We start from the raw sequence: 142,135 nt of genomic DNA, 5'->3' as shown, positions 1-142,135 counted from the left end.
GCAATCCAATTCACTGTTATATCTATACCTCTTTTCCTCCCTCTTCTCTCCCACTGGCTGGAGTGGGCTCCTGTCTTAGGGTTTTATTGCTGTGAAGAGGCACCATGGCCATTGCAACTCTTACAAAGGAAAATACTTAATTGGGACTCGCTTGCAGTTCAGAGGTTTAGTCTATTGTTACCATGGTGGGAAGCATGGTGTCATGCAGGCAGAGATGATGTTCACCGAGAGAAGACTGGATCAGCTGGTAGCAGACAACAGAATGACACCGGGCCTACCTTGAACATTTGAAACCTTAAACCCAACCCCAGTGACACACTTCCTCAAACAAGGTAATGCCTTCCTCTAATGGTGCCACCTACCTATGGGCCTATGGGACCCATTATCATTTCCATCTCCAGAGGCACTGGTTGGTGAGGGCTGAGTTTGCTTTGGTGCAACCCTTCCTCTCTTCTGTGCATGGCCGCTCTGGTGCTGAGATGGGAAGGAAGGAGAAAGGTCCTGGCTTCCTGTTTGCCCTGCTGTCTTATTTCCTTACTGTTTTGTCTGTGGGCTCAGTGTAAATGGTTACAAGGAACTCTCTACTGCACCCATAATAATAGGTATAGCAAAGAGAATCTAAAGTGGTGCTTGTGCCCTCATCTTTGACTGTCAGACTGTTGAAAAAAGGCACCTCATGGAATTGGGAGTATCTTCCAGGAATCTTAGGCTGGGAGAAGGAAAAGATTGAAGCCTGGCACTAGCCAGAGAGGGAGCATGTCTCCTGAAAGAGACGTAACACAGCACTGGCAATTTGTAGTGATTGGACCCAGCCAATGATGAGTAGGACCACACCTTGATGGGAATTGCTGAGTCATGCATCCTTCTGGCCTTCCTAAACCCATGCCTTCTTCTTAAACCCATGCCTTATGTCAGGACCCCAAAGAAACACCCAAAAGTCACCAGGTCTCTTCTGCTCCATGTCCAATGTGGCCACACTGAATAAGTCTCCCTTTCTGATTTTCACCCTTAGTCTCTTTAAACTGGTTTGTTAGGCTTGATGGGTGAGTCTGACTTGTCATGGTTGTCAGACCACAGACTCTAACCCTAATAACTCTGGTAACATGGTAGTAGTTACTCACTGCTGCCCTTTGACCCCATCTGTTGCAGCTTCTGGCTGTATTGGAGGCCATGGACCTGCAGGTATGTAAACCATGTGCACACTTTTGGTGACTAGAATTGACTTTTACTAATAAATATTTCCATCAAAGGCAACACCTTTTTTCTTTACTCCAATCTTATGTCTTCCTGTAGTAGGCTCAGTAATGAACACCCAAAGATGATTATTTAAACAACGAGCATACTCATCTAAACAATTGAGAATATTGCTTTTCACTTATTTGGAAGAGATGGAGACTCTCTGGAGAAGTTATGGAGACTATACTTGCTCCAGGTACCTATTTCCCTTATGCCACTTAATAACAGCATTCTCAATTCTCAATGAGCCTAATAAGAAATCAAAAACACTTCTCTCATTCTTTCTTGCTTCTAGGATGTACACAGGACAAAGTCCTGGTCAATGCATAAAACTGGAGAGCTATATGTAACACTAGGGACATTTCCTTTATAGAAGGGATGTATCTGCCCTCTTTACTAATTCTCCTGGCTGGAATAGAGTCCCAATGGCTTGGTTTAGAGTACTATCTTAAACCTTAAGAGGCTAATAATCAACACAGTTAAAATCTGGAGAGTCCGAGTCCCTGGCATGAAGGTGCTTCAAATCAATTCAGGGAGTCTCCTAGGTTTTGGCTTTTGTAAGAGAAATAACATTTAGGTTTTCCGTTACTCATAGTTATACATAATCCTTGTCAATCGTTGTCAGGCTTTTTTGTGTTATTCAGATTACACCATCAAAGTAGATTTTTTCTATAAACTAACCATATGGACCACTTGGAGTACTTAATCAATTCAGTATGCCCACCCCTGGATTAGGCTGAAAATTTAACAATATTTTTTATGCTTATCCTTTGGCATTCTGGAATTTGATGTAAAACTTGAACCAAAGCAGTATTCACATTTATTAGAGATTTGTACTCTTTGCTCTTGGGGTTATCCAGAATAGTTACTCAAACAATGCTTAGGTTTGGAAATATTATGGACACATTTATGAATGAAGAATTATGAGCCTGGTCTCCATAATGATCTTGGCTGGATGTTTACACTAAGCACGGTGTTCCCTTAGAAGAGTGTCAGTTTCCCAGCTTTGAAAATTAAAATGTTCTGTTCAATAAGTTGTGATTTCAGTTCTTTAGATCCACAGAAAATGTGGTTTTATGTAAGTCTTGTCCTTGTGTTCTGATAAAGCTTTAAACTATTGCAGTTATTTCAGAGCCTGAGCCAAGGCTGCTGTATGGAAGCTGGCAGGTTTACTGTTGGTGAGCTCACTGAGATTTTGTTCTTAGAAAATTTCTCATGGTCTTAAACCACAGTCAAACACCCACATGGTTAACACTGTCGTTTACTCCAAATGAAGAGTGTAAGAGTGAGGAAGTAAATCATTCTGGTTGGTGCTCCTTTGGAACAGGGACTGGCTGGGGGGGGGGCATCTTGCATCATGCCCATAAATTGTTCATGTTTTTCATTGGCTTTCAGTATCACTACCATTAAAATTATTATTTACAAACTCCTAATATCATAACTTAGTGTCCTTTAGTGACTTTAGTCTGAACCAGAAATTACAAATGCCTGAATAGATGGCCACAAACCATATTGCCATAAATCTACTAGAAAAACAGGCACTAAGTCACTGTTGCTACCAGCAAAGGCCAATGCCCAGATACTTCAACATCAGTAATAGAACTAATTAAGCAGAGGTTGGGAGGGAGATGGATCAATTGGTAAAATATGTGGTAAAGGGCAAATTATCTGAATGTAAAGCTCACTAAAGACTAAGATGACACATATTGGGTAAATTATGAAATGGGAAAGATAGCTTTGTAATATAGAACCCTTGAAGATGGAACTTTAACCCAGAGTTCTGGGGATATAGTCAGTTATAGAGGCTTACTTAGTATGCACAAAATCCTGGTTCAATCCCTTATACCACATAAGCCAGACATACTATTAGATGAGGCAAGGGGGATCAGAAGTTCAAAATCATTCTTGGCTACCCAGAGAAGTTTGAAGCCAGCCTGAGATGTATGACACTATATGTATGTACACACACACACACACACACACACACACACACACACACACACACATCTAAATTATAACACATATATAACTAAATTACATATACATGTGTACATGTATATACACATGCACACACACACACACATATATATACACACATATATAACTTAGTTATCACTGATCATATGTCATGTTGACATCATGTGATGTTACATGAAGGACAAGTCACCCCTATGCTAATCTTTTCCCAAATCTATAGCCCATACTCTTATATGCTATAGAAGCCAGTACTGGCTAACATAAAAATCATTCCTAATCCCCCACCACTTTACACCAACATTAATTTTCTTTATGTAAACTTTAATCAATATGGGTAAAATGTGGCCTGAGTGAGCTCCACATAATCTTACAAGAATCTGGCATATGGAGGCTCCTCAGTTTTTCATTCCATGACTTCACCATGGACATCCAGATAGTGTACATGAGAGCAAGGAGCTTTGCATGGAGTGTCCTATGTCATTCTGTGTTCATATTCCATCAGGCTGTAAACTGATGGTAACGATAAAGGGAGGCTGGAGAATAGAGTTTATCAGTATGCATAGGAAGAAGGGGCTGTGGGTTTTGGGTTTGGTTATCTGCATGTCTATTGATGCCCAAGCAGGACATCAATTATAGGAATAGGCTGAACTCTAGACATTAACATAGCAGCAACAACTTAAAGTGGAATTCCTGACAACCACAGCTGGTCCTTCCACCAACATCTTCAGAGAGCATCTCTCACTTCTTACCTGGCACCCTGTAGTGTCATCTGCTTTGCTTTCTGCATGAGAAAATTAATGGTGACAAATGCATGGGAATAATGGGTCCAGAAGAGAAGAAAGCTACACTTGTACCACTAAACCCCAGCTGTCAGGAAGCATCTTTAACACCACGAATATGAATCCTAATTGTTTCTTGGAAGTGGTCTCTTTGCCAAATCAAGCCAGAATACACTCAGCACTCATCACTTCATGCTGTTATGAGACTCTATAGTATGAGCACAGTGGGATCGTGTCAGACCTTTTGTTGTTGAGTCTTTTGTTTGGAATAAAAGAAAAAAAGATGGAAAAATAGAAAGAAGAGCATGAGTATCTCTCAGGAGGAGTTCTCTTTTATATAGAAACTGGGCCTCAAGAAACACTAAAACAAACCAGACAAACAATATGGAGTTAGGTTTGTGTTGGGCCAACCACTCCTGGGCATAAGGCCTACCCTGGAGTGTGGTAGATACATCCCAGTGACACATTCCATTGGAGAAAACAGATTTTCCCCTTGCCAGCAGGTATCAGTTACAAATAGCTTCGGTTAGGGATGGGACCCCCTATCTGCATCCCCTTCATTGTTGGGACTCCATCTGGCTTGACCCTGTGCAGGTCTTGTGTGCACTGCAGTCTCTGTGAAATCTTATGTGCATCAGTTTCATTGTGTCTGGAAGGAACTGTTTCCTTGGAGTCATTCATTTGTGTTTTTTGAAAGAATATGTGAGAATGATAGATGGAGGTGGGTAGAGGGAAGAGAAAAAAAGAACATAAAGTTGGGTGAGGAGGGAGGTGGGAAGGATGGGGGAAAGATGTGGGAGGGGAAAACATGATCAAAATGATGGGAGATGTCATTCTGTAAATATGCTTCTCTTATTGGTTAATGAATAAAGCACTGTTGGCCAATAGGAATGCAAGATATGTGGGACTAGGAGACAAGGAGGATTCAGGAAGAGGTAGGAGGAGATTCAGTATGTAGAGACTTGTGGGAGAACAACTCCGGACCCTCTCTCTGGTAACATAAGACCATGTGGAAATACGTAGATTAATAGAAATGGGTTAATATTTAAGACAGAGCTAGCCAGTAAGAAACGCTAGTAACTGGCCAATAGCTTTATATCTAGTACAGTGTCTCTGTGTTATTTGGGGCTGGCACAGCTGTGGGATGAGGCTAGTGGGAAAACAACTCATAACATCAAAATATATTGATGAAAAATATTTTGAATAGCTAAGAAAGGAAGAAGGGAGGGAGGAAGGAGAAAGAAAGAATGGACCACAGGGATGTAATCTATAATCTATGGTTTGTTATAGTCTAGAGTCTGGAAAATCCACAGACATATTCAAATCCACATTTCACCAGTGTCTTGTTATATCTGGGAAGCATAATATTGTTCTTAGGATTTATAGCTTCAGCCTAGTTAGGCTTGGCAGGGCACAGGGTTATTAGTCCTGCCATATGTCAAATCCTGAGGCTCATAGCTTGCTAACTGTGTGGATAATATCAGACAGTACAGTACATAGATAGTGCTTTGTCCCAAGGAGAAAACTCTCCCCTTCACAGTCTGACAGAGACAGGCATATTGGAAAGAGCTGGGCAATATAAGCATTTACTAAGTTTAAGGCAGTGTACTAGCTACTTTCCTCAATATTGTGACCAGATGCATGACAAAAAGCAACTTACAGGAGGAAGGCTTTATTAGGGCTCAGAGTTCAGAGGAACACAGTCCATCATGGCAGGGAAGGCATGACAATTAGAGAAGGAGTGGCCACAGCATTTTCCCACTCAGAGCAGAGAGACAAATGCTGTGCTCTGTTGCTTTATACTTTTCATTAGTCCTAGATGCTTGCCCATGGCACCCACATTCAAAATGCACCTCCCCTCCATCAATTAAACTTCTCTGGAATGTCCTCATAGACACGTCCAGATGTGTGTCTTCTAGGTGATTCTAAACCCTATTAAGTTTCACATCTAGGAATTTAGGCAATGGGGGTATTCACCCAGAGCACAACAATATATGAAAATACTCTCCACTACAGTATTGTTCATGGGAGCAAAATTCTAGAAACATCTTAAATATTCCCAAGTAGGGAATTAGTTAAATAAATTATAGTCTTTTGGTGCACAAGGATATAATAGAAAGATGTTCCTAATAAGAGAGTGGGTACATAATGCAAAGCATGATGTTATGTATATAACATGATTATTACATATATATGTTGTATGTACAGAAGGATGCCAGAATGACATTATCATAATTTTACCAATTGCCTGTGAATGATTAAAAAAAATACTATCTTTGTGTGCCTCTAAAATGTTTGGGCTATCTATCTGGGCATATATTGATTTTATAATTATAGAAAACCACATATGGCTATTTTCAATCTGAAATAAAAGGAAATAAAATGCTTTCAAGTTTCCTAACTTAGTACTATTACTTGGGCGTTGCCACTGCATACAATCCTACTTTATTTTTATCATTTAACTGGACAGTCAAATGATTGTTTATGTACTCATAACAACAGAAAGTTCATCTCTAATACTTCTCACTTTATCTCTTCTTTGAAGGCTCTAAAAAACGACTACAGTTCTTTTTATTATGTAAGGCAGTTGCATATATGAATGAATAAATAATAAAAATAGCTTTTGTCTCTCCTTAACACTAAAATTTACAGCATCATAAATGTGTTTTCTTTTCTAAATAAAAGTCGATGGTTGAGTGTCCTGTAATATTAATCTTCCCTTATGTGGCATCCAAACAAAACAGATTTCCTGTCTTGTGATTAAAGAATCTTAAGGACTACCGGTTGAGATGATGGATGAGTATTGTGTACTGGTTGCCATGGTTTTGATTGAGGATGAGCTATTTAAGCTTATCCTTAATCTGGATAGGCGTGAGTCTCTTTTCACAGGGTTAAAAATGGTGTGAAAGACAGGGCTATTTTTAGGTAGAATGTCAGCCTGTCTCTAGTAACAGCTAAAAATAGAGATTCTTATCTGTAATTAACCCTTTGGCCACTAAGCTAGGTAAATAAAATAATCATAATAAATTTCTTTTAGAAAGTAAACTGACATTCAAACAATAAAAAAAAAGGTAGTATCTAATTACATAGGCATTTTGAACTAATATTTAAAAACACTAAAATATATATTTAAAGAGTCTTATATTAGCTTCAAAATCAGCTAGCCAGTTCCTATAGCAGCTTTTCCTCTGTTGAAGGATTCCAGATTGTAACCAATTTAATGTTTTTAGCTTGTGATTTCCTTTCTCCATTTGCAAATAGCACTGTGGAGTAGACAGGAGGTAGAGTCTTAATGGTTTATCTTTGATTCTATTATCCATATTATTTCATGCAAAATGCCATGCCTTATTAGAAGGCAGATGATTTTTGTCATCTAGAGCTTCAACTGCAGAGGTATAAGAATCTAGAAAGGCTATATAAATAAACATGTAACCATTTCAGACTCAGGATGCCCAACTGCTACACTGAAGGTGCAATGATGGGGCAGATAAAAAGATCTCACCCTTGAGTAGCCATGGAACTTGATGGAAGTCTCTTAATCTTATGGGCTCCATTTCCTCAGTTGCAACCCTTTAGTTTCAAGGATAATTGGACCAGAAGGTCAGTTAGCTACTAAACATGCCTTGTTTTATTTTCAAATGGTTATTTCTTTCCTCAAATAAAACGCAGGTGAAAGTCAATTATAAAAGCACACATGATGGAATGCTTTTAAGTCACCCTAGGGTTGGAGAGTCATGAAGGTCTTTTTCCTTTTTTGATACATGGGTTTGAACATGAATGTATGTTTCATGATGGTTAAACACAAACATGATGGCTAAGCACTGTGTCACTGAGCTATACCTTCCAGCAGGGTGAATGTCTTTCACATCTCCACTCAACTAACCACAGAGCTCCTCAGAGCGCAGGCTGAAAAACTTTACTGTCTGGTTCTCTTTGAAAGTGGATTTATAGTTCTGAGAAATCTTGAAAAAACAATGCCACATGAACTTCGTTTTTTAGAAAATGGGGGAGGGGTGTGTTCTTAGTATGCTGAAAAGATATAACATAGCAGCTTCTGGAAGACAGGTCATTATTTTTATTTGTTTTGACTTTTCTGATATTTGACATGGGTGTGTGAATCTCCTTTCTTGTATGACAACCTTGGAATAAAACAATTTATGGATGGGTGTGTTCCCTCCATTGTTCTATTTTTTTTCACGAAAGTCTACCTATTGAGTCCTCACTGCATTATTTCTGAATTTTTATATTCCTTTAGAGTTGTATCTTTAGCCCAGGGACTTGTTATTCTAAGCAATGGAGCGCTTGACCTGGTATTCCAGGTTTTTCCTCCATGTTGGTCCAGCCTCTGTCTGCTTTGACACTCAATACTTATTTTCAGGGGAAGGATAGTGAAGGCTGGATCAGAACTGGGATCACACAGAGTAAGGTGAGGTTCAGCCCTGACCATTATTTCTCCTATGTCTGCAAGGCAAAGGCCACTAATGGGAAACAGACTTGGTATGAGCAAGGACCACAAATCTCAGAATCATTTTGTTATTCCAAAAGTGGTTTCAATACCAACAATGGAAGCTATATCAAATTCCTGTCTTAAAGTACTGACTCTAATTATGACCTTCACAGGAATCATCTGTAGCTTGATGTTAGGAACGCTCCGGGTGTTCTGCTACACAGATAAAGCTGAGTAAAAATGCTCAACTTTTTGTTCCCTTAGTCAGTAGAAAAGATGCTTTGATTCAATAATGTGATCCCTATGGGAAAAGAAGAGTGTGCTGTGCCCCAGCTGCTTAATACTGGCATTCGTGTTGCACTTCTAAAAACCCTGTATAAACAATTTATCAAGAGATCATATCATCCACCCACAACTTGTTAAAACAGAATGAGTATTTTAACACCCCAAGGCAACTTTATAAAACTGCCACAGAACTGGAGAGAGAAGGAAATGACAGGAAGAATACTTAGCCGATCATTCCTTATTTAAAACCTTCGAAGTAAAGTATATATCTAAAGAAATACATTCATGTTTCAACTCCCTCCATGTCACCAACATAACGTGCTTGTACAACTAGCATCCCAAATAAGCATCCCAAATAAGCCTGTGACCAAGTCCTGCTTTTGATCTCTAGTTACCCCTCCACTTCTTGCCCCAAGGTCACTAACTTTTAAGATCAAAGATTGATTCAACCAGGTTTGGACTTTTATATAAATGGGATAATACAACCTACATTCTATGTATTCATGGGTCTGTGTTCCTTCATTTAAGTTGATTTTTTTTGAGACACTTGTTGCTATTCGTAATTATTGTTTGTTCATTCTGCTGCAGATTATGAAAATGCACAGCTATTTTTCAAATTATGGATCTGTTCTACTGTTGATGGATGCTTGGACAGTTTTCTGTTTGGGAAGGTGACAAATCAGGCTTCTAATGAACATTCGTGATCATATTGTTTAGGGATAGATCTAGGAGTGACACTTTTGTGACACATGCCCATGTTAATGGAACTGCCAAATGGCTTTCCAAATGATTGTCAGTTTACATTCACAATAGTAGTGAGTGAGAAATCTGGCTTGGTGCATATGTACCCCAATACTTGTTATTTTTAAATAATTGGGTAGTGACTTTAATTTGCAATTCACTGGTGACTAATAAAGTTGAATATTTTCCTGCCCATGTCTTGGCCACTTGAACAGTGTCTTTTGTGTGGCAGATGTACAAGTGGCCATCTATGCTTCCTTGATGGTAAGAGGGTTTTGTTTTATTTTTATATTGGGTAGTGTCTTCCTTTTCTTTCATGCTGTATAATTTTAAATGTTCAAGTTCATGGTAGGCATTTCTTTGATGTTTACATGTGAGATGTTTACCATGCAGCTCCAGCTACTATATATTGAAGTCTAGAAGTTTCTAATGACACAATATACTAGTTAATTTTTCATCACTGCAATAAAATACTCAAGATAACTTAAAAGAAAAGTCTATTTTAAGTCTCAGCTTTGGAGGTTTCAGTCCTTAGAAGGCTCATTGCTTTTGGGCATATGGTAAGATACTTATCATGGTGAAGGAATATAGGGTGTGGGGAAGCTGATCTTCAAATGGTAGATGGGAAGCAAAGAGGAAGAGGAAAGGGGTGGTGTCCACATCTCCTTCAACAGTAGACCCACAGTGACTTCTGCAAACTGCTCCTCTTAAAGGTCCTACCATGTTCCATGGAGTCTGTGGGGGATATGTAGAGCCATAATATAACACCTAAGGAGAAAACATATACCCATCTAAGAAGTAAAAGAAAAGCCAGTGAGACAACCCAGGGGGTAAAGTTGGCCCATGTTCTAGGGCTAAGTGGTAGCTGAATTGGTCAGCCCGCCAGCTGTCCCTCATCCTCACTACTTAGGTGAGCTCTCAGCACTGCCTCTGCTAGTTCATCTGATGCAACCTGCAGCCAGGAGTGGGGTCAGTAAAATTAAAATATATGAATATAAGAAAAGTGAAGCTAAGCAATAGTGAGCTTTGGAACATTTTGAAACTTTTGCATCAAGCCATGGCTAAAATCATGAGACTTGGTCATTTTGTGATAGCCTAAACCTTTACATTTTTTGTCCCATTAAGATGATTAGGACTGGCCTTTCTCACACTGAAAACCCAAATGAGCATCAGCAGCTGCAAAAATTTGTCTCACTGTGCCACCTCCCCTGATGCTGGGGTCCAGATGATTTGCAGTTTGTTTCTCAGGCACAAACCGAAATGTGGCTATGACTGTGATAAGATAATGCCTAGGAGGAATGTCCTCTGGGGCAAAATAGGGTCACAAGAGAAGGGAGGCTTGGAAGGAGAAATTCAGATAAAGGAGTTGAAGATTGTTGGCTCAAATAGCTCGAGTACCTAGATAAACAATATATAAACAGCTGTGGGAAAATAAAATTGTTTGCTCCTGAAGTGACCTGCCAGTGACCCTTCTTTCCAGGTCTACATGTTGCTCATGGCTGTTTTTGCCTCAGCACCCATCCCCTAAAGAAACTTTTTAATAATGGAATTTTTTTTCCACACACAAAATCATAGAAGGTAATAAAATCAAACACACACACACACACACACACACACACACACACACACACACACGTATGTTCATGTGCTGAGACAGAAGTAAACATCAAATGTCTGCTCTGTCTTGTTTTTAAAGATTTATCTTTATTATTTTTAAATTGTGTGTAGGTGTATGTGTGCTTGCATGTGGACATGTGACATGAGTCAAGTTGTACTGGAGCCAGAGGCATCAGATCCACAGGAGGTGAAGTTACAGATGGTTGTGAGCTGCCCAGTGTGGATGCTGGGAACCAAACTTAGGAACTCCAGAAAGACACCAAGTGCAGTAAGTCATAAGTATCCCAAAGTGTGCCTCGTTGGTTGCCTGTCTTAGTCAATATTCTATTGCTGTGAAGAGAGCGATGACCACAGCAACTCATAAAAGAAAGCATTGAATTGGAGGTTTGCTTACAGTTCGAGAGGTTTAGTCCATTATCAACATGGCTGGGGGTGGGAAGCATGGCAGCCTGCAGACAGGCACCAGGAGTAGATGAGAGAGCTACAGTCTCATTCTCAGGCATACAGAGAGGCATGGCCTGGCATGGGCTTTTAAAACCTCAAAGCCCACCCGCTGTGACACACTTCCTCCAAGAAGGCCACACCTCCTAATCCTTATAATCTTTCAAATACCCTGATGATTAAGCTTTCAAATGCAAAGCTTATGAGAGCCATTTTTATTCACACCACCACAATGCCCTGGGGTATGTTTTTTTGTTGTGTGTAGACCAGAGATTGAGTATAGAGCAGAATTTAATTAACATCAGTGTTTCCCTCAGTCACTTGCCATCTTATTTTTTGAGGCAGTGTCTATTGTTGAACCCAGAGCTTTCTATTTGAGCTAGAGAGGCAGCTACCAAGCCCCCATTATCCTACCATCTTTACCTTCCCAGCACTGGGACTTCAGATACGCACCCCCACACCTGGATTTTTGTATGGGTACTGGGGATCGAAACTCAGGCCTTCTTGTTTTGTAAAATATTCTTTTTCCACTGAGCCATCTTCCCAGCCCACTTCAGGGGTATTTCTAATCCAATCAAATTGACACTGTTGGCTTTACAGCCTGCCAAATAACCAAGGAGACTGTCTTTATCTCAAGAGTTATAATTATATCTGCAAACATCCCTTTTCCAAATTAGAAAATAGTCACAGGTTCCTGGGATTAGGATAAATGCATATCTTTTTGCAGGCACCACTCAACACATGACAATGACATATTTCAGTTTAAAGATTTGAGAACTAGTAACTAGTTTGGTGTTTGTAAATTTTATATTAAAGAATACTGTCAGTTATTCCTGATAATATAGATGTGAATATTCACAACTTTCCCCTTTCTACCGTTGCATAAGCATGCCCCACTATCACTAATTTTGAAGACAGAGTAATTAAAACTGGCCAAATATAATTTTCACAAATGTAATTATAACCCCTTCCTTGCTCTGTTCTGAAATGGTGGTCCATTTCTTCCAGAATAGATATATTTTCTCTAGGCACCCGCAAGTAACTCATTCTCCAACCTTTTGTCCACTTATCTGAGCCTTTCTTTACAGACCCCCCCACTCTCCCATTAGTATATTTTACTCATGAATATATGTCTTTCACTTACAGGTCCTGAAAGGGTGAAAACAACTAGTCATAATCTCTAGAATTCTATGGATTGGGAAAATTATCACATATTTAATTCATTGGGAATGTTGGGGACTGAACCCAGAGCCTTCCTCATGGTGGGCAAGAACTCTACCATTTAGTCACATCCCTAGCTCTAGGTGAATTATTTTTTTAGCTATATTTAGGGGTGTGTGTGTGTGCACGTGTGTGTGTGTGTGTGTGTGTGTGTAAGATAAGAATACAGCATGTTTGTGAAGGTCAGAGGACAATTTATAGAAGTCAGCTTTCTCTTTCTATTTAATTCTGGGGATTGAATTCTAAATTATCAGGCTTGGCTACAAGTGCCTTTACATTCTGAGCCATCTAGCCAGCCCTAAATTGTTATTTTTTTTTTTTTTTTTTAGCAGAAATGCTTAATCATATTGAACATATGCATTTAAAACCTGTGTAACAAAATATAAACGCCTCTATCTCTGAGATTGGTATTTTGGTATGTATTCTTTCAGATATATTTTTGAATTTCATAAATATGTTTGTATAAGTTAATAAGATAATTTCCATCAACAATGAGCTGAGAATATGTTTGCATATTATTACATATACAGCCTCATCATTTTATTTCAGGGTTTTGATATTACCAAATTGCCTTCTTATACCAATCTGTGTTCCCTCCAGTGGCACATGAAAATGCCTATTCTCTCATACCCATGGAATTCTTTCTAATCTCTGTCAATCTCAGAGAAGAGATACAGCACCCTGTGGCTTAATTTATATTTCTTGTTGGTAGTGAGGCTGAACTCTTCTTCTTCTGATCCTGCCCACCTGAAGTTCCTCAGAAGCATGTGTCATTGATTAAACTTTAAAAACATGAGCAGACCACTTAAGGAAGCCACTCACCATCCAACCGAACCAACCCTGCTACCATTGCCTTAGTTCCCTCATTCCTTAAGGTGCCTTGCTCTCCTCCATCCTTGTAGACTTCACAGTCCTGTGTTTTAACTCTTGTAAAATTTGTGTCACAGGAAAATTTCAATGATCAGTTTTGAAAAAAAATTTTTTTTTAATATGTCAGGGAAACAATTGAGAGATTCCAAGTTTCAAAATGTAGCTCAGAAAATTGTATTTGTCATCACTGTCTGGGATATATATATATATATATATATATATATACACACAGACACACACATTCATTAGATGTCATCTTGGCATTCAAATAACCCGACATATAAAATATTCAGGAATTAGTTTTGTTACATTTACTTATATCAGAAAGGAGTTCAGAGTGGAATGCTGGAAATTTTCATCCTTTATATTTTAGTAGGTAATTTTTGATTTTGCTTTGTCTGAAAAAAAAAAGTGACAGTGTTGTATCTGATGTAATGCAGACTTAAACTCCTGCTACAAGCTTCCTTCTGAAAGAGACCACGGTTTACAGCCCAAACACTCTTTACTGTCCAAGGTCCTGAAATAGAACACACCTTGTTCTGCAATGATAAGTATTGTTCTATTGAAGAGGAACCTGCTATCACTCCACACACATTATGCCCATTTATTATATCTAATTTTAGTATAGTCAATATGACTCAGCTGGCTGGGTAAAACAACTGTATGTACGAGACAGTGGTAGATGCTTTTCTCCTGTCTCTAGGTTAAGGGAGTGTCCCTCCATGGGTGATGTGTCCTCAAGGTCCTTTTGTGCTCCAGGAATGCATCCTGGTTCCACTGTCTGAGGTACCTTAGACTGCTCAGGCCTTCTAGCTGAGACCCATATTCAGGGGGGACCTGAGTCAGTCCCATGCTGGATTCCCAGCTATCAGTCTGGGAGGTCCATTAGCTCCTCCTTGTTCAGGTCAGCGGACACATCTCCCATGGAGGGACACTCCCTTAACCTAGAGACAGGAGAGAAGTCCTAGTCCCTACTTCTAATGACTTGACAGATTTACATGACCCCACCTGGATGGCATTGCCCTACATGTGGAATGAGGGTGGGGGGACGAGAGGGGAGGGTGGTCAGGGTGCATGTGAGGGGGAGAGAGGTTAAAAGGGAGGGAGGAAGAGGGAACTGGGATCAACATGTAAAATAAAAAAAATAATAAATGGCTTTAAAATTAAAAAAAAAGAGAGAGAGTTACTTTTCTGAAGAGAGAAACAACCAAACAAATGCGTGTGACTCTGGTTCTGACTGTGAGACCAAGTACCTTTTAACCAATATCAAAAGACACAAATCAATGTGACTCTAACTATAACCAGAAAAAGAACTAACCACAAATAGAAATTGTAATAGACTATTAGACAAGGGTGTTGAGGGTAAAAATAGTGTGACTTGATACATGCAAAGTCCTATACTTAGGTCTTAAGGAACTGAAAAGGAGGTACAATAGGAAATCCTAGGGGTAGGGGGATGGGATGCAGGCTGTCATGAGAAGGAATGGAGACACTGTAAAGACACACAGCTTTCACTGAAGTCAGTGATCTGCTACCATCATAAATACAGCTCGTGTTTCATCAGTGGAGGGAGTGGGGAGCCACCCCCAGAGCCAGGGTACTGGTCTCACCTAAGGTAGCCTTAGCATTTGTTGAATGAGTATGTGGCATTAAAAAATAAGCCCAGCACAAGGAGAAAAACTAGAAAAGATGATTCCTTTCTTAGAGAAATGCTATGAACACACAGAGAGGGCTCAGAATATCATACTTTTAACCTTTTCATAGATCAGCAGAAGCTCAGAGTTTGAGGGTCTGGAGAGATGGTTCAGTGGTTAGAGGGCTTGTTGCTCTTTCAGAGAACCTGGATTTGGTTCCCAGCACCCATGTCAGACCACACACACAGACACACACACACACACACACACACACTCACACCACACATACCACACACACACACACACACACACCACACACACACCATACACACACAGACACACACACACCACACACACAGACACACACCACACACACACCATACACACACAGACACACACACACCATACACACACCACACACACACCACACACACACACACATCAAACAAAAGAAAAACTAATTAAGGAAAAACTAAGAGAGCTGAAGTGACTTTGCAAGTTTACACAGTGTGTGTGACAATGCTAACCAAAAATTGGTTGTTCCTACCTCTATCACAACACTCATGTGCAAAACCTGAATACTTACAGTAACAAGCATGCACTTGTTTTAAGCCGATGAAAGCTAGAGACAGACACAGAACAACTGATAAAATGAATGAAATGGGAGGAGACTGTAAAACAGTGTTTTTGGTTATCCGCTTGACAGGATTTAGAACTGTATATGGGACTGGTGAGGCACCTAGAGGACTGGTGTTCACGTCTACTGAGAGGAAGACTCGCTGGGAATGTGGCAGAGCCATCTCATGGAACTTTAGTCCAGACAGAACACAAAAAAGGAAAAAGGAGCAAGCCAGCTTAGTGGCAGCTTCTCCTTTACTCTGGCTCCTGGCCATTCATGAACCAGTTCTCCCCAGTCACAAGCACCCACCACTGTCATGTTCTTTGCAGGATCATGGGACAAGAGGTCATCCACTGAATCCTCTAAAACATAAGCCCAAATCTACCTTCCTCTATTATTTCAGTCAGATATTTGGTAACAGTGATGACTTGCAGCACACATCACAGCCGACATGTCTGGCACAGTATGAATTTTAAGGCTAAGTTTTGCCTGAGAGGCATAAGGGAGACAGTGCAAGGACAAGCTTGAAGTTGCTAATGGGAGCCAACAGGCCATACACAAGCAGGATTTGGGAGGGTGTGGAAGAATGGGGTCAACAAATGAGTAAGTGTATCATAAATAGCTGCTTAATAATAAATCTGAAATGAGGTATCTCGATAATTGAAATTTATTATTTTTCATGGCTTCCTGGATTTGGAAATGCTCCCTGATTTCACATGCTTCAGACTTGTGGTAATAGCATAGGAAAGAGATGGGAATTTGGGGAGGTGACTGGGATATGAGAGCTCTGTTCTTATGGACAGATTCACTCATGTGTTAATGGGTTATCTCAGGAGTAGCAGCTTTAAAAGTAAGCTCCTTCTGGCTATCTTGCTCAAACTTGCCAAACTGGTCTTTTAAATCATGTTCTGATACTGCAAAAAGACCCTCATCTTGCCAAACAGATGCCAGAGATGAGCTAAATGAACTATGTTTTAAAAATTATCCAACTTCAGGTATTCTGCTCTGGCAACGAAAAATAGACCAAGACACCAGGAAAAGTCTGAAATCTTCCATTCAATAATCTCTTTTAATGGTCAAATCTCATGATTCATCTTTTTCACCAGTAAAACCCAAACAGCATTTATAAAGAAATTTCATCTCTGATGGACTGAGGAGCCCTGTGAGTGGTAGAAACATTATAAAGTTCTCTAGTTTTCCATGGAGAAGGAACAGGGAGTGGATAAATGCATTAACTCCAAATTACTTCCCCTTGAATATAAAATTCAATAGATGAAGTCTCTGTTGTCAGCTTTTAAAATTCTATTTGCCAGGAAAATATCCTATCTCCAATGAGCTTATATTCCAAATAAAAATTTTCTATCACCAAACTCAGAAAATAATAGATGATGCTATCTCCCCGGGGTAGGGTAGAGCAAAACAAAAATCACCACACATGTATGAGCTTTGTGTGCTTCCACTAGCTGTCATGAAAATAGTGTGTTCCCTAGGTGGTCAGAGGCAGAGTAGGAATTCCCCTAGGAAGTTCAGGATTAGAGTTATTATTTCCATCATCCATGGCTCTAAAGCAATAGAGGCATTGTGTTTATATTATGTTCAAGCTTAATTTTTGAAGGGGAACATTGTTATGATCTTGTAGAGTTAAGCTATTTTGATGTTTTTCAAATAGAGAAAAACTCAACTTAGGAAACAAGAAGCTAAAAATGTTCAGAAACGACAAACATAAAAGTATATTTTCTTCCCTAAAACTAATCTAGAGTTAGTGTAAATCCATCTACAGCATAAAGTAAACCATCCCTTGATCTCAAGTGATCAGAATTCATCATAGTTTCTGCTCACTGTGCCCATCAGCGTGTTTCATATGAATGGCTGGGGTATACAGTTGTGCAGTTTTGTGCATCATATACAGGCACAAACTGAGGGGTTAGAGTGGAGATTCAAACCCAACTCTCTATGTACTGCAGTGCTTCTTAGTATCCGTTTGCCCTTGCTGAGCCCCCCTTCATCTCCAAGGTTCTTCCTTCCTTCCTTGGAACAAAAGAACAAAGGCACTCTGTGCTATTTAGGCTGGAAGGGGGTACATTTCTCTAGTTACCATATAGACTAACAGTAACCTTGCTTAACAGGCTAGACCATGAAGAATGGAGCCCTTTCCCCAAGACTCAGGGATAATTTCTCAAGAGGAAACAGAAAGGTTATGAGAACGTGATGTTGTGTGTGACTCACCAGGAAACAATATTTTCCAGACACAGCAGGGCAGATGTACATAGGAAATCACAGTGGTTGTGATAGCATGCCTAAGATGTGTGCAAGCTGAAGCTAGATGAAAATCCCAGCACTGAGGAAGAAGGGGGAGGCACCGAGTCCTACTCCTAGCTGAGGAGATATTGGTAATTGAGAGGGAGAGTCAGTTTTCTCAGAGGTATGGCCCCTGGCAGGTAGGCCACACTCCAGTGGAAGACCACAAATCCAAGAGTATACTAGTAGTGCAAAACTGTATTTGACCCGCTTAGAATAAAAACAGAAAGACACAAAGCAGGGTGGGTAGGGAGGCATTGATGAAGGAGATGGAATTGTTCCAAATACATTGTATGAAGAACTATATAAGAACTAATAAAAGGAATGAAAGAACTAATGAAAAAGAAAAGCTGTCATATCTCAACAAGGATGCATATGTAAGTACTCAAAGGTAGCTACAGGAGTAGTGGGATTCCAAGGGCACAGTGTGGATGTTCTCACTTCCTCTCAGTTTACTTTCTCCCCAGTACTTCTATTTGTTTGATTACACTTTTCCCAGGAGAATGGTCCAGGAGACAGAACTTAGTGGTGGGGGGGGTTGGCCATCAGATGAGAAAGGCATCAAGGTGGTTCGACTGCATTACTGAGTGAGGCTGTGTAGTGGGATACTCACTTTGTCTCCTTCTGTGGCACTGACCACGCCCATTGGGGGGTGGAGCCATGGGCGGAAGTGACCTGTGGAAGGAGGCCGGAGGGGGCCAGAAAAGGCTCTCTCTTTCTGGCGTGACTCAGACAGGAGAGGATCGGGTTGAATTTCCTGGTGTTCATCTGTCTAGGTTGTAAGTTATTTCTCCCTGAATAAACATCTATTCGGCCTATTTGTTTATTCTGATCCTTATTTACCGCAATATCTGGTGTCAGAAGTGGGATTTACCTGGGTTTTGCCCCCAAGCGGCAGAAGCCACCCCCCCATTATTTTTTACCATATTCTATGTATGTATACTTTTCCTGTATTCAAGACATTTTGTATATTGATACAATTTGGGATATTTATCTTGCTGCCCTTTATAGTTCTACCTCTTGTCTTGACACTTATACTCTACCTCTATTTTAGGGATTTACATGTAGGTATATGTAAATAGTTATATTGTTTAAGTATTTGTTCCTGCTTTACTCAGGAAAGTTTTAATCAGTCTTTTTAGCTAAGTTCCCGAGTATTACAGATTATCTTCACTCACATTTCCTGTATCTATGAGATTAGTCAGATATAGATGCCTAATCTTCAATCACTTCATAGACATGCAGAACATGGCATTTAAATGTTTTAATATTAGTACTCCATTGACATGAGACACTGTTGCTCCTGACAGCACCGTGCACTTTCCCGAAAAAATGTTGGACACTGTTGTTGCTCCTGCTGGAGTTCAATCTCGCCTCAGCTAATGGCCTGTTGGGCATAGAATTGCCCCCACCTTGACCACTGATTTGGACATGCAGTCCTATGTGCTTGCAGGAGACAAATATAGAAGACTGCTTGACCTTGCCAAGTCAGGGTAAGACAGCCATTCTATTTCCCTGCTGTTGTTGTGGTCTGTCAAGTTCTCTTGGCCTTAGCCAAATCTGGGTGTACCAACGTCGCTGTGAGACCTAGGGTGACTGTTCAGGTGGCTTGCTGTTTCTGTCCTTGCTGCACCTTTTGGAAGTTGTCCATCCACATTTCCTGTCTACTCTAGTATTGTTATTTTCCTTCTCAGGTCTTGATGAGGTTGAAGATTAAACTATCACAACTATTATTCTCTCTTCCTAGTTAGATATATTAGGTACTAGACTTACGTTTTCCAGCTTAGGACAACTCTATTGTAAACTCCATTATGCCCTCACCCTAGGACTAGATTTGTAGGTCATTTTGTTCTCGATTTTCCTTTTCTTGGGGCACACTTGTTATTCACTGTTTTGTATATAGTTTTGTATTAAGCCTAAATCTTTTCTTTAGACTAAAAGGGGAATTGTAGTGGGATATTCACTTTGTCTCCTTCTGTGGCACTGACCACGCCCCATTGGGGGGTGGAGCCATGGGCGGAAGTGACCTGTGGAAGGGGCTCGGAGGGGGCCAGAAAAGGCTCTCTTTCTGGCGTGACTCTGACAGGAGAGGATCGGGTTGAATTTCCTGGTGTTCATCTGTCTAGGTTGTAAGTTATTTCTCCCTGAATAAACATCTATTCGGCCTATTTGTTTATCCTGATCCTTATTTACCTCAATATCGCTGACTCTATGAAAACGACTTCATGTGATCAGCTGTCCCCAGGGGAACAGCCCTAAGTTTGACTTAGAGAGTGGTGTGTCCTGGACCTCAGTTACATGGGTCTGGTTTGTTTCCCATTTTCTTGTCTAACTAACTGTGTTTGCTTGGACAAAGCACTTTTGCTTCAGGCTCCTGTGTCCTCCTCAATAAATATTTATGTGCCCAGTTACACATCAGACTTTTAAATGTAATCATGCCAATAATAGTAATCATCTCCCAGGACTGTTATGAGAAATAAATGAGGCATTCTTTAAAAGTGGTAGTTACATGCCTGGCAGAGATTCAGAAGAAACTACAGAACAAAGACTCAGGGAGGTGATGAGTACTTTCATCTGTAAATTTCTGTGTAGTTTGCAAAGCACTTTTATAGCCACTATCTCTTTAAAATAATCTTGTAGGTAGAGGTAGGCATGATATATCTACTCCCCCATTTTCTATGTGAAGATATGGAATCAGTTTCAGCACTTGGCTGTATTCCTGACTGTAAAGGGCAGTTGTATATAAATTGGCCAAATACTTCAGACTCAATTACTGATCACTATTTTATAAGTAAAGGAGTTCAATAAGAAATAGAGACATTCCATTTGTTTTTCTGGACCTTATAGAGAGAAAGATGTTTTTAAGAAAAGCTTATTAGGGGCTAGAGAGATAGCTCAGTTGGTAAAGAAAGGGCTTTGCTATGCAAGCATGAGACTCAAACCCATGTGAAAAAGCTGAGTGTCAGCACACATTTATAATCCCAGTGTTATGAAGGAGACAGGTGACCCCTAGAGCTTATTGATTAGCCAATCCACTACTTTATTTAGTGATGTGGTTTGAATAGGAATAGCTCCCATAGACTCTTGTGTTTGAGGGTTCAACCCACAGCACATGACACTATGAGGTGTAGCCTTGTTGGAGTAGGTATGGCCTTGTTGGAAGAAGTGTATTATTGTGGAGACAGGCTTTGAGGTGTCATATGCTCAAGCTATACCTAGTATGATAGTCTCCTGTTGCTGCTAGGCATATTGAGATGTAGAACTCTCAGTTTCTTCTCCAGTACCATGTCTGCCTTCATACTACGCTTCTTGCCATAATGGCCCAAACCAGTACCAATTAAATTTTTTGTTTGTTTTTTTCAAGAGTTGCTGTGGTCATGGTGTCTCCTCATAACAATAGAAACCCCAACTAAGACAGGTAAGTTCCAAGCCAACAAGAAACCAAGTTTCAGAAAAGAGGGTGGATGATGCCTGAGGAATGTCACTCAGTGTTGAACTCCAGCTTCCATACTCATGAACACATACATGCAACCCTCCTCCCACAAAAATATGACTCAGCCATGTGATTGTATTTATTGGGTTAAAAGAGTTACTGGATGCAAGGAGAATGCTGAAGAACTTAATATATAATAGATGAAAATATTGGAAGGATAATAATGGTCTTTTTAATCTACATAATGGAAAACTTTAAGAGATTTAAATTGGAAGTAAAACAACAACAGCAATAATAGATTTTTGCTTCACTGATGTGTGTAATAGTTTGGAAAAGCCTATTAATGAAGATTTGGAAAGCCAGGCATTGTAGCTTGTTATCCTAGTTTTTTGGGTGGTTGGCTTAGAAAGACTTGTAGCTCAAGGTGTGATTGGATTACATGTTGAGCTCTAAAGCAGCCCGTGGTACTTGGTGAGCCTTTTAATCTCAAAATAAATAAAATTAAGGGTTGGAGAATATAGTTCAGTGGCAGGGAACTTGCCTAGCATATGCAGGGCCCTAGGTTTGATACTCAGTACTGAAAAAAGAGTTTATACATTTTTTCACTACGTATAATGCAAAGTCTTGAATGATATATTTGAATGTTATTTATAGGTGGAAACTGAACTAGGAAGATTTGGCAATGGCTTCTTTCTTTGATTAGCAAACATTCAGATGGCTCAATGGCAGGAGAAGAATACTACATTTGTTCAAGTATTTTTTTTTAAATTTTATTTTTTTAGTCATTTTGTAGAAAAGTTGTAATAATAAAATGCATTCAAAGCTTCTCTATCAATCATGTTTTCATATATATTTATTTTCCAAATTATTATTTTATATTGATTCTTTGGTAATTTCACATCATGCACCCCAATCACACTCATTTCCCAGTCCTTCCATGTCTCCCCTCAACTGTTGTCACCTCCCCTAAAAAGAAAAAGAGGTCAAACAAAAGCATCTCGATGATCCCACTTGACAACAACCTGATTTTCTATCAATCTCACACCTGTGACACCTGTCTCATGTCAAGTTCTGCAGTGCATATGCACTGCACCCCTCTGACCTCCCCGCCTCTATGTCACGTGTTTGTTCATTGCAGTGACATCGAAAGCTGCAGTGGGTCACATGGTATACCATTTTGCAGGAACAGTTTTACTTGCAAGTGTTCACTGCAATGAGTCTTTGGTCTGGTTCGAGGCCTCTTGCTTCTTCTACACCCTCAATATTAGACCCTCTTAGAGACCCCTTTCCAATATCCTGCTATTGTCCAGAGTCATAGAGGTGCTTCAGCTATGTTCTGCAGGATAGGCCCCTTCACATGCTCCAGTAGCTCATAGATGGGCTAGATATTGGGGTGGACCACAGACCACAGACATCAACGCGGCTTCTGGTGTTATGAGGACCACTGACCCACTCACGGCCCCCAGCAGCTGAATGGACCTTGGGTCTCATCATTGCCTCAGGTAGCTATGCCTGCCGTTTTCATCAACATGCCCTCCTCCCCAAGCAGCAAAGCAGGAGGACATCACCAAATCATCAGTCAGTGGTATAGAAAGTTTACATCCACCCAGATCTCAGCCTTCATCATGGCCAGACACCACACCATGGAGCACAGACACCAACATGGCTTCCTGTGCCAATATGGACCACGGTGGTCCTTCCAGGAGATTCAATCCAGAGACTGAACCTTTCCTCATCTCAGGCCTCCATTGTTTCCCAGAGTGTCAGGGCCATCCCACGAAGGGGCAGCTTTTTCTGGGGCCAAGTCTGCATCTGCATGAACTCCAGGCTGTTGCAAACCATCCTGTTGACCCTAGTGGGCAATGGTATCAAGTCTACTTCAGCCCTCTCTCTCACCTGTCCCCGCCAGCACATCTCCAGTTCTGCCTTTCTCCATAGGTTCATTACAGTGGCATCTACTGCCCTATGCCTTGCAGCAGTGACAGCCTGGGGGATTCTTCTGCTGCTCCCTGTCCCAGTAATTTTGAACTAAACAAGTGTGGTAGTTTGAATGTAATTGCCACCCCCATAAGCTCATAGGGAGTGTATTATTAGGAGGTAGCCTTGTTGAAGTAGGCGTTGCCTTGTTGGAGGAAGTGTGTCACTGTGGGAGTGGGCTTTGAGGTCTCCTATGCTCAAGTTATACCTAACTCAGACTATTGCCTGCTGGTCAAGATGTAGAACTCTCAGCTTCTTCTCCAGTCCCATGTCTGCCTACATACAACCATGTTACACCATGATGATAATGGACTAAACCACTGGAAATTAGCTACCCTAATTAAATGTTTTCTTTTATAAGAGTTGCCATGGTCATGATGTCTCTTCTCAGCAGTGGAGAATCTAAGACAGCAGGTGTTAGCTTTAAAAGCAGCAGAAATAAGACAAATATTTCTCATCCTTCCTGCTAGATCAGTGGTTCTCAACTTTCTTAATGCTGAGAGCCCTTCATACAGTTCCTCATGTTGTGATGACCCCAACCATGAAATCATTTCATTGCTGCTTCATAGTTATAATTGTGTTACTATTATGAATCATAATGTAAATATATGATACCCAGGATGTCTGATATATGACCCTTCAAAGGGGTCACGACCCACAGGTTGAGAACTGCTGCACTAGAGTTTGAGCCTACATCCCACTTGCTACTGGGGAGATTTTTTTCCTATTTTTCAGCCTGTGTTATTGGCTTTGGATTAGGATCTGCCAGCATCTCTAGACAGTAAGTCTCTCTAAAGGACTTTTCAATTCTGTCAAGCTTAAAGACTCTGGGAATATGATTTGCTTATATACAAACAAGTCTGTTTTGCTCATATACAAATACATATTGGAAACACGTCTGTCTCCAACTTTTAGTTCAAGTGAAAATCCTGTTTAGGTTGACATGAAAATCAGCATATTTTTCTACTATGTGATCTTGCTAAGGCTCTTATTTTTAAATTCAATAAATGTCAGCCATGCCTGTCATCTCAGTGTACATGTATGAAAATACTGATAATTGAAACTCAGTTTTTAGGGGATAAGAAACAAAGATAACTTCTGGAACTAAGGAGGGGAGAAACTTGGGTAGTAGTCACACAGTTATCTTCTGAGAATATTGTTTCGGTGGAGGTTGGAGAGGTCTCAATTCACTAAGTCATTCTAACTATTTGCTGGTCTGGAAATATATATTTTTTTCTCTATGCAGTGTGACACTTAATCTTAGTAGAAAGAAAATGAATTTGGGTTCTATTTATTTATGTGGGCTCTCTTTTAAAGAACAATTACTATTGGGATTGGAGTGATGGCTCAGTGGTTAAGAGCACTTGTTGCTCTTTCAGAGAACTCAGGTTCAGTTCCTGGCACACACATGGCATCTCACAAGCAGTGTGTGATTCCAGTTCCAGGGCATCTGATGCTCTCCATGGGCACTGCCCCCATGTAGTGCACAAAAATATATGTAATCAACACACCCATACTCATAAAATAAAAATCAATGAGTCCTTACAAAAAATTAAGAATCTTAAATACTATACTGGGTATGGTGGCTCATGCCTGTAACCTCAGCATTTAGTAGGGTGAGGCAGGAAGATTGTCATGAGGTTGAGGCCAATCTGGCTACCAAATAAGACACTTTCTCAAAGCAATATAAAAACAAAAAAGAAAACCCTCACACAAACAAATAAGCAAACAAAACTTAAAAACCATCAGTACTCAATAAGTGAAGTCATGAGTCTAGAATATGGTCATTTCAGACATTAGACTTTCTTATTCTGATTAAAACAACCTTAGAACATATTTGAAAAGCTGCATCTGTACTGAGTGTGCACACACTCTCTGCTTGTCATTACTCCTTAAACAATACAGATAGCACCTACATTGGATTAAGTTTGACAGTAATCAAGAAATGGTTTAAAGTAGAAGAGACAGGGGCTGGAAAAATGACTCATTTGTTAAGAGGACTTGCTATTATTCCAGAGGACCTGAGTTCAATTCTCATCACTCACATTAGGCAGCTCATAAACTCCTATAACTCCACCTTTAAGGGTTCTGAAGGCCTCTTTTGCCATCTTAGGGCATGAACTCTCAGTCATCATAAACACAACACAGACACACAGACATGTAAAAATCAATTAAAATTAAGCTTAAAAGGATAAAGTTGAAGGAAGGATGAATGCAGATTTTATGCAAATTCTCTGACATGAGATTTCAACATTCTTGGCGTTTAGTATCCATGGGGGTCCTGGAACCAATCTCAATGGCTACCAAAGAATATGTAGGCATGGTGACCAAACGCAGTCATTGATTACATCCTGGTTGTTTTAGTCCATTTGAACCACTGTAACAAAATATTTTACTTTGGATAATTTTCAAATAGGCATCATTTCTTCAGTTTTGCAGGCTGAGAAGTGCAAGACCAAGGTGCCAGCAAAATTGATAGTTGGTAAATGCTTGTTTATGCTCCCAGGATGGCATCTTCTTGCTGCATCTCATGTGGCTGATGGCAAAAAGGGCATACCTGGCACCTACAAGCCCTTTTGTAAAAGATTAATCCTGTTTGCGCGGTGGAGCTCTTCCGCATCATTCACCTTCTAATGACCTCACTTCTTAATAACATTACGGTAAGAATTATGTTTTGACATTTTTGTAGGGTTACAAACACTTTGAAAAATCTTTGTGCATGCCCCCCCTCTCTCTGTCTCTCTCTCTGTGTGTATCTCCCTCTCTGTGTGTCTGTGTGTGTATGTCTCTGTGTGTGTGTCTGTCTGTCTCTGTCTCTCTGTCTCTGTTTGTGCACGTGTACATGCATGTTAATGTGAGTGTGTTCAGGAAGGTCAGAAGGCAACTTCTAGTGAGTGAGTGTTGGTCCTCACCTTTGACCTTCCTTGAAGCAGTCTCTTTGTGAAAGAAGCTAGCTGGCTCAAGAGCTTCAGTTGCCTGTCTCAACTTCCCCTCTCAGAGCAAGAGCTGGGATTACAGGTGTGTGCTACCCCTTTCACTTTGTGTGGGGTCTATGGATCTGAACACAGTTCCTCAGGCCTGTTCTTCACCCACTGAATCACTTCCCTAGGCCCCACAGCACTGTCTTTTAAAAAACAAACAACTATGACCTTTGATAATTTTCTTTCCTCCCCTCCTCTTTCTTTCTTGCTTTCTTTCTTTCTTTTTCTTTTTCTCTCTCTTCTTCTCCTCCTCCTTTTTCCTTCCTTCCTTCCTTCTCCTTTTCCTCCCCCTCCTTCCTTGTTGTGCTAAGGATTGAACCTACGGCACTATGCATGCTATGCACGTGTTCCACTACTGAGTTATATCCCTTTTAAAATTACTTGATTTTGTAGCAGTCTCTCTAAGTTATCCAGGTTGGCACTGAACTAGCTCTGTAGCTCAGACAAGCTTTGAACTTGAGATCCTTCTGCCTCAGCCTCCCAAGTAACTTGAGATTATAGCCTTAGCTGAAAATTTCAAAAAAAAAAAAAAAAAAAAAACAAAAAACAAACTGAGGGAAAACGTTAATTCCAGCTCAAATTCTTAGCAAACAAAACAGAACAGAACAAAACATAAATCCCCCCTTAGGTTTATGTTTTGGTACTAACCCTGAGAAAGGTAGCCACTGTAACATGAGAAGCAGGATTATGGCTTATTCGTTTCGGTTAAGATGTTTGGCATAATGCCCAATGGGAGCTTAAATATTATTCTCTTACGGCTAAGATTTAAAACCGAGCGCTTACAAGGGTGGCTACTGTGTCTCCATCAGACTGTAGAGTTAATTACGACATCGTGGGAACTCACACTATGCCACCTCGTTTATTCCCAATCAGAACTTTGAGTCATCCAAATAACTCTGCAGGATGTGCGCACAAAGATCCACATTACCAGGGATATCTGACACCCACTGCCCTTTTGTTGCGGATGTGTCTCTGGCTTTTCCATGCCAAAGCACAGCCCAAGATTAGAGCAACATATACTTAAGGGTAGGTTTTCCCAGATGGTGGTGGTTGGGACCTGAAACATAAGAGTGATTCAATGCTGAGAACTATTTGGAGACACTGCCTTGGAAAAGAAAATAGTTCTGGGAGAAATTTAAGTTATCGCCAGTGAATAATCCCTTCTTTTCCCTAAAGAGTGGTTGTATTCTTCTCGTGTGCTCGTGTGTGTGTGTGTGTGTGTGTGTGTGTGTGTGTGTGTGTGTACACGCGAGCGCGTGCACGTGCGCATGTTCAGATAATATCTTCATGAAACGAAGTACAAATAGGAGTACAAGTCTTTTGAAAAGAGGACTTGGAGCTGCCTCTCATGGATAGAGAGGTGAAGCACAGGGATGTCTTCTGTGTTTGGGGGAAGAATGATGAAAACCCAAGGGAAACTACTCTAAGCTGGTGCATGAACCCATCCTTATGAATTTAAAGTAGATTTTGATAAGAACCACCCCTCTCCCATTAGCTAAGCAGAATCCCCCAAGATGCTTTATTGTCCCATGTGATTCGCCGTCCCAGGAAATTTTAGTGCCTCACCGCCCAGTAGAATTCAACTATTCTCTGGCTGAGCAGTTTGCCCCACGCAGCTAGCTGCCCCTCAGGTCACACTGTGTCAGCCCAGGTTGCTGGGTAAGGGCTTGCCAACTCAGGCAAACTTCATTATCAGTGATGACTGAGATTTCGGGGTTTCCCCAGTCCTCCCACGCTGGGCCACGCAGCTAGCGTCAAAGAGTGCGGCAACTCTCTACTCTAAGCTGCAAGGACCGGGCGGAGGACCCAGTGCACCCTGGATGCAGCTGCTGCCAGCCCAGGGCTCCTGGCTGGGGGACAGCGAGAGCAGGGTGATTTTTCATCAGATGCCTTGTTTTCCTGCGGCAGAAATCCGAGGCGGGCTCTTTACACTAGATCTAACTGGCCCGCAGCGATAGCCATGGAAGTTGCTGTGGTGCAGAGCGAGACCCAATCACTCTGCGCGGCTTTTTTTGTGGATGTTTTCCCCCTACATAGGCCACTTCTTTCTTCCTCCTTTGGGTAAGTGGAATCAGTTTGTAAATATCCACTGAAGGCTAACGGGTAGGGTAGGGATTGACAGTGATGGAAGAGGGGATGGGGGAGAGGAGCACAAAGGGTTAATATGCTAAGTAGTTTTTTTTCCTGGTAGGGGTGGTCTTGCACCTCAGTTTTGCAAGAATTACATTTAATTTCACCACCACGTGCATTGCAGGGAGGATACTGGGATTTCTTTATTTTTGTTCGACCCCCCCCCCAATAAACTTGTCCTGAAGGGTGAATGAGAGTGGGAATGACGGGATGCCCCAGAGATGAGAGGTCAGTGAAAGGCAAGAGGGAAGGAATCCAGTGATTCAGTAGAGAGATGTTCCTCTAAGCCAGTGACCAGAGCAAGGCTTCAACCCAACCAGCAGCTAGACATTCATTCTGTTCCCCAGGCCAGCAGGGTCTGCCCCAAGCCTCCCAGCCTCCCCCTAACTGCCCTGCTGTTCTTGGGATGGAGAGGTCCTTCATTACCAAGAGGTCCTTCTAAAAAAGACCTACAACTTCCTTTGTACACAGGAGATGCTCTGTGTTTGTTGATTGACTAAACGGCAAGGCATCGGAAGATTGCTGTTTGTTCCACAAACCGGTGCTTTGGGCAGAGAGAGGATTCTTTAATGTTGATTCCTGAATGCAAGGATAGTCCAGTTCATTCTACAAAGAGCAAGAGGCTAGAGGGCTGGAAAGTCCAATATTTAGATCGTCATTACTGGAAAGAACCTGTCTGGTCAGATTGGTGGTCCTGGGCCCCAAGATTTCGGTAAAGAAACTGTGTATCTACTGGTCAGGTTCATTTGGGGTTTTGATCTCCTCTCTGTGACCTTGGGAGTGTTTCTTTATCCTCCTGAGCAGAAGTCTCCTCTGTAAAAAGAGGCAAGGAAGGCATCCTTAGAGAGGTGGAGGAAGCCCATGGAGACAAGGAGAAGTTGCAATAAATCAACTGACTTGTCCTCCTAACTCAGGAGGGATTTGGAAAGAAAGTGTACTTCTGTTGGTCTCTGCTGATTCCCATGGACATGCAGGAGGGGAGGGCAGAGTGAGCTTGAAAGTGCTTCTGAGACCCAGCTTTTGGGAACCCTATCCATACCAGAGTCGATTTGCCTTATTTTCATGCCTTGTTCATCCTCACAGTCCAAGGAGGGGAAAGTATGGAAATAGCCCAGAGGAGGCAGCTCTGATACTCCTGGGGAATGCATCCAAAGAGCAGAGGAGGCAGGACATCACTCCAGGATGGTGCCAGCCTTCCTTGAGCATGGTCTGCAGAGAACTCAGGGCTCCAGTTTGGGCCTTGAGAAGTCATTGACAAAGCACTTCCCAACCTTTGTCACAGTCCATCTTTATAGAGCTTGCCCTTGGGCTTAAAGACCTGGATGTATTGTGTGTGTGTGTGTGTGTGTGTGTGTGTGTGTGTGTGTGCGTGTGTGTGGGTGTGTGTGTGTGTAGGGGGGAACCCAGGCCTTCCCTAAGGCACCTCAAGGACCACAGCTGGCAGACTTGGAAAGAGGGCGGTTGTCACTATCTCTTCCACGTGGTAAGGCAACAGCAATCAACTTGACCTTCTGATACTAGTTCTATGAAGAAAAGGTCCATTCCAATCTTACTCTTGGCCTGGTAGCCAGAACCTGGCACAGCAATGGTACATAGAAGGGTTTTGGTTCTAAATGAACAACGGACTTTAGTAATCGTAGAGACAAGGGTACTGAGTTGAACTTCCTATTGAACACCATAGCGTGCTAATCTTACCTTTCTTTAGCAAACATTTTCTTTTTTTTTGACCATCTATTAAGTGCAAGACTGTTGCTAGGCATCCCAGGGAACTTGTAAGCAGAATTCATGTTGATTCTTGGGTGGCTCTTTCAAGAGTACTCCAGCACCTTTGGCCTTTTCTGGAGACTTAGATTTTACCATAAACTCGGTGGGCGGGGACCTAATTCAGAAAATGGCTGAGGTCTTCCTGTACCCACCATTCGTGCTGACTCTCAAGGGCTCCCTGGGTTACCCCTTTAACTTCTCAGAGTCGCCAAGCCTTAGCAACTGGACTTTCCTCCAGGGCTCCAGTGCCTCTCCCCAGCCTATCTCCCTAGCCTCAAAGCATGAGCCCCAGTCAGGCTACAGGTAGCTGGGGGAGGGACCAAACTGTGCCTGGGGAACTAGGTGCTGTGAGATCACAGCAGAGAGATGCTAAGCAGTCCCAGAACAAAAGGCTCATGGCTGCTACGGGCATCCTCCACTCAGGAGCGCAGTGGGGACATGGGTTCGGGACTCAGACGAAAGAACCACACTGGGGAGCAGGGAGTGGTGTATCAAAAATGAACTGACAAGAGAGAGAGAGAGAGAGAGAGAGCGAGCAGGCACTCAGGGTGGGAGCTGTGAAAGGAGGTCACCACCCCAGGCCGAGGTCTGCGGTGGGGCCGTGGCAGGCCCTTTCCTCCGCCTTCTGCAGAGCTTCCAGGCAGCCAAGCGTGTCTCCGGCTGCAACTCCACCGAGCACGCTGTGGCCGCGCCAGTAAGTAGCAGCCGCGCCTCTGCTCGCTGTCTCTGCGCAGCCCGGCGGAGGACAGGTCTGCCACCGCCCAGCGTCCAGACCCGGTGTCCGGATCCACGCGCGCCCGGCGTTCTCCCGCAGTGGCGCGGCACCTGCAGCGCGCCACGGGGAGGGTCGCCTTGGCCGCTAGCTTCCCCGGGCGCCGCGCCACCCTTCCGTCCAATGGCTTTCAGAGGGTGGGGAGTGGGGGGGGCGTCTCCCGGGGGCGAGGAGCGGCGGCTGGGGTGGGGCGAGTACTCTGTGATCAGCCGAGCGAGGCTGACGTGCCCGCCCGAGCGCGCGGCCGGGTGTGTGCGCGCCTGAATGTGTGTGTGTGTGTGTGTTTTGTGTGTGTATGTGCGTGTGTGTGCGAGAGAGGGGGTACGAACACGCCTTTGGGGACCCGAGGGGACTCTGCGGTGGGCTTCTCTCCGGCGTCAGCCCTGTAACTGGCTGCTCAGCTTTGCGTCTGCCTACTGCGCTTCTGCAGAAGCAACCCCGCTCTTTCATCCTCTCGGAACCACCCTCAGCATCCGATCTTACTTTTTCTTTCATCCACGAGGGCAGCAGCTGGCCACCTCCTTAACCGGTGCAAACACCCAAGTGCTCAGCGCTTCCCTCAGCTAGTATTTTCCCGCTTGTCTTTCTTTGGGGCTCCCTAGGAGCCACTCGAATGCTCCTCCACCCTCACAAATTGTTCCGTTGGTCTCTTTAACCGAAGAGCTGTAAATCTTGAAGACATTATTATTATTATTATTATTATTATTATTATTATTATTATTATTTTGATTCTTTCTATTTCACCCCCTCCCCCCCCTGTGGGCAACGGAGCAATGAAATTTCCAATCGAGACGCCAAGAAAGCAGGTGAACTGGGATCCTAAAGGTTCGTATTGCCTACTTCGGGCTACCCTGGCTCTCCTCCACCAGCAGGTCCCTCCCTGGCAGGAGTGGGATGAGCTTGCTCCCGGCAGCACGCGTCCGTCCGGAGGCTGGGAAATGCGCCTGGCAACTGCAGCGTGGGTGGGAGGAGGGCGGAGGCAGAGTGGGGTTCGGAACCCAGATCGCGCCTGTCAAGATCACATAATCGTTGTCCCTCTAGGATGGTTTCACAATCTATTTAAAGATATACCAAGCTGGCTGTTTGTTTTGAAATTTCACCAAGTGTTGGTATTTGCGTTTGACTTTGTGTGTGTGTGTGTGTCCTTTGTTTCTGGTGATCTTTGTCTCTCTGGCAGACGGGTGGGGTGGCTCTCCCTGGACCTGGAGCTGCACTGCATGGCCTGGGTGTCCTCAGGGGGACAGGTTTCTTGGCAGCATCCAAGGCTGCGATCTGCAGCAGCTGTCGCTGGGGTAGTAGCACTTCTCTCGTAGGACATGTAGAATAATGGAGCCCACAGGGCCTCCAGAGTCTTTGCTTGGTCTTATTACCAATCCTGCCCGCTAGTTTGGCTCAGGTTGTAGAAAAGATGTGGGGAGTGGTTTTCCCCGACAACGTTGAGTCTGGGAAAGGGTCACGGGGTGACCTACAGTGTGCCCACTCACACAATGGTGGGGTATACTTTTAGGAATGTGAGGTCACTTTTCCTTCCGGTAAAGGAGATGTTAATGTACAGCTATTATGGCTCTTAATGATCAGCATGGGGACAGGAGAAGTTGAAACAGTGTGTCTGGTCACCTCTTAGCCTATGTACAAGCTGAACTGAGAGGTAGGCAGCCAGTGCTTGAGTGGGTCTTGGGGTTAAATTTTTGTGTGTGTTTAAATTTCTTTTTTTAAAGAGTGTTTTTATTTAGTCTTTGACAGTTTCAGGCAATACAATCTTGATCATATTTAATTCCTGCTTAGTTCCTCCATTTAAATTTCTTAATGACTACATTTCTTCCCTTCCCAGACTGGAACCAGGAAAGCAAGTTATTTGTGGAGTGAATGTCTTATGAATCGACTGGCTTACAAGCCAGTGAAGAGGCTCTCTCTGCCCTTCATTTTGCAAACACCTTCAGTACAGCCCCAGCCTTCTGTTTGGTCTCCAAATCTCTGGAAATAAGAAGTGGGATTTGGCTTTTGTTTTGAATCCTTGCAGGACATATTTATTTGTCAAATACATGCTTCCCACCAGGCACAGTCATGGTCCTGGAAATATAGTCAGAACAGGACAGACAAACTATGTGTCTTCTTGGAATTTACAGTGTGGGTGTCGGGTCAAAATTAGTCACTTCAGGGAGGAGTTAGTAATTACACATGTAGCACATTTTGTGAGCACTGTGGGGCTTTAAGAAAGTCTGATAAAAAAGACTGGAGCTGGGGTGTGGTGGTTCATGCCTACAATGCCAATGGAGTCAGGATTTCTATTAGTTCGAGGTTACCTTGGGGCTCTATAGTGAGTCCCAGGTCAAACCTGGGCTTCTATACTGTTTGAAACAAAACAAAGCAGATTGACAAAGACCAAGGGAGAGGATGCTCAGGAGGTTTTTGTAAGGCAGTGTACTGGACTGACACCTAGAATGGGAGTTATCTAGCCAGTGAGAAGGGCATCTGCCATAGGAAGAGGAAACTGCAGGACCAAGGTTGCAGAGAGGAAGGAACGCTTGCATTTGATGAGCTCAAAGTAGTGTCCCATGCCTGAAGGAGAGCGAAGGCAAGGAAAGGGTGTTGTGAGGTGTGTGTGTGGCTAGGGGAATCTACAGACTCTGGCTCCAAAGCCCCAGTGGTGGTGCCGATAGAGTCAGGTTTCAGATCCAGGAAGATGAGTCTTGATTTTAAGCCTCGAAGAGTTTTAGATGGAGTCATGGGATCTAAGTTTCTAAAGCATTGCCATGTGATGGGACTATGGGGACCAGATACAATGGCGCACTAACCAAGGCCGTGGCCGTGGGGATGGAGAGATGATGGATCAGCAAGCTGTGGTGACCCAAAATCAACAGGATTTGTGAAAGAAGCATCCAGGAGGGACGTCCAAAAGCACTGGGATTCGGTTGGGGCAGGCCCGGTGTGGAGAAAGGAGTGTGCTCACTCTAGGGTGAGATGTCCCCAGGAGGCAGGGGTTGACTGGGGAGGGGACGATAGCTTCCGAACTTTCAGTAGAAGAAACATTGAGAGACTGTCTTCGTGATGCTGGCTTTGGTTTGAAAACTGATTTCTGTAATAGATTCTTGGGTCCCAGTGACAAGTGCTTCTCACAAATTTCCCACATTTCACAGCCTGATACGGAGAAGGAAAGCATACACGTAGCTTCTACAGTTACAACCACAGCTGCTAAAAATAAACATCTCAATAAAAATAGCATCACTTCATGAGCTAGCCCAGCATGCCAGGTGCTTCATGTCCATTATTTCATTCACTTATTCTCACAATGCTTTAATTAAAAATTTAGTTAGCATATGAAGAATGGGTTTCATGATGAAATCTTCATTCATATATGTCATTATACTTTGCATATATTCATGTCCTCCACCCCAATTATCCACCCCAGTCCTCCCCCCTCACTGGTGTCCTTCTGGTTTGCTTTCATTATTAAAAAAGAAAATCTCTATTTTGTTCTGTGTGTATGGCTGTCTTGCCTATGTATGTCTGTGTACCACATGCATATAATATCCATGGAGACCAGAAGTGTAAATAACAGATCCCTCTTGGAACTGGAGTAACAGATGGCTATTCAGTTGTCATGTGGGTACCAGGAACTAAGCCTAGGTCCTCTGGAAGAGTAGTTAGTCTCCAGGCTCCATGTTTACAATCCTTATTTCATGTTATATTACTGTCCTATTTGACCTTTGCTTGTCGCCAGGACACTGTGAAACTGCCTTCCCCTGAAGTGGTCTGGTTCACACCTTTAATTTCTGATTGGTATAGGTGACTAGAGTCTCTCTGTGAGGCAGGAGGAAAGTGGGCGTGCCTTAGAATTATGTGCCGGACACCCATCAAATACCTTACATATATTAGTTTCATTCATGTTGACAAATATCTTAGGAGGAAAGCATTATCCTGCTTTTTAGAAATGAGGGAACTGAGGAATAGAGAGAGCAAATAACCTGCTCAGAGTTGCACGTCCAGTAGGAGGAGGGACTAGATTAGAATCTGGGCTCTTCAGCATTCTTCTAGCCCGTGTCTCATAAACTACTGGGATGATGGACTCTTGCCTGATGGGTCTCCCATCACTCAGGGAGTTTTCTCATCTGACCTGGTCCCACAGCCACTTTTATTTATTTTTTTTTTTAGGCACCAGAAATTTTATTTAATCCACTTTCCTTTTTTAACATTCTAGACACTGTAAACCAAATTAATCTTTTTGTTACCCAGGCTTGTGATAGGAACCATTGATTACAAAGCAGTGACAGACCTTAGCCTATTTGCTTTTTCTGGTCCCTTTCAATCTCTAGCTGTCACTTGTCCTTTCTTGGTTATCTCTTAATCTATTCTAACCCTGTGAAATAAGAACCAAAAGTGCCAACCTCAGTATTCTGAGATTTAAGAGATGATCCAATGGTAAATAAGCTCTGAGGAAGGCCCTTCCAAGTCCAGTGGCTCCTGCCCTATGGTAGTTTCTTCTTGGGAAAGCACACAGATCTAACAAAGACCAAGTGAGGGTCTGGATGGTAAGGTGCATGGGCCTGTGACCGCCACTAGCCACATCTAGCCTCAGGACTTCAAAGACTCCAGAGCTCATGTCCCCTGTGGAGGGCTCCCAGGTACCTCTCTCTTGACTGGAGACTCTCAGTTCCCTTCACCACACCTAGAACAGTATGAAGGACACAAGAGAGATCAAGGACAGAGTAACCAGCCCCAGCAGGACGAACACTGGCGAAGCAACTGCAAAGTTGGTGACATGTGCTCTTGGGAAGAGAGGCAGGGCCTGGAACAAGGATGGCAGCTGGAAGGTGAAGGGCAGTCCTGTCTCTCAGTAGCGGTAGTGATCAGGCTTGAAGGGGCCATCAATGGGCATGCCCAGATACTGGGCCTGCTTCTCAGTCAGCTTGGTCAGCTTCACATTCAGCTTGCCCAGGTGGGCTTCAGCCACTGCCTCATCCAGCTTCTTAGGCAAGAAGTGAACCCCAACGGGGTATTTATCTGGGTGGGTCCACAGCCACAGCCACTTTTAAAATAACCACTATGAGGCTTAATATTAATTACAAACTGTGTAGCCTATTAGCACAGGCTTATTATTAACTGGTTCTTACAACTTAAATTAACCAATTTCTATTGATCTGTTTATCGACACGAGGCCTGTACCTTACTGGTGATGCTTGGGCATTTTTTTTCCTTGGTGGCTGGATGGTGTCTCTTAGACCTCACCTTTTTAAAAATTAATTTACATTTTTACATTCCAATCCCAGTCCCCCCTCTCTCCTCTCCTCCTGCTACCCCCCAACGTCCCCCCCTCACCTCCCATCTGCTTCTTGGAGAGGGTAAGGCCTCCCATAGGAAGTCTACTAAGTCTGTCCCATCATCTCGTTGAGACAGGACCAAGGCATCTCTCCACCTCTCCACCTGCTGGTTCCCCATTTGTCAAACCCCACCTTCTTTCTCCCCTGAATCTCTGCTTGGATTTCCCACCTGGCTCTATTCTTCCTGGCTATTGGCTAAATAAACTTTTTCTTAACTAATGCTAATAAAACATATTCACAGCATACAAAGAGAAATCCCACATCAGTGAAAACCTCTCAGAAGGGGGAAAAAGAGAAAGAAGAGAATGAAGAGGAGAGGGATTAGAAAAGGAGGGGTATGCATTCAAAGTCACCAGAATCATTTAGTGGTACCTTCCTGCCTAGTTGGGATTTGCTTGCTGTTAAAGTATGTTAAGAGCTTTTAAGCCCCAAAAACATTAATGCAGGATGTTTAATGCCTTGAGGCAAGTGGATCAATATAGTGCAGAAAACTCAAGATTTGGGGGCAGAAGAGAATTAGCTTTTGAAGCCAGCTGTAACTGCTACTAGCTGCGTGACTTCAGGCTATTCATTTAGCTTCTCTAGGTCCTACTTTCTTCCCATAGAGAGCAGTCATTGACGCGACCTTTGTGTACCTCCCCGACTCTCTCATCATACTACCCTCCCGGTAGTATGGTTGGGCATACGGGCAGTGACTTGCCCTACTCCTCTTCCCCATCTCCTCTTCTTCTGTAAATAAATCATGTTGTTTTTTGTCTCAGGGCCTTTGCATTTGTTCTTTGAGATGCTGGTGATGAGTATTCACACACCTGGCTCCTTTCTTCCATGTGACTCTCAGGTCAAATGTTACCTCCTCTGAAAGGGATTTCCTGCCCTATTTGAAGAATCCAGTTCCCTGTCTCTGCCAGGTTCTATAATGTGTCATCTGCTTAAGGGTTTTTCTGGCAGTTGCTTAAATTGGGAACCATCTTCTTATATATCACATTTGATGCCAGCCTCCTTTACTAGCATGTGAGCTTTATGATCATGAGCAGGTGCTTCCTCATCCTGTTCATTATTGTACTTCAGTGCTGCAAGAAGTACCTGGCAGACATTAGTCACTCATGGAGCCATTATTTAATGGCTGATGAGTTGGATGGATTGACGGAGATAGGAATGGGTTAAAGGGGGAGGAGAGCTAGGTAGAGGGAGAGATGGATAGGTGCACATAGATTCATGTTTGGATGGATGATGAGCAGGTGGATGGGTGGGCTTGGAGGAAAACCTGAGACTCTGTGCATCATGAAATTCTAGAATCCTCTAAGCTACAAACCACAAAGTACAAATAAGGCTAGAAGAATACTGTCTTCAATAACATGGTCCCAGAATGGATACCCATAATTCCTTTTCCTTTCTTTTTTCTCAAGCCTGTAGCATACACTTTCCTTTTCCCCTTTCTCCAGAACTGAAAGACGACAATAGTATGAGGTAGTGATGCCAGGTGGGTGTGGCCAGTCAGACAAAGATCTGGTCAGTATTGAGTTAATAATGGAGCTGCAGCTATTTGCAGGCACTTTAATACACTCGAGAAGTAAGACCTTGGGACTGGAGCTGGATTCTTTAAAAAGCTGCACTTTCAGAAAGGCCTTCTTCACCTCTTGTGTAGCGCTTTTCAGTTTACAGAACACCTTTAACAAACGATGTCATTTATTCTTCAGGCAACTTTTTTTTGTTGTTGCAGATATTAGAGTTTTGTCTTACTGCTGGGAAAGTTAGAATGTAGAAAAAGGATAAACTGCTTATTTGGGGCCTCCAAACTTCAAATGGGTGGAGCAGAGGCAGACTCAGGCAGTTTCCTTCATACCTTCTGTCCGTCCTTCTCTCCAGGGTCTTTATCAGTTCCAATGTCACCCTTACTTCCTCCTCAACAGTATCCTCCCAAATCTCTTTGAGAGAGGTGCAGGTCTCCAGCTGTGGGCTGTTTCAGCAGCTTGCACCTGCATAGAGCGACATATATGTTACCTCGTGAGTCAGAATGTAGAATTCAGTCTGCCTATAGAAGCCCACCTTCCATTCTGCCTAAAAGAAGTCTGTGGTGGATGGGAGCTAGACTGAGTTTGTGAGGTCCCATGAGTGTTGTCTTTGTTAGCATGTTTCCAAACACACATTTGCACAGTTTAGGTTTTCTGGAAGGGAAATCATCTATTTCTGATTTGATATCCAACTTTCAGAAGATCAGCATTCCAAATGCAATTATTAACGAGCCCAAATCACCATAATTAGTTCAGAAAGTACAGCAGGATGATGTCCCAGAGATTTTCTGGGATAAGATTTGGTTCAAGCGTCCTTTACAGCATGGTTGATTCTTCCTCTGTGGAATGAAGACAGGGCATGTGCATGGTTGCTGTCCATCCCATTCCTAACATATCTATGCCTTGGCTTCACCTTAAGTTAGGTCATTTGAGAAACACGGTGCTGTTTTGCCCCAAATGGAAACTGAGATATTGTATACTGTTTATTAGACAATGAGTTAGTGAATTGCTTTTTACTTTTAGTCTATGGGGAATCTCTCTCTCTCTCTCTCTCTCTCTCTCTCTCTCTCTCACACACACACACACACACACACACACAGAGAGAGAGAGAGAGAGAGAGAGAGAGAGATGTTGAATGATAGAGCAGAAAGAAGCCATTTGGCCACAGCCAATTAAGATGCTTCAGTTTAGTCCCTGGGTGAAAGCAGAAATTTGAATAAAAATGATGATATCTTTTCATCATTTTGTTAAATATCATTCATATTTTGTTAAGAGGGCACTTAGTGAGTGGCTCACATTGAGTTAGATCAGCTTAGGGGCCCATCCACAGGCTTTGCTATGGAACATAAATGTGGCATTGGGAGTAAGGTCACTGTATTGATTTATACCCTCCTGGCTTATTTCTGTCCTTAAGAATCATCTTATTCTGAACTCTGACCCTTTGGGTCCTTCACAGCAGCTTAGTGTTGTCTGTGACACTTACTGTCACCCAGAATTGGGAGAACAGAGACCTCATATCTACTCTACAGAACATCTATCCAGGGCTTATGGACAAAATTTGAGATTTCTGTTTTATTCTTCCAAGTGTCTGGAACTGGGTGCCATGGAGTGGCAATGAACCCTGACTTTCTTGTCCTTTGCTTGAGGTTGGAGGTGTGAGGGCCACAGCCACTGGCCAAAGAAGGAATGGGCATGAAGAAAATGCTCTCCCTTTACCATGTCCAGACAGAGAGGCGGGGAGGAGGGAGTGGGCATTAATGACTGCAAGCGTGGAATTGTGGATGTTAAGGACTATAAGAGTAGAGTCAGGGATTTTGTGTATAAATTTGGCTTTATTGCTTCAGTGTAAGTAAACAGGGTTTGTTGCTACCACACACAAGCAGCCACCACAAGCAGCTTCTCCCTCCTCCCTCTTTCCTTCCTTTCTCTGTCCTCACCCTGTTCTTACAGAGTTCTGCTCTTTGTTGCTATTGCCTCTGTGAAATAGTCTCTCTTCCTCCCTTACCCAGTCATTCAATGTAGGGAGTTGTAGTTATTAAATAGATAGTGGAAGACACAACGAGATTTTTCTTTTCAGATGAAGGAGAACTTGAAAGTTCACCGTGGCCTTTGTAGATAGGCTTGAAGTGCCAGTCCTTGTAATTATGACACAGAAGCCAGAAACAAGTATACTATGCAGAGAATAAGCTTCTTATGTAGATAAGTAGGCTAGCGGTCTCCTGAATTACAACAAAATATTCTAGTAGGATAAAGATAAATATTGTGATTTAACCTGTATGTATTGTGCATGAGTTATTGTGTGTTCATGTGTGAATGAATGCGTGTGGACGTTAGAGGGTATCATCCGTCTGTCCGTCCGTCCGTCCATCCATCCATCCATCTCTTTACTTTTTTGAAGACAGGGTCTCTCACTAAATGGAAGTCATTTGGGCCAGACTGACTGGTCAGAAGCTTCAGGAATTTTCATAGTCCTAGTCCTGGGTTATAGATGTGTGCTGTCGTACACAGCTTTCATATGGATGTTGGGGGGCTGAACTCAGTACAGTGAGTAGTTTACTGAGCCCCATAATTTTAATGTGATATGAACCTCGTAGGTCAAACAGATGCTGGGTGTTAGTTGTGATACTTGATAATTGAACACTCACCAACGTTGCCAACTAAAAAAAGAAGTTAGGTAAATAGCTGAAGAAATGGCAAGAGGAAAATATTAAAGACAAAAATTCCTACCTATTAGTTTATTTCCCTTCTTTAAAAATTGGAGATGGCTTACTTTTTACCTATTTTATCTGCAGACCAACCTGAGCCATAACCCAAATCTACTGGTTGTGATTGTTGTTTTAGGTTAAAGGCATACATTTCTCACTGCAAAAAACTTAGGTCAGTTCTGGTCCAGCATATACATTATTAGAATGGCTTGAGAAGAGATTAAATGCAGGTTATAATCATTTAACTTAGACTCAAGGTAAGATATCCCCTTGTGCAGATGGCAGCTGTGGGAGGATCAGAGTTACAAGGTTGCCTCTGCTGCACCTATAGAAAAGAAGAGAATGGAGTTGTTGATCACTGAGTCTCTTTGGTTTTCTTTTGAGTTACATTGCTTAGTTGTTACTGACTGGAGGAAATTTCTTCATTTTGCCTTGGCCTCTTTAGCTGTAAGATGGGCAAATTATAGCCAGCACATCCTTGGCTTGCTATGTAGTTGACATGAAATGAAATGATGCATCCAGAGTTCTTCTAAGTGTGGCATTGATGATGGATGCCCTATGCTTGTGTGAAGCTTGCAGCAACTCTCAGCTTCTTGAGATACATCTGAGTCACAGTCCGGGTTTCTGGGAAGTGTGATCTGTGGCAGAGGCATCGACACCACTCTTGGGAGTTTTCTGGGGTCCCAATGCCCTTAGTCTAGGTTTATGAAATCTAGGCTGTTCTGATTAAAAAAAAAAAAAAGATCAGAGAAAAAAACATAGTTTGCCATTGCAATGTTTGAGTTTGAGTTCTTGTTCTACTGACTTTGTTGGCTGAGTATCTTAGTCCATTTAGGTTGCTGTATTAATACGAGACCAGCGTGTGGACTTGGAAAAATCACGTAACCTTTTGAGCCTTTATTTGTCATCCACCCCCCACCCCAAAACACATCTTACAATAACATTTTTGGCAATTTAGATAATCAATTGAGATAAATGTAACTATGATTTATAAACTGTAAAATTCTGTACCAGCTTTTCCCAAAGTGTGTTCTGTGAGATACTGCTGGTATCAATCCATGCTCTGAAGGAAAGACAAAAATCAGGCCTGTCTGGGGATGGAGCCAGTGGTAGAGCCTGGCATACCTATAAGGCCCTGAGTTCGATCCCAAACACCAAATACCAAAAAAACAAAACAAAACAACAAAACTGCTGTCAGAATACAAAAACAAAACAAAACAAAACAACACCCCAACCCAAAAACCCCCAAAAGCAAAAAACCAAAACAACAAAACCAAAACCCAAAACCAATAACAACAGTGGCAGCAACATCAATGACAGGTTTTCATGAAATAATTTTGCAGAATGATGTTTGTCCAGTCCCTCGAAAGTCTTCACAGGCCCTTAGTGTTTTACTGTATCACTGGCCACCAAATAAATCCCAACATTTAACAGGCCTGGTGTATGTGAAGCACTGGGCTTCATCCCCACAACTATTAAACAAGAAAGTATCTATTGAGCTATTTTTATGAGAACCATGATGATGATGTCAGTGATTATCCAAAAGGAGAAAGGCTATAAAACAACACCTTTTTAACTCACTGTGAAAACCAGAGATTGAATGGGAAAACTCAAACTTCCCTATTATGAAGAGTCTTCATAAGCTTTTTTTTTTCATATATTTAGTAGTTGAAAGTCCAGCCTTTGGCTATGTATAGTGGATCATACCTGTAATCCCAGTACTTGGGAGGATGAGGCAGGATGTTATGAGTTCTAGGCCAACTTGAGCTACATGGTGAGACCCTGTCTCCAAAGAGCTCTATCTCTCTACCTCTCTCTCTCTGTCTCTCTGTATCTCTCTCTCTCTCTCACACACACACCTCCCCCAAAAACAATACCCTAAAACAAACTCTACACTCCAGTCAGTGTTCTCAAATAAAGTCAGAAGTAGCAGGGTAGTCTCTGGTCTGAGCAACCAAATGTTGAGGAATGGGGTGTCCATATCCGTGATGATACCATCTGAATCGTGTGATTGAGACATGAGTGGGTAGCTCGTTGAGATGTCAGGGACAGCGTGCTTGGGGTAACAGGCACACACAATGACACGCTGGTGGAGGAGGACTGTTACCACTCCCTGTCATATTTCCAGTAAGCACTCTTTTGACAAACTGTTGCATCGTCTCTGTAATCTTGAACAAATGGTTTCCTGGAAGGAGGCTGCGTCAGGGCTCCCACGATTTCCTGAATCACACACCTGGCTCATTCCTCGTGTGACTTGTATTTTGAGGGAAGTCAGGAACAGAACGGTGTGAGGACGGTATCTTTGAGTGTCACTGTGGACTTGAGCAGGATCGAGAGGTGGGGACTGTTGGGTATATCATGCTCCACCCAAAGTGACAATAGGAGGGGTGTAAGGCAGGGCGAGAGGGCCCCTAGCGCAGTCCTGTACTAGAGCCAGCTCTTATGTTGTCTGTAACCATGGTAACTAAGGGCTGAAAGAATCTTAGGATGCCCATATGCCACTGTAACACCCCAAACCCCACTGAGCCTATTATTTTCCCTCTGTTCTTTCAACCTGAAAACTCCTTCTGCCCCCCCCCCCCATGGGATGAATTCTTATTTGGTACCTTAAATATTAAATTTTTATTTATTTGTCATATATGTATGTATATGTATTATATCATGTGTGTATATTATATATGCACATACAGATGTACATACAGAGAGAGACAGAGAGAACAACTTGTAGGAGGAGCTTCTTTTCTTAGACATGGGTTCTGGAGATCAAACTAAGGTACTAAAACTTGATAGTAATCACCCTTACCCACTGAACAATCTCGTTGTCCCACTGGGGTGTGTGTGTGTGTGTGTGTATTTGTGCCTGTGTATAGGTGTGACTGCTTGTTGTGTAAGCATTCTTGGAGCCTAGAGGTGAAATTTGGGATATCTTCTTCCATAGCACCCCTGCGCCTAGAGTTCAGTGATTTTGTAGATTGAATGGCTTTGATCCCCTGTGACCCCCAGTGCTGGGACTATAGACATTTAAGTGGACACTGGTGTTTTTATCCTTGCATGGAAAGCACTGTACCCACTCAGCCAGGGCCTGGGGCTGTTAACTGTTAACTGTACACTTCTGAACCCCCTGTTTTCTTGTTTTAATTTTCTGTGTATGGGCTTTTACCTGTATGCATTTCTGTGTACTGCATGGATGTCTGAGTGTCTGTGGAGGCAAGAAGAGAGCACACTCTGGAGCTGCTGTTAACATATGAGTTGCCGTGTAGATGTTGAGAATTGAACTTGAAAGGTGCTGGAAGCCCCGTTTTCAGCTCCTGGGTCCACAGTGGCTTTGTTATGACCTAGGCCTGGCCTGCATATGCATAGCGTACTCAGCATTTCTGTTTCTACCGTGAAAAGTTTCATAAGGCTGGGGTTGCACATGCTGCAGGTGTAATTACAGCTGTACCCGATGACGGTGGCTCTCGCTCTGTGATGTTGACAATGTTGCTTCTCTGGCAGCTGGGTTAGATGCTGAGAGTTTTGGATGTGTTCCCCAGGAAGACAGAAAGCCAATGAGGGCTTGATACATTCAAACTCTGGTCTTTTGCCAAAAGACTTTGATATTGGCTTGAGGGGGATGTGTGGTATGGTGTCTTCAGGGTGGTATCATGAATGGTGGTCACATTATGACCAGTGTAGCAGGTGATAGATGAGGTGTTTGTTTATTTCTTCAGGATAATAGTATCTCCAGGAATGGTGTAGAGGCTACTAAAAGTTCATTTTAAAGATTATTAAAACCACTCGTAAACTGCACAATGGATTTAGCAAATGTTTATAATGGAAAACTGCTATGTGGCTGGAACACTGGACTTTATCAGGACATTTGGATCTTCTTGTAGAACTCGTAGGAGCTAAAAAGCATATAGTTGTGAAAAGAGAAGTGTTTCATGACATCTTTGGTTATGAGAACCAATTATGCAAAGGGGAGGTGTGTTGCAGAGCAATGGCTCTTGCATATTCAATTTCTTACTTGAAAGAATCTTTTCTCTGGCTTTGTCACTCAGCCCTTGATTCTATGGTAATTTATGCATTTGGAGTGATCAAATCAATAAACGGAAAGCTATAGTGTGTCCATATTCTCCTAACTTCAAATGATTCATGGAAGCATGCAGCTGTCGGTCCAACATAGCAGGCCTAATAAAGATTGCCAGCATCCCCTCCCCCCCATGCCGGCTGTCGCCTTGTTCATGGCGTGTCCAGAGGTATTGTAACATAGCGGTATTTTTCCTTTGACTATAATAGGACCCCCTCCCTGCTTGTCCTGTCCTTGTGGCCTCAGCTCAGAAGTCCTCCTCTGAGCCTGAATTAATGAGAGACTATGACGCATTGATTCCTTTCTCTGGCAGGCTGAGAACACAACTTCTATAGACACATGAATGCCAGATTATCAGGCAGTGAGTGCTGTATTCAGCCCCAGTTATAAAGAGAGGCAGACCAGACAGCCACAGGGGGCTGGAGTTTGGGAGCTCTGCAAGTCCTTGTCCACTTTGACCCTCACCACTGTTTCCCATGGCTGTCAGGATGCCTTGTGTTGTTATTCGTCATCCATCTGGTTATTCTGAACACTTACTGAGTGAGCTTAAACAGAAATGGGGCTGGGTACTGTATACAGACACATGGAGAAGTGCGAAGTCCCCATGGGCACTCAGAGGAGTCACAGTTTGGCCATCAAGACAAGTGCTGAGTCAAATACTTACGATGTACTGCGAGAAATCCATTGCTAGAGATGCGGATTCAGACCTGGTACTCAGACCACACCTGCTTTCTGCCCAACCTGAGTCTCCTCTGTCACATACTCCTGCTGCATGATGTCCTGCCTGCATGCATGGAGACCAACAAATGTGTTCTGAACCTGCAGGGACAATAAGCTAAAACAAATAATTCCTCCTTGCTTGGGGTTGAGTCTACACTGGTCCTTATGGGCTCATAAGGACCTTCTCCCAGCCTTCTCTGTACAGCCTTCTCCCCAGCTGGTAGCACTCTTTTTGGAGGCTGTGGAGCTTAAGGAAGTGGGTCTGGCTGGTGGAAGTAGGTTACAAAGGACAGTGGGCTTCAGAAGTGGTAGCCTGACTCCTGCTTCCGGTCCTGTTTGATTTCCTGGTCTGCTGTGGTATGAGGAGTCTCGGACACATGCTTTCTTCTCTGTGCTTTTTCCTCCATGATGGGCTGCAATCTCGCTGAAATCGGTGCCCAGATACATTTTCCCTCCCACAAGTTGTTTTTTGATCACAGTGGTTCAAACATAACCAACTCATCCCTTATGCTGTTTCTAAAAGGTGGTTTAGCCACAGATTTGAGAAAAGTAACTAAATCAGCAGGTTCCCCATAAAAATAATCCCACTCTTGGTTACAGTTGGTATATGACTGCCACCACCAGTATCCAACAGACACACACACACACACACACACACACACACACACACACACACACACACACACAAGTATCCAACCTTACTGTCTTACTTCTATCACTTACAGCGCTCTCTAACTTCTTTATGGAGAGAGTCTTACTATGTAGCCCAGTCTAAGCGTTGAACTTGCCACTCTCCTGCCTCAGCCCCTAGCATTACAGGTCTGGACTACCTGATGCTAGACAGTGCATCAACACCTCCATTCCCTGAGCATTGCGTATGTTTTGGGCAGGGCCTCAGTTTCCCTCACAGTGATAACTCACTTGATGCTGTGTCTTTTATTGGTTTCTTAGCAACCTTTCCATCTGTGGCTCTCTTCTCTAATTCCCTAATGGTGCTTCTTGCACTTCCCAAACAAACTACAAATTCTCACTGTAGGTTCAGCTTCTTGGAGGAACTCAAATGAAGACATGGTGAAAAGATTTTTCTCCCCTGTGTCTCTGCCTTTTGCATCAGGCACCATCTCTGATGGCGGAATGAGGGGAGAGGTTACAGTACTCCAGGATACCTAATTTGTCACTAAGGCAAACAGCTTTCAAGGAATATGATCTATACCTAAGAAGCCACTTCCTTCCTAGAACACATTCCTTGAGTCCTGGTTCCAGCAAATGAACAATGTGATAAGCCACGGGGAGATGAGGTGCACCCAAGCCTCATCAAACCAGTTTATTTCCATAATTCTTCTCATGACAGGAAAAAAGGAAATGCAATTGACTTTTCATTATTTACAATAATTATCATGTTCTACAAAGTTGCTCCAAATACCAAATTAGCAAATAAAAATCCTTGCCACTATGGGAAGCCCAGGGTCAGGTCCCTGCCAACCTCTGGTCTCATCAAGTGATCAGGACAGACTGTCACCCTATTGGGTTTACACTGCTGGTTCCTTTCACGTTGAACCCCCTGGCTATAGCCCTGGCACGCGTGCCTGGAGGAAACCCCCTTCCACACACCAGCTTTCCTCTGAAGTCCTTCCTTATTTTCTGAAGTCATCTCTTATTTTTCTAGGTAGCACTTCCAGGTAATGCTTGGGTATTTGGGGCAGTGAGATCATAGATGTATCATAAATAACACAGATGCTTACACTGTGAAAGCTGAAATGAGAAGACAGAGCACAGCTTGGCTGATCTTCAGCTGAGGGTGTGCCTTGTGACTGGATCCCACCCCCCATTGTTCGCCTCATGTCTCTAAATGACCACAAAAATACCACAAATATTGACCATGAGGGGGATCTCGATAAAATTTTCAAATAACAGAATACATGAAAAATAGAATTAGTGAATAATAATGAGAGACCACTGTCTTCCTTATCGCACTGAGACTTGATTTCAGTTTAGTATATTTATAAACACATGAGTCAGCCTCCATGATTGGTACTGATACCGAGATATTAATGAAATGGTCCTTGTCCTTTAAGGGTCCATTCCAGTGGCTCGGAGACATTCAGTGACATAATATAGTAGAGAGAAACAGCCAGAAGAGAGAAACAGCCCTCATAGAGGGCCTGGAGGGACACACCAGGTAGGTCTTGACAGGTTGCATTTTGAACACTCATAGGGAAAGCATAGTCAGAACAACCTTGTCTAATGTGATTGACTATGCTAGGCTAGCTGCCTCCATACCCTCTGGGACCCTCCTGATCCTCAATGAATCAAGCATTCCCACATACACTCAGGCTCTCTTTGTACTTCGGGGCATTCTTTCTTCTCTGCAGCCACTGGTCTTTCACTCTCTACATGAATATTCTCATCTGTGTGTAAATGGGCTTCGGTATCACATATTTTCTCCCTGGCCCCCATCTCTTCTAGCTATCGCTTCATTTCTAGAAAGAGTGCTCTAAGGATGACATCTTCATTTACCTCACTTTATAAGTGGCTACTGCTTCCCAGGGTCAACTTTCACAATGAGGGGTTCTTCATCTTTATGGCCTTTTGAGTATGCCTTAAGATACTAGTACTTCATTTTGCCAAGACTCTGGTAGAAGTTCCTTGTACAACATGGGCACTGACTGTTAGAGGGATAGGTTCTCACCAAATGAAGAAGTTCCAGGATTGACTCTGCTATTTCATAACACCATCAAGAACATCATTCTTGTTGGTTCATTCAGTTTCCTATTCTACTTTCTTGAAATATACCAGCACTGGTCGTGGATGGCAGTACAAAGACCAAGGAGCTCTCCAAAGCCATTTTATCCCAAAGACAAAAAAAGGGAATGAGGCTCTCCGTCTTTGGATATTTCCTTTCCCTTTCTCCTACCCCTTCTCTTTCTGTTTTACTTCCCCTTCTCTTCTCCTTCCCTACTGTCTTAGTCATTCATTGTTCTATTGCTGTTAAGAGATACCATGACCAAGACAAGAAAGCATTTAAACGGGAGCTTGCTTAACAGTTTCAGAGACTTAGCTCATTATCTTCATGGTGGAGAATATGGCAGCAGACAGGTGTGGTGCTGGAGAAGTAGTTGAGAGCTACATCCTGATCTGCAGAGACTAAGAGCCTGGGTACACTCCCAGTGACACTTCAACCAGCAAGACCACACCAACTCTGACAAGCCCACACCTCTTAACCCTTGGTTCTGTAGATTCTTCTTGGTTGACCTCAGCAGCCCTTTAGTGCCATGTAAATGCAATAATTTCTAAGAGTGTGTATGCCTAGTTTCCCCCTTGATGTTTCTACTCACGTGCCTCAAGGCCCCCCTTTCAGCACAAAGACCATCACACACCTGTGGACTTTGCATTCCTAACCTGTGCTTCCCAGACTGCCTTATCTCAGAGAATGGTACCATCTTATAAAATACAGTCCTATTTTTCATGTCCCCCCTCTCAACCTTACACATTCTATTCTCTAGCAAGTCCTGTCTACTGGACCTCTAAAAATATATATACCTAGAATCTTTGTTTCTGTTCTTTTCTTCTGCCACCCTCGATCTATGTGTCCTCTTAGTTGGATGGATGACAGTGCCTTTATAGTGGTTTATTTACTTCTTTTCCTAATCACTGGTATTCTATGACATATCATTTCGGCTAAGCAGTCTGTACTGCTGGTGGCTTGCAAAGCCTTGTGGAGTAGATTTGCTAGCCTGCCCACAACCTTGTTTGGAATAACCTCTCCTCAGTTTCCTCTGGACCTTTCCATTTTCCAAACCCTGCTTATTAAAAGACCTTTCTAAAACCTGAATTTCCTCCTTAAATTATCTCCTATCCAGTCTTTCTGCGACTGACTCCTCTTCACTTCTGAAACCTCAGGCCAAATGTTGTATCCCTAGAGAGCTTTCTCTAGCTACCCACTCTCACCAGCAACCTTGTGTTATAATTCTCTGTACTGGGCCTATAATTCCCTGCAAAAAACCCTTCTATTTGGTAATTTAATGAACCAAAATGAATGAAATTACTAAACTAAAACCACCAAAATGATATCTTCATGCATTAAGGGGGCAGAGACTTGTAAGGAGGCAAACACAGCTAGCAGCATTTCATTCTCTTGCAAAGACCGAAGATAATGGTAATGATAATGAGCATGGCCAGGATGATGATGATGATGACGATGATGATGATGATGGGGACCACAGTGAGAACTGATGTATATGGTTATTGTGGATCAGGAACAGTGCCAGGAATTTTGCATATGTTGTAGTACTTAGTTCTGACATTGTCACAGAATATTGTTACTCCTTTTTCTACACTGAGACTGGTATATGTCTGGTATATGAAGCTTTCAGTGAATGTTTTCTGTGTGGATAAACGAGTTTCCCTATGAGAGTCTACTTCAGGTATGAGTGAATCCAAAGCATGCATCATGAACGTGGTCTGTATTTGCTCATGTGATGATTAAAATAGCCCCTAGCAGATTAAGAAAGGGAAAGATAATATAGGATACATGATTGACTATATTTCAATATGTGGTAAATAAAATTAGTTTTCAGGCAAGGATCCCTTGGCTGTTGTCTTCCACCCTGATTAACGGAAGGTGCAGTTGAGTTCTATAAAAGCGTCAGGGAAGAATGAAGTCAGGCATGATGGCACATCTGTGATTCTAGCAAGAGGATAGAGAGTTTGAGGCTAGCCTATGCTACAAAGTGAGATTTGGTTTAAAAAGAATAAAGAAAAAGTAAAAGAAGAAAAGTTAAAAGAGAAATTCAGATTGAGTTATTTTCTCATTGCAACATCCTGAAGATGCACTCTTACCATTGTGTGGTTATTCAGCAAGACCGTCATGTTTCCAGGTTTTTGGCTCTTACAATCTTCTTGTCCTCTATTCCACAATGTTCCTTGAGTTTTAGGTTTAGGAGTTGTATTGCAGATCTATCAACTGGTGATGGGCATCCCAACGTACCCTAAGGTCAGTTGTTCTCTGCATTTTGACCATTGGTAGCTTTTTGTAATGATTTCTGTCTGTTGCAAAAAGCAGCTTCTCGCATGAAGGGTGATATCTACACTTATCTGTGGGTAGAAGGATGAATGTTTAGAATGTTCATAGGGATTTTACTGGTTTAGGAAAGTGGTGGTAGCAGATTCTCCTCTAAGACTCATGAACTCAACAAACATGTTTCCTTGGTTAGATTTATGGGACCAGGCATGCTTTCCTTCCTGTTCAGTGGGCCTTGAGTTCATATGAACAGCTATTGGTTATCACCAATATATAAATACTACCATTTCCCCTTTAGGAATCATCTGTCATGTTGATCATTGTTATGGTCAGGAGGTGTTCCAGCTGATTGTTTTCACAGCCTTAGTAACTTGCATATCACTTTCTGGTACTAGGAGAGCTTGTCTTCAGGAAGACTTTCTGGCCAAAATCTGTGTGTCTTATGTCCAAAGAACATGGTGTCTTTGGCAACAGAGACCTACTTTTAACTATTAGGAGGCAACCAATGTCAATAGCAATAGCCTATTGTTTGGGGTTCTCTTGTACTCCTCTGACAAACTATAAAGGAGGTTTCTTTTTTCATGCCTGGTACTGAAGTTTTTGTTAGATACTCTATGGCTCTTGGAATATTATCTGTAGAGTATTATCCCTCCAAGTAGCCTAGCATCACACACACACACACACACACATATATATGTGAATACAATATGTACACACACACACACACACACACACACACACACACGATTTTAGGTAAGTATAGAATGATGATATGCTATGTCATTTCCAAGCATCCTTAGTGTTAATCCCCTTCTCCTCCCCTTCCCATTGTCCCCCTTCCACAGTATTTCCTATGCTAACTTTACTTTTTATTTAATTAGGAATCTTGAGATTGGGTCTCATTATGTAAGCCAAGATGACCTTAAACTTTTGGTTCTCCTGCCTCAGCCTCCTAAATTCTGGAATTACAGATGTATACCACTTTGTATTTCACTTTTAAAGACTTAAAAAAATCAGCTTTCCTTTCATCAATGATTTGTACTGTACTTAATACTTTTATTTAATGTATTCAGCCATTAAAAAAACAAGTAAATATTGTCTTATCTCAGATAATAACACCTATATTATCATAGGCATTCTTTGGTTCTATTTTTCCTAGTGTTTACTATAAAATAAACCCATAACTACTGCAAGAAGGTTATATATGTGTGTCACCTACTATTATCTCACATACTTTTGGGACTACCCAAGGCACTATTGTTTACAAAATTACAGTTCTGTGATGGGATAATTCAAGTGTCAACCAGACAATTAGTAAAACACACTTCTGGGTTTATCCATGGAGCCTTTTTCAGAAATGATTAGATCATCAATGTCCTGGCCTAATCAAAGGGAGGGTTCGTCAAAAGAAAGGGAATCAATTAAATGCCGAAGAGGGAAATGGCTGCTTATTTGTGAAAGAGCAAGTTTCCAGTTTTGTGGGGAGATGAAGGTAGGTGGGACCCTTGAGGTACTAGGTTGAATATAGATTTATTTCAATGGCTAATTTGGAGCCTTGGAAGGCTATCACATGTAGTGTATTGACCTTCTGGAAACAGTGGGATGCATGTATGTAGTCTTAACTAGCAGGAAGGAAAAGAGCAAGCTCAGGAAGAAACTGCAGTAATCCGGGTGGGAAATAATGAGGCCGTGCACTGTCACTGTGCTCCAGGTCTGGGCTAGAGAGGCCCCAGGGGGAGTGAAATAGAAAGGTGTAAATAGCATGGAGAAACAGACATTGACTGGTGACTAACTCAGCAAAGGCAGTTGTTTCTCTTAAATTACCAGGAACTCAGTGTCATTTGCGGGCCATGGATCATGGGGACAGGGATTGTCTGCTAAGAAGACAATGATTGCCATTCTAGTGTACAACGAGGCAGGCAGCAGATCTGTCTCACAGATTATCCTTCATGTGAAAGAGCAGAGGCAGTCCAGGCTGCAGTTAATTTCCCATTTAATCTTTAAGTATCCTCAAGGATAAGTGGCAGTATCATTTCTGTGTAGATTTTCATGGCTAAGAGGCAAGAAGGTGGAGCTGAACACCGCCATTATTACTCTTAACTTGCCCTGGGAAGCGGGCCAACTGCATTATATGAGAAGTCATGTGAGTAACTCATCCACAATATTAGTTCTTTAAGAATTTTGTACAATGTATTTTGGTCATATTTAGCTTTCCACCAACTGTTCTCAGACCACCACTATTTCCTACTTCTTGACTTTGTGTCATTGTTTCTCAACCCATTGAGTTCAATTAGTGTTGCCTACATACTCTTGACTTTGTTTATTTTCAGTATAGTTGACCTACTGGGGGCAGGAGTCATACCCTTAAATAGCCTCTCCCAGCAGCTATTAAGTGTTAATAGCTACTCAGCTAGAGGTGGTACTTCATAACAACCTTGTGTGTCAATGCTGGGATTCTGTCTGGCTTAAACTTTTGAAGGAATTACACGCACACTCACACTCACACTCACTTTGAGTTTGTATGTTCAGTTTCCCCGAGTGACTGATTTTTGTCCACCAAGCATGTAATCCCTCTTAAATGTCTTCAGAGTCAGGGATAATTACAAGTTCATCTGCTTTTATCCTATGTTTCCCCCCTGAAAAGGGTCTTAAATTTAGTGGATGCAGTTCTGCCTTCATACAAAGAGGCAAAGAGAATAGTCTGGGATGTGATACTCTCACTGGAGAGCAACGAGTCTGGTGGAAATTTCTCCAGAGAACGTTGTCAATGTTTGGATGTGTAAAACTGAGGCTCAGTTGCTCCCTGAGTTCAGATCCTTAGCTCACACAGAAGAGCTAGGAGTGCTTCTGTAAAACCAGTACTGGATGGACTGTAGCTCATTTGGTCACTCGGTTTAGTTGAATCCAAGAATTTCAGCTTCAGCAAGAGACCCCTGTCTTAAAAACTATGGGTAGTAATCAAGGAAGACACACAACTCAATGTCTACTTCTCATTTTCACAGGTGCCTATTCATCCACACAAACATGGCTAATCTCTCCCTCCTCCACCCCTCCCCAAACCCATCCCATTTGCATCTGGTATTTTTTTCTTGGTCTTTTAATTATTTTATATGATGTCTACTCCTGTAGTACCTGGGATGAGATGTACCAATTTTAATTACAATGACTTGGACAAAACAACTCTTAGGGGTAACTCTATGTAGCGAGCAGATGCTGGATTCTTCTAATGGGAACTTCTTTGGGAAAGTTGACTCCATTGGCCTTCATTCCCATTCACCATGCAGGGACTGGTTGAGTGCCAGGAAACAGCTGCAGGTCTACAGCTAATTTGGTGGTGCAAAAGAAGGGAGATGGTACTGTTAAATGGATCTACATTTTCATTCAGCAAAGATGCTGATGCTATCTCCCAGCTAATAGGAAACTCAAGTACACCCCAAGGATGCTGCCAGATGTTCCTAAACTAGTACCTTACACCTTATAGTCTCAGATACTGAACACTTAAACACATGACAGCCTTTGAAACTGTTGAATAGACACTGCAATTTTAGATTTTATTACTGGACCAAGGTCTAATGTACTGGGTACATGCTGCTTAGAGTGAATTTCATTATTATTTTAAAGATACATTTTTAAGTGAAAGGCTGGTGAAATGATGAGTATTTAATTTTCTCATCTTATCAAAGTTCTCTTTTTAGGTAGCAGTGACTTACAGTGATGTGACTGTTAGGAAGTCCATGTATCCAATATACATCTGTTAATTAAAGGCCCATTTATTTATTGGTTACCAGGTTCTATACAGAAGTCTAAGAAGCAAAGAGAACATTTTACATTGTATTAAGAGAAATGCTCTATTACCCAAAACAAATTGTGAAGTTCATTTTGGTGGTTTAATGATTTTGAAATCAGAATGTAATCCATGCTCCTATTTGTTTGCTTATTTATTTACTTTTTCAGGGAAGGAATAGAACTCAGGGTCTCACATACAAGGGACAAAAGCTCTACCTTACATTTATATTACCAGCCATTGAATATATGCATATATATATATATATTCAATGATATCAATTTATTATTGAGCATTTAACTAAGGTTCCTAGAAGGACACATTTTGTGGCTGATGTTGTGGTAGATTTGGTAGGAAATACTTGCCCAATACTAAACTGGCACCTCACTTTGATCAGTATAACAGCTTGATTTGGAATTCACTTATTCGTTAAGCCTCTGATTTCAGAGGTTGAGGTGGATCAAGGGACACCAGAACTCAGGTGTCTGGTTGTCCAGGCCCAACGAAGCACAAGGGTTAGATGAACAGCTCCTGATGTAAAGGCGACAGCAGGATTGAGAGACATTTTTTCCCAGTTTCTTCCATCTCTGCATCTTCCCTGCTTTTCTGGCCTGCTACATACATTTGAGGTAGTGGTGTAGTGCGACTTTGTGTCAGACACCAAACAGAGCAGGGCGAATGAGAGACAGCGGCAAAGGCTGAGGTGTGTGAGATGGAGATTACCAAGAAAGATGGAGGCCGGTGAGTGTACCCAGTAGTGCTTAGAGCTAATACAGTGGTAGTGACATCACTTCACCTAGTGTTCAACCATTGCTCATTCTAAAGACGCTATTATGTTTAGTAATAAAACCGTTCTGCAAGTTGGGTATTTCTTTAGTGCCATTACTATCCTGCTACATGCATGAAACTGGCAGGTGACTTGTCTGGCAGTACACAGGAAGCAGTGAGTTCAAGCTTTGGGGTACAGGCCCCAACATCTTTTCATATCCAGTGTGCTGCTCTGTGTCCCCAAATCTTATGTGTGCACTTTTCTTCTGCTTGTATGAGTCCTTGAGAGATGGCAGGGTGAGGTTAGGAAGATTTATAAAGAACCATCCTCAGAATCTAAAGTCATGGTTTCTGAGCAAAATTCTACAGACGTCTTGAGGTAATTTCTGTGTATTTGAGCCCAGGTGAATGGACCAGACCAGAAACATGCTACCAGGACAGGGAAATAGTTGCTTGCCTGGGAAATTAAGAATTTGTTACTTGTGGGCCAGTGGTGGTGCACGCCTTTAATCCTAGCACTTGGGAGGCAGAGACAGGTGGACCTCTGAGTTCGAGGCCAGTCTGGTCTCTAGAGGGTGTTCCACGACAGCCAAGGCTATTGCACAGTGAAACCCTGTCTGAAAAATCAATAAAACAAAACAAAATTTGTTACTTTATTCAGACACCCAAACACTAGAAATGCTGTTGTGACTAAGAATCCAGAATTCAGTGTATGAGGTTTTTTTTTTTTTTTTTTTTTTTTTTAATAAATCCCAGGATCCCTCAGGATGCTTGCTTTCAGATGGGCTCATAGTCCCTACTCAGAGCAGATGAACAATTTTAATTACTTTTCTATTGTTTAGGGAGATGTTCTTATACTGGTGAATTCCCTTTTGGATTCTAATTGCAGGGACCTCAAGAAAGTGTAAAATGTTTTGTTTAAATTGTTTAAGAATCACTGTATTATTTCATATAAGCTACCAAAGAACCCAGAATAATTTTACAGATTGTGCCAAAAAAAAAAAAATCAAGATTTCAAATGCCAAACTTAGTAATTAAAATCTGGGAGTGAAGACAGATTGTAAGCTGTTCAATTAGGCCTGTCACTAATTTCTTTTCACTCACATGACAAAGCAAAATATTGTCTTATTATATACATACATACATATACATATATATATACACATATACATATATACATATACATACATATATATATATATATTTCCATTTAAAAGACAGTTCTACCAAATGATCAGAAAAGCCATCTTTCTAGTGATATACGGAGTAGGACCCTTGCCATCTTGGTCATCAGGATTTTTCCCATCAATAAGCATTTGTTGCATACTGTGTGTTGCCTTGGTGGGGTGATAAACTCTCACCAATTCCAAATCTTTTAGAGCATCCCAGACTCAGTACCAAAGATGAAGCACATGTAGGGCATGCATTAAGGAAAATGTGTGCATTCTAATTCATCATATTAATGAATGCATAGCGAGACGTTTATTGGAAGGTTACAGGTGACTGCATTTAAATGTTTCCCGAGGGTAGAAAGCAACACTATTAGAATGCCTGAGAAGGTTGGCCAGTATCCCCTGAAGTTGCATGTTAGCTTTAGGTAGAGAAAGAGAAAGCGTGTGTATTTCAGTAAGGAGTTGATCCTGAAGGCTGCACATTCATTGTTGCTGAAATTGGTGTTGTGGAGATCACTCAGAGTCTCTTGAGAACTTTTGTGCATGTGGTGGTGTGAGGCTGTTTGCATGTTTCAATCCTTTGGGACCTTAGTTTCACAGGCATAAATAGTCACTAGACCAGCAATGTGTCTATTACAAATATCTGAGAACAAGACAAGTTGGATCCCAATTCTGGGGATTAATAAGCCAGTTGTTCAACTTTTCTGAGGTTCTGTTAAACTGTGGCAAGAGCTGACCTCAGGGCTGGACTGTTCAGACATACAGAGAACATCCAGGAAATGCAGGACCCAGCCCAGAGCAGGTATCCTTTCCTCCTTTGACAAGTTATTATAAACCGGATATCACAAACAATATGAGTGTGTATCTCACATTGTCTTTCAGGTGGTCCCTTATCCTAAATAGTTATTATGGGGCTAAAACTGAGGGGTTCCCAAGGCTGTATTCAATCCTAAAGCTTCTGGGGGGGAGACTCTTGCCTTGATTCCCCACATCGATCACTGCTCCTGACTCCCCACATGGAGCACAGCCCCTGACTCCACACATGGAGCACAGACCCTGACTCCACACATGGAGCACTGCTCCTGACTCCCCCCACAGGGAGCACCGTCCCTGACTCCCCATGTGGAGCACCACTCCTGACTCCCCCACACGGAGCATAGCCCCTGACTCCCCATGTGGAGCACCGCTCCTGACTCCCCACATGGAGCATAGCCCCTGACTCCCCATGTGGAGCACCGTTCCTGACTCCCCACCAAGGGAGCACTGTAAGGCGTACGGTTTTCCTGTCCGCCACCTGCTCTTGTTCCGCCACCAAGTCAGCCCCAAATAACACACTGAGACTCTGTATTAGATATTATATTGTTGGCCAGTTACTAGTTTCTTATCGGCTAGCTCTGTCTTAATTATTAACCCATTTGTGTTAATCTATGTATGTCCACGTGTTCTTCTTATCGGGAGTTGGCTGCCGCATACTGCTTTCAAGATGGAGAGTCTGAATCCATCTTGACTCCTCCTTCCTACTTCCCATTTCCTCCTTGTCTCCTAGTCCCTCTTATCTTCCTTTCCTATTGGCCAACAGTGCTTTATTATTAACCAGTATGAGAAACATACAGAATGACCTCTCCCATCATCTCCTCTTTTCTGTCTAAATAAAAAGAAGGGTTTTAACCTTAACATAGCAAAATATATTACATAACAGTTATCAAATAAGAATCACAGTTAACAATATTTAGTCCATTAACATTTATCAAGATTTAAGAAATTATTTTATCATCTATTTCATCTTTGTGAGTTTAAAGTCCTATATGTAACTTATTTTTAATCCTGACTAAGGAAAACTATAACCATAACTATCTGTCTTCAACTCCCTCAAAGACCACAGAAGGATAGTATATAAGCTCTAGAAATGACAGAGACAACTCATTGCCTGGTCACCCAAGGTTCTTTTGTAATTTTCCATCTTTAGCCCATAGGCCATAGTGTGTCTAGCAGATCCTTAGCAACGCAGGAAACTTTAAACTGTCTTTTTGTATTGGCAGTTTATCAGTCACTTTTTTTTTGTGTCCTGTATACTGTCTCGCAGACTCTTTCATGAAGCAGGAACTCTGTAGTAATGTCCATCTTGAATCAGCAGTCACTTTTTTGTGGGTCCTGCATGTCCAGTTTATACAGCATAAAGTCAAACAGTCCAGACAAGAGCAGTATCTTGTCCAAATGGCTAGTCTTGCCATATTGGAAGCAAACTTCATAATGCATTTTTTCGATGTCCATCTTCCTTTTTGGTGCAGGTGGTATTGCCAAGAGCAATTATGTCTCACTGTCACGAAAACCCTAAACCACTTTAAATGCCATATTCTGTAGGTCTTTGAAAGGTTTGAAGAATGACTATTTATCTCAAATACATCTCTGTGTATCTTGAAAACCTAACTAACTTAACTCTAAGTTTTGACTATCATAGGTAATTATCTATAATCTGTAGTACATTATACAATATTTTTTGAATGAACTATATAAACACAATACCTAAACAAAAGGAGAAATATATACATCACAAAATTGACCTTAAATTGTATCAATAAATGAAAATCCATTCCAAAACGAACTATGCATATCTATACCATAATTTCCTTTTTACCTTTAAAAAGATATTGGTTGTGATCCTTAACCATTTATAACCAAGTCCATTTAAATGAAAACAAACATTTATAAACAATATTTGGGAATTTGGGCGTCGTTCTTTATTAACCACGTGGGCGCCATTTGTAAGGCGTACGGTTTTTCTGCCCGCCACCTGCTCTTGTTCCGCCACCAAGCCAGCCCCAAATAACACACTGAGACTCTGTATTAGATATTATATTGTTGGCCAGTTACTAGTTTCTTATCGGCTAGCTCTGTCTTAATTATTAACCCATTTGTGTTAATCTATGTATGTCCACGTGTTCTTCTTACCGGGAGCTGGCTGCCGCATACTGCTTTCTTCAGACTCTCCATCTTGACTCCTCCTTCCTACTTCCCATTTCCTCCTTGTCTCCTAGTCCCTCTTATCTTCCTTTCCTATTGGCCAACAGTGCTTTATTATTAACCAGTATGAGAAACATACAGAATGACCTCTCCCATCAGAGCACAGCCCCTCACTCCAGGTCTCTGACCTTCCTTTTGCTCTTCACCCCTCTTACTCTGCCTTTGCTCCCCCCACCTCCCTCCTTAACACTTTTTATTTGGTATCTCTGTGTGCTGTCTCTGTGTGGGCACGTGCATGTGACTGCATGCATGTGACATGCGTGTACTGCCTGTGCAGCCGTGTCCGGGTCCTCAGAAGCTGTAGTCATAGGCAGTTGTGAGCCACCTGGCATGAGTTCTAGGAGCCACTGAACCATCTCCCCCAGCCTCCTGCTTTCCCTCTTTTAATGGCCCTTGCCATTCATTGGTGTCACTCTGAAAATCTACAGTCACACTGCCATCTCGAGGTCCTTAACTCGATCATATACTTGTAAAGCCCCTTTACAATGTAAAGCAGCATATGGACAAAATCTAGAGACATCTGTGGGGGACTATTATTCTGCCTACCATGTCATATTTTTATTTAAAAATTATCTCTTATATAAGTACTGTGTGCTAGACCCTCTCTGCTTCAAGGTGATCACACAAAGGAAGCAAGCCGCAATGCTTACATCAAAATAAATACATAAGGACAGTGACAGTAGTAATCAGAGGAGTTGACACTTAAGAGCATTTGCACTATGCTAGGGATTCGGCTAGGCACTTGCTGTGAAGCATGTTGCTGAAGTCTTACCACAGCACTGAGAGGGAAGGGATGGATTGTAAGGTTAGGAGTGCAGGGGCAGAGGGGAAGACAAAAATCCCATCTTAATGATAAGGACACTCACACTCCCTCTCTCCCACCAAAGACCACATGGCTACTGTCATGAGCTGAGTCTGACTTTTCAGCTTGCGTAATTTATCATTCTGCTATGCACGTACTGCCTCCTGAAGAATGGGTGGATGCACCTTCTTTATAGTGACTGTAGATAATAGTGAGCAACTGAGGTACAGCAGATCACAGAGCAACCTTGATGGGCGGGCCAATGGAGGGCCCATGGGCAGCAGAGATTATAGGAGGCAGGTGCTGTATTTCTCCTAGACTACCAGGGAGGGTCCAAAGCCACACGTTCATGTCCTTGACAATTGGACGAAAGTGAGCTTGTATTCAAAGGAACGTAGTGCAATTCATTTATCAGCATGATGATGGGGTCTGTTTCAACCGAAGGGAGTGTGTGAATAGTAGCAGCGAAAGATCCCAGTGCAAAGCTGTTTTTGGGATTCATGATTGGAAATGCATGTGAGGTGGTTCTCAAAGGCTGAAGGGAAGTTGCATTCAGATAAGTCAGAGGGAAAGGCTGCATTTGACTCATATTTAAAAATAAATTACAAAGATTCATTTTATTTAATAAACACACACGCGTGTGCACGCGTGCGCACACACACACACACACACACACACACACACACACACACACACACACACAAACACACACACCACAGGGCTTTTGAGGAGGCTGGAAGAAGGTGTCAGATCCACCGGAAGTGGAGTTACGGGTGGTTGTGAGCCACCCATTTGGCTGCTGGGAACTGAATCCTCACCACAAAACCATGTTTCCTGCTCCAGCACTGAACTTTGAAAAGCCATATTATTCCTTGTGTGTGCCGGGATTTCCTTTAGTGATAGAAACAAAAATTTCCCATGAAAGTCAAGGCAGGGGTGAAGGCCTGACTCCAGATTCTCTCCTCTCTCTTTCCCTCCCCTTCTCCCAGGATTGTTACTACAGAGCTACATCTCCAGCTGGGATTCGTTGGGGATTTGAGGCTGACTGCCTGACATGGCCCAAGGGAGAAAAGAAGCTGCAAGGGTTTCTGTCCCAACTATGCAGGGGCTGGTGATGTGTGGAAACAGACACTGCCCTGCCCATAGCCCCCGTGGGGATTTGTGCTCTCTTCTCTCTCTTAACCCCTTCGGTGATACCACCGATGCACGATTGCATCTAGACACATTTGCTAAGTCCATACATTCTGAACTTTTGTACAGGACAGCTTGCTTTTTCTTATAAATGATGGTTGATCAAATGAGTACTGCGTATAATTTATTGTTGAATGTTTGTTAGACTTTTCATCTATAAAATTCACAAGTTAGAAAAATGCAGAGTTATTCCATGGCAGTCTTCCTTCTCATGTTGTTTTTGGTTCTCTCTGGGTTTCCTCTGCCTTGTCTTTCCTTTCCTTCCGTCCGTCCCTTCTTCCCTCCCTTCTCCCCTCTTTCCTTCTCTCTCTCTTCCATGGGATAGACATTTGGCTTGGAATCTGAGACACAAAATTGCTAGTTTCTGACATCCAGGGAATTATGTTCTGGTTAGAGAATTCATTGATTTTGTTCAACATTAAAAAAAATTGTGTTTTGATTTTTTGTTTTTATTTTTGTTTAAAAATTTATTTTTCCCAAACATACTTTTGATTTATCCTTCCCCTCATTCTTCTCTCCCTCATCCTCAAGTGCCGATTCCCTCTTATACCCTTCTACTTCCAATATTCCTCCATCCTCCTTCATACCACACTTTACCCCTTCCTATTCCACTGGCGCGAAGACTCTCATTTCCTCTCTCATGGACCCCTTGCTAGTTTCCTGGGTCTACACACACACACCCCTTGCTAGTTCCCTGGGTCTATACACACACCCCTTGCTAGTTCCCTGGGTCTACACACACACCCCTTTCTAGTTCCCTGGGTCTATACACACACCCCTTTCTAGTTTCCTGGGTCTATACACACACCCCTTTCTAGTTTCCTGGGTCTATACACACACCCCTTTCTAGTTTCCTGGGTCTATACATACACACCCCTTGCTAGTTCCCTGGGTCTATACACACACCCCTTTCTAGTTTCCTGGGTCTATACACACACCCCCTTTCTAGTTTCCTGGGTCTATACATACACACCCCTTTCTAGTTTCCTGGGTCTATACACACACCCCTTTCTAGTTTCCTGGGTCTATACACACACCCCTTTCTAGTTTCCTGGGTCTATACACACACCCCTTTCTAGTTTCCTGGGTCTATACACACACCCCTTTCTAGTTTCCTGGGTCTATACATACACACCCCTTGCTAGTTCCCTGGGTCTATACACACAACCTTTCTAGTTTCCTGGGTCTATACATACACACCCCTTGCTAGTTTCCTGGGTCTATACACACACACCCCTTTCTAGTTTCCTGGGTCTATACACACACACTTCCTATAAACATACATGTTTAAGAATTAGAAGCTGGGTTCTGCAGAGGGAAGAGAATGAGTAGTATTTGTGCTTCTTATCCTGGGCTGCCTCATTGCATAAGATGTTTTCCAGTACCATCCATTTCCATGCAATTTTATAATTTAAATTTTTCTTTACGATGGAACAAATTCCTTTGTGTATACACACTGCCTGTTCATTACCCATTCATCTCAACAGGTATTCATTGGTACCAGTCATGCAGTTGGCACTAATCTATATACTGGGAAATAGGCAACTAATAAAACAGACAAAAATCTCTTTAGGTGGGTTATTTATTTTCGTTGTAAAGAGGCACAGAATGAACAAGCAAATAAGTACAGAGTATAATTTCAGACAGCCATGAAGATAAAGTGCTGTGAGGATTAAAGTTAGGATGCAGGCTGGAAAACGGCGGGCGGGGAGATTGGCCATTTGCCATGGGACGAAGGGATGGCAGTGTTAAAGGAGGAGCCTGTGGGTAAGGATCTGGGTAAAATGTTCCACGTGGAAGTGCAAGGGTAAGGTCCCAGTGGTTGCGGATAAGATGAACAAACTAGGAGCCCATTGTCACTGAGGGGCACATAGGGACAGATGGCAGCAGGTGAAGTAGGAGACACGGCAGGAGCTGGAATGCGAAGCACTAGTCTGATGAGTTCTCGAGCACGTGGAGGTTTTCAACAAGGCAGTGGATGGGTTGGAGTCACATGCCAGGTGGATTGCCAGGCCTAGACTGGGGCAGTTGGAGTTGGGGGGTGAAGAGAAGTAGTAATAACTATAGAGCTAGAGTTGGCTCAATGAGTTGTGGACCTCAGGGCAGAGGAGGCTCCAAAGCCACTGTAAGGTCTGGCTGAGTCCCTGGAAGAATTGCAGCAACATTAGTTAAGGCACATAAGATGGGGGGGGGGCGAGGTGGGGGAGAAGCAGCCTGGAGATGTTGTGTGCTCAAACAAGATTTCTCCTTCAATCATGTGTAATGTGGGCCCCCAGCTGGAGACCTGGGCAGATACATTGAGTAGACAACAAATGGAACCCAGTGTTGGAGACTTACACTTGGCTTTCAGAGGAGCAGACATTTTGTTTTAAAAACTGTGACAATATCTAGTAGTGAGCAGTAGCGTGTCCAGTGGTAATCAAGGCTCTCCAGAGGCTGAGGCAGGAGGATTTCTACATAGTGAGATCCTGACTTAAAAGACATCCCTGAAAGTTTAACAAAGAAACCAACAGCTACCATCCCCAAGTCTCCCCAAACAAAAAGGAATTGTGGCAATTTAAACTGTGGTGTCAATGTTGAGGAAGGAAGGAAACATTTTCATAGAGGACTGACAGTCTGCCAAGCACTTGCTAGATGACTCACAGATATTATTATTCATGAGGCATAAGATTGACGAGGTACCCCAAGTATAATCTGTCTGACTCTGGACATAGATGATTAAGGATCAATTCCCAGCTAGGCCTCTTACTAGTGGCATGTATAGATTTTGCTTATATGTAAAACGGAATGGCAATTGTGCCTAATACAGAAAGTAACTTTGATACTGAAATGAGTCGATGCATGGAAAATGCTGGAAATGATGCCAGCTATATAAGTACACTCAATGAATGACAGTGGTTTTTATTATCTCCATATGGTGTACCTTAAGAGATGAAAAGAAGCATGCACTAGAGTGTTGCTTTAGAATTGTCTTCAGCTTGTTTATCTGCCAACATATAGGATTCTTGGGTTCTATTCTTGGGTTTTGGCCAGTTTCAATTTTTTTTGATATGTTCTTGTTGCTGTAATACCAAGTCCCTGGCAGAAAACCAGCATATTATTACGTCCCAGGCTCAGCACTGTAGAAATCTAGATAGCACAGAGGGGATGGTTTGTGTTGTGATGTTTGTGATTTCACCAGGGAAGATGTGAAAGCTATAGGGACTTGTGGGTTGGTGGAGATTGGAGGGTAGAATCATTGGGAGACATTGCAGCTCATGTGACTGAGGGCTGAACATGGGGTCAATTGTTGGTGGCTCTTCACATGAACTGACTTGGACTTCCTCACAACATGCTCGTCAATTCCAAGATTTAGTACCCCAGGAGAACCAGACAGATGTGGCATAGCTTTCTTTCCTGCCTTAGTCATAGCCTGTTTAGATTCAAGGAGAGGTAGCCTAGATTCCACAGTCCCTTGGGTAGAGAGTTAAAATAAATGTAGGATGGGAGAAATGGTTGTGGTCAGTTTGTTTTGGAAAAACTGAGTTGGGCCCAGAGCTTAAATAGGTGATTTATGAGATCATCAGACCTAAAGAATTCAATAAATTATCTATAGTAATGGTCCTAAAACATGGAAGAAACAGTGCTTTCCAGACATAACAGGACATCTGCACGTATAAACTCAGTGACTGCAAAGGCATGCATAAAATCTTCACAAGTTCAAGCCAGCTGATAACCCAGCATGGAGGGGTTGGGGGAGGTGAGCATGAAGTCCCATTTGTAGTTTAGGAGCTATTGGCACTTGATAGCTGCTGGAAGAAGGAAAGTCAATTTTGTTAAAGGATATGACTTCTTAGTAGACTGACCACACCCAGGACAGGCACACAAGAGTAATTGGGCACTACTAGATGTGCTTATAGTAAGACAGATCATAAAATAAGGTGGGGAGGGTGGTGTGATGGAGCTGGGAGGAGTCAGTGGAAGGGGGTGAATATGACCAAACCATACTCTATGAAATCCTCAAAGAATTACTCAAAATATATTAAGGAAAAGAACGCAACAAACCTCTAAATTCTGGGCATGCTCTGCGATCAGGATATCTTCCACAGATCAGGGTGTAGTCTTTTGATAATTAAAAGGTCTTGAGTGCTCTTAACCTAAATTATTTCAGAATTCAAGGACCGAGTCATTACAACCAGTAAGCTTTCACTCACTTAATGAACACCGAGTACAATTGTATGGATTCTGAACTGTGCAAGCATTTGTGCTAATTGCTGTGGGGGTCTACTGAAAGGTTATGAGAAGTCAGTGAGCTAACAGGTGAAGACAAATGCTCTGCCTTTCAATTAGCCTGTCTCTGGAGAGACAGAGGCTGCTGACAATCCCTAATGATAGTTAAAACTAGTCAAAATAAGACAGAAAATGAGTTTAATGTAAAATTTTTAGTCAATGTTGTAGTCCCTGTTCAGGTGCACATCTCCAATTCCATAGACATTATCCATTAATTAATCATAACTATAGCTAGCAATTATTTAAGTGATTACTTTAGCCATTCAATAGACTAAGTACCATGGATGATGCTATCCCTGTCCTGGTAGACGTGGCTTTTTTACGAAAGCAGGCAGAGTAAGCCATGGGAGCTAGCCAGGAAGCCACACCCATCTACATCAGCTTCTGCCTCCAGGTTTCTGCCCTCACTGCCTTTGATGATGAACTGTTATATGGAACTGTGAGTGAAAGAAGCTCTTTCCTCCCCAAGCTGCTTTTGGCGGTGTTTCATCATTGCAATATTAACCCTGACTAAGACGAGTATATTGGAGTAGGTGAAGGAGTCAGGTGGATCCTGGGTTTTGCTGGTCATCCATGAGCTGCAGATTCAATGAGAACCCTTGTCTTAAAAACAAAAAGTGGAAAGCAAAGAGGATACCTGACAATGACCTCTGACCTCTGCGTACTCACAAACATAATCCACATACATAACACACACACACACACACACACACACACGTTACGATTTCTTGACTAGTTTTGTACATATAGATACATGCAAGAAAGAATGATCAAACTGAAATCTTTATTTCCATACAGCAAAGTTTGCCAGACGAGAACTGATTAAAAATAACCTTAAAGTATGACAATCTTGCTTTTCTAGAACAGGCAGAGAAGTTCTATAGACACATAGCAATTCTTCATTTGGGATTAAAATAAATGTGAATTTCCCGAAGCAAGAACACTTGTAATATAATTCCAAACAAGTTGAACCAAATCTTTAGGTGAGAGCACCACATATGGGTGTGCTGGTTGTATAGTGTGCGCCTGTGAATGGCACTCCCTAGAATTTTTCAATATGGTAGCACTGTGGGGAAGTTGTGGACCACAACGGCCATCAATTCTTCAGCATGGGAGGCTTGATAACCAAGGATAAGACGATCTTATGTTCTGTCATTTCCAAGGTCGTTCCTCCACGTGCCTTTCAGTTAGGGTGTTTCTTCTGGAATCTTGAGTGGGTTCCAAGGAATAAAAATGTGAATGTTTTGATATAGTGGATTCTGTAGAATCCTTGGGGTAGATGCAGTCAGCCTTCATGCCAGTAGCTGATTGGTTTAGTGTGCTGATTTGTATTAGGATATCTTCCCAAAGACGGAGACCCCCAATCTGCAGCATTTGGACTTTGAGGTATTGTCTGGCTGCTTCCCTTTGCTCTCATAGATATAAGTGCAATCCTAAACACCAAAGACTGAAACCTGATGAGACTGAAGGACTTATTAGAGCCAAACTGAGAAACTCAAGCCAGGCTTCCAAATAAATGACAGCATAACCGAGCGACTCTCTCATAGAATTCCTGGCAACAGAGTTCAAAGGTGATAAGATAACTTGATAGAGCTTGCAAATGAGAGTTGGATAGACGCTAGCTAGCCTTGTATGTGGGTTCTAACATTTGTCTTGGACAAATTTCTGAGATCTTCTGGTTGAAGAAACTGGGCTAGCTGCTATCAAAAATACCTTTTAAAAGTAGGTTATTATGTTATTATGTTTTTGGTGTAACTGTTTAACTACAAACTTTTTTATTTTGGTATTGTGCATCCATTGTAGTATTACTGTTTATTAAGTACTCACTTATGCCAAGTATGCTTAGTGTGTAAGGGTGAACGAAGTGAGCAAGTTATCTCCCCATGAGGCAGCGGTGGGGTGGGGGTGGGGGGATTGCAGTCTAGTAGGAAAGGTTCTGGGAATAATGGCATATTCAAGAGTAGACCATCAAATCCTATTTTTACCCTCATGGTGTGATAAGGAAAAATGAGGCTTCCAAGGTCCTTCAGATAACCAGATATATTTTGAATTATAAGGACTTGGCCTGCATGACTGTGGATGTGAGCAGGTCTCGAGATCTGCAGAATGAGTCAGCAAGCTGCAGGCCCAGGGGAGCCAGTCATTTAGTTCCAGTTCAAGTCTGAATCAGGGAAGTCAACAGAAGAATTCCCACTGGGAGACGAGTCTGGAGGCTGAAGAAAGTTTTCTTACTTAAGAAAGCGTAACTGTCCGGTTCTGTTCAGTCCTCCAGCTGACTAGATGGCCACCCCATCATGGAGGATGAACTGTTTTACTCAGTTCATTGATTTAGTTGTTAATTTTATCTAAAAGCAATCACCTTCTATGGACCATCCAGAGAATGTTTGCATGGATATCTGGGCATCCTGTGACCCAGTTAAGTTAACACATTAGTGCAGTTATTTAAAGTGGCTCCAAAAGACCTCTCTGATGTGATATTTAAACACAGAGCCAAAGGGAAGGAAGGGGATATTCACAGAAGATTGGGGAAATGTCTTTCAGGCAGAAGAGAACTTAAATGGAATGAAGGCCAGAACATGGAGGGAGAGATGGAGTGTTGGGAGGAGAGATGAGAGAGGGAGGCAGAGACCCTGTTACCAGACCTTGTTGTCATGCTAAGGGGTGTTCATGTCATTATAGAGGGCTTCTATGGATGCAACTGAGAAGCCCTGACTCATGTGTGGCCATGATAGTGGCCCTGGGACTTGGTAACACAGAACTCTTGGATATTATGATGAAAGCTGGCCTGATAGTGTGATAGAGTGGAAACTTGTTTGTTTTTACATTTTCATGACTGACAATGTCTTAGTGTATTAGGTGCTACTATAACAGACTCAGTTTTTATTAGAGAGAAGCAATTTGCTTCTCACAGTCATGGAAGCCAAGAAGTCTGGACTCAAGATTCTGGCACAAACACATGTGTCTCTGTGTCTATATGTTTCTTCTGCTTTTTCTTTGACTCTTTTTCTTTTGTTTGTTTGTTTTGTCCTATTTGGGTTTGTTTGTTTTTATTTTATGTTGTTATTATGATTTTAGATGCTTGTTTGTATTCTAATGGGAAAGAGAAAGAGAGGGAGTAGATTTGGGGGCAGATCTGGGAGGAGTTGGGGGAAGAGAAACCATAGTCAGAATATATTGTATGAAAAAAAATCAGTTTTCCTGCTTGGCCCTGCTCCAAATGATATGACAGACTTTGAAGACTCCCCATGGAAGTCTGCTTCCTGGGGAGCAGAAAGGGAGCAGGATGGAGGCTGGTGGGGGAAACAGGAGAGGCCAGGAGGGTTTAGGAACTGGGATTGACATGTAAAACAAGCTTGTTTCAAATTTAAATTAAAAAATTATCACAAAAATCAATTTTCAATAAAGAAAGGAAAGGATGCTGGCATCTAGGGCCTTCCTGACATGTCATCCATGGTGAAATATGAGAGGGAGAGAAAAGAAGGAGGAGGAATCTAACCTAGTTATTTTCACTGAGGACTTTAAAGAACGAGTTAGTCATTGTATTTTAGCCACGTCATGCAGATGGTAATAAAACAAGGATGCCTAAGAAATTGAGCATTTGGGATGGTGTACTGGCTGCTACTAATCTTAATGTATTGTTTTTTCATTAGTCATTAGGAGGGTCACGTTTACTCTAGAAGAATCGATTTACTCCATAATGGTACCTTATACTTAAAATTGGATGGCCTAATGGCATTTATTTAAATATGTAAGTCTGAGCAAACCTGTTTTTACAGCAAACCCGCCTGCTCCCTGGACAGTGAAACTGGCTCACTTAATGAGAGTAGATCTTGTGTGGTCAGATTATCTTTTCAGGTTTGGTGCTGGGAATTGAACCAAGGGCCTCACACATGATAAGGAACATGCTCTGCTACTGAGTCACCTCCCCAGCTCCATCAATCCTTATAGTTTTTAACACTGCCACTTTGGCCATCAGGTTTGCGGCATAGAAATTCGGGGGACACATTTAAACATAGCACTGAGCATAGAACTTCTAGTTTGGTTTTGGCTGGTGTGTTGGATGGCTAATGGCTGTGCTCCTTTAGTCTGGGGATGGTGGAGAAAAATAACAGCTATCCAGTGAAATTTGGATTGCAGAAAAAAAAAAATTGGGATGCACTTAGAATTTTGTTGTGGTTATATATGTAAAATATCAGTTTAACTGGTTGTTCTGCATCTTTCCTTGTTGAATATGAAAGCCCAACTTGAGTGCTCACGTTACAATGGTTAAAATGATGATTTTTACCCGACAGGTCTAGTGATAATTAATGCATTTACTAAATTCTCTTAGAACATCTCAGGGTGCTGAGCACATAGTCCTTGTCAAATGCTGGTTTGATAGAAATTACATTATTGTCTGGATGTAGCTCAGCTGGTAGAATGCCCTGAGTTGGTCCTTCACTACCACATAAACCAGCTGTGGGCAGCAGTGCATGCCTGCTGTCCTAGAAAACAGGATGTAGGGACAAGACATATGAATGCTCAAGGTCATCTTTGGTTAATTAGTAGTTTGAGGCCAGCCTGGACCCATGAGATCCTGTCCTTTAAAAAAAGGAGAGAGAGAGATAGAGAGAGGGAGAGGGAGAGAGAGAGAGGGAGAAAGAGGGAGGGAGGGAGGAGAGAGAGAGAGAGAGAGAGAGAGAGGAACAAAGAGAATTACACCATGTACTTATGTACTATGAAGAAAATAGGTTTATATTGACAGTTGTACAGAAATGACTGCCCTGTACTGGAGGTATAACATAGAGCAGTTGAGGACTGGGCCTCATTCAGAAGCCTTGGTGAGTTAGTGGAGTACTTACTTCAGCATGAGCTTGTGCGATCAAACACCTCGTGTCCATGGTGAAAATGTCTGTTGAGATCACCTCTCAGTTTGGTGGTGCAAAGTGCAACTGGCCTCCGAGGGGCCATTAAAAATCTTTAAGTGGCAAAGAACTCTCAGAAATGCCCACAAATTCCACAGGAGCCAGGCTGCGTCATTTGCTCTTTTAATTGGGTATGGCAATCTCTTTGTCTTTCTAGTTTCCTCTTCATGAAGGGGGAGGAGGCAGAACCACAAGACTATTTCAGATGACCACTTTAGAAGCAATTTCAAGGAAATGAAGCACAGGGTGAATTAAAACTGTCTGATGAATTAAACATGAGCTAGGATTTTCTGCAAATATTCCCTCCCTTGGCTTGAACCTGAGAACCTGAAGGCTAATTTTACTTTCTATGAAAATGGCCCTTTTTGTCTTGTGGTTTTCCCTGGTTGTGTTATATCAAAGGATCACATGCCAGCCATTAAGATGACAGGAACTTTTTTATTCTACACCAATTACTTAACACTACTACGTGTTAGTATTAAGTATATAATTCGGTTTAGCTTTTCAAATAATAGATCCCATGGTTCCTTGGAGGTGAGTATGCTTACAGGCTGTTCAGTTGCATCTAAATGGTCATAGAGACTTTGCCTGGTTAACTGTCTTGAGTCTGAGGATCCACAGTGAGAAAGGGTGTGGCTTTTGAAAATGTCCCTGGAGCAAACTTCTGCCCACCCTTATGTTTGGACCTGTTCCCCTTGAAAAGCATAAGGAGCTAGGTGAAGTTTGGCAACTTTCTATAGGAGACATACAAGGGTGTGTGTAACCTCTGAGCCCTAGACTGAGGGCTGGCCCTTTTCCGCATCATTCATGGAGATGGAGGTGAAGGCACCACCCTCTACTCTCTCTACAGCCAAGCAGATACTTCTACAACAGCTGCTCAGCTCCCGTACAGAAGGGTCTCTGCTGCTCATCTTTCTGCTCCTGGTGCCTCAATTACAACTGACACTTGGTGAACTTTGGTTGAATTCCTTTTTTTGGACATGAACCAAGCAGTATTTATATTCTGTGCATTGAGATTGGGATCACAAAAGACCCAGAAGGAGATGAAAGGGGCCTACTGTCAAGGGACCTCCTAAGAAGGTTACCCTCTAGCAGAAGGAATTGCTAGCAAGCGAGGATATTTTGGGGATGGGATGAGGTGTTCAGCAGCTGGTGTGGAAAATTCCCTAGGAGGCTGGTTCAGCCCCAAGATTTCCCGGGCAGCGCTGACTCTTGCCTTTAGCAGAGGCCAGCCTATTCTCCAGACCTGACTGTTACTGGGAAATCCACAGAGCTGTCTTTCTACAGGGAATCTAGTTCCTCACATTTTCAGCCAGTCTCTAGATTCCTTGAAGACTTCCCTAATCAGAGCTATTACTATCTCACCCTTAAGATGAATGGATTCACACACCTCCAACGTCACTGTCTCTGAAGCCTCATGAGTAACACTGTGGGCATCCTTTCCTTTCTAGTCGTTCTCTTCCTGCAACCCACACCACTCCTCGCCTCTGATGGCTGCATTAGAGGCGAGTCACGGAGATGGTGCTGATGTCAGCAGCACGGATGTGCATTTAGAGGAACCTTTTTATAGGGGAGATTACCCAGAGGGTGATGCTCAAATGCAAAGCTGTCTTGTAGGATGCTTTGTACAAACTGTCTTCTCCCCTTTGGTGGATCTTGTTTATTTTTGTAGTTTAGTAGGCAGAGTGAAGGACTATGTGTCTAAACTTTTCTCCCTACTGAAGTTTGTCTGAAGGTGGTTTCAAGTGGCTGCAACGAGCCAGGAGCCCTGAGCAACTAGGCTGGCAAACTGGGTTAGCTGGGAATGCTTGTGAAGCAGAATGTGCTGGGGGGCATTGAGCCTCCATCTCAGTGACCCAGAAAAAGGGCAATGGGGAAGGCATATCTCATTTGGTATAAATAGTTTATTCTTTAAAATACATAGATAGAAGCCAAAGTCAGTTTAGGTGTACACAAGAGTGTACTATTTAACACTTTCTGCAGAAAGTCCTTTTGTAAATATGTATCTTGTAGAGTGTCTGTGTCCATATCATGCCTACTTCATCATGACAGCAGGAAAACAGGACAGGACCAGTTGACAGAGGATTCTGTGGACTGAGAATGGCAGAAATCCCCAAGGTGATGCCGTCTCTCCAGAAGTATTCAGCATCCCACTTGTAGAGGCAGAGCAGAAAGAAACTATTTGTGAGAGGAACCTTCCAGGTATTCCAGGATACATGAGTTACTTTGCTCAATGCTACAACAAAATAGCTGGCAGAACCAACTTAAATAAGTAAGGGTTTATCCAGTGGCTGTCATGATGGCAGGAGAGTGAGGTGGTCAGAAAGTGAGGTGGTTGCTCACATTGCAACCACAGTCAGGAAGCTGGGAGATGAGTGCTCAGTTTCTTTCCCTTTTATTCAGTTCAGGCCCCAGCCCATGGAATGGCGCTGCCCACACTCGGTTTTGGGCTTCCTTGCTTTGCTAAATGCTTTAATGAAAACACCCTCAAAGACACAGAGGTGTATTTCTATGGTGATTTTGTTTTGTTTTGTTTTTGAGACAGGGTCTTTCTGTGTAGCTCTGGCTGTCCTGGGACTAGCTCTGTAGACCCAGGCTGGCCTTCAACTCACAGAGATCCACCTACCTCTGCCTCCTGAGTGTTGGGATTAAAGGCGGATGCCACCACCTCTAAATCTAGTTAAGATGCTAATGAAGGTTAGTCATCACGAAGAAGAGGACAGATGGAAAAATCGAGTCCATTGGCAGAAGAGAAGTGTTGAACATGAAATCGAAGCTGGATGCAGAAGAGATGGTGGGGGGGGGAGTGCAGGGAGGACATAACAGAGGAGAAAGCAGAGGTGGAAATCTAATGAGAGTAATTAGGGAGAAAGCTGGAGGGAGACGCTCGAGCTAATGTGTCAGTTAGCTTGGGCTACTGTAATAAAATAGGGTGGGCTTCGAAAGGACAGAAATTTATTTCTCATGAGTTTGAGAAGTCCAAAGTCAAGACAGACCCAGGGTCCTGTGAGGACCTGTTCCATGGTCCCTAGAGGGCTATCTTCTTCCTGCATCCTCACATAGTTGTGTTGTCTCTCAGATCTGCTCTTCCCCTGTACACCATCTTCTATTCTGTATGTGCTTTCCTCTCTGGCTTGTATTTATAGCCTTCCTTTGTCCACTGGGATCTTGTTCTTGATGCCTCTAGGGAGTTTTTATCCCCCAGAGTTTCCCCATATATGATACTGACCGAGTAAGAGAGTGACAGCCCAGTTCCTGGGCTTCAAAGTTGGACAAACACCCCCAGTGAAAAGGGGTAACACCTTTTGACAAGACTCCTATGAGAGGCAAACTTCTAACTTAAGGAAAGACCTTGCCAATGGCATTCAAAATAGGATTCACAATACTTGATCCCAGAAGGAAGAATACACTTTGAGAAAAGTAACTACATATATTATTTTTAATACTAAAATGGGGAACAATCTTTCCCTGTAAAAGTGTTGTAGTTAATTTAGATTGCAAAGGGAAAACATGGGGGCATGAGTCAACATATATTACAGAAACATTTTGAACTAAACTAAAAGGACCCCAGTGGTGGCTGTTCACTGTAGAATGAGTTCTTATTTTGTCTAGATAATAAAAGGCTGGAGTCAGATATTGAGGGAAATGCTGAGAGATCAGAGAGAAGGAGCAAGCCACAGCACACCTTCCCTCTTAAGCATCTCTGCAGAAAAGAGAGTGATTTCCTGTTTGACCTTGCTTATTTCCTGTTTCTCCCTATCTACTTCACTTTCTACTTATCTGTACAGACCTCCAGACCTCTATGGTTAGCTAGTGGCAAGTTTCTGCCCAGCTACATCACTTCCTGTCTGTCTATACAGATCCCCCAGTCCTCTATGGTTAGTCAGTGGCAAGCTCCATTCTCTGACCCCCAGACAGGCTTTATTTGCACAAGAAAGATATTACCACAGAACAAATCATGGGACCCATGCAAATACAGGCAGTAAGTGTGCAATGGCTATACTTGGCAGAATTGTGAGGGAGACATCAGGAAAGGCTTCAGAGAGAGGTTGCCCACAGATATAGAAAGAGGATCTGGAGTCTATCATAGAGCAAGGGGAGGCAGAAAGGAAGGAAAACCAGTCTCAGGCACAAAAACACTGGACTATGAGCATCCAAGAATGCTAAAACATAACCAGGTCTGTAGGTCAAGATACAGGGTTAAAAGGCAAAGCCGGAAACAGCAGGAGGCATAAGTGGGCCTTCTTAGTGAGCATGAGAAGCTGTCAAGACCAACATAACAAAAGAGCCACAGAATCCTATGCGGGTTGAGCAAGCTGGGCCTAGCACCAGTATGAAAGAGCCTGTGAAGTAAGAGACTAACAGGAGACAGTGCGGGTAGGTGTTAGGGGAATAAGGGCTGGAGAGATGGCCAACTATAAATAGCACTTGCTGCACAAACCTGACGACCAGAGTTCAGGTCCCAGGACCCATAGAAAAGCTGTGTGTGGTCCCTTGTGTGTCTCTAACAGCAGAACTGAAGGCAGCAGAGACAGAAGGACCCCAAGCTCCTGGTTTGGCAGGAGACCCTTTCACAAAATAACAAGGCACAGAGTGATAGAGGAGGACGCTCAATCAAGGCCCTCTTTTGATCTCTGCGCCAAGCATGCACACCCACTCATACGCCTGTCCACACCACACATGCATGATAAAAGGGTAAGTTTACAGGGTTACTTTATGTCCTTGACTTTAACAATCACAAAGAAGACAAAGAGGAGAGGACAGCTACAGGAGGTGTTAGTAAGTAAAACCCACAGGCCCCTATGATCAATGGACAGTCAGGAAGTGTTGGCCAGGGTGGGGGTGGGGGGGGGCTGGGTGTCACAAGAGCACAGTGTTCTGCAAGGCAGAAAATTCAGGGGGATTAGGGTCTGCTGTCTCACAGAGCATCCAGAGGAGCTGTCCTAAACACACCAAGCACAAGAACTAGAACTCAAGGGGGGAATCCATCTGGACCCCAGGGTATGAGTATGATGAGTATCTAAGTGGTACTGAAGCCACAGGACTGAATGAAATAGTCCAGAGGGGGTTGTAAAGTAAGAAGAAAGTAAAATATGAGCTCAGGGGAGCAGCATTTAAGGGACAACAAATGAGCATGATGAACGAAGGTGGCAGAGCAAAAAAAAAAAAAAAAAAAAAAAAAAAAAAAAAAACAGAGAGGAAGTGGGGGGGGGCAGTCTAGATGTAGCAGTGATGATGGATTATCAGACTGAATGATGATAGGTCTTCCACATGTGGCTCATCCAGTATCACTCATGTGGCCTAGGTTACAAGTGTGGATATGTGTTAGAGAATCATTTGTCTGTTTCCACCACATCCCTTCCTGATTACCAGAAACCCCTCTTCAATAGAACGGACACCTGTTCTAGAAATCATGAGTTTGCTAGAACTCTTGAAAACTCACAGGATGAATTCGTTGACCCCCAGTAAAGTAAACCCTTCCCAACCCTCTCTGGCACAAAGAGGCTGGGACCAAGAGTAACTCCTGTATCTGCTGGTCTGGGGAACCAGTTACCTGTTGTACTCTCATTTGACCTGACTCCCAAGGTCAAGACTATAGAGGTGAACTCTGGTGATGTCTTTCTTGCACAAACAAAGTTTGTCTGAGGCGGGGTGGGGTGTGGGGGGGGGGGAGGAGTCACATCTTCCCATTCTGTGTGATGTAGAAAGCTCATGTTTATTGAGTTCTTGCTTATAACCAAACATGGAGCAACTCGCCTTGCTTCATTGTGTAGACACTTCTGAATAGCATTCTACTTCCTTACTTTCCCATGTTGAGGGAGGAGACATGCTTGGAGCAGAGTCGGGAGAAAAAGAAAGGGGCAAACGAAGCTATCATCTGCTTTTTGTCTTCCCTAATGCTTCTTGTGAACTATGGAGTGCTATTGGATTGCAAACTCATGGCAGGGAGTAGACAGGATGGACATTTTCCCTATCCTAGGAGCCTTATTCTCTGGACTCCTTCTCATCTTGTTATTGCCATTGTTTTGTGCTATGGCCTTGCTTAATAGATACAGAAGATCTTGGAATGATCAGGGGGAAAACCATGTGCTTACTAGTCCCCCAAATGGGACTGCTGCTCCATTAAGCTTCAAATGAGCCTGTTTCCTTTATACTCTTCCTGTTTGGGATATGCGGTAATGGAGCATGACAAGAAAAGCCCTACAGTCTTGGGTGTCTTCAAATCCAAGTTTCTTAGTCAGAAGGGGAGGCAGACTAGAAGGGAACTTTGCCTGTTTAGGACAAGTGATGAATCCCTTGGTGGCACTATGTAAGTTTCTTTATCTAAAAAGTTACTCTATATAGATGAATAAAAACAACTGTCTAACATTCCGTTAGAAGAACAGGAGGGCCCAGAATGGAGTGTTTGGAATACAGTGCAGTGTCTCCTTACTCATTTCTAGAAATCACACACCCCGTGGTGCTTGTATTATTTTGTCTTCTGTGAGCTTTAACACTTGAGTCTGGATGTCTGCCTCTGAAAACACACAATAGCACCAGGACTCTTTCTACATGCTGACTTACCAACATCAACTTTTCTTTGGAACTGGTATATGAACTCAACATTATAAGTGCTGGTATGGATGAGCCGGTGAATTCAGAAGAGGAACAAACTCTAGTTAAGAGTCACCTGCTCATAAGTGTTCATAAGATCTAACTTGAGGCAGAGAGGTAGGATGTGTACCATCCTGGGGTGTGGCTGGTCAAGGAGGGCTTCTCAGTGATGAGTTGCTGGGAGTTTGTCAAAAATGGAGTAAGAAGGAAGGAATGGGGGACAGGGCCCTCTTTCTCCAGGACAGTAATGTAACTAGGTGGCTTAGTGTGGGTTTGGTTGGAGCAAAGGTTGTTTGTAGGGGTGTGGAAGGGGGTTGGACAGGGAGATAGGTGAGTGCCAAGTCCTGGGTAGGAATCTTGGAGCAAGTCACGGGGAGTCTGCTCTTTACCCTGGACCCGTGCTGCCTGCAACAGGTCTGCTTCACTGGGAACCTCCAGGTAGCTGTGATGTGCAGGATGGAACTAAAGGAAAGGGGACTAGAAACCCTGGCAGTGATTCAGGTGAGAGAAAATGCACATCTTGCTGGGGTGATAAGAAAGGGCAGGTGTGAGGCAGGGACCAGCCTGCTCTTAGCTATCTTTTTCTCTTTTTGTTGGCTCTTTAGATTCTTACATCTTGGTCTGTTCTAGCTTGAGTTTATTTTTTTTAAGGTTCTTATTATCACATAGTAATTATACATAATAATTTGTTTCACTTTGGCATTTTCATACATATTATACATATATATTTTGGCCATGTCAATAAGCCCCCTTCTACTTTTTCTTTCTTCCTTTCTCCTTCCTTCCTTCCTTCCTTCCTTCCTTCCTTCCTTCCTTCCTTCTTTCTTTCCTTCCTTCCTTTTTCTTCCTTCCTCTCTCCCTCCCGCCCCCTCTTTCTGTGTCTCAATGAATTTCATCATGGTATGTGTAGGTACATGGACAACTTACCAGTGGTCCCAGCACTGGAAAGGATGTCTCCCCCCTCTCCCAGCAACTGTTACCTGCTTATAGATCCTCAGATAGGGAGGGAATGCTAGAGTTTAAACTCTTTAAAATTCTGCTACTCTGCTATGCTGACTTACATGTGACTATTTCTATACATGTTTATGATATACTTTGGGTCCTTCCATCCAATCCCACTGATCTCCCTGCCCCTACCCATTAGTTCCCCCCTCCCCGTCTCACTTCTACCTGCCCATCATCATATGCCTCCGTAAAATCTAGGACCCACAAATGAGAGGAAACACGCAATATTTGTTTTTCTGAGGCTGACTTAATGAGCTTAATATGATATGTTTACCCCCAGTTGCATTAATTCTCCTGCAGTGACGTAATCACATTCTTTATGACTGGAAACAGCTCCATATTTTCCTTACCCAGTCCTCTGCTGGTGGACTGCTGGTGACATAAGAGTCACATGGAAACAGGACAAGCCGTGTTGGGCTGCTGGGGTCTCTGGAATCCTAGGGAGGGCACACTCCCTTCTGATGGCTGGCTGCTGCCTGCCTCAATAGCTACAGGCAGGCATGCTGGAGGTGGATTGGCTGGCTTTTTACCAATCCTGCCCTATGTGGAAAGTAAATTCTACCTGGTCCTGGGGAAGCCCTTTAGGGAGTCTGGTGAGCTTTAGGCTGGGGCTTTTGGGAAAGATTTCAAGCCTTGGGGGTAGGTGATGAGAGGGAGTGGATTGACACTTCCAGTGAGTACACCTGGCAGACACAGTTGTACTCTCCATGGGTGATGGTGGAGGTGGCCATTTCATGTTTTCAGGAGATCTTTAGCCCTTCGGATACTGTTAGCTTTCAGCAGTGAGACAGAGTGGAACACTCAGGTTAGGAGTCTGAAGACAGAGCGGAGCCTACCTCTATTTGCTGAAAAAGTTACTAGAGCCCATCTGTCTAGGCCTTAGTTTCTTTACCTGTGAAGGGAAAATAGGTTAGAGTCCCTGCCCTGTAAATGACCTTGTGAAGGTAAGCTAGATTCATGTATGCATAGGTGTGTGCCAATTCTTCTGCTGACTCTGAAGGCAAAAGGCGTGTCTTATTCATTTACATCCCCCAGTACTAAGCATGGGACTAGGCAAGCTCAAATGTGTGTTGATTGGGTTTAAGAATGAACAATACAGTAAAGACTTCAGGACATGGGAAAACCAAGTAATAGAAAATTGATTTCCACATGTGCTCCTGTTTCCATCCCCATCAGGTAATGAGGAAACATTCTGGATATTCATGAGAAAACATAAAAAAAAAAAAAAAAAAAAAAAACCAATGGAAGGGAAGTTGTCGCCCAGTGCGTTCTTTTTCTTTTTCTAAAGTTGTTCTTTGAGAATTTCGTACATGTATACATATATTGTGACCACATCTACTTCTCACCCAATGTTTCCTTCCTCATCAGCTCTCTATGGACTTTTTACTGCTGTATACTTTTCTGTGGGAGCTGTGAAGTATGATAGGCCAGTGCATTACAGGATCTATCCATTATTGATACACTCCATGGGGAAGAACTCCATCACTGCTAGGGAATAAAAGGTGACTCCTCCACAGACCAGGAAACATTTTCAGGCCTGTCTGAAGCAAATTCCTTTCTTTGTCTTGAACAGAAGGGTCTCGTTACTTAATTAATTGTGCCTTTCCTATGCTCCACTGCAGTTTTGACTTCCAAGTCAGATTATTCCCATTGTAGTTCTGTCTTTGCAATCCCAGCCACTTGACCTTGGCTCAGTCCTCGGGGCTGTCTGGGTTTCATTGTCTTTGTCTTTGTAGTGGAGCTGTGATGGCTGTGAGCATGTACTTGCTGACCTCCAGTTGGAGGGTGTGTAATTGATCACTGGCTGTTCGAAGCTTCTGTGAAGTTCATGGCATGAGCTGTACAGCAGGTGTACTTCTCATGAGCTATTCTCAGCCCAGAATTGACTTGCAAGGATGCCATGGTGGGATTGTTCATGGGACCCCTAGAAATTCGTGGATGCTGACTTTTGCTCAAGAACTCTTTGACAGATTTTCCTAACCTTTCTCAGGCTATGGGTGGTTTAGAGTACCAATTACCATCCCTCGCCCCTCTGTTCTTTACTCAAGGGCAGGTTAACATAGTGTCCGATGGATGCTCTAGCCAACCTGACACTCCCTCATTTCTTTTCATGGATGCATTCCCCTTAATAAAAATATAAGCACATTTAGCTCACTTTTGGTATCTGCTTCTGGGAAGATCTGGATACACACAGTGTGAGAAATGCCAGAGCGAGAATCAATGCAGTGGTGTCAACAGTATTTATTAGAGTGACAGGCATTGACTGGGACTCTGAGGACCATCACCACCATCACCACTGTCACCACCACCTCCACCACTGCCACAACCTCATCCAGATCTGTTTCTTTGTAAAAGAAGACAGAGACCATTATGGCTCATCTCAGATCACTAGGCAATTTTCTGCTAGAGTGAAAGCAACTCTAGTTTTTGAGAATAAGCAGAGTAATGAAAATACCCCCTGAAAACTTATTCAGCCTCAAGGGGGAAGCAGACTCCAAATCCATTTCTAGCTGCTGAAATGCGCAGTCATATTTGCTAAAGCAGCCAACTCCATTTTTAGTCAAATGCACAAAAGGTTTTGTAACATTCGGAGGTCCCTGCCAGGTCTCCTGACATCTGCAAATACACTCCCATCAGCAAACCAGGGTAGCTCATTTGCTGTTCCGAGAGCCCTGTGAGATTAAAAGAAGTGAAGTTATCATTTACATTTCACAGATAAGCAAACAGAGAATCCAAGTGACAGTTCCAAGGTCACCCAGTTGATGGTTTGGGGATAAAGCTGTTTTTTTGTGCTTCAGTGCTTTTCAAACTGAGCCACTTTCTGATTTGATTCAGATCTGTTCCTGGAGACAGTCCTTAGCAAACGGGTGCAAAGAACTGGCCCAAAGCCTGAAAGACCGTTCTCCAGCCCAGTTCCACGTAGCATTAGGAGTGCTGGGATTTCTAGAACCATCTGTTCTGTACTGATAGGAGAAAAGATGTACCTATGGTAGTTTTTGAATGAGTTTGTAAGTAAGTATACAGCAAATGTAGAAGAATCAATACCAAGTAGCAGACAAAGAGAAACAGCAATCAGATAGGGAAACACCATTAAATAAGGTGCTCACACCTTGAGTAGAGATGACTGGAATAGCCTGATTCAGAAAGCAAACCAAAAGTAACATCATCAAATTGGGGCGGGGGCTACAAACATTCAGTAAAAATTGACCAGGGAAGCTCCTATAAGGCAACCAGCTGGGGTTTCCCATTGAGTTTTCTGTAGAACAGTGTGTGCCCTGTGAGGCTTCTGGAGTTAAGGAACAAATAGTAGCAGATAGACATCACCAAGGCACCTGAAACCAGCAGAGACCAAGAGACTGCTGGAGAAGCTGAGGCAGGCAGAGAGTTCTGAAGGGCAGAGCTCTGGGTAGAGCTTCCTCTGTATTCTCTCTATGAATGAGCTTCTGGCTTCCTGTTCCCACTTCTGGGAAGTTCATCCTACAGGATGAACAACAGCAACCTCATAGTTCACCTTTGTGCTGCCCTCACCGACAGAGTATTGATAATGCCCTTAGATGGTTGCAGTTTTCCTTCCTCTTTGGTATAGAGGTAAGACAGCAGCCTTCACTGGGACAGGGAGTTTTTGTAGCTTCCTTGCTCCCAGAGTTGCTCTCTTCTTCTTTTTATTGGTTTCATGAGAATTTCATATATATTGAAATTTGATCATATTCACTCCCAATTCCTACAAGATCTACACCTCTTCTCTGCCCACACAATTCCTATGGCTTTTTTCCCCAAATGATTTGTATCAAATTCTGTTTGTGCTGCCTATACACTCTTATGTGATTCTTCTCCCACAATGATCCCTGAGCCTTGGGAAGAGCGGATGTGGTGTAGTCTCTGATTTAGGGCTGAGCATTCTGTACTTTTATTCTCTCACCTTGACTAGCTGTAGGTCCCTATGTCAATGGCATCTACCACAAAAGGAGCTTCTCTGATAGGGTTGAGAGATGCACTGTTCTATACCAATTAGTCTTTAAGAGTCAGTTGAATATAATGTCTATTTAGTAGAATAACAGTGGAGGTTCTGCCTTAGGGCCTGTGACCTGTGCAGCCACAGGTTTTTGATGTTTTTACCAGGCTTTAAATAGCTCATGACAATTTACCTTTATACTGTATATTATATAACACCACATAAACAGTTTAAAGGCCCAATTGCTTTATTTTGTAATATACAAAGTAGAGAGAGTTAATACATTTAAGGCCAAATGCAAACAACAACTAGTTAGCTGTTAGCTTTTATTTTTCTCATAATCCTGTCTTTTTGTCTTGTCTGGTTAACTTGTCTACCTCATGTCCAGCTGCAAGATTATTTATTTATCCTTAAGTTTAATGTTCTCATATTTAATTTACCCATTTGTTTAAATCATAACATAACCCCCTCCTCAAGACTTTGGAACCCAGTTCTTTGGCGTATGGTACAATGACTACTATTGGCTGCTTCAGAGCTTTACAGGAATATCAGTGAAAGGACATGGGTCCCTTTCTCCAGGTAGGGGCACTAAGAAGAGATGGAATGTGTGTGTGTGTGTGTGTGTGTGTATAAGTTTGGGCCAATCAGACGATTCAGTTGCCCTTGGTGGGAAGTGGTCATGATGGCCAAGGACTGGCCTCCCTTAGTCATCCTTATTTGAAATTTTAGGACTTAGAATCTGGATTATATCTATCATAAATGGGAAGAAGCCAAGGACACAAAGCAAATTAAAAGATCCAAGTATGGTCTGATATCTCAGGGTTCAGCCTGGGAGAGGCAGGACCATATATTGTTGCTTAGCATTTTGCTGAGCTCTGGAAGTAGGGAACTGAACCAGCTATCTAAGGAGGCAGGAGGCTTCTTGCCTAGCCTCTTAGGTCCATTCAGTATTAAGCAAATGCTTATTGTTGAGGTAATTAATGTTAATGCTTGTTGTGGTAATTCTGAGGTTGTGATTATGCATAGTTTAAAATATTCATTGCCAACAATGACTGATAGCAACAAGGGGAAACAAGCACCCTTTCTTCGGTGCTCTACCAAGAACTGGAAGATTTTCTTTCTGCTGGGTCATGGCACACACCTCTCATCTAGCATTTGAGAGGCAAAGATGGGAGGATTTCGGAGTAAGTCTAGCCTGGGCTACATATAGAGACCACAGCTATCTAAAGAAGAAAGAGTGATGCTCTCTGGCTCCAAAAATATACAGGCTCATGGAGAGATAAATTGTAGACACAGGCTGGTGAGTCCGCACGGAGGAGTCCAGAAAGATTTCACAAAGGAGGCGGCTTAGGGCTGAGAACCATGTGGTTATGAGTTTACAGATTCTGGGCTGCTGTGTGGTGCTTAGAACAGGCTGCTACTGTGTCTGACCTGCTTTTCCATACTGGTGCATTGCCATTATTTTTAGTCTGGTAGTGCTTGTCCGAATTGTGTGTGTGATTGCACCGTGCCAATTCTCCTCCATTCCATATCCAGTCATCATTGGTTGGCTGCCTATTGTGTGCCAGGCGCCGTGCTGGTCCCTGGGGACAGAGAAGCAAGGGGGCTGAGATGATGCCTGACTCTGTAGATCTTTTAGTCTAATGAGGGATCCGGGAGGTAAGCATGTTATGTTAGCCTGAAGCAGTGGGTGCTGGGCCAGGGAGACTAATCTAGAAAAAGTATGTTTATTTCTTGGGACTGCAAATGAATGATCACAAACATAGTGGCCTCAAACAGCAATTTATAATTAGCTGGTTTCTTTTGGGAGGTTGTAGGGGAGGACCATTTTCTAGTGTGACCATAGCTCGGCTCACAGCTGTGTGATTCCAGTCTCTGCTTTTGCCTTTATTCTCTACCTGTATTACTGCCATTTGGTCTTGTGATGGCACCCACAATCTAGGACAATCTCCTCACTTCAGGACCTTTAATCATAACCATGCTATGTAAGGTAATGTTTTCACAGCTGCCGGGGTTAAGATGTAGGTGTCTTTGGAGGCTTTTTTTTTTTTTTTTTTTTTTTTTTCTGATGAGGTGGATGGAAAGAAGTACTTCAAAGAGTAAGGGTTAACTCAAGATTAAGTGGTCAAGTGGAAATGGGGAAATGACTTAGGAGGCTACTAGACAAGACATGCTGATGGCCTTAATGAGACTATAGCCATGGATGGAGAGGCAGAATGGATGAGAAGTTCAGTGCTGAAGGAAACTGTCCTAGACACAAAGCTGTCTCCTTGGCGTCAACAAGGGCAAGTGGGAACCTGAGTTCAGTGTCTTTCAAGGAAGGTTAAAGGCCATGATTCCTAACTGGATGATTTGAATGTATAGATAAGTCTGGAGACTATGGAGAAGTTTGTGCTCACGTTAAGCTCAAGAAGAATTTAATATTGAATAACTGTCGAATAGAGTAATATCTAGTAAAAGGTGGGCAGTTGGCCTGGTTTCAAAGAGAAAAACTGATTTCCAGGGCCTCGGAGAGCAGATGTTTATAGGCAAAGATTTTTCTAAACAACCACCCTTCCAGCCAGGTGGGTCAGGTTCAGGCCTGTTTTCCAGGAAGAGTCACATGACAGAATCACCTTGACACCCCCAGTGTAGAGATGGAGCCGTCTAGCCCCACTGGAGCAGTATTATCTGCACACGTATATGCTAATACCTTATTTACACAACAGCGGGTGTGTGTGAGTGCTGCCCTAGCAGAGGCTTAATGAGAACCAGGATACTAAAAGCAAGAACACATCTCAGTGCCTCGACTGCTCATTGTTGCACAAGACAGAGCTCTGTAGTGCGTGGCACTATCTCCAACCTCCTGCTCTGGCAGAAAAACTGCCAGCTTAATGTATTTATTGCTAAGGTAATGAAATTGCCTGTATAGAGAACTGGGGACCTTAACAAATTCTGTGTTCTGAGCACCAGGGGAAATTTCATTTCCAGTGGCTTCTTACTGGATGATAACTGGAGGAAAAAAAAATTCCGTTGCTAATAGCTCAGCAGTGGTTACACCAAAGTCATTGCATTTTCTATTAGGCAATGCACTTGGGATCTATTTTATTCTTATTATTTTTTCAGGCAAGAGGGCTAATTGACATAAACCATCACTCTTTCTTCCTTCCCCAATTATAGCCACCTATCTAGGCAAGTCCCAGACCTCTCTACTGTGCCTGACCTTTGACCCTTCTTCCTTAGCTTGGGATTAGCTTCTTTGCTTCATTTTGTGAAATGACAGGCTCTTAATTATTCACTCTCCTTTCTCTCTCTCTCTCTCTCTCTCTCTCTGTTTCTTCAGTTTTGGAGGGAGGGTTGTAAGTATGTATTTGTACATGGATTTCTTCGTATGTGAATATGTGTGCCTATGGAAATGGAGGTCAGAGGTCAGTGTCAGGTGTTTCCTACCATTCCTTACGTTATTATTATTATTATTATTATTATTATTTTGAGACTGAATCTCTCATTGAATCAGAAACTCAAAGATTGGATAGAATGGTTGACTAGCAAACCAGACATCTGCTTGTTTCTACTCCCCCAGAGCTAGTCCCAGGTGTGGGCTGCTGCACCTGGCTTTTTATGTGGGTGTTGGGGATCCAAACTCAAGTCCTCATGCTTGCCTGCGCCATCTCCCAGTCTCAGAGATGGGCTTTTAAAGTCACTGGACGTCCATCTCTTCTCTGCTTCTGTGCTTAGACAGAATAGCTATATGCCCCTCTTCTGCTTGCTTTTCTTCAGTCTGAGTAATAGGTTTGTTTTTTTAAATATGATGATTCGTACACATTTGAACATAGTAGCCGAGGGAGGAGAAGAGGTATAAATAAATATAAGATAGCTTTCCAGTTTGGATCCTTGAGGAAAATATAAGTGTTTTTAAACTCACTGGTAGCCTCCCCTTTAGAATTAGGTTTCCTGATGGATGCTCACTTTTAAGAAATCATAAAAAAAAAAAAAAAAAAAAGAACAACAAAAGGCAGGTACTCAACAACTGATCAAATTCCCCAACTGCAGGCTTGGTAAACCAGTTTTTCATCCCTACATTTGGAAAGGCAGTTGAAGGAAGACATCTGTTCTTTGTTTCTGATGACTTCAGTGTTTTGTATTTATAAACAAATTCTCTCCTCTTCTCTACCTGCTTCCTCAGTGGCCGTGCCTGCAGCAACTCCACCCGTGTGCCAGCCCAAGAGTGCCAGTAACGGGCACCATCCGGTTCCCCGCCTCTCCATTTCCTCCAGAGCCACGGTGGTAGCCAGGATGGAAGGCGCCTCCCAGGGAGGCCTGCAAACAGTTATGAAGTGGAAAACAGTGGTTGCCATCTTTGTGGTTGTGGTGGTCTACCTCGTCACAGGTGGCCTTGTCTTTCGGGCATTGGAGCAGCCCTTTGAGAGCAGTCAGAAGAACACCATCGCCTTGGAAAAGGCAGAATTCTTGAGAGATCATATCTGTGTGAGCCCCCAGGAGCTGGAGACATTGATCCAGGTGAGCTGGGAGTGTATGTCTAACATACAGCAGTCTTTGGCAATGGATGATGTGGTAGGATGTTGCCATTTTGTCTTTGGTGGTCAGGGAAATCTACTCTGGAGAGGTCACATGTGTGATAGTTCAAAGAAGTCAGCAAGTGGGGGATGTGCCAGTATCAGAGAAGAGGTTGCCATGATACGGGAATAGGCTGTGTTATATGTCATATGTTTTCAGATATGGTGGCCAGAGGTAGTAGCAGGCAAAAGGATTTTAGACTTTGCAAATTCCAGTCCACTAATACATGCTGATTAACTCTGGTCTGAGCCTTCTGGGAAAGAGCTGGGATAACAGGATGCCCTATAAGTTAAAGATGGGAAGAAGTGTAAATAAGCATGCATGGATTAACCAATTCCAGGTTAAGGAATAAGGGAAACAGCCTGCAGATATGTGGGTGAAGAAGATATCTGTAGGTCATTGAGAGAGTCCTAGAGTGGGTTTATGGGGGAGAATTAATAAAGGCCAGAGTAACACTAGTCACCAGACTGGTTATCATGGAAAAATAAGGATGGGGAAAACAGATAGCTGAATAGATGTTTATTCTGGGAGAAATAACTTACAACAGAGACAGATGAATGCCAGCAGGTTCCAGTCCCAAGGATGCTTCCAGAGGATGCTTTCTGTCCAGGAAGTAAGAGAGAGTTCTGGTTCCCGACCAAGACCTAGTTCCTCCACATCACATCCACCCCTGTCCCCACCCCCAATGGGTGTGGTCAGTGCAACAGGTGCGGGGCAGGTGGATATCTCACTACAACTAGTTGTTTTAAAAGACCACAAGACAGACACTGTGCTTAGCCCTTTATATTTTCTGAACATCAGTGGAAGAAAGGTCCACAAGAATATGGAGGTGGAGAACTGGGAAGCCAACCAGCATCAACAGAGGTGGGGTGGGCTTGCCAGAGTGGACTGGGACAGTGACAGGCCAAGGGTCATCTGAGGTGGTGGGAGCAGAAAGAATAGGCTTGAGGAGTCTGGCAGCTTGAGGAGAGGGAAATGGTTGAAAGCTCTCTGTAGGATTCCTTCCTTGGAGGTGAAGGAGATGAGATGCCTTAGAAGTTGAAGTTAGGGCTCCTTTTCAGGAAGCCTCTTGAGCTGGAAAGAATGAGGGAAAGGCGGTGATACTCATGGATGGGGTCTGGGTTTGTAGTTTGTGAGGGAGGGAGGGAAAATATGGCTTATTTTATTCTCCCTAGCTCTGGGGTGCTGTGCTTAGAATTCTGGTGAATACAGCATTTCAGAACTGTATGGCATTCGGATATCTGGGTTGACCTATTCATTTATTTCAAATATCATGGAGACTTGGCACTCTCGGAGTGTCCAGTCTTTTGAATTTGTCTTGACAGTATGACTTCCTTCTTAAATAAATTGGAAAACAACCTCCATTCTCTCTGAATAAATATGATCTCATAATGGTTCTCTTCAGTTTTTATTAAAAAGTAAATACACATTATATCATTTTTAAACCAATCCCAGTTCTCCTCTCCTCTCACCCCTTTCCCTCTACCCTCCCTTCACTCCACCCCCACATCCACTCCTCGGAGTAAGTATGCCCTCCTATGGGGAGTCAAAAAAGTCTGTCCTATTACCTGGCTGAAGCCTGACCAAACCCCTCCCCCCCCCCACCCCACATCTAAGCTGAGCAAGGTATTTCTCCATAGAGAATGGGCTCCAAAAAGCCAGTTCATGTATAGGGATAGATCCTGGGCCCATTGCCCATGGCTTCATATACTACCCAATCTATTCTCTGTCATCTGCATTCAGGGAGTCTAGTTTGGTCCTATTCAGTTTCTACCACTGTCAGTCCAGAGTTGGTGAACTCCCACTAGCTCAGGTCAGTTGTTTCTGTGGGCTTCCCCATCCTGGTCTTGACCCCTTTGCTCATTTTATTGCTCCTCCCCTTCTTCTACTGGACTCTGGGAGCTTGGCCTAGCAGTTAGCTGCTTCCATCAGTTACTGGATGAAAGTTTGACAATTAAACAGTAGTCCTTAATCTGATTTCAGGGGTAGTATGGCAGTCTTTTATAATAATTCAATTATTTGGATATCTTTGCCTTCTTTTTCTATCTTTTGTGAAACAAAACCTCCAACACTATAAAATGTGTGTTAGGAGTGTATTGCACAAATTAACATAGAATCTGATGTAACGAGTATGGTTTTTCTGCCCGCCGACGCCCGGTCTTGTCCTGCCGCTGCGCCAGCCCCAAATAACACACAGAGACTCTGTATTTGATACAATACTGTTGGCCCGGTTACTTGTTTCTTATCTGCTAGCTCTGCCTTAATTATTAACCCATTTCTGCTGATCTATGTATTTCTCTTACCGGGGAGCCGGCGGCATACTGCTTTCTCCAGACTCTCCATCTTGACCCCTCCTCCCTACTTCCTATTTCCTCCTTGTCTCCTAGTCCCTCCTATCTTCCTTTCCTATTGGCCAACAGTGCTTTATTATTAACCAGTATGAGAAACATATATACATAATGGCATCTCCCATCATCTCCTCTTTTCTGTTTAAATAAAAAGAAGGGTTTTAACCTTAACATAGCAAAATATATTATACAACAGTTAACAAGTAAGAATCACACTTAACAGTATTTAGTCCATTAACATTTAGCAAGATTTGAAGAAAATATTCCATCATCTATTCTATCTTTGTGTGTCTAAAGTCTAAGTAACTTATCTTTAATCCTAACTAATGAAAACTATAACCATAACCATCTGTCTTCAACTCCTTCAAAGACCACAGAAGGAAAATATATAAGCTCTAGAAATGACAGAGACAACTCACTGCGTGGTCACCCGAAGTTCTTTTGTAATCTTCCATCTTCAGCCCATAGGCCATAGTGTGTCTGGCAGACTCTTCAGCAATGCAGGAAACTTTAAACTGTCTTCTTGTATTCGCAGTTTGTCAGTCACTTTTCTCTGTGTCCTGCATACTGTCTCGCAGACTCTTCCATGAAGCAGGAACTCTGTAGCAATGTCCATCTTGAATCAGCAGTCACTTTTCTGTGGGTCCTGCATGTCCAGTATATACAGCATAAAGTCAAACAGTCCAGACAAGAGCAGTATCTTGTCCAAATGGCTAGTCTTGCCATATTGGAAGCAAACTTCATAATGCATTTCTTCGATGTCCATCTTCCTTTCTGGTGCGGGTGGTATTACCAGGAGCAATTATGTCTCATTGTCAAGTAAAACCCTAAGTCATTTTAAATGCCATATTCTGTAGGTCTTTGAAAGGTTTGAAGAATGCCTATCCATCTCAAATATATGTCTGTATATCTAGAAATACTAACTAACTTAACTATAAGTTCTAACTATCATAGGAATCTATCTATAATCTGTACTACATTATACATTACATTTCTAACTGAGCTCAATAAACACAATACCTAAACAAGAGGAGAAATATACATATCACCTTATTGACCTTAAATTGTATCAATAAATGAAAATCCATTCCAAAACAAAGTATTCATATCTATACCATAATTCCCTTTTTACCTTTAAAAAGAATTGGCTGTGATCATTAACCATTTATAAGCAAATCCATTTAAATGGAAACAAACATTTATAAACGATATTTGGGAATTTGGGCGTCGTTCTTTCCAAACTACTTCCTGCTGATAGGGGGAGCTGTCATGGGGATCCTAAGAAGATGCAGAAATCCTGGCTGTAAGTCTGCAAGGCTGCTTTGTCCAGCTGTTTTGAATGTAGGATCACCAGCGACTGTTTCAGGGGGCCTGGCTTGCTCAAACCACATTAGTCTGCAAGGAATCCACAGCTTTTCATTTTCTGTGGAAACAAAAATAGAAATCCTTTTCCCCAGTAACTTGTCCTTGAACTTAAATGTTGGAGTCAAAGCATTTTTAAAATATATAAATTGAATTAATCCAGCAGCATTTCCTTTATCAGTTGTTGTTATTTTCTCAGCAGTCAAACAATGTAGAGACAACACAATAGCATACAGTAACCAGATTCTCTCTGAGCTTTTCATCTTTATGTGGCTTTATTATTACTCTGTTTCTTTTACTTTTTATTTTTTATTTTTTGAGACAGGGTTTCTCTGTGTAATTCTTATCTGTCCTGGAATTCACTCTGCATACCAGGTTTACTTTGAAATCACAGAGATCTGCTTGCCTCTGTCTCCTGAGTGCTGGGATTAAAGGCGTGTGCCACCACACCCAGTTCCTCTTTGTCTATTTAAAACCATTTTATTTTTCTCTCCCAAGCCTATGTATTTTTTTTTTTTTAAACACACTGTAAACTTTTAGCACCTTTTCTTAATGTGAATCTGTCTCTACTGTAAATCTTTATCTTTTTCTGGCCACAAGTCTTTTATCTGGTAAACAACAACATTGCTAAAATGAAAGTCATAGCTGTGTCAGCCGCGGTTTACCAAAGATGGTGGCGGGTACTTTTAGCGCCAGCACGGAAAGCTGTGCTCACCGCCTTGGTCTGCGCTGCCACCCAGAAAGCATGCTGCCGGCTTGGAGATGTGGTCACTGCCATTGCCATCTCTCATACACACCAATAAATTGTTAGCAGAGTTATTTAAAAGCTGTGCGGTTTTTTGCCGCTTAAGCTGAGTCAGGAACCTTCCCTTTAAGGAGCCGCGCAAATATCTGCTTGTCTCTTGCAAAACAGAGTCCAACCGAGAAAAATGCTGTTACCAAGAAACCTTGCTTATCTCTGTTCTTTTGTTTCTAAAACCCTTTTTTAACCTTTTGTTAAATTTTAAGTGGAAGTTCTTACTAGCCATGTGGGCGCCATTTGTAACGAGTTTGGTTTTTCTGCCCGCCGACGCCCGGTCTTGTCCTGCCGCTGCGCCAGCCCCAAATAACACACAGAGACTCTGTATTTGATACAATACTGTTGGCCCGGTTACTTGTTTCTTATCTGCTAGCTCTGCCTTAATTATTAACCCATTTCTGCTGATCTATGTATTTCTCTTACCGGGGAGCCGGCGGCATACTGCTTTCTCCAGACTCTCCATCTTGACCCCTCCTCCCTACTTCCTATTTCCTCCTTGTCTCCTAGTCCCTCCTATCTTCCTTTCCTATTGGCCAACAGTGCTTTATTATTAACCAGTATGAGAAACATATATACATAATGGCATCTCCCATCAATCTGAGACCTTCTAGACCAGATAGAATTGGAGAAGCAATTGTGAAGTATTTTAAAGTAAAAGTATAATTACATTTACACATGGAGTGTGGTAGGGACCTTATATTTACTGTAGTGAATGTCATAACCTAAACCATGATCTGCCCTGAGTCTAAATCACATGTGAAGTTCCTTCCTTAGACAGTGGAACCATGAGGGCAGGGAACTTATCTTTGAATCCATGTGTATGTGACCTGTGTGTTGCTTTGTGTCTGATTATTTCCCTGTGGCTAAATACTTTGAGAAATGTCAAAGTACATCTGAGACATTGGTGATGTCACAAGATATATGAGCTTATTCATGCATTGGCTGGCTAATAAAGTATTGCTTCATTGCCTAAGCTTTGACCCTCTACTTTATGAAAGGACTCAGGCAAAATAGGATGGCATGGAAGAGCACGGAGGCCTAATTCTGATGATGCAATCAATGTGTGTCTTTGCCCAACTTAATCAGTTTTATTTTCTTTGCTTATTTATATTTATTTTTTAAAGTGATATATGAAACTATGTATGGAGTACCCAACAGCATCTTGTGGAATGTTCAAATCAGGGTAAATGTATTTATCTTCTCAAATATTTATCATTCTTTATGAGGAAAACATTCACATTTTTTAAAACATATTTATTTAATGTGTGTGTAGTGGTGGTGGTGGTTGTGTGTGCCACATTGCACTTTGTGGTAGTTAGAAGACAACCATGGTAGTCAGTTTTCCCCTTGTGTGGTTCTGTGGATTTTAATCAGCTCAATGAGCTTGGCTACAAGTTCCCCCACCCACTGAGCAATCTCACCAGTCCTCCAAATACTTTCTTCTAGCTTTCTACAATCTCATGGTCTTCTTGTTGTGCATGAATGATGGGAACTCCTTTTCCCGTCTCACTTAGTCAAGCTTTCTTAATATACCTTTCTCTCATACTTGCTAAGCTCCGATATTACCATTCTTAGTTCAACGTGTATAGGATCAGTGTGTGTGTGTGTGTGTGTGTGTGTGTGTGTGTGTGTGTGTGCAGGTGTATGTGTGTGTGCATGAATGCACATAACATTTACAAGCCAGAGATCAACCTTGGGTGCTATTCTTCAGGAGTCATGTACCTTATTTCTGAGACATTGTCTCTCACTAGACTGGGACTAGTCAAATAGTTAAGGCTAGCTCTCTGGTGAACCCCAGGGATCTTCCTTCTTGCCATTCCCCAGTACTGAGATTACAAGTATATATCACCATGCCTGTTTTTTGTTTGTTTATTTTTTTTCATGGATTCTGGGGTTGGAGTTCATTTTACTGATCATGCTAACATCAGCACCCCCTAAGATCAACTCTTGTATTCTACATATGAGTGAGATTGTGCCACTGTGTGTTTACCTCTATGATTCCCCTGTTACTGAAGTGTGTGTAAACCTAAGATGGTGTTATAGCCATTGACAGTACTATAGATACCTGTTAGGAAGTCGTCACTTTACATACATGTATTATTTCATTCAGTCTTTTCTTTACAACAGTGATTGCTCTGGTTTGGATATGATGTATTCCCAAGGCTTAAAAAGTGAAGGCTTGGTTGACAACTGATCAACTATTAAGAGCAACTGTATCATGAGGATTGAATCTTATCAGTGGATGGATCCATTGATGGATTCATACCTTGATGGTGTTAATGGGAAGTGATGAAAACTAGGGGGTGATGACTGTTGGAATGAGTAAGTTGGTTGGGGTGTGTTTGGCTTGGGTAGATCTTGTCTTGGCATGTCCTTGCTACTATGTCTCCCTCTTTCCTAGCAACCATAAGATGAGCAGCTTTTGTTCCAATACAGGCTCGTTTTCATGCTATTCTGCCTCAACACACACCCCTAATAATGGAGCCAAGCAACCATGGATGACCCCTCCCAAACTGTGACCAAAATAACTTGTTCTGCTTTTAAGTTGACTTCCTCAAATACTTTTCATGGTAGTGAAACTAACATGGTGTTCTATGTTGACATTATTAACCTTTCTTGTTAAGTGAAGAAACAAAATCTAAAAGAGATTGAGTAATTTCCTAAGCACTGAAATGTCAGAGTCATCTGGGAATTCAAACTAAGGGCTAGTAAGCTGCCTCATTCATTGAACCCACAAGTCTTGTTCTATGATGAACTTTATTCTCTCTTAATACTTGCCTCATTCTTCAGGTCTTGATACTTAATGTATATGCAAGCATCCATGCTTATGGATCAGTGCAACAACTGTACACTTTGTCTCTGCCCAGCACTGGATATAGAGCTTCTAAGAAACATAATATTTAAAAGTGATTTTCCTTCACATTTGGAAGGGTTTTCTGTGAAAAATATTGTTGGAAAAATATTATTGCATCTCACAGTAGTTGGGAAGGAGTGATCAGTGCGTAGAAATTTAGATTTCATGTGCATATTGAATGAAACTGTCATAAAGCAAAGCTAGAAGGCATAGTTTACATTACTGGGAACAAATATAGAGTATTTAGAATAGCAGAATTCTGACAAAATGCCCAAATAGCTTTGGAGAACCGAAGCTGGGCATGGATTTTCTGATAAACAATTATTTTGGCACTATGGGACCACCAAGAGACTGATAGTTCACTGACCCTGAGACTCAGAAAACCATAGTTGTTATGGAAAAGATGGCATCACTCATCATTTCATCAGTTCACGTATCCATCTAGGTATTCATTCTTGGAATTGCTACAGAACTCCTTTGGGAGCTGCAGTTAGACAGGATGAGATCAAGATATAGCTTGAGTAAGTTGCTAGCCTTTTTGCACCCCAATTTTTATTGTCAACAAAATGTAAGCTCTTCTGCCTTTTGGGTGCTAGAAGGCTAAAAGAAATAATTCATCAGGAAGGGCTTAGATTGTGGCATGTGATGAGCACTATGAAGAGACTAGTGATGGATGTAGCTATTTTGCTCACTTGGAACTTCACAAGCAGCAGTAGTTGTTTTAAGGAGGCAGTATTGGAATTGATAGATTTAACCCAGGGTTTCACAGATGGCAGACAAGTGTTCCAGCACTGGCCAATAACCCTGGGCTTAAAGGAGTATTTCCCAAGGGAGGTGTGGAAGTGTGGAGATTGCCTCTGTGGTTATGTCTTTACTGTATGTAGACACATTTATGGTTGTCACAGCAGAAGCTATGTGGATGGCCATGTCAGGTAGGTGTGTGTGTTTTCTTTTCTTTCTTCCTTTTTCTTTTCTTTTCTTTTCTTTCTTTCTTTCTTTCTTTCTTTCTTTCTCTCTCTCTCTCTCTCTCTCTCTTTCTTTCTTTCTTTTTTTCTTTTTTGCTAGTCCCTGAGAGTTAAGTTTTGCTCCCTCAGATAGAAAAGTCAAAAGTCCATTGACTCTGTAATATCCCCCTCAAGTCCTGAACTGCTGGAGGCTATCATGGTATAGATAAGGTATAGATATCTAGTGGGTAGAGGCCAGGGAAACCACTAACTTATAAAATACAGCATAAAGAGTAGTCTTATTCTTAAGAACAAATTAGTTGGAAAGACCTGAAGGAGGAAGCATGTAATCAATAATTGGAATTCTCTGGATTGGAGCTATCTGAAAAATATTGGCCCTAAGAGGGTATGGAATTATTTTATGAATATTTGTCTCTTTTCAACCCCACAACTATCCCTTAAAAATGTCCTTGGTGCTCCTCTGAAGATGAGGAAACAAGACACCAGGAGGTGAAGTTGTATGCTTAGGGTTACCTGGGTAGTAAGTGAATGATGCAGAATTTATTAGTAGGCAGGTTGACCACACATCTCATGCTCTCTATCAATGAGAGGGGCTCATTTGGATAGGCCATAGCTGAAGGTTCTCAGTGTCTTGAGAGGAAGCTACAATGGTCAGCACACCTTGAGCTGAGATGCATGGGAGGAGGTGAGTAGAGAAGAACTAGTGAGAAATAGATGGGCTGGATTTGGAAGGCCCCTCCCATACCTTTCAGAGGAGTTTAGATTTTATACTATAGGAAGTGGAGACATGATAGAAATTCCATGATAGAAAGATGAATCTTTTACCAAATAGGAGGATGGATTGGAGAATGGAGAAGTTGAAAGACCAGTAGGGAGAATATTGCAACATCGTGTGTAATGTAAAGGAGGGCAAAGGGTAGGAGTGTTAGAGTTGGGTGGATTTGCCCTTTTACCCACTGAACCTAAGGCCCCTCCTCATTGTAAAGGGAGGAGTCATTCCTCACTTAGATTCCAGAGAATACTGGATGTGGTAAGTGCCTAGTAGAGAACTTCAATGTCATCAGCATTCAGGAACTTCTGTTTCTTTCCCTGACCAACTGTCTGTCTTGCATCTCCAAGGTGACTTGCAAAGAATTCAATGAAATGAACAAAGGTAACCATATTCATGCATTTCTTTGGCTGTGGAGTTCAGATACCTCCAATGTGCTTTTGAACTTAGAGTTTCCATGGACTTGATAAGACAGTCATTTTGTTCTGGGAATTTCTTTATCCCTGACTCTCCCTTGTCACAAGTGCTTATCTCCCTGTTAGCAGTGCAATTGCACCAGACACTGCTGCACAGGTGAAAGCTTTAAAACATTCATCATTTGCAATCCACGAAGCATAAAATCATGAGGAGGCTGCAGTGGCTGACATGAGGGAAGGAAGGATGCTTTGGTTGTAAGGATGATAGTTTGCTGTAGTTGTGTATCAGGATTTGAGTTCTTGGATGTTTTATGTCTTTGAATGTCCTTAGGGGAACTCGTGTGGCCACTTGGCAGCTGTTTCTGTTAGATACACACTTGGAAGGTATTTCATAGGGGAAAGTTTCTGCTTGCATAAGATGCCCACCAGAGAGAACATCCTCTCCATCCCATTCTAAGTGCCTGGATATAACATGGGTTTGTTTTGCCCTCATTAGAAAGCATTTCTGGGGAGGGGTAGGTTCGTCCCATCCTAGTGGAGTAAGTGTTAAGTAAGCTACCTCACTGCCTGAAAGCAGACTTTCTTGACACACTTCACTGCTGCCTGAGATAAATTGCTTAGAACTCCTTTGACATTAACGTTGTCATCTTCTGTTTGTGGCAGCCTTTCTGACTGAAGAATCCCATAATTTCCATTTGCCTGACATGGGGTGGTCCAGACTGTGTTGGAATATGTGACAGTGTCTGTTCTCAACCTGCTGTTTCTTTCTCTTTGGGAGTAGTTCAGTGACACTCTGTTGGCAAATAGGGACTTCTTCCTTCCTTCCTTCCTTCCTTCCTTCCTTCCTTCCTTCCTTCCTTCCTTCCTTCCTCTTTCTTTCTTTCTTTCTTTCTTTCTTTCTTTCTTTCTTTCCTCTCCTCTCCCCTCCCCCCTCCCTCCCCTCCCTCCCCTCCCCTCCTCTCCTCTCCCTCCCTCCCTCTCTCTCTGTCTCTCTTTCTCTCTCCCTCCCTCCTTCTTTCTCCCTGCAAACTTCAAGGCATTTATCCAGCATTCTTACAGGATAAAACCAAAAGATCAAGGGCAGAATAGGGGAAAATGTTGCATCATTCTGGGTTCCTCATGATTAGTGTATCACTTTAGCCACAGAACAAGATACAGATACCTAGTAAGTGGATTTGCCTTTCCAGTGGGTCATTTGTTGCCCAAGTCAATGGCAGCAGGAACTTTGGAACCAAGCTTGTTAAGGCTGTATTCATTAATCATTTGCATTCACACTTAAAAACAAAAACTAACAAAATAAAAGAAAAAAGACTATTTGGTATTGGAGATTAAATAACCATGTGTAGTCTCTTGAAATAAATTTGATTCCTTAAGAAGTCTAATTACTTTCAGATGCCTTTTAAAAAAATAACTATACGCGCGACCGCGCGCACACACACACAAGTATATTTGTATATATTATCCTGTGATTCTACTTATGGTTCCTCTGCTGCACTGAAGATCTTGGAGCATAAAAGCCTTGTGTCCCCCACAAACTGTGGCTCTAATGCTGCAGAAAAGTTACAAATAGGCAGTGTGGTCCTTCATTGATCTGGACTATCCATGGCTTCATTGTAAGTGATTATCTTTTTGGGATCTTGCTTCTGCAAATATTTGGGGTGGAGAGATGATGGTTCAGCCATTAAAGGCTAGGCTCACAACCCAAAAGCAGGAACTTTCTTATTGGAGTTTACTTTAGGATTTCTTTTTAAATTTTAGGTGGTGTGTGGTGTGTGTGTGTGTGTGTGTGTGTGTGTGTGTGTGTGTACTTGAGGGGAAAAAGAAGAGTGCTTTGGAACAGAAGAATGCTTTGGATACTCTGGGCGTGGAGTTTCACAAGGCTGTGACTCTGTCAGTATTTACTGGGTACCTAACTTGGGTGCTCTGGAAGACCAGCAGGTATTCATACTCACTGAGCCATCTCTCCAGCCCCTTCATGACCTCTCATGGGCTTTAACACTTCTAAATGGAGTCTCAGGTGCTTTACTGAGAATCTGGGCCTTGAGCAGCATTTGATGAGTACCACCTGGCTCTTTACTCGAGTGTTAGCTGCATGGTTGAGATTTAGGGAGTTTCTATATTACTGGGCTCCATGTGGCTATTTCTATGATCATACAGGTGACTATCTTCACTGTCCTGTTTTACAAAGGACAAGGTTTTCACCCTACTCTAGTGGCAGGATGAGAACAGGTTCAAGCGAGACTTGAATCTTGTTCTCTTAAATTTCAGAGCCATGATCTTTTAATTAGATCCCTGCTTTGGCCAGACACAATGGGCCTGTTAAATAAGTACAAGATCAAGAGAATCAGCTTCCCACTAGAGGAAATACACTCAAACAGCTTGATGGAAGAGCTTCTTTGTGAGTCTAGGTGCTTGCTTTTGGACACGTGACACTGTCTACTTCCTCACTCATGGATTTGTAATCTTCCTGACCACAGTGTCTATGACAAGGTCCTGGGGCTGGACTGTTGATCTTTGATTAATTATGCTTCTTGGGCTTGATCCCACCATACTTTAGTCAAAGAGGATTGAATCTAAGATGTGAGCAGCTGCATAAGGGACTGGGTATGGACATTTTGGTCACGGTGGCCAAAGCTGCTACGGGTAAAGATGAGGACTAGAGATGACAAAGCTTTCCCTTTAGAATCAAATATGGGGCAATTGCATAGGATGCAAAAAGCATTTTCTTCTGCTAATACCTTAACAGTTCACTGATTCCTTCATTTGGTGACTATGTTGATGGTCTCCCTATGTGGGGAGACACAATTCTAGATCCTGGGGATAGGATGGTAAATCGGAGACACATGCAGTCTTTGTGCTTTTGGGGTTTATAATTAAGATGACCTATAGTACCAGTTCTGTGCTTCTGGAGTAAGTTAATTATTACTGGCCTCTTTAAAAGTGCCCTGGTTTTATACATGTAATATTTGTAGATAAAGGGAGAGGTAAGCCTTATGAATATTATCATGTAAACATTTATAAGGATGAAAGGGGAAACTAAGGCCCTGGGGAATCACTTGCCTCTGTCTCCCAGACATGTGCTCCATGCCTGGCCAAAAATTCCTTTTCTTAAAATCTTACATTTTTGTTGTACTGGATGTTATACCCAAGGCCTCAAACAGACTAGGCAAGATGAGTCCCCAGCTTCAGTAAGCTCTTTGGTTGCTATGACTGGTCATTTCTGGTCTGGTTGTCAATAGTGCTTCTTCCAATGATCTTTCTGTCTTGTTTGGGCTGCAGCCCCCTTTGTCACCACATGTTTAGGAATGGAACCATTTTAAGGAAAGCATGGTGTCTTAGCCAATGTTCTTCTGTTGCAAAGAGTCACCATGGCCATGGCAACATTTATAAAAGAAATCACTTAATTGGGGCTGGCTTACGTTCAGAGGTTTAGTCCATTATCATAATGGTCGGAAGCAGGGCAGCACACAGGCAGACGTGGTGCTGGAGAGGTAGCTGAGAGTTCTACAGTTGGATTGGCAGGCAGCAAGAAGAGAGAGCCACTGGCTTGGGCTTTTGAAACCTCAAAGGCCACTCTAGTGACATATTTCCTCCAATAAGGCCACACCTGCTCCAACAAGACCACACCTCCTACAAGTACCACTCCCTATGAGACTACGGGGTCCATTTCCATTCAAGTCACCACACATAGCTTCTAAGATATCCGTACCCTAGGTCATCTCTGCTGCTTCCCTAACCTAAGCTGCTCCTCATCCAGCCAGCTCAGTCAGGTGACCTCTGCCAGTGACAGTCAGGTTCTTAGTGCCCTGGGACACAGTTCTGAGGGGTGACATAAATCTTCCTGGCTGATGACTAGCAGTCAGAAGGGTTGTCCTTTAGCCGGCAAATCAGTCACATAGAAAATCGTTCACTGTATGGAGGATCAGGCCTGCAGCCCCTGGCCTGCCTGTGCAGGCCTCCACTTCATTATTGTTATTGTCCCCTCCCCTGTCACCTCCTAGGGTTGTTGGTTCCGTCACTGTTTTGTGAAAGGGGTCTCAAGCTTTCAAGCCAGATATTAAAGAGCTAATGGAAATTGGCATGACCCTGGAAAATAGTAAATAAGGATTCAGTGTTGCAAAAACAAAACCCAAAACCCCTCGGAAAAATAATACCAACACCCAGAAATAAACCCTAGTAAGTCTGCATTTCTACACAAATGTGCCTGTGTTGGCTTTTGTTTAAAGTGTTGCTGCATATATTGGGGAATAATGAATTTTTGATGGTGGTTTGTATAGTTATTATTTCTAATTCATGCTATTCACTTGGATAATCAATATTTAGCTACTTGTTATGAGTCAGATACCGTGTTAGGCTTTAGCAACTGTAAAACGTATGAAGGCAGCGTATGACGCAGACACTGCCTGCCCTCCAAGAGCCTTCAGCAGAGTGTGAGCTGTATGGCTAACTCACACAGGCACGGCGCTTACTGCCCTGCTGCTTTGGGAGTGTGCTTTATCTGCTCCCATGAGGATCCTCAGAGCGGTTAAGTAACCAAGGGGCAGAGAATCAGATAATGCGCTCAAGCTTTGATCAGAAGAAGACCTGAGATGAAGACAAGACTTTGTGGCTCCAGATACTTTGCCTTCTTTTACCACAATGCTCTCTCTATTCCTGAGTCGAGGAGACAGGCTTGGCTTGGATGGAGTCCAACGTGATTGGTTTAAAAGACCAGGAAGCACTCAGGCTCCCATTCCTGGGAAAAGAGAGTTGTAGACTTGACCTCCAGGTCCTCAGAGATGGTGTCACCAGTGATGTAGACAGTAATGACTGCTAGCTGGCTTCTACAGGAATATGGCTTTGTGACTGAACACAGGTGTTAGGACTAGGCCAGCGTGTTCTGTTATTAAGCTATTATTAAGTCTGTGTTGAGGACATTTCTTTTTCTCTTGACAGAAAGGGGAAGAAGGGGCCAAGCTTGTGGGTTCAGGATGCCCACTGAGCAGATGGAGGCTGACCTTGGGATACTTTAAAGTGCAGGAAGTCATGTCAGTTCTGAATTGTCCCTTGTCATCCCGAACAGTGAAAGAGCAGATGAGGGTTAGGAAAATGTTTAGCAGCTCAACACAAATTGTCTATAGAAGACAGGAGAGGGACTTTAAACCATCTTAGCCTGGCCATTTCCCAATTCCCATAACCCTGAACAAATTACTTCTGCTTGTTGTGGTCTCATTTGAGAATATTCTCATTGAGAATAGTCCCACCTACTATCCAGGGTTTTAATGAAAACCAAATGCTGGCTACTTTTAAGGGTATTCTAGAACTTTTTTCAGAGTGTCTCTGATTGTTCCAACTTGCTTATTTTTCCATAATCAAACATAATCAGAGACATGCTGGGGAAACATATGGGCTTGTACTTTACTGGGCTGATGGCATGACCTATGAATTTGGTGTCAAAGTTGGACACTAAAGTACAATAATGGGTCAAGCAATGGAGTCGAGTACAATGAAAGCACAGGGGCCCCCTTTAGCTATATTTTTAATCATCAATTAAGTTCAGGCTCTCCCTAGCACTCTCTCTAAGCTCACACTACTTTTGTAGACTAGTCAGTGATTTTATTATCTATTTATTTCATTCTTATTACTGTCCTAATTACATTCTTTTAAATTGAACATTGGTGGAGGGGGCCATATATGTCATAGTGCCTATGTTGAGGTCAGAGGACAACGTTCAGGAGTCAACTCTCTCCACCATGTGGGCCCCAGGGGTCAGACTCAGGCAGTCGGGTTTATCAGTAAGTGCCTTAGTGTGTTGAGCCACCTTGCCAGCCCCACTATTTATTTATTTATTTATTTATTTATTTATTTATTTATTTATTTATTCATCTATCTATTTCTTTATTTGTGGTAGCGACTGGATAGACTCATGTCCAAAAGAAATAGTCTAAATTTATAGAAACCATGAAGCATCCATCAGATCGTCTCCTCAGGAGCAGGGCGATTTTCCAACATTACTTGGCAAGTATGTTACTGAGTTCTTAGAGGCTGAACCCGAACGGAGATGAAAGGAAAATGCTTGGTTAGTCTGAGAGTTTATTGATCCTATCAGTGTCGACACATATATTCTTGTTTCCTTAGTGGATTTGGTGCTTTCACTGTGGTTTATTTTGTTGTTCTGCTCAATCAGGTGGAGGGAGAACTTTTATTATATTACATGTCACAATTTAGAAAGAAGTTAAATAAGCTCCCCAAATGCCATTGGTCTACCACGACAATATTAAGCGAAATCAGTCATCATATTCAGGCGTTGAATGAACTAAGTTTTAGAACACACGCTCCTCCCTCTCCCCTCCCCTGTTCAAAAGATTAACTTGGCATCATGAAAAAGTCTAGGTTGTCTTAAAACAATGGGCTAGGGATGTGCATACTGGCTCATCCTGGCTTCCCTGTAATCCTATAAATAGATCTGTGCTCATCTACCTTCTTCAGGTAGCTTTCCCTTTAGATTTATGGTCAGGATATAAAGTTCTGATGAAAGCCTGCTTCTATCTGCCTCCCCTGGGATCCGAGTTAAGGCTAATATTTGCACATATCTGAATATTCAAAGCAGCAGAAAATAAACACCATGGTGATATTACCAGTAGCCCCAGGGGGTGCTTCTCTCTTTGTCTTCCTGAGACCTTCCCTTTGCTGGGCATGCGGAGTAGGGGGTGGCTCTTGAGGGTTTTGAGGTGATGAACTTAGGGTGGTCTCTGGATTATGTCCTCCCAGGCCAGCACAGGTCTGATGCCACATGGACCCTCTGCCTGGGCAGAAGATGACAATAGCTTCCTTTCTGTTTCGCTAGTTCTCTCACAAGCAGCTGAGATGTCACAGCCTGGGTAGGACAGGTATGGTGGACTGAGATGGTGAGGGAAAACAAACAAACAAACCATCCAAAGCAAACAAAACCCCTCTCAGGATGGACATTTTTCCAGACTTTGGCTCAATGCTCTTTTGAATGTTATCACTGGCTAGATTTGCCACACACCAGCTGTGGCCCAAGTACCTCACTATTCTCAGTCTCACATGTGGCATGGGGACAGCAGGGGTGACTGTCATGCACAGTCAGGGTGGTTAATGTGTGCACTCATAGGAACTTGAAAGGGATATGCATTATTACTGTCATCATCACCATTATTAACTATTATGATTATACAATGAGAGTTTGCTATCTGAACAGTCTCATACTTGTTTGTCTTTGTTGTTTTGCTTTTTGAGACAGGCTTTCTCTGTGTAGTGTAGCCTTGGCTGTCCTGGGACTCACTCTGTAGATCAGGCTAGCCTTGAGCTCAGGGATCCGTCTGCCTCTGCCTGGGATTAAAGGCACGCTCCATCGCCGCCTGGTTTTGTCTCATATGTTTTAAAAAAGCCTCAGTAACAACCTTGAAAGGGAGATAGCCTTTCCTCACTTTATAGACGAGAAAACAAGTTCAGAAGCTGAGGAACTTGCACAGTCCGCACATTTGTGGCTTTGTGTGCTTCTGTGAGAGTGACACCCATAGCACTCTCTACCTGTCTGGACTGAGGCAAAGCTGTCTCTGACCCTGGCAGGCAGCATGCCTAGTTCACTTAGGCTCCAGACTTCCTGCAGCCCCCACCTTTGTCTGATAGTCTGATGCAGCTAAATTCCCCTCCCCCGGCCCCCAGCATACTCCTTGCTGAGTCCATGAAATATTTATGTGTTAAGTACTTCTGAAGCAGGAGAAAGGAGGAAAGACTGTTGCAAACAAATTAATGTCATCTTTCTCCTTCTCACCCGAGGCTCCTCCTCCATCATAAAGGAGTGAAGGTGTGTTACCTCCCCACTGTCGGGGTTTTGAACCACCGAGGGTGCTTTGTGCTGTAACGCATGTGGCGTCCTGTGTCCTTTTCAAGGGGCTTGGGGCTTTCTCTTCCTGTCCATTCATAGCTGAACGCACGCTCACTTTTAGAATGCCGGTGAAGCCACTTCTCACACTCACACACCATACCACCCCTGCCCCCACCGACTAAATATCCAATCCATCAATTCCTTTGCTGAGAGCACCCTATAGAGATGAAGAACCTTGGGGACCCAGAGCTGTGGGTGTACCCTCAGATATGGTCCTTTCTTTTTGTCTCGTGGTGTAAATTATTAGCAAAATGACTGTGCCTGGGGTTAATCTTGAGCTGTGATTCTAGTTTAATTTTTTAACAGATGTAGTCTTCGTTCAGGGTATGTCCTAGTTTGGCTAATAAATCCAGTGGTTACCCTAGCTATCTGTGCCCATGCATGCGGCACAAATCTGTTGATTTCTTCAGCTAATCTGAGACCAGCCGATGACCAGGGTCTTGGGTTGTTTGTCTTCATAAGGAGAGAAACAGATGATCTCACCAAACACACAGATCATAGAAGAAAAGCCTGAGACAGTTATGGGTCCCCCGTGGGTTATCATTTATCCCCATGCAGCACTAACACTCATGATAGCATCTTGTGTTGTATGGAAGTGTGATTTACACAGCCCAGCATCCTGACAGAGGAGCCCGCTGGGGGTCCTGCAAGGAAAAGTCACCTCTCCCGCCCCTGTTCACCTCACAGCAGGCTCATTCTGTGAGGCTGTAGCTTCTCTCTTACACTTTCAGAGCGGTCTTGATGTACGGTGTTGGAATATAGGGATAGGGAGATAGAAAGAGAGATACAGATTCTTTTAGATGATGCCCTCCTCCAAGTCAGATCATCTCTTGCTTTTGTCTTTCTCTTTGTTATTTTTTCTTTTTCTTTCTTCCTTCCTTCCTTCCTTCCTTCCTTCCTTTCTTTCTTTCTTTTTTAGATCATTTCACAACCCCCCCACACACATGCATTTTGGGGTAGTTGTTGTTATTTAACAACATGGTTATCTCATATACTAAGAAGTAGAAATGTTTCCCCATCTCTTGAAAGATTGTGTGTTTATGTCTATTAGCTTAACTTGTTCATTCATTTGAACACCTGCTGTAGTGTGCCCTCTTAAGTCATTTGCTAGGCAGCTAGGTTGGTGCTAGAATTCCAACTCTGGGGCCAAACAGGAACTATGACAAGTGGAATTAGAAATATATAGTCTTTTTATATGTAGATCCCCCTCCCCACTTTTTTCTCTCCATCATCCATGTATATGTTTATTTTTTTCTATTTACGAATCATCTATCAATGACATACCTGTCATCTACCCATTTCCTATGATATAGCTCTCATCTATCAATACCTAATTTACCAGTAATCTATCATCTATCCGCCACTTGCCATCGGTCTCCTTGTAATACCTCTTGGACTTGATAGTGGTTGCGTTTGTAGTTGAACAGAGGGATGCGCACTGAGTCAGAGGTTGTGACCCAAGTTGATGTTAATGTAGGTTGAATTTCCACTACATCCAACTTTAAATTTTTTGAGGTACTGGAGTTGAACCTAGCTGGAGCCATAAACAGCTAGGCAAGTGCTTTACCTCTGAGCTGTCTCCTCAGCCCCATATAGGGTCCTTTAAACAACTGTACACATTTGTGTCATCCTTGTCTGTATACTCAAATGGTCATGATATCCTGGATGCTTTCTTATCTCCCCCACCCCCTTTTTCTTGTCTTGAGACAGTGTCATGACGTCCTGGTTGACTTAGAACTCTATATGTAGCCTTGCACTTCTGATCTTCCTGCCTCAGTTTCCAAAGTTCTGGGATTAATGATGTATGCTCCCATACCCAGCTTTAGCTTGACTTTTGTAGCATGAACACAAAGATAATAAAAGCATTAAAGAAAATTCATTTAATTATAAAATGTTCACTTGTGCTCAAACCATTAAAATCATTAGACAATACTTTAAAAATGAATAAAGTTAATTTTAAATGCAAATTAATGTTAAAACCATAGACTCATTTAGAATTGCGGCCATTGAGTTAAAACAGTGTCCCTATTGTATATAATTTTAAAACACTAGATAAATTTTAAGTAGTTTCCCTAAAAGTAAATGATAATTATTTGGGGGTGTAAATATGTTTACTGTATTTGAACATTAAATACTGAATACTATATACCAAAGCAGTATTACATGGTACTTCAGTAATACAGTGTTTCTTTTCTTTCCTTTTTTTTAATCAGTTACATTTTTAAGAATGATCCTCCAAATTCAAGTAATAGTAGTTATAACCAGATTTACTGGTCTTTTTAATTTTATTTATTTATTATTTTTGTTTTGGTATAGGTTTTGGTTTTGAAGACAGGGTTTCTCTGTAGCCTTGGCTCCTTCACTGTCCAGGAACTCTCTTTGTAGACAAGGCTGGCCGCCTTGAACTCTCAGAGATCCACCTGTCTCTACCATCACTGCCTGGCCACTCATTTTAATTTTAGATAGAATCAAATGTCTAAAGCCTTACCAATAGTCTGGGGGCTCACTGGAAAGCATGTTTTCACCTTCTTTCTACTTCCAAGTCTAGTTCCTAGTGATTTAGTTCAGGTTATCAGTGGAACCACGTACCCAAAGCAAGCCTTATATAGAATTTCCATAGAACTGCTTCCCTGGGCATTTGGGTACACTGTCATTTTCTATATGATTTAGGGGAAAGAAGGGAGTTTACTTCACAGATATGAAACTGGACAGAGTTGGCTATCAGTTGCAGGTGCTCCTTGCAAGTACCCAAAATACTGACCCCTCTGAGATCCCACTTGCCTACAGTCTAGGACCATGGCCATGCTTCATCTTCATGTATGTAAGGAGGGAAGTAAAAGAAGTGGAGTGCATTCTGGGAATCATGTGTAGAGAATCAAGTAAAACTATCCACTTTGGGCTAGACAGGGCTTGAGTCAAGACTTCTCTACCTTCTGGCTTTGAGATCTCGGATGTATTACTCAACTTCCCATGCCAGTTGCAGCATCACTGAAGTAGGAATGATGCCTTTTCCTTGGGCTTGGGGAAAAATAAACCTAGTGGTATTTCTTATATACCTGGCTCAATGCAGGTGCCTGATGAGTGTTAGTTTCCTTCCCTTTCAGTTGATAAACACTTCCTTTGAGGGTTACATGCAAAAACATTAGATACTCATTAATGGCACTATTCAAGGAAAGTGAAACTTGAAAAGGGATCTTAACTCAGATCTTTTGATGTCACAATAATCACTCGCATTTGTCTTTCTTGCAAATCTGTATTCTGTGTGCAGCGCTGGGTTTATTTATGATGTTTGTGAGTAATTCTCAGTACTGTGAGAATTGACTGAACATAAACACTTTTTCAAGTTTTATGGAAGATGTAAATTATTAAATATTGGTGGTGTGATTTGAGGCCTGAGTGACTGAGGCCTAGAACTGTCCTGGAGGTATAATTTGTGAGTGGAGCCATCAGAGGTGGAAGATAATAAGGATGGATATAATTCTTGGTTAAGATGGTCTGACCTGGTTGGATAGCTCTCACACAGCACAGTGAAAGTGAGGTTTTAGCACTGGCTAAAACACCCCACCTGTCTCCCTCAAAAGCAGAGTGGGGGCTGGGGAGATGGCTTAGTTGGCAGAGAGCCTGCTATTCAAGTATGAGGACCACAGCCTCCACATAACAAACCAGGTGGAATGGCATGCATATGTAATGTCTATATTGAGGCTGGGGAGACAGGTAGATCTCAGAGCTTGCTGGTCAGCCAGTCTAGACAGTTGGTGAGCTCCAAGATTAGTGTGATATCTTGTTTCAAAAAAAGCTGATAGAGGACAACACCCACAGGTGACTTTTGCTCTCCACACGCACATATACACACATGTACACGTACCAGTGCACAGTAGATCAGAATGCCGTGCTGGCTTAATAAGTAATCCTGTCACTCAAACGTGATTCAAACCTTTGGCAAGAACATCTGTGCACATCCCCATGCAGCTGCTCTTACATTCTGGGGGGTGCCAGTGTTTATGTTAGAAACCACAGTTAGCTTTACCCTTCAAAATACTTAGTATTCCTAGAGGCAAGGAGGATTATAATAAAGACTTAAATGGAAAATGTCTTTACCCTGTCACCTAGTCAATCTTATTTGAATGCAAAATCTATTCTACGGCCCGTTTTCATGCCACCTCTGAAGTAGGAAAGATACTTTTGCATATTTAAGCAGTTATTTATAAAATAACAGAAAGAAAAAAATAAGCAACAGAAACTCTATGTAACCTGCCAAGGCTAAATAAAATATTCAGTGTGTGGCAGTTTATAGAACAGGTCACTTATCCTTGTCCTAGAAAGCTAGAGTGATCTTATTAAGCATTCATACTGAAGAGAACAGGGACTTTCCAGGTGTCCTCTGGTTTGTGACAACCACTATGTGTCTGCTTGAGCTAAGCCTAACGGGCATTGTTGAGGACAAATAGAAATGTGTCTCATTATGTGTGCCTTGCCCTCTCTACACTGGGTAATTCTAATGTTGCCCAGGATGTGGAGTCTCAATCTTTCTAAGTATCTCATGCCTGGGTCACCTCCTCCATGTAGTTCCCAGGTGGAAGGTTTATCTTTACAGCTTACAGATGTGGACTGCAGGTGCCTGAGACATGATGGCAACTCCTTCTGCACCCCACCTGAAGCAGGATAGCAGGACAGTTCAGGAAGGGTCCCCGCGAGGGTTTATCTTCCTCTGCTCATGCTGAAGCTGGGAATGAATTTTAGCGTTTAGTAGAATTGGTGCACAAGCAAAGCTTGGAGAGGGGGCAATTGTGGAACTGTAACATATAGATTGAGGCTTTGGGGGGGCCTGAATAATAATGGGCATAGTTTGTGGGAGTGTAATCAAAACCACAAGGGGAGGGAGAGAGCACCCCATGGACTGGGGGCATTTCTATTGCTGGTAGATGAGTATGGGTCACCATTGTGGAAAATGTAATGACCATACTGAGATAGAGTATGGATTCCAGTGGTCACTGAGGAGTCATTCCAGCTGATTAAAAAAAAAAAAAAGAGGGCAGGACTCCCAGGGTAATAGGGGGTCCCTGCCATTCCTGATGATCTGAGTTCCCCAGCAGAAGCAGCATGATGGAAGGAGAGACCTGAGTCCCTCAAGCTGTTCTCTGGGTTCCACATGGTCGCTGTGTGGTGTCTGCCCATCCCCCCACTCAAACCCAATGTCAACAGTGTGTGAGGGTGAGTGTGTGCAGTGATACTCATGAAACTGATGTCAGAGCCATGTACTGCATAACAGTTCAGTCAAAACTGGGCCACCTACATGAGGGTGGCCCCAGTAAACCTATTGATATCACAGTGATTTTTGTTCGTGTTCGTCCACCTGATGATATCTATACATTGAAAAATCATGTCCCTGAATCACATAGCTGTCTTTGGTAAATCTTAACATAGACAGGCATAGGCTGAGAATATTAAAGGGACAACCTCGTTAAATTTTCATAGTTGTGCAAGAGAAGGTCCCACCCACAATTTGAAAATATGTTAATTAGGCATAGAGAGGTTGAGGTAAAGTGCCTAAGAATCTGGTATTATTAACAGGTAGAACCATGCTGGTCTGAGCTGGTGCCTGAGTTTTAAACTCTTTTGCTATTGGAAAGAACTCAGTGGAAGTATCTTAGCAATACAGAAAGAAGGCAAGTGAAAAGGAAACTTATAACCCTCTTTTCCAAAAACAACCGCTCTGGGCGAACGTTCTACCAGACGTCCATCTGGACACACAGCAGTATGTATGTGTTTTTGTATAACTGACGTCACCCAGGCCTGTGAGTTTTATATAAGTTTATATAACGTTTGATATCATTAGTCTAAACTTTTAGACTTTTCTCCCACTCAAAAGTCATCTTCTGATTTTCACAGGTGTACGGTATGCCATTTGATGTGTGTCCTTCCTTCTGCTTCAACTCGCAGGTTCTTGAGGAGTACAGCAATCTATCAGAAGCTTTAAAGATATCCCTTCTAACTCACTATTCTTATGCTTTTCCCTCTCTTTGCAGCATGCCCTCGATGCTGACAATGCAGGGGTCAGCCCAGTAGGAAACTCTTCCAACAGCAGCAGTCACTGGGACCTCGGAAGTGCCTTTTTCTTTGCTGGAACTGTCATCACGACCATAGGTATCTGCTCATTTATTAATGTTATTTTCCCCCTGCAGCCCCTTCTGAGGAATGGTTAGACACAATTTGTCTTCTTAAGATGTGGGACCAGGTTCTCCCAACTTGGTCAAGTGATCACAGCTGTTGTGGCTGCTTTCAGTAAACACGGAAGCATGGCGGAGATTCCACAATGAAAAGCATTTCAACTGGACGAACCCAAATGCCAAGGAAGAGCCTGAAGCTGAGGCTTGCACATGCTCTTGGCAGCTGACCTTTATATAGACCTTCATTACTGCTTTCCTGTGGCAATGTCAGCCTCATTTTATGCATTACTTTTTTATATTTTCAGATACTCAGGTACTTGATAATTATAACAGTATGTAATAACTTTCATGTTCTAGTCATTAGCCAGTGTGCATAGATTCTGATTATGAGGAATGACATTTCCCTTTCCAATCTTTCCCCACCGCACAATTTTGCCTGACACCATCTCTTCAATGTTTGCCTTAAAATGATAAGTGTGGCTTCTACTGTGTGCTTTGTCAGCTTTATGTCATACCCATGAGCTCTTATCTAGTCCACGTAGTGAGTCAGTAGTAAGCTTGTCCAGTATCTCAGTTTCCTTTTGCACCGCTCTGAGCATCACCGGTTCTGTTTAAGAGACAAGAACACGTGATTTATATTTTATTTGTTCACCCCCACCTTCACACTTGCTCTATGTTAAACCTGTGTCAGTGTTGGTGCATCTCCTCTTTTTTTTTATTAGTTTAATAATCATTAGAGGACATTAGTTCCCTGTCCTCAATTGTTTGGCTGGAAATCACCTTCAGAAGTTAAGAGTGGCTCTTGGAGAATCTGGAGGTGAGGGTGCACATCTGTGATTCTAGAATGCAGAGATGGTGGCAAGGGAGACTGTGAGCTGGCTTTAACCTTCTGGGAGGAATTTCTACTCTGATTCTCTCTCATGCCCAGCTACTCCCTTTGAAAACTCTTAACTTTGGTTTAGAGTGTGGGCAGTCAATTTTTTATAGGTGCATGTTTTAGAGGCTAAGGGTTGTTTTAAAGGCATACATTTTAGTCTTTGTGTTATCTAATCTTAAGGTCCATGCTCTTCTACACTAGTGAAATCAAGAATGTTATATGTGAAACAAACATTTAGAATGAAAGAGAGTTGTTATTCTTACTGAGACTTGTATCAGTCGAGGTCTTCAGGGGAGCAGACATGAGAGGGTATGTGCATAGCCATGGGGCAGTGGAATTGGCTTCTGCAACCATGGGCCCAAGACAGGTCCCTTTGGCAGGCTACTAAGCCTTGGAGTGTTTTTGGATTGGTTTAGTTTGAGTTCAAAGGTTTCAGATACAGGGATGTTGATGGTATAACTCTCAGGCTGAGGCTAAAATGTTGAAAATCCACAAGGCCAGTGGAATAAATCCTGGTGACTACAGGCCAGAGAAGTTGAAGGGTAGGAGAAGCAAAATGTATCTGAGCTGTATATGACTATGTAGGAGAAGACACAGGCAGAGAGAGAGAGAGAGAAGAGAGAGAGATAGAGAGAGATTTTTCTACAACTTTCCCTTTTTGTTCTATATAAGCCCTCAGTCAACAATCCTGCCCACATTGAGGATAGATCTTCCACACTTAGTTCATCAATTTACAGGGCAATGCCCTGTGGAAACATCTAGAAAATTTTTTATTGACACATCCAGTAATAATGCTTTGCCAGTTTTCTAGGTATTCATAACCCAGTCAAGTAAACACCTAAAATTAACCAGCAACTCTCTTAATCTAATTAGATGATAAGCTATTTTACTTTGCAATGCTTAAATTCATTAATACCATCTGTTGGTCAGAGTTGCAAGTGGTCATTATACATGTATGTCTGCACCTAGAAGCCTCTGTGACCTTTGGATCAGGTTAGGCCATTGGAATTCACAGACTCACTACACCCAATGGAGAAAAGCATGTAGCCTGGACCCTCAAGCACTATGAACCTCAGCCAACCCAAGGACATTGCAGACATACATCAGATAAGAATGACATAATGTTAGAACGTGTTTGGCATTCTGCTTATTAGAATGAAGAAAGGCATCATGCATTTTTAAAAGGATTTGTAAAATAATTAAAGTTGAGAGCCTTGACCATTTCACAAGGTGTACTTTGGAAAGTACTCTTAAGTGCTAGCATTATATCCATGAGCTACCAGGGATATCACATACCATAGATTGAAAAAACACATATTCATTTCCGTGTTGTATGAAGTTACTAAATTAGAGCTTTGTTTGATTCATTAAAAGGGCAATATCTATTCCATGCTTGGTAGGATTCCAAGTATTGGTAGGATTTTCAGTAAAGCGCTAATGGTATTTATTGACACTTACTTGGTTTTCCAGCCACCCATCATTAAAAAAATATATATGAAAGTTCAACTTTTTCTTAACAGAAGTACATCTAATCTCACTTTTCAAGTCAGGACTCCCACTTTCACACTCATGACCCTTAGCTCTGGAGAAGAATGACATTATCTATACAAAGAAATTCAGTCTGTGGCCAGAGTTACCAGTTCAAAGATGGGCGATGAGAACTTTGGATTTTGCTTAAACTTTGGAGGGAATGTCTTCCTCGTTTTCTTATTGGTGGTAAAGCTGGGCAAAGAGGAATCAAGCCCCTACATTGCTCCTTGTTGTCTTCCCTTGCTAGATTGCTCTGTCTACAGTTGAACTAACACTATTGGAGTAAGGAAAGGACTAGAGGTAAGTGGATCCTGGTCATGTCCTGTGAACTCTGAATGGAGCTATTTTCAAAATACTAAGAAACATATTAAATTTCTTATTTTTTTCCAGAGTCTTTGAGATTTCTCACTGTTTAGGCTTGGGCTAGTCTGCACTGGATTCTATGATCTAAACACTCCTAACCAATGTGCATAGATAGAAGAGAGTTCCAAGATGGGTCATGAATTTCCTTTGACCCCGTGACCAGTGCCTGACTCTTCTGGCCACTATAGCTGCCACCTTTGGGCCACATGAGTTTGATTCAAGTCTCAGGCAGAGCTGCCCTGTTGGATGAGCCTCTGGTTCATGTGTCCTTGTCTTGGCTATTTGAGAGACTGTTCCCTCTGCAGAAAGAGGCTGGCCACTGTGCCTGACCAGTTGTGTATAGGATTGGTACCTTTATTCCAACTCATAAGAGTGTCTACCAACAGGCAACCACTACAAAACAAGTATGCAAACAAAAACAAACAAAAATATAACCCGCCACTCAGAGTCTATAGCAGGCTGGGTTCTTGTTCTATGCAACTTAGAAAATGTCACTTTCCCCTCTCTCTTAACCAAGACATAATGAATTGTAAGTTGAGTACTATTTAGTTGAGTAAATTTAATTCCAGAGTAGAGATTTTTTTTTAAAAAAATTTAATAAAGCCATACAGCTAGAGAAGTTAAAAAAAAAAGTAGCTTGTTGCAATATAAGAAGGATTGAGGTGAGAAAACAAATTGCCAAATTTTAAAAAGAAGCCATGTACTTATGGTAAGTTAATTCCAAGGCTTGCAAGGAGACTTGCAAGTAGTCTCACGGCTGGTCATTCTTCAGCTGTCCCTAAGAAGTTGCCCACTCTCCAGGAGTCAGGGAAGTGGTACCATTATCTTGGGAAGCTTTATCTCATTAACTGTGCAGTCCATTTCTGGTCTGCTTGCTTCAGGTCATATAGTTTGCAGACTAATATTGTTCACATCTCCCTTATTAGCAACACCGGAGCTTCAGATTTCTTGGCAAAGCCGGTCTTTGATGGACCCCTCAGGCTCACTGTCCATAATGTAGTCACATGTTGTGGAAGGATTAAGAAGTTTCTACTTTTGTGACCCTTTTAACATCACAGTGAAAATCTTTATGCAGGAAGTTGGTTATTTCCTTGGAAAAGGTCCAAAGAAGTTGCTCTGTTAAAGGGCGTAGAGTGTTTCAGCACTTGCCAGATCATTTTCCAAAAAGACTGTTATGAGCAGCATGGAGTCATGTGTGTAGGAATGGTCAATACTCTTTTAAAAGAGCCTCTTGTGTGCTGATATATACAGAGATTATGCTCATACCATTAGCCCTCTGAATCTGTGTTTTCATATCATAGAATCAACCAATTGCGGATTGAAAATATTCAAATGAAAAAGATGGTATGCACACTGGACTGTTTTTCCATTTCATCATCCCTTAAACAATACAGTCTAGCAGCAATTTACATAACATTTACATTGCATTGGGTATTGTAAGCAGTTTAGATTATGTGGAAGGAAGTGTTTAGGTTTACATGCAAATTTGGTGTTTATATAAGAGAATGGAATATCCATGAACTCTGTTATCTACAGGGGCTCCTGGAACTAGTCTCCCTATGGGCATCTGGGAACGGTGATGCAGCAAAGTAAACAGTTAGGAAACCTTTCCTAACCAGTAGCCAGACCAGAAGGAAGACTGGTTTGGATCAAAGGTGGCTTGCACCTGTTTATTTCTTCATATCTGATTCTAATAGGAGAAGCCCCCTTTGCCTTTGATTATTGCTTCTGCTGGTAGATCTATAGGAACAAGATTTGTAAGCTGGAGGGTTGATGTTTGCTCCCGTATGCAGATGCTTTTCCACAAAACATAATTTCTAGAAAGGCAGGAAATGATCACATTATTACTAAAGGCAAGAATGAGGCCTGGAAAAGTTAAACAACTTACCCGTTATGTCGAAATAAGTAAGCAGTGGAACCTCGTGTTACCACCAAGTGTCATTTACCAGACCAGCAGGGCTCAGTGCAAAATGGACAACATGGTTTATTATTGAAAAGTCATTTAGAATGTCAACATGGAAGCATCAGAGCAGGACTGTGGGAAGTCCCTTCAGGCTTATAGCTGTCAGGGAAATGACATGGTTGAGGGAAGAATGAAACTCTGGTTCAATCTGATTTAGATAACCAATGCTAGGCCAAGACTTCAAGAGTCTGATACCAGATCATTTACTTTAGCCATATTTAAGCACAGAACAATTTTGGAAAAAAAGTTTTCTGATAACAATTTGCTCAGTCCCAAGTACACAACAAATTTGAAGCATGTTTACATTGCTATTCTTTACAAAGTATATCTGTTTTGTTTTTGTTTTTTCACAAAGGTGGGTATGTTGACGAAGATCGAGCGCCCAAGATTTAGGGTCTAGGGAGTATAATTGAGGAAAACATAATGCCTGTTCATATCAGGATTGGCCTGGGCCTACGTAACATAGAAGTCACCTAGCGGTAAAGTTCAAGTGATATCACTCATTAGGTTGAATTTTATGGACTAAAAGTAATGTTTAAGATTTAGGTTTGGGATAAGCAGAGCATAATTTGTGGGAGATAAGGTCAGAGTCTGGCTCATCAGACGGCAAAGGGTCACCAGGTTGTAAACTAGATCCATTCCCAGCATTCCAGGAGGAAGAGCTAAGTTCCTCATTCCATTGAAGAGATAAACTATTTAACTTCTCCTGGGTTCCCCAGTGCTTATTCTTGTGCAGAAAGACTTCCCATCCCCAATGCAGGACCTTTCTGAGTGTGAGGTCCTGTTTGACTTGCACAGTTCAGTCATGCACCAGAACATCCCTGCTAGCACAGAGGTTGGTCCCACAGTCACAGTGTGGCAAAGATTTGATTTGGCACATAAGCATGTGGAAAGTTCTTTGCATCTCAGGACTGTTTTTAAACATTTGTTTTTTCATTAAGGACTGAGATGCTTTCTATTTATGGGTGATCAGAGCCAAGGCCCATCTGGTTCTCTGTTGTAACAACCTCGCTGTTTCTCAGCATTCTTGCTGGGCTGGCCATCTTTTGTGAAGAGTCAGAAGCAGCTGGTTGGTAGAGGGACTTTTGAACTAACTTTGCTTCCCTTACATCTGGTTCTGATGTGCCAGTTTAGTTCCTGTTGACCAGTTGCTCCTCTAGCAAGTGAGCTCTCTCTATTTCTCAGCCTCAGTGGTGTCTTCTGCCTAAGAGGCACTGTATTTGCCACCCAGCCTCCATGACCGTGAACTCACTCAAGTCATTGAGCTAACACAGTTCAAGGTATACACACACAGACACACAGACACACACAGACACAGCACACACACACAAACACAGCACACACACAGACACACAGACAAACACACAGAAACACAGACACACACACACACAGAGACATACACATGCACACACAAATGCACACACAAATGCACACACAAATGCACACATATTGGTCTACTATATACATACATACATACATGCACACATGATATATTTGAATATTGCCTTATTAACACACTTCTTGGAGAATTTCAATTTTATCTATTGTGGTATTCTGACCTGTGAAATATTAGCCCGTTCTACTACTGCTACCAGCAAGTACTCTTTTTGTTCACATTTCTCTTGGATGTTTCTGATACCATAAGACTTGGAGAGATCCCACAGGTCTAAGGACAGTGGGCTATTTTGAGGTGGATGTGAAACCTCCTTGTTTTTCACTGGTGCTTCTCAGGTAATGCCAGCATGCTCTCTAAACACACTGGAGGACATGTGTAGAGTTTGTCTGGATTAATAAATGCATGTTCAGTAGGCTCAGTGCTTTAGTTTGCCCACATCTGCAATATTTCTTCTGAGATGGACTAAAAGAAAACCTGTATTCCCCAAAATGGGGCTGTTTGTGAGACAGTCAAGCTAAAATTGTTAGTATCTCTATAAGTTTCTAGAATGTTTCCAAGACGCACCTTAAGCTCCTGTAATGTGAAGCCACAGAGACACACTTGTTCTCTTTCTAACATAATCAGTAAGTCAGTGAAAATCGGATTATTCCAGGTGAGTATGCTTGGCCAGATCATTTTGCCCAAGCTCCTGAAAATGTTAGGGAAAAAGTCCCAGGAGTTTTGTTGCACATCTAAGTCAATATGATAGTGAGCAAAAGGAAATAAGATTAGGAAGTCTTGCCTGCACACTCATCTAAGAAATGGAAAGTGCAATTTAAATAATTTGTGGTAAGAGGTTGGAATGATTCTGAACAGAAAATTGTTAAGGAAAACAGCCAAGTGGCTCATCCCCAAGGCAGAATATAAGAGCAAGCTCTGCAGGCCCATGGGAACATGAATGATGGACATCCAAGAGCATAGTTTTCTTTCTTGGCCATGCTGAGAACATTGTTCTTTTCTGTGCTATGTTCTCTAAGCTGTCTCTTGCCATGGACCAATACCTCACTTATTGCATGGATTCAGAAACAAGTCCCACTTGAACTTCCTGAATTGGAGAGAAGGTTAAGTGGCTATTGTAAGAGTGTAATGACAATTGACAAGTAAATGAATATCAATTGCTTGGTATTGTACAATTACAATTGCTATGTAAATCGCACTAATATTATAAGCCTCTTTCTTGCAGTAATACTATTGCCAGCCCCATTTATGTGGAATAAGCCTATCTTAGTTAGGGTTCCTGTGCTGTGAAGAGACACCATGACCACAGCAACTGCTATAAAACAAAAATTTTAATTTGGGCTGGCTTATAGTTTCAGAGGCTTAGTCCATTATCATCACTGTAGTGAGATATTCACTTTGTCTGCACCTGTGGCACTGAACACACCCATTGGGCAGCCATGGTGCTGGAGAGGAGGATCTGAGAGCTCTACATTTGGATCCTCAGGCAGCAGGAAGAGACTTGCCACACTGAGCCTGGCTGGAGCACCTGATACCTCAAAGCCTGTCTCCACTGACATACTTCCTCCAACAAGGTCACACCTATTTCAACAAGGCCACACCTCTTAACAGTGCCAGTCCCTATGGGCATATGGGAGCCATTTTCTTTTTTTCTTTTTCTTTTTTATTTAATTTTATATAACAAAGTCCAATTAAATGAAAACAAACATTTATACACAATATTTGGGAATTTGGGCGTCGTTCTTTCCAAACTACTTCCTGCTGGTAAGGGGCGCTGTCTTGGGGGATTCAAGAAGATTCAGATATCCTAGCTGTAGTCTGTAGGGCTGTTTTGTCCAGCTGTTTGGAATGTAGGATCAGCTTGTACTCTGTTTCAGGAGGTCTGGTGTGATCAAACCACATTAGTCTGGAAGGAATCCACATCTTTTCATTTTCTGTGGAAACAAAATAGAAATACTTTTCCCCAGTAACTTGTTCTTCAACTTAAATTTTGGAGTCAAAGCGTTTTTTTTTTTTTAAATTTATTATTTTACATGTCGATCCCAGTTCCCTCTCCCTCCCTCCCTCCCTCCCCTCCAGCCCTCCCTCCCTCCTTCCCTCCCTTTGCCCTCTCTACCCTCTCCCATGCACTCTAAACACCCTCCCCCTCCCAACCCCCCACCACAATACCATATGTAGGGGAATGCCATCCAGTTGGGGTCATGTAGATCTGACAGGTCCTGTGAAGTAGGGACTAGGGCTTCTCTCCTATCTCTAGAATAAGGCAGTTATCCCTCCATGGGGGATATGTTTGCAAAGTCCTTTTGTGCACCAGGGATACATCCTGGAGGAGCCATTTTCTTTCAAACCACCACAAAGCCCAAAACTCACTATACTTGAATTATTTACATAATTGCAAAACTCTTAAGAATGCAGATGTTCATATTTTCAAACAACTATACAATGTGAAACTCATTTTAATTGACACGACTATAGATAGAATCTTCTGTGTTCAAACATCTATTCTATCCACAAGCATTTATTTAGCTCTGATTGCTCTGGGAGCAAGGGTAATGGGTGGAGATACAATGGACTGTGTGCCATTGCTAGAAAAGAGAGTTGGGCATAGCTGGACGTCACTGTCAGTGAGGGAAAGAGACACAGAGCCTTTGCTTACTCATTTCCCCCCATTACCAGGCTTCCCAGCTTAGGGGAAGAACAAGTCCTTTATCTCTTGTGAGTTTGTCGTAGACCATATTTCCTCTTTAATGCTCAGTGCCTACTACTTTATGAGAGCAGATGTTGAATATGGTGAGTCCAGGCAAAGAGGAAGCCCACAGGACAGTACTGTACTGGCTCATTGTCTACTGCAGCAAAGGTGAAACATGATGAAACATGTTCAATCGTGTCCATGCTGTGTGATACTTCTTTAGAGAAAAGTATCAATTTTCCATCGGAAATGCAATTCAGGCTGACCACACGTTTCTTATGTATTAGGTTCTCAGGAACCTGGAGACTATTTACGGGGAGAGAAGCAAGGGGGCACTGTTTCGAACTGTAAAAGGTTTTGGAGAACATGAATTCTGAGGAATCTTTGGCCAATGCTCTACTTTCTCTGCCAGCTCACGTCTCTCCCTCTTTGTCTCTCTACTCTTTCTCTCCAGGGTATGGGAATATTGCTCCGAGCACTGAAGGAGGCAAAATCTTTTGTATTTTATATGCCATCTTTGGGATCCCGCTCTTTGGTTTCTTATTGGCTGGCATTGGAGACCAACTTGGAACCATCTTTGGCAAAAGCATTGCAAGAGTGGAAAAGGTTTTTCGAGTGAGTACTGCACCAATTTAAACCCCCATTACGGGATCCATTGGCTTTGGCCTAATAGGGTTTAGAAGCCGCAGCGAAGGCTCTGGTCTGAATGAAATAGCTGAATACTATGATTGTGTTTTTATCTCTTGGCCACTGATAGTTGAATAACTTCCTGCCTTTGGTGGTACTTACAGGATCCAAGAAGGTTAAGTACCGATTACCAGCATATGTTTCCCCAAGAGGTCTGGCACACTCAATGTCTTAGTCTGTTTAAGCTGCTATAATGAAAGGTCGACCGCAGGAAGGCGTATAAACAACAGAAACTTACTTCCCACAGGTTGAAGTCTGGGTATATAGGATCAAGGTTCAGGTGCCTGGTGAAGAGCTGTGCCCCCACCCCCTTCAAGGTGGCATTGCCACAGTGTGGTCCAGAGAGAAGAGGTGCCAAGACCTTGTAGTGGATGGGCAGAAAGGGGAAATGGGTTGACATTGCAGGATGACTCTTTTATAAGGGCTTCTACCTCATTGATGAAGGAGGAGCCCCCATGACTTAACCCCTTTTAAGGCCCAACCTTTTAAGATCACATTAGCCTACACCTGTCATTTAAACCATAGCTTACCTTCCCTTAAAGATGGAAAATGATAAGCAGGTTGGATGGTTCGGTGGGTGAAGTCACTGTCTGGACAATTCCTACAAGCTGAGTTCAGTCTCCAGGACCCACATGGTGGAATGAGAGATCCTAGTCTTACAAATCACCTTTGGACCTCCACCTGTGGGCTATATTCTCCGTATGTGTGTGCAAGGGCGTACACACACACACACACACACACACACACACACACACACACACACATGCCAAATGAAAAAGATGGAAGATGGTTTCCTTACTGTTTTTAAAATGATGTAGAGAAATACAAACCCATCTGTTTTATTTTAGACTCCCCTTCACTTGCTTTATTCCTGCAGCATCTCCAAGGGTTCCTGGATTCTAAATTTCTCTGTTTTCTGTTCTATGTTCTATGTTTTGTGTCTCTTGCTATTCTACTGATGGGATTTTTTACCTCTGTAGCAGGCATGTAGGACGGATGTGAGTGGTCTAAGGTTGCCAATGCCCTTTAACTCATACCTATTCATTTGATTTCATAAAACTCATGGTTAGCTTAGCTTTTACTCAGTCTTGATGCCATTCTCAAGCTTTTTGTCCTTCATCAGAGAAGCTTTTCTTATGGTAACTTAACTGTGTGTGTGTGTGTGTGTGTGTGTGTGTGTGTGTGTGTGTGTGTAGACCAGATGTTAATGTCAGGTGTCTACCCTGTTGATCCCCACCTTATTTTTTTTTTTTTTTGATTCAGTGTCTCACTGAATTCAGAGCTCACTGATTTAATTGGGTAGGTCCCGTCTCTGTCCCCTAAGTACTGGGATTATATACGCCCACTACTATGCCAGCTTTCTATGTGGGTGCTGGGATAGTACTGGGGTCCTCATGCCTGTGTGCCAAGCGCTTTGCAGACAAAGCTGTCTCTCCATCCTTTGATGATACAATTTTCCACAGTGACATTTTGAGAACATTTTGGAATCTGTAAGGATATGTGAGTGGTGAGCTGTAAGTCAGTGCACACCCCACCCTTGGAGACAGGGTCTCTCAGAATGTTCCTCAAACCCTGGATTCTGCTTCTTTTCAGCGATGCAGGGGGAGTCTCAAAGGGGAAACATGAGAGGTTTATTAGTGGGCGAGGAGAACAAGATGCCCAGATGAGTCACGGTCACATTCATAAACCCAGCAGTCCCGCAAAGCTGCCTCCATACTCATCTGCCAAAGGCCACAGAGTGCAAATCAACTTTAGAAAGCTTTGGTCATGGCCAAATGAAATAATGGGTGGGCAAGAGCTTGACCCAGGAGCGGAAACACAGAGCTCAGAGCTGCTGTCCCTCCTAAGAAGAGAGTTTGCTGGCAGGCTAGCCACTCACTCAGATTTTGTGTATGCCTGAGTTTTTCTGGAATGTCCCAAAGCCTTTGCTCCCTGGGTGCTGGCTGGCTAGCCAGCCTCATTAGAATGTGCACCTGTCTCTTCAGCGGTCACCATGGAAACCATGGTGCTCAGTTTGTCAAATGTTTAGGTCTTCTTAGCTCAGACACAGAGGCTTTGTCTCCAAAGGGCTGTTTTGAACTCCTCGGAGGCATTTCTTAGCCGTCTGCACATCCCTTTGAGTTAGGGAAAAATAGATGGGGTGACTGAACACTCATAAGAAACAGTAGTGTTCTTGGAGCATTCCCACTGAGAAATGACTGATTCCACATTTCCCCTGTTTTGTAGCTCCTCTGGTTTTGGTTTCCTTGGTCATTAGAAGAAAGGGTTGGATTGCATCTTTCAGATTCCCCTTAGCAGATTTAGTTATTGTATTCTACAAGAGGGGAGAGATTACAATCATTTTATCGCATGCCTATCAAATTTGGAGTGTACTTCTGTAATGCAGCTTAGACTACAAGTGGGAGCATGCTATTCCCCTCTTACGAAGTATTTCCAAAAGGCCCTTCAGTAGATTCTGGAGCCGTGACTGAACATTTACACATATCATTTTTATGCTTGACTCTTTGTACCATCAAAGACAGGGAGTTATGCAGGATGAGACTCCAGGTTTGAGCGAGAACCTACTTCCAAGTGCATTCACATCTGTGAAAGAAAACTAATTACTGCATTACTTTCTCCGGGGTGGGTACTCTTTCTATTCCCTTTAGCTAGAGAGGGATGGCAAACTAAAGCATAATCCATCTAAGCCTCACTGAGTGACCAGTGAGCTTTGAGACTGCTTATGGGGGAGTGCATGAAGGGTTAGGTACAGAAGCGTGAATGACTCAGGGAGCTGCATTACCAAACTCCTATTCTCTAAGGGTGATGACTCACAAAGCTGCACCATGGAGATTCCGCTCTGCCTTTGGGTGGCTAAACTACTGATGAGTCTCCTTCCAAGGGGGTGATCACTGATTATTAAACTCAGCAGGGTCCTCACAAATATTGGGAATTTCATGAGTCTTGTGATGCTCTCTGCTTCCTCCACAAGGCAATGTTTCCAACTAGAGGAAAGAGCCACAAACATATTTTTTTGTGGCTGTAGGATGGTAAGCCCTCTTTCCTTTCTGGTTTTCAAGGAGGACCCTGTCTGAGTTAAGGTTTTTATGCTGTGAAGAGATACCATGACTATGACAACTCTTATAATGAAAGCATTTAATTGGGGTGGCTCAGTTACAGTTTCAGAGGTTCAGTCCATTATCAACATGGTGGGGTATGGTGGCATGCCAGAAGATGTGGTGCTGGCAACATCTTGATGTGCAGGTCACAGGAAGTCAACTGAGATGCTTGGCAGTATCCTGCACATAAGAAACTTTAAAGTTCTCCCCCCACAGTGACACACTTCCCCTAACAAGGCCATATGTACCCCAACAAAGCTACACTTCCTAATAGGCCATTCCCTATGAATTTATGGGGACCAATTACATTCCACATTCCATTCCCTGACCCCCATAAGCTTGTAACAATATCACAATGCAAAATACATTTAGACCAACTTCAAAAAATCCCCATAGTCTATCACAGTCCTCAACAATGTTTAAAAGTCCAAAGTTCAAAGCCTTTTTGAGAGTCATACAATCTTTTAACTGTAATTCCCTATAAAATCAAAATAAAGAAAGCAAGTCACATACTTACAACATATAATGGCACAGGATGTACATTGCCATTCCAAAACATAGGGAAAGAAATACTGGACTAAAGCAAGACTGAAAACCAGTTGTTGTGCAAACTCCAAACACTGCACCTCTACTTCTGATGTCAAAGCGCTCTTCAGATCTTCAATTCCTTCCAGCTTTGTTTGCTGCAGCACACTTCCCTCTCTTGGGCTGGCTCCACTGCCTGTTAGCAGCTTTCCTAGGCAGGTGTCCCACGACACTGACATCTCTAACATCTTGAGTTCTCTAAGGCAATCCAGGTTTCAACTTCACAGCTTCACATAATGGCCTCTCTAGGCTTCCATTCAGGGACACCCCTGGCACATGCCTGACCTCAGTGATTTTTTGGGGGGGGCATGGAGGCAAATTCTATAACCAGTTTCTTCTATCCTAAGCTCTAAAGCCAGAACTATGTGGCCAAAACTGCTGAGTTCTGCTGCTTACTGGGGCTGGAACATAACCCCTCATTTAATTACATTTTCACAAGCTTTCTGTCCTTCACTGTTTAACCTTGGCTGTTCTGAAACTTGCTCTATGGACCAGGCTGCCCTCAAACTCAGAGATCTTCCCACCTCTGCCTTCCCGGTGCTGGGATTAAAGGTGTGCACCACCACCACACCCAGCTCTAAACTTTAGCTCTTTTTCAAAAGTTGGAAATTTAGCTGGGGGAGGGGATCTTGCCCTGAGGTCATCACTCCCTTTATTTCATTTCTCAATCTGTATATCTTCTGAACAAAGAATTCAGCTCTATTCTACTTCCTGGTGTTCCTTTTAACCTCAACATTTTAATTTTTATAATTTACCCTGCTCAGCCTGCTCCTTTTCATGATACATTTTTATTTGGTTATCACTTAAAAAAAAATCCCTTGCCAAGAGAATTAATCCAAAAATTAATCCAAAACTCTTCACTTTAGCCTCAGGTAGACTTTTAGACAAAGGCAAAAGGCAGCTACTTTCTTCACCAAAATATCACCAGAACAATCCCTAGGCAACATACTAAAAATTTTCTCTGAAACCTCTCGAGTGAGCCCCCAACGTTCATATAACTTGGCACCTCTGTCTTCCATGCTCCTCCTAGTATGGGCCACTAAGCAGTGCTCAAACCATTCCACTGCTTTCCTAACTCAAAGTGCCAAAGTCCAAATTCCTCCAAGCAAACACGTGGTCAGGCCCATCTGGTACCAATGTGTCTTAGTTAGGGTTTTGATCGCGTAAAGAGACCCCATGGCCAGGGCATCTCTTATAAAGGAAACATTTAATTGGGGTGGCTTGGTCAGTTTCAGAGGTTCAGTCCATTGTCATCATAGTGGGGAGCGTGACAGCATGCAGGCAGGTGTGGTGCTGGCTACATCTTGATATGCAGGCCACCGGAAGTTGACTGAGACACTTGGCTACGGTATACTGAGCATAGGAGACCCCAAAGCCACCCCACAGAGACACACTTCTTCCAACAAGGCCAAGCCTACTCCAACAAAGCCACACCTCTTATAGCCACTCCCTTGTTTGGGGGCCAACCATTCACTACCACAGGCCTTTTCTCAGTTTCTCCCCCAGCTTTGCCACAGGGCTCTTCACAGTTTCAAACCAGGATGTACTGTATCCTCCTCATGGTCCAGCTGTGGGGAAGCTCTCTGCTTTTGATGGTTCAGAAATTAGATCAAGCCTAATCTGTTTTAAAGGTCAGCCATATTATATCACATAGTTATGGGAGCAATAGGTCACTGTCACTTCTAGAGGCACCGTAGACATTCTGTCTTCAGCACACGCAGAGTTGTGGTATTATTGGTAGCATAGACCTTTCCCCACAAAGACAGTCTCCCCACTGACCTCCACTACACTATGGAGAACTAAACCAAGTTCATCTGTTTACAGGCAAGATCATTACAACCAACAAAAGAAGGGCAGAAGGTGTTCACCCAAGTCCATCAGGTTAAGTCCCTTGTCAGGTTGGAAAGTGTGACTAGAGGCTCAGAGTGTATCTTGCAACATTGATCATGATGCCAGGAAAACAGGCCTGCCCTCTGACACTGACACACAGCAGTCAAAAAATGTGCTTGTTTTAAGTGAGGTCTGTTGGCCACACAGGTCAAGCATATCTAAGTTCTTTCTTTCTTGGCATGTCTGCTTTTTATCCATAGGCTTGTTATCTCATGGTTGCAAGAAGGTTACAACGGGAACAGATATCATGGTTTTAAGCAACCACATTTAAGGCAAGATAAAAGAGACACTTAAAAATGTTATAACTGTTTTATTTCTGTCTCTCTCGACATTTTATAGCAGTTTTAGATTTATTGCAAAATTGAAAGGACATATATATGCATTCCTATTTATATGTGCATATATATGTTTAACATATACAAACACACACACACACACACACTCTGTCTCTACCAAAGTGACACATTTTTATTCATTTGATGAACCCGCATTGGGGCATAATTAGCTCCCGGTCTATAATTTATATTAGGGTTCTCTCATAATGCTGTACATTCTGTGTTTGGTCCCGTGTTCAGTGACATGGACCTACCATTATAGAGTCACATAGAGCACTTTCATGGCCCTCGCCACCTGTGTTCTGCCTCTTCACCTCCTTCCTTCTCCTAAGCCCTGAAAAGCACTCATCTTTGTCTTCGGCCTTTTCTGGAATGCAATAGAACTGGAGTTATCAATATAGAGCCTTTTCAAACTGACTTCCTTCAGTTAGTGATAAACAATCATCTGTCATCTAATAGGATTTTTCTTCAGGAATTTTTATGGCTTAATAGCTCATTTCTCTTTAGGGCTAAATGATAATCTATTTATTTTTTTCTGAGTGGTTATCTGGTTTATTGATCCATTTACCTACTGAAAGATAGCTTGTTGCATTTTACTTTAGTCAATATGAGTAAAGCTGCTGGAACTACCTGTTTCAATTCCTCTGGGTCCATAGTAGCAGGAAACATGATCACTGGATTTATGAGCATGCTTTGTGTTAAGAAATGGCCACTGCCATTTTCTATTACTATAAAGAATAAATGAGAGTTTTCTTTTCCTGTGTCTCACTTTCTTGACAGCATTTGGTGTTGCTTGCATGGTTCCAGTTAGCGTGCTGTGGTAGCTTCCTATTTTAATTTACAGTTCCCAAATGACTTATGGCATGGGATACTGCCTCACATGCATATAGGACAGCTAATAGATCTCTATTGATGTCTTTGGCCCATTTTAAGTCAAGTTGGTTTTTTAATTGTTGAGTTTTAAAAGTTTTAAAGCCATTTATTAGATGTGACTTTAGAAAATATCCTATATAACCTGTCCTTTTATTCTCTTACCTACATCTTTTGCAAAACAGATTTTTTTAAAAACACAGCCTAGCATATTGACCACTTTTTTTTTCAGGTGTGTGCCATGTGTCTTTGCTACTTATTCAAAAATTCAAAAGGCTATTGCTAGTCCTACCTAAGGCCAGCTAGGTTACTTCTGTTTTCTAGGTGTTTCTTAGTTACATAGGTTACATTCAGTCTGTGATATATGTTGAGTTAATTTTTGTGAAGGGTATGAGGTCTGTTACTACATCTATAGAGGTGTGTGTGTGTGCATGTACTGAGTGTGCACATGCATGTATTTTTTTTTGACTTATTAACTAGAAATGGATCACTTGATCATTCTCATTTGTAAGAGAGGTTAGAAAGGAGCATCCAACAAAGGGCAATTGAATTGACTTTGACCCTCAGCAGTTTGCTTCAGCACTCTCTGGAAATTTTATACAGGAATATTTTTGGAGGATTTGCCAAGCTCTCCAGGCGATTCTGGTGTTTGCTGGAATGTGAAGACCCTAGGGGTAGAGGAATTACCTATCATCCCTTGAGACTGAACACATTAATTGAATAAATGGAATTCTAATTCTATGAGCAGAGAAGATGGGATAAACAAGTATAAGCACACACTGGTGTTGGTCAATAGGAAGCCACATAAGTTACTTTTCAGGAAACTATCTCTTTTCCTGCTTGTCATAAATTAGCTGGTCTTTGAGATCCTTGAGTCATTTAGGACAGGCTGGTTTATGCTCTAGTAACAAACAATCCTGTCTTGCCCCCAACCCATGCTAAGCTTGAAACCTAAACAAGTGTCCAAACTATTGCCTTTGCTATGACAGGAGGAGAGCTGGAATCTTCATACTGGCTCTTAAGAGTTTTGGCATCCAGGGAGAGGCCATTGTGCTGAGATGGTTGGTCATTCGGCCTCAAAAGTTTATGCACTGTTCGATCTCCAAGGACAATAGAAAATTTAGGAATATCAAAAATGCTATTGGCATTTTTGACAAACATCCTGGGAATGTAGATACAGATGGCCTGTGCATCCAATTTTGGGAAACACTATTGTGTTTGTGACTCACGCTTTACACATCAAGAAAACCGAGGCCATCATTTGTGAAGCCACCAACCTGAGGCCATGTGTTAGTGGCATGGTCTAGATCTGAACCAGTAATCCTGTTAAGCCTCTTCTAAATGAGCCAAAACAAGTTTACTATCAGGCACACTGTTTCAAACTACACTGTGAAGCCAGTGTGGAGTATGCCGTCTTTTAGCATACTTTGCTGGTGAAGTGCAAAAGGTCCCCCTGCCATCCCGAAGAGGGAAATCTGGCCAGTTAGCAAGAAAGGATAATTACTTGAGGTTGAGCAGTCCAGGTGTCAGATCCCAAATCAGGGTTTAGAAGTGAGCAGCTGCTCTCTTCTGCTGTGGGCTACAGCTCTGCTGGGCAATGCTGGCTACCACTTGATAAGCCAAATCCTGTTTGGACTGGATCCCACTCTCTTTCTTTGAATTTTGGCCTCTGGAAGGAGGCAGACATCTCCTTTTATCAGTAGCAGCAAGCTTTCTGATATCTCTTTTAAAACCAAGGACCCTCTTTTTATTTTTTAGCTATCTTACCCCATAGGGATAAGGCAGAAATGAGTCTGGGCACAGCTTACAAATTATGCATTGCCTTAGATCTGCTATTACAAAACTCAAGGACCATCCTGGCTTCCAAACACTTATGAAAGGGTGATGGTTGCTGCCACCTAAAGCCATGGTGATGTCTCAGGTGCTGTTGCTAAGGGCTATGTCTGGGTCTGTGGTCCTGCTGTGGCCAGGGACCATGTTTGTGGTCTGTTCTGTCACCGGAAACTGTGTGGAGACCCATGATCTGTACTCCCACTGACTGTGAAGAGTAAGGAGGCTATCTTTGCTTTGATATTGATGACTGTAGATGCACAGTTGAGAGGGAGGGACATGGAAGGCTTCTTCGACAACCCTTAACCCCACCCCCCCAAAAAGGTAACAACCTAGGTAGAAAGCCAGCAAAGAGTCAAGAATTAAAGAATAGTTAATGCTTGATCAAGGCCCTTTCCCTACTGTAGGTCTGAAATTTTCTAGAAATCTCACCGGAAATGCATTGCACAATCTGGTTTTTAACTTTTAGGTTATCATCCCATCCAAAGTACCCCCAGAGCCATTCTATAGTCTTACACACACAGACACACACACACACACAGAGAGAGAGAGAGAGAGAGAGAGAGAATTTTTCTTAGTACCCCATCTGCTATCTATCTATCATCTATCTATCTATCTATCTATCTATCTATCTATCTATCTATCATCTATCTAGATACTTAATTGTGATTTTCCTCTTGAGAAGCCCACACCCACAATTGGGTATGTCTTACTTTCTTTTTGAGTGGCTCTTTCTTATAATCTCCATACTTAAAATCGATGTGAAAAGTGGCTTTTAATAAACTGTGACACTTTTTAAAATACCTGTGTGCGCGGAGATTCCTACGGGTCTGTGGGAACTACTCACATGGCTGCAGGTGTGTCCCCATTCCTGCTGCTGCTGCTACCTTGATCTTAGTATAACTGATGTTTGGGTCTGTGTAATCCTTTGGCATATGATTTCCCTGTGCCTTATAGGGTGGGTCTGGCCTTTTCCACTCACTGGATGCCAGTGTCATCCCTATCTACAGCCACATCAGCCCCAGTATCTCCAAATACAATAAGTGCCATCTTAAGATAAACAGTTAACCTGGTGGAGAGGAAGAATCATTTGCTTTATAGTCTATGAGGTGTATACCCTGGCTCCTTGTTAGACTCTTCCATTGAGCTCTAGTGTTGAAATCAGTGGTTGTACCCATCTCTTTAGTGCCACACGAACACTACCAAGCACCCTCCTATGTCAGCTGTGCCTTTAAGGAGGACTTTGAAGATTTATACTATGGGAATGAGGTCATTTTTCACTGGGAAAGGAAAATGCCCCAAGGCTTGACTCTGATGAGTAAGTTAGAGAGAAAGATAGCTGGCTCCGCTATGATTCTTCAACAGGCAAACATCTCGGCCTTCACTGTAGCTGATAGGGACTAATTTAATGGAATAGTCTTCCATTTTCTCAGATGATCCTTAATAACTGGCCAGTGTCCCCTTGGCATTTCCTGTTGCTGTCTGAGATCACTTCAGGCAGTTTTAATGGATTTAAAATGCATCTTCACTCTTCTATAAAGAGTAAAGTTATCAAACCCTCACAAAAATATAACTAAGTAAAGTACTTCCCACTAGTAGTCAATCTCTTCCTCTCCTTGCCTTCCCCCATGCTTCTCTCTCTCTCTCTCTGTTTGTCTCTGTGTTTGTGGGTATGTGTGATTATATCTCTCTGTATTTCTCTCTCTGTATGTTTCTCTCTGTTTATGTGTTCACATTCATGTGTATATGGAAGTCAGATGTTAACCTTGGGTGTCATCCTTTTGTAGCAATCTTATTTTTTAAGGTGGATCTTTCACTGGGACCTGGGGCTCATTGATTAAGGCTGGAACACTGAACCCTAGGAATCTTCCTTCTCTGTCTCTCTAGTGTTGGGATTACAATAATGTGCCACCTTCTCCAGCTTTTTACATGGGTTCTGGGGATCAAAACTCAGGTCCTCATGCTTGTGTCGCAAGTGCTTTACTGAGTCATTTTCCCAGCCCCAACTTTTCTTCCTTCCTTCCTTCCTTCCTTCCTTCCTTCCTTCCTTCCTTCTTTTTTTTTTTTTTTTTTTAACATTGTCTCTCTGACAATCTTTGATTGCATGTAACTGGGTTATCTGATTGTTTCTTAGAACGGGTAGAGGCCTTTGCAGGGAGCTTTGGGTTTATCATTTACCTGCTAGGATTGGCTGAGGTCAGAATGAATATTATGGTACTTCAGACTTGGTGCCAGTATTGTTCTTCTGCTCTGAGGGTTTACTGCGTGCTAGACTCTGGGCTGCTGGTTTTACCCAGAATAAACCATGGTCTCAAAGTCAGCAGTGTCATCTTCCTAATTTAATGAGATCAGAATATTTTGCCTGATTCTATGACCTATCCAAAGTCTACCTAGCCTGTAACGGATAGAGAAAAGATGCTGGCCCAAGTCCCCTCACCCCAGAGTACATGCAGAGACTCAGCCAATCCTTTCCTTCTCTTTTAAGGACCACAGTGCCTGACAAGCCCAGAAGAGTTGGAAGCTTTAGTGACATCTGGGGACAGAAATATGGACATTTGAGAGAAGCTGATACTAGCCCTGTTTCTCTCTCTTTTCAATCTAATTTTATTCTCTCATTATGTTGAATTGGATCATAGTCTGTAATTCTCTTTATGCACCCATCGTATCTCCCTAAGCAGTACACATTTAGTGTATATCTCCATGTTCATCTCCACTATGGTGGAGTTTAATCTACGATTTGGACGGCTGGATACTGACTCACAACCAACAGGAGACAGACAAAAGGAGACAGATTTACAGGAGTGGGGCCTATATGGTCCCAATAGCTGATTTGTTCTCCTCGTTTTCCACAAGAACACTTCAAGATGGGAATGTCTTGTACTGTGTTCTTCTGGGCCATTGCTGTGCTTGGTACTATCTACTCTATGGAAGAAAATGAAGGGCACAGTTCAAGGCCAAATCTCCTGTGCAGCTGAGACATCTGGTCTTGCCTTCCAGAGGCATTCTCCAGGTTTTAGACTCATTGGTTTCCTAGCCTCAGCATCCCACTAAAAGTGTTTTGAAGGACATAGAGTCAGAGGATAAGGACAATAAGACTTTAATTCTCATTGGAGATTTAACTCAGTTCTAACCTCAGAGTCTGCTTTGCTTGGCTGCAATGTTTCTTCCTTTCAAGAACTGTTTGTGGTTTTCAGGTTTTACTGGCTTTTCCTGAGGCTTCTGATATTCTGCAAACAGTTTACCAGCACTTGAAACCTTCTATTCCATTTCAGAAAGAAGATTCATAATGAGGTGGAAAAAAATAGCTTTAGTGGACTATTTGCTAACAGGAAGTAGAATTCATGGTCTGACCTTGTGGTATTTAAAATCCTCCTTCCCGTAGTTAAGTCCTTACCAGCTAAAGCACTGTGACACCTCCCATTGTCTCCATGAAGTTGACTGGAGTGCCATGTTCAGATTTTCAGGATTTCATCTCCAGATTGTAATTTTTAAAGCCATTTGTCTAAAAGGAATTGGGGTGAACAAATTCATCTATGCTCTCTCTTTGTTTGTTTGCTGTTCCCTAAGGGAAACCTGTACAGGTTTACCCAAAAGCATTGTCTGACAGAAGGAACCATCTAGAAATGTGTATGAGATTTCACTATCTGCTAGGTCTTGCCCCTAGAACCCCAGGAGTCCTATTAATTAAAATGTTTTATATCTTCACAAATTGGGGCTACTTTAAATCCAGGAATGTATTAGTTCTACTCCCATGGTAACTTGCATCTAAAATTAACAGTGACTCTTGGAGTTACTAATGTAAAGAGAGTGTTTTATCAGCATTCACATTTTTACTGGCATCATAAAATCAACTTAATAGGCAGATGAATTCTCATGTTCTTCCTTTATCACCAAATTTCATAGACTAGTTTGGTTCTTCTATAAGGCACCGATTTAGGAGAGTAATAATCCTTAGCTCCTCCACGGAACTCTTTATTATTTTAGATTACATTTATTGATGTGAAAAATTCTGTGTGTGTATGTGTGTGTGTGTGGTAATATGTTTATGCTGCTATGGAGCTCAGAGGTTGACATCTTTATATGTCTTCCTTGGGAGTCTCTTATACTTATTTGTTTATTTATTTATTGAGACAGATTTTTTTCAATGAACCTAGAGTTTGCCAATTTGGCTAGACTGACCAGCCAGTTGAACCCCCGCAGGGATTTTACTGTTTTTTACTTCCCAGGCTCCAAAATTATAGGCACTCAGTGCTGTGCCTGGCTTTGACATGGAGTGGGTGTGGGGGATACGATCTGAGTTCCTCATGTTTATTCAGCAAGCCTTTTACAGACTGAGTCATCTCCCCAACTCCCCCTTTTTCTTTTTTTCTTTTCTATGTTAATATTTTGTCTCATGCTAATTGTTATGGGTTGGGTCTGGAATGTTCTCTAGATGTTCGTGAATTGAAGACTTGATCTCAATACAGCAGTATTAAAGATGATTGGATTATGAGAGTGTTAAACTCATCAATGGATAAATTTACTGATGATTCTGTGGTGCTTTGGATAGGTATGGAGCCCCCAAAACTCAAGTGTTTGAATACTTGTTCTATAGGTGTGGCATTGTAGGAGGTGTGGCCTTGTTGGAGGAAGTGTGTCACTGTGGAGGCGGGCTTTGAGGTATCATAAACTCAAGCCCTGCCAATATGCCTCAGTGTTCATTTCCTGTTTCTTGTGGATCAAGACATAGAACCCCAGCTGCTACTCCAGCACCATGTCTGCCTGTGTGTCACCATGCTTCTTGTCATGATGATAATGACTAAATATCTGAAATTGTAAGCCACCCCCAATTACACATGCTTTTCCTTTACAAGATTTGCTTCAGTCATGGTGTCTCTTCACAGCAATAGAAACCCCAACTAAGATTCATAGCTCAATGAAGTATTAAGAAGTAGGACCTGGCAGTGAAAGTTGGTTACTAGGGATATGACTTTTGGCTTCCTTGACTCTCTCTCGTCTCATTGATGCCTTAACTCTTACTCAAAGAAATGGGACTGGCTGACTCAAAGTGGGAGTCAAAATAACTTTTCCTTCTTTTTCTTTGGTTTTTCATCACAGTGGCAGAAAACTTACCACACAACTTCTGTGAGCCAAGAAAGTCACAGTTTACTAGCGTAGTTTACAAACTGATGGGCCCTGCTATTGAGTCTGCCTGTACTAGAGCTGGGCAGGTGATCTATGTGTTTACAATAGTATGGTGCCTAGGACAATTTCTAAGTGACTCAATGTGATAAAAACCACTGGAAAATTTCCAATAGCTTTAGGACTTTTGTTTTTGCCTTAGGGAAGGGAAGATATTGAGCTTAATACATTGTCATTGAAAGATGTACTGATACTCTGAACTGTCGTTCCCTTGGGAGGTGATGCATGCCAGGCATATTCAGTTACATTGATGTACTGCTAGTAGAATTATCTCTCTTTTAAAAACATTTTAAATATATATAATGTGTATTTTTTTTTTTGTGTGTGTGTGTATGTGTGCATGTGCGTGTGAATGCATCTTGGGGTGCTTTTTTATAATCATTTACTTTATTTTTTGAAACTGGGTCCCCAAACCTATAGTTTGCCATTTTAAGATAGCCTGGCTGGCCACCAAGCTCCAGGGATTCTCCTGTCCTGTCTCTGCTCCCTCAGCACCGGGGTACAGGTATGCCCCGCCACACTCTGCTTTTTTGTGGGTGCTGGGGATCTAAACTCAAGCTCTCAGGGTGTTCAGTAAACACCTTCTTTTTCTCTATTATTATTATTATTTGTTTTCCAAAACAAGGGTTCTCTGTAGCTTTGGAGCCTGTCCTAGAACTCACTTAGTAGACCAGGTTGAACTCAAACTCACAGAGCTCCACCTGCCTCTGCCTCCTGAGTGCTGGGATTAAAGGTGGGCACCACCACCGCCTGGCTCAGTAAACACTTTCCCTAACACCTGGACTGGTATTCCCCTGAACTGAGCCCTGGAGTCCTGCCTAGGCCAGGAGTGTTTCCCGGGGAGGAAGCACTTCACATTGGACAGTGCATTGCTCTGATGTCCCGAGAGAGTTGCATTTGTGCACCGAAGCATGCCTTACTTAGTGGCTTTAGCTGTGCCTTGGATATCTTCTGCTGGGGTTTCCGCTCTTGTTAGCATGAAGCTGTAGTTCTCAGCTTGTGTGTGGTGGGTCCCCAGGGGCCTGAGGTGCAGTTTTCAGTAACTAGAGTTCTCCTGGTATGGTAAACAACACGTCTCTTTCACATTGTATTGCCTCTTTCAATTATAAACAGGACTAGGACATTTATCAACAAGTCACTTTAAAGCATAGAGTTGGAACCAAAACGTATGTTTTAAGGGGATCACAGATTTTTTTCTTTCTTTCTTTCTTTTCTGTCTTTTTTTTTTTTTTTTTTTTTTTTTTTGGGTTTTGTTTTGTTTTTACATTCAGAAGGGATTTTCAGAATGTAAAGTACATTGGGTTTTCAAATCAGTACTCTTTTTCTGTATCCTTCTGGTAGTGTGTGTGTGTGTTTGTTTGTGTGTGTGTTTGTGTGTGTGTGTGGAGTCTCTATGTGTACTGCTATCTCTGTTTCTGTGTGTGTGTACACATGTGTATATGGTGTGTCTCTATTTGTGTGTGTACTTGCGCTCTCTCCCTCCCCCTCCCCTCTCTCTCTCTCTCTGTGTGTGTGTGTATACCCATGTAGAGGTTACAGGCTAACTTGTAGGGTTGGTTCTCTCCTTCAACCATGTAGGTTCTGGGAATGGGAGTCAGGTTGTCAGGCTTGGTGGAAATCACTTTTAGCTGCTGAAACACTTGCTGGCCCCATAGCCACCCTTGTCTTGGTAATAGTCATCTTTACACAGAGGTTGTCTTTTCCAGGAAAATCATCCTGAGAGACACACTTTGATAAGACATGGCTCAGAGGTTAAGAGCACCATGGACTGCCCTTGCGAAGAACCTGACTGAACTCAGTTCTCAGCTCCTTTGTTGAGTGACTTTCAACTACCTCCCCTCTTCTCTCTTCTCTTCTCTCCTCTCCCTCTCCTCTCTTCTACCTAGATTTCTCCTATTTATTCTCCCTGCCTGCCAGCTCTGCCTAGCTCTCTCTCGCTCGCCTAGCTATTGGCCATTCAGCGTTTTATTAGACTAACCAGGTGCTTAGTCAGGCAAGGTGAAACAGCAACATCTTTACCTAATTAAACAAATGCAGCAGAAACAAAGTAACACACCTTACAAAGTTAAAGTAATATTCTGTAGCATAAACAAATGTAACACATCTTTGCCCAGTTAAAGTAATATTTCATAACAGGCCATTTTGCATTTTTATAAACTATAAACTATAAAATAGTACTGAAAAATGTCAGAAGAGGAGCTAAGTCTCTTCCACAAAGATAGCTGACCCTGCCTCAGTAAGGAACCTGAAAGATGGATTTTTCATCATTTCTCTACTTAGGGATGCTCTGTTTACTTCTATTCCAATTCCTGGGCAGGGAGGAATTTTGCCATGAGCTACATGTAGCAACTGTTCCTCTGCATGAGCCTGGGCAGTGGTTAGAAGGACTGATACTGAGTTATTGTCATTGGTGTTAGACTGTCTACCAGTTTACTTCTGGGTCTGTGGACTAAGTGCAAAGTATTTCGTGTTTTCATCTCATTCCTTCTAGCTGATGCTGCCTTGTAGATTACTTCAGACAGTTCGAAACAGGGATATGCATCATCCAATTTAAAAAAGGAAAAAGAACTTCTGTTTGATTTTAAAAATAGGGTGCATGAAGCTTTGGTGTGTTTTCTTTAAAAAAAGAATTTTACTAAGCACTGTAACAGAGTTGGAACTAAGAATGAACAAGAAAGCAAATATCAACATCTAGAATGAGGTGTGTGGCATATAAATGCCATATGGTGTGCTTGCAGGGTTATTGCTGCCTCCTTGGCATCCATCCTGACACTGCTACTTGCTTCTTGCCTCTGCTGCTCTTTGAAAAAGTCTCAATTCCTCTTAGCCCTTTGACTCTGCCCTTAGATGGGGGTGGGTCTCTCACCTACTAACCCTTTGGCGGTTGGTTCACCTTTTCCTCAAGGACAAGGGGAAGACCTGTCCAGATGGCTATGTAAATATGGGACACCTGCTTCCGTGAGCCACCATCAGATGGTCTTAAGAATTGATAGGATTGTCTCCTGCCTAGAAAATGGGCTCACATTCCTTCCCATCTGTCTTCTTTCTTTTTTTAAAACATTATTTAATGATCACAGCAGTGGCAGTGTGGAAGGGACTGAGGCAGCCTGAAGAATTCTTTTCAGAGACCTGAACTCAAGTGAAGCTGGACTCTTGACTTCTCTCCAGAAAAGAATTCTAGGGTGAACCCACATGAAGCAGAGCCGAGAGTTTAGCATAGCTCTAAACATGGGCGTAAACAGACACTCATGGAAAAGATAGTACATACTCAAGTGTGGCTGTGGGCTTAAGGGAGTCACACAAGTGCCTCAGCAGTATCATAATACACTTTGTTTCTTCTTAAGTTAGACTCTGAAAGGGTTCTTTCCCCCCACTTTTATTATTACTATTATTATTATGTTGTTGTTGTTGTAATAGAATAATAGGGTGGCTCAAGAAAGGTCTTGGATAGGATTGAAGTTTGACAAAACCATTGGTGATGAGGGTTGCACAAGGGAATAAACGCATAGCTTTTACTGCGAGTGTGTGCGTGTGTGTTTGAGAGAGAGAGGGAGAGATAGAAATAGAGAAAGGTAATTCCTATGTTTTAACATTTTTATCTGGAACAATGAAGGAATATTGTCTGTGTAGGCAACTTTCACAGCTTAGCTGGTGACTCAGTCTGGATTCTGGGGTGCAGGGCTCCCTTCCTGTCCCCATTGTCACAGGCACAGGTCTGGCTGAGTCTAGAGGGCAGAGGACGGAGTTTCCTGATTGTTGTGCCTTTAAAAAATGAGTATAGAGACACATGGGAAGTTTTATAGGTGATAGTTGATTATGGGAACGATGAGAGGAGCCTGGAGGTGGTCAAATCTTGTGGCCCGGTTCTAAGAGGACAAAAAAGGGAAGGGGGTGAAACTAAGGCCCATAGCCATCTTTTATGGGCCATTAACTTAGTACTGTCCTATGTTTGGAGACTTTTTGAGGATGTTGCATCGGTGGTCTAAATGAGAAATAGAACCTGTAGTCTCAGGAATTTGAACACTTGGTCCCAGTTGATGGCACTGTTTGGGGGGAAGTTTAAGATAGTAGAGCTTTACTGGAGGAAGTATGGCACACTAAGGGTTGGGCCTTAAAATCCTCCACACACTTCCAGTTGGCTTTGTGCTTCTGGTTGAGAATTTGAGCTCTCAGCTTTCTGCTCTGACTGCCATGTCTACCAATTGCTGTTATGCCTCCCCTTCCATGATGGGGCTCTGGAGGCAGGAACTGAAGCAGAAGCCACAGAAGAACTCTGCTTACTGGCTTGCTTCTCATGGCTTGCTTAGCCTGCTTTCTTGCAGCACTCAGGATCACCAGTCCAGGAGTGGCAGTATCCACAGTAAACTGGGCCCACCTCCATTAATCATCAATCAAACAAATATACTATGGGCTTTCCCATAAATGCTTTCTCAGCTGAGGTTCCCTCAATATCTCTAGCTTCTGTCACATTGACATAAAGCTAGCAAACACAACAGCATAAATGTAAGTCCGGGATTCAGGACACTGATGACACACCGAAGGAGGTGTTCATTGTGCAATAGGGATATAGACAGACAGACAGAGACAGACAGCAAGGCAGACTGGGCAGCCCTACTGACAGGAAACATGCACAGGAAACAGCAGAGGAAAAAAAAAATAATGCTAACTTTAATGAGAGGCTGGAGGTGGCTCCTTCCTGCAGGAGGTAAGGCTGGAATTGTGCTCTGAGGAATGGACATGAAAATGTCCTACAGATGGAGCAGCATTTAAAGGGGCCAAACCAACAAAACACAACAGTATGAAGCTGTAGCAATGTGCATGCTTCCTGGCAGGTGAATGTCAGCACAAGACTAGTGGAGAGGGGAAGGACAAGGAATTTTGGGGCTGGGAAAACACTCTGTGTGATACTGTCATGGTGGATACATGCCATTATCCATGACTGTAGACTGCACAGCAGCAGGAGTGAGCCCTGGTATAAATGGCCACCTTTGGGTAACTGGTAAGTCACTGCAGAGTGATCAGTTGTGGCAGATGTACCACTCTGGTAGGGATACCAGGAGAGGCTTTGTATGTGTGCAGGCATGGAGATCAATATTTTCCCCGTCAGTTTTTCTGTAAACCTAAAACTGCTATAGTAAAACAAACACAAACAAAAAAAAAGAGTCCTGGATATCAAAGGGAACAAAATCACAAAATTAGCCTGGTATTTGAGTATCGACAGTGCATCCCTTCCAGAGAGCAGAGTCACTGCTGTTACGGATTGGGGTGAGGAGAAACCTGTAGGTGTGTATCAGCCATGGGGTTCCCTATTGGGTTTGCACAGGAGGTGGCGCCTCCTTCTGCAGGAAGAGGAGGTGACCCAGCAGAGCAGGCAGGATGCAATTACTTTGTTGGAAGAAGACCAGGTCCCTATGGCTTCTGCCACCACCTTTGGCAAGTGTTCTAGGATTCTGAAGGCCCAGACAAAGATTTTTTTTTCCTCTATGCCGTGGGAAGCACAGACTTCTAGTCTTTCCTCAAGGGTGTAGTCATCACCCCTTATGCAGGAGACAGACAGTGTGTGTGATTTCCGAGGACATTTTGTGTTATTGTCTCTGGGAGAAACATACAGGGGTCATGAACATGCTATTTCCTTTCTCTATTCCCATGTTACCCACAGGGGTTATGTCACTTCTGGCTGTAGCTGTAACTGTTCTTGGAGTGCAGAACTGTTGGCCTGTCATCAGGAGACCTAACCGGGCTATGTGCTTGGCCTGCCTCCAACTGACTGAAGCCAGTTTTCCCCTAGACCTCCAGAAGTGGCAGCTCCTGGTTTACTGGGATGTTCCCAGGTGATACACAGATCACTGGCCAGTTTGTCTGTAAGACATCCTGACATTACTATATCCTTGGTGAGTTCCTCCCTTGTGACAAGAGAATAACAGACAAACATAGCCCATAGAGAAAGGAACACTTTGAGCAGAGGCATTAGATGCCTATTGAATCCCAGGAAAGCTGGAAAATCAAACTTGTAAGATACCTAGACAAGAAGAATGGTTCAAGTGATGTCAAAGGGCTGGTCCCAGCAGAAGCCACAGTTGTGCCTGTCCAACACAGACAGGGTAGCTGCTGATGGTGGTGGTAGTGGCGGTGGTGATGGTGGTGCTGGTGGTGGTGGTGCTGGTGGTGGTGGTGATGATGGTGGTGGTGGTAGTGGTGGTGATGGTGGTGGTGGTAGTGGTGGTGATGGTGGTAGTCATTGTGGTGTTTGGTGGCAGAGCTCAGAATTAGTGCAGAACACACCCAGACACCAGACACCACATTCTCAGCACGAAAGAGATTTATTACCCCAGAGGGACAAACAGTGGAGATGTAGGGGGTGTCTCTGGATCAGGCAGCAGATGTTTCTACAGGAGTGTTTTGGAGAAAATGGGAAGTATGTGCCAGGGTGACTTAGTATATCCCGTCTGCACACGTTAGCCAGTATAGCCAAATAATGACATTTGACTGCCGAAACTTGATGTTTTCATAGTTGAAACTTGGAATTTTAATCAGGTATGAGGAAAAGGCCAAATAAGGAAATAGACCATGGGAGCTAGCTTTCTAAATGTAACCTAATAGTTTAGGTTACAGAGGGAAGGAGAGATGGCAAGACTTGCCAGTGCCATGTTAGCCATGCTCAGGCCTGTTAGAGAGCCCTTCATTGGTGGTAATGGTGATGATTGTGGTAGTGATGGTGGTGGTGGTGATGGTGGTGGCGGAGGCCCTGCTGCTGCTGCTTAGAAGCACATTGGTGACTCCCCTGAAATGGGACATAATAGTACTATTTTGGCCACCAGCTCCATAAAGAAACTCACTGCTCTTTTCATTTAATATCAAATGGTGTGTGCACTGATGCAACCAGCCCTCCCATTCATGGAAGCTCCTACCTGTTCCATATTGATCACTAGTAAAGGTCATTCATAACTCCAAGTCCTTTTAGTTTCTATGCTGGGTAGAGATTTCGTTTACCAGACTAAATAAAGGAGGGAATTTGAATAAAGGGCCAACAACAAGAATGGCAACAAAAAGACCCACTGACTCAGCTCCATCACAGCATGGTACTCATGTGACTTGGTACTAGAGCAGCACAAGAGGTGGCCCCTCAGTCACATGAAGGCTGAGCTTCACTAGGGTCAGGCAAATGCCATTTTCTAACTGTTCTAGCATGAGATGAGCACAAGACCTGCTGTCTTTTGTCTTTAGGATCTCTGTTTCTAACCTCTGTGAACAAGTGGTTATAAAAGAATAATCTTACGTTCTCAGTTAGCTTCATGTGCGCCTACTAAGAACAGAAAATAAGAAACTAAAGCAAAAAGGGGGAAGGGATGAGGAAGGAAGGGAAGGAAAGGAAGGGAAGGGTTGGGGGAAGAGAAAGAAGGGGAAGGGGAAGAGGAAAGGGGAAGAAGGAAGGGGAGGGAACCAAAGGGAAGGAATGGACAATTGGGTAGCGCATCATCATCTACTGATAACTCTTAAGGCATCTTCTTATTGGTTTCACTGTTAATCTGGTCGATGATCCTGGATGCCTCCTACATGTTTCTCACTTACCTTGATTCTTGGGCATGTAGTAGATGGTGATTCCAGGCAACCCATGACAAGCTCTCCTAGATAGCTCTGCTAGGGCAGGTCTTACCAGATCTTACCAGAAAATCTGTTGTAATTTCACTCACAATTGATTTAATGATAACTGTTTTTTCCTGTTGAATACCCACCACAATTTAGAGAGGGGAAGTCACTTCCCTTTATGAAAACAAACCTCACAGCACAGTAGATGCTTCAATGTATTTTCTCTTTCATAGTGGAGTAATTCAAACTCTCTTTTTAAGTTTTATGTGAAGGGGTGTTTTGCCTGCATGTATGTGTGTGTCTGTTTTTGTGTGTCTGGTGCCTGTGAAGGCCAGAAGAAGGTATCAGATTCCTTGGAACTGAAGTTAACCGATGGGTGTGATCTGCCATGTGGGTGCTGGGAATGGAACCTGGGTCCTCTGGAAGAGCAGCCAGTACCCTTTAACCTCCGTGCCACCTCTCAAGCCCCAGACTCTTAAAAATTTTCCATTGATAAACTAAGAAAGTAGTGCATTGGCAAATCTGCTGTAGGCTGCAAGGTGCCTCTGAGCCAGGAGCTGGGAGATACTTTGTTTCAAAAAACCAAAACACTATGGCACCAGCCAGTGCAAGTAGAGGATAGTTAGGGTGGATGGGATCTTTGAAAGGACCCAGTAAATCACATCCCTTCCTTGTTGCTCCCAGTATGAACTAGTAAGTATTGTGGAATATTAGTTGAAGATGTGTTACATTTGTTTATGCCATGGAATGTTTAATGACGCAAAGTTGTGCTGCATTCTTTTATGTTGCATTTGTTTAACTGTGAAACTGTGTTATTTTGCCTGTATAAAACACCTGATTGGCCTAATAAATGGCTGAATGGCCAATAGCTAGGCGTGAGAGAGAAATAGGTGGGGCTGGCAAGCAGAGAGAATAAATAGGAGGAGAAATCTGGGAAGAGAGGAGCAAGGGAGCCAAAGAAGAAGGTGAGGAGGGGCATCAGAGACTAGCCACCCAGCCACACACCAAGCCACAGAGTAAGAGAAGTAAAGAAAGGTATATAGAATAGAGAAAGATAAAAGCCCAGAGACAAAAGGTAGCTGCCATAATTTCAATTAAGAAA

At 42.5% G+C, this 142,135-nt stretch overlaps 1 protein-coding gene across 1 annotated transcript; it reads left to right on the top strand.

Annotated features, from left to right (window-relative positions):
- Positions 1-31,980: 31,980 nt before the first annotated feature.
- LOC127227937 (potassium channel subfamily K member 10-like) lies at positions 31,981-119,585 on the top strand (the record flags this gene model as incomplete). The annotated part of the gene is made up of 4 exons (XM_051192310.1): positions 31,981-32,047; positions 86,193-86,527; positions 110,015-110,132; positions 119,425-119,585. Coding segments are annotated over exons 1-4 (666 nt in total), but the record flags the coding sequence as incomplete, so codon positions are not given.
- Positions 119,586-142,135: the final 22,550 nt, after the last annotated feature.

This window comes from Phodopus roborovskii, unplaced genomic scaffold (genome assembly GCF_943737965.1).
Source record: "Phodopus roborovskii unplaced genomic scaffold, PHOROB, whole genome shotgun sequence".
Classification (NCBI taxonomy): Eukaryota; Metazoa; Chordata; class Mammalia; order Rodentia; family Cricetidae; genus Phodopus; species Phodopus roborovskii.
The sequence above is the reverse complement of the archived record's forward strand: the minus strand, read 5'-3'. Positions and strand labels throughout refer to the sequence as shown.